Source organism: Dipodomys merriami, unplaced genomic scaffold (genome assembly GCF_024711535.1).
Source record: "Dipodomys merriami isolate MVZ:Mamm:240054 unplaced genomic scaffold, mDipMer1.0.p SCAF_177, whole genome shotgun sequence".
In the NCBI taxonomy this organism is placed as follows: domain Eukaryota; kingdom Metazoa; phylum Chordata; class Mammalia; order Rodentia; family Heteromyidae; genus Dipodomys; species Dipodomys merriami.
The window spans coordinates 2,387,250-2,513,259 of NW_027203126.1; the positions used below are offsets into that span (position 1 = coordinate 2,387,250).

The window sequence follows — 126,010 nt, forward strand, 5'->3', positions numbered from 1 at the left end:
ATGACCCCAACACCTCCCAGGACTGCAGCATTAGGAACCACGTAAGCTCCAGTGAGGGCCGTCATTATCATCACCACCATCATCATCATCATCACCATAACCAATATCACCACCATTGTCACCATTATCATCATCACCACCATCACCATCATCACCACTGTCATTATCATCACCATCATCACCACCATCATCATCATCATCATCACCATAACCAATATCACCACCATTATCATCATCACCACCATCACCATCATCACCACCACCGTCATCGTCATCATCATCATCATCATCATCATCATCATCACCACCCCCACCACCACCCATTAGCAGCAGCAGCAGCCTGATGGTTAACATTTATTATGAATCGTCAGAGACAATCTCAGATTGGATTATCTCAGTACTGTTATGGTATCTGTTTTACAAATGGGGAAACTGAGGTCTCACAACAGGAATGCTCTGTCTGAAGCCACTTTGCTGGGAAGTGGTGAAGCTGGGCCTCAAATTAGATTTACCCAAATCGCCAGCCCACTCTGTACCCCTGAGATGTCCTGTGGGGAGTGGGGGAGAGGCAGGAGCCACTCCCCAACTCCTCTCGGGTCCTCTGTGACACCAGCCCTGCCCCATGCCGTTCCTGCAAGACCCACTGGACAAGTAGATTCTGGACTGATGAGTGCAATGGAAAGGAGGATTTCAGAAGTGTCTGGAAGGAAAGGGTTAAATTTCCCTGCTCCAGGCCACCGGCAGAGACATCTGGAAAGACAGGCTCAGAGCCCTGGTCTCCTGGCACAAAGGGCTTCCCTTTCAGGTGAGTGATAAAGATGTTTGTCAAATGCCTTTTCGTGAGGGGCTGAGCCATTTCCAGAGGTGTGCCAGGCATCACAAAGCCCAGGGCTCGTCCCGCTAGCCTTTCCCTTCTCTCTCTGGCTGAGAATAGACAGACAGTAGGAAGCCCCGTCCCATTGGGTGAGTGAGTGGGCCGGGTGCTAGGCCAGGTGCTTCACTGAACGGAGATGGACTTAGGTCATGTGACAAGACAGCACAGCATCTCTGCCACCTGTGCAACCCTGAGCCTCGGCTTTCTCCTCTGCAAATGGAATCCTGGGATCGTCTGCTTCCCCTGCCATGCTGTTGATTTGGGAAGCGGTGTGAGCATCTAGATGATGTTACCTGTGGAATGTGTTCCGGAAATACATGTGTGTGTGTGTGTGTGTGTGTGTGTGTGTGTGTGTGTGTGTGTGTGTGTGTGTGTGTGTGTGTGTGTGTAATTATTCAGAAGGTGGAATCACATCTTCTGACTAACTGGTAGCCAGACCACCATGTTGGCTTTGAAACTTGGGAACGTCCACTTGAGTGTGTGGCTACGTGACCCGGCCCTTGCCTACGCGGGCTTCGCCCCCTGAGTTCCATTCCTGGCACTGCCAAAACACAAGCAAACCTCACTCTAGGGGTTGGACATAGAAGCCAGGCAAGGTGCGTGAACCTCGCCGCTCCATTATACGATTTCAGGTCCCCACGGATCACACAGGTACAGTGTGGACTTTTGCACACAGGAATCACACTTCATTTCCCGAGGACCGTCAAAGTACACAGAGTCCCCAGGCTTGGGGAGCTGAACTGCACCTGTTTGCTGAAGGCAGCCTGTCCGCCAGCTGGCTCTGGAGTCATACGCCAGCCCCTCATGACTGTGCCAGGGGAATTTCTGTTCTCCCTGCTTCCTGGACACACCACACATCACCCGTATTCTCTCATCAGTCGCTATAACTGACTCAGGTGGCTCACCCCTGTAATCCCAGCAACTACTCAGGAAGCTGAGATCCGAGGAGCGCATTCAAAGCCAGCCTGGACAGTAAAAAGTCTGTGAGACTCATCTCTACCAACAAAACCTTGGCTGAAGTGGTAAGAGGGCCAGCCTTGAGCAAAAAAAAAAAACAAGCAAGAATGTGAGGCCCGGAGTTCAAGCCCCAGTCCTGGCGCCCACCGACAACTGATACATAACTGTACAAATTATAGTAATAACAGAAGGATACATGTAACACTTGCACAGTCTCTATTTACAATGGTACCTATATACCACGAGCAATGATTAAACTTGGGGTAGTGTACCCATCACCTGAAATACTTATTTCTTTTGTTGAGAGCATTAAACATCCTATCTTCTAAGTGCTTTGAAATATACAAGAACTAAGTAGGTATAGACACCCCACAATGCTATACAGCAAGCATTCCTCAGCTCTGACTGTAATTATGTGCCCATTAGCAACCTCTTCTCCTCCACTCCCCGCCTTCCCAGCATCTGGTAACTATTCTGCCTTTTGTTTCTATTCAATCAACTTCTTTAGCTTCCATGTACAAATGAGAATGCACGGTATTTATTGTCTTCCTATATATGACATGTCACTTAACATAATGTCTTCCAGACTCATCCATGTTGTACAAATGGCACCCTTTTTATGACTGAGTAATATTCCATTGTGTGTATGCATGTCATTTTTTTTTCCTCCACCAATTCCTCCACAGATGGGCACTTCAGTTGATTTCACACCTTGGTTGCAATCACTAGTTGCTGAGGTCTATTTTTGTCTTTCACTTTACAGACAACGGTGTCCAGGCTCACAGCGAAACCTCTGGCAACACCAGCCCGAGTCTTGCAGCCAGATAGAGGCAGAGTTAAGGATGGTTGTGCCTATATTATGCCCACCTGGAAAAAATCCAGGCTAAGCTCCTTCTCCTAAGATCACCTGCTTCCCAAGCCAGTTCTAACTTCTCCTTCCATTTCTCCAGGACCCTGTGTGGTCACACAGTTCTGGGTTCTGTGAGTTAGCATGTGACTTCTCTGGCTTGCTTCATTTCTTTTTTTTGTAGTGCTGGAGGTCAGACGCAAAGCCTTTGCATGTCCCCAGCCCAGGATATGGACATCTATTGAGGCTAACCATTCCTGGACCAGCCACATCCACTTTCTCACCAGGGAGGCTGCGCTAGCCCTTGCCAAAGACTCAGACCCCAAGCCTTCAGGCTCCTGGAGCAATGGGTCTTGTCCTGACTGTAGTCGTCCAAGGAAGCCAACCCAGATCCATCAGGAAGAAGTCTACAGAATTATCGGCCAGCATGGTCAGTCAGCCATGGCTCACCATCACTGGCTTGACTGTGATTTTTAAACACAGCTCAGTCAACCACTGTCAAATAAACAAGCAACCGTACACCCAATAATTTGCAACTTCTCAAGCAAGAGGACCTCAGGATTATCAGACTACGTGTGGCCCTTAAAGACCACTGTAGCCACCAAGCGCCGATGGCTCACGCCTGTCATCCTAGCTGTTCAGGTGGCTGAGATCTGAGGATCATGGTTCAAAGCCAGCCCAGGCAGGAAAGTCTGTGAGACTCTTATCTCCAATAAACCACCAGAAAACCGGAAGTGGAGCAGTGGCTCAAAGTAGAGTGTGAGTCTTCAGCGGAAAAAGCTCAGGGACAGACCCCAGTCCCTGAGTTCAAGTCCCATGACTGACAAACAAAAAGAACCACCATAACCCCCAGTCCAAGTGTCCATTGTCAAACTTCTAGCTCTTCCACAGACAAGGAGACCATTAACTCCTCAGCAGTTAGTTTTACCTTTGAGCTGCCCTTATCTCCAGAAAGGGTTTTCCTTACTTTCTACACCATTGAGAATCTCAAGATAGATCTGTTGGAACTGGCACAGAAAACAAAAAAAAAAGTCTCCAAGACAAATTAGGAAGAGAGGGAGGGGAAAAGCACATTGAAGAGCGGTGTGCGCCTCGTATGATGTACTTAGTATGCAAAATACAAAACTCTTCTTAGTGAGTATATAATTGCACAGGGGAAAAAATCTGGAGTCATAAGAACAATTCAATAGCAAAGTTGATTTTAATAAGGAAAGAGGAATTCAGAGGGAGGGATGGAGAGAGGGAGGGGCATCCCTTCCTGAATTGTAATGATGCTGTTACAAGGGTGGAATGAGATAAAGCAAGAAAAACACTTAGCCCAGATCTGTCATGTCAACAGCAAGTATAAATGCCGGGTGGTACATGCCTGTAACCCTAGCTACTCAGGAAGCTGAGATCTGAGGATCACAGTTTGAAGCCAGCCCAGGCTGGAAAGTCTGTGCAATTCTGATCTCTAACTAACCACCAAAAATCAGGCATGGAGCTGTGTCTCCAGTGGTAGCACCAGCCTTAAGCAAAGGTACAGAGCCCGATTGCCAAGTTCAAACCGCAGTACCAGCACCAAAAATAAATGAGAAAGGGAAGGGGGTCCAGAACTTGAAGGGGGAAAGGGTGATAGAATGCAGCAGTGGAGCTCACTGGACACAAAAGAAAGTAGACTGTGTAACACGTGGGTGAAGACGGGAGGGAGGGAGGGAACAGAAGACACTGTACAAAAGGAAATGGAGTTAGATGTTACCGAACTCGTAATTGTAATCCTTCTGTACATCACCTTTATAATAACAGAAACTCATATTTAATATAAGTGAAAATAAATGAACACATAAGTGAAAAGAGGGACAGGGCTGGTGCCACTGTGGGAGGCAGCTGGGAGACAGAGGAAGAATGTGGGTAGAGATGGGCGCTGGTGGCTCACGCCTGTCATCCTAGCTACCAGGAGGCAGAGGTCTAAGGATCGTGGTTCGAAGCCAGCCCAGGCAGGAAAGTCCATGAGACTCTTGTCTCCAATGAACCACCAGAATCCCGGAAGTGGTGCTGTGGCTCAAGTGGTAGAGCCTTGCGCAAAAATTGCTCATGGACAGTGCCTAAGCCCTGAGTTCAATCCCCACAACCAATGGGAGAAGAAAACAAAGAGCTAGAGCAGGGCTGCTTGGAAGCATTGGGCAGGGAGTGGATCATTGAGTCCATCCACCGTGAGGGAGACTGAGGCGGGGAGAGGCCTTGCAACAAGACGGGGTGCATGGGGCATCTGGCCTCCAGGACGTGGGTCCCCCACTGTGAAGAGGTGTGGAGGCTTCACCCCGAAGCTGGGGGTGTGCCTCGCCTCTTCTCCGGAAGAATTATGAGCAGAAGAGACTAAATGAAGCCACTCCCCCTCCCCCAGCACTGAACTCAGGACTTGAGCTGAAAACTCTGCCCCCCAGCTGCTGTCTCCTGTGCTCTTCCATTATGGGGGGGGGAGAGCGTCTTGTGGTTATTGTTTTGAATTTGGGCAGTACTGGCGTCTAAATGCAAGGCCTTGTGCTCAGCGAGAGCCGTTCCTCCAGCCCCTTTGTTTAGAAAGGGTCTCATAGTTTTTCCCTACTCAGCGTGGGACAAAAGTCCTCCTACCTTCACCTCCTGAGTAGCTGGGATTCCAGGCACACCACACCATACCTGGCCCTAATTATGTTTCAACATTTAATAAATGTATCCCTTCAAAAAAACTTTTTTTAGGTTGTGAAGCCCACGAGTATCTTCCCAGCTTAACCTGTGGATTTCCATCTGTCTGGGCTCAGTCATGTCTTAAAAATACAGAACAATTCAGTGTGAGAATTGTAATCTCAATAAGAGGCCACAACCGTGGAGTTGTGTGGAAGATGGCACTGGGCCATGACATTTCTGATCCATCATTTCCAGGGTTATCATCGGAAGCAAATGTCACGGAGACACCCCCTCCTCCTCTCTTATAAATCTTGACAACAGGTCAGGCCCATGACCTCATTCTAAAATATTCCAGTCACTCTCTCCCACCACAAGGCTTTGTCTAGTACTGTTATGCGCTGACTTTTCTCCCAAGGACACAAGACTCTTCATGCCCCCATCACATTTTATTTCCCCGTGGGGCTGCCCGTGCCTGCGAGACACAGCTCCACGCCTGCCAAATCGCTTGGATAAAGTTGATGGTGAGCATTTCTGAAAGGTTCGGCCTGAAATCTGCCATAGTGATGGCCAAATCTTGCAAGGGTCTGGGAGGGGATCCACTTCCACTTTGTCAGGGTCACCCTGAAATGTTGTGGCACCCTCAGACGCTCAGAGAATCAACTCAGGAGGTCACAGACCTGTGTGAGCATCTCATACAAACACTGGGTCCCTAAACCAGCCAGGGTAGAAGTTAGGAATGGTAAGGAGCAATTTCTGGGACCTGCACACACACACACACACACACACACACACACACACACACACACACACACACACACACACACACACACACACACACACATTCTGCCCCGAATAACAGGCAAATCTTTGCAGATGAGTTGGGAGGCAGGTAAAGAATGAATGTGAATGGGTGTGAGCATAAAAGAAGCAGGATTGTGAAGCAAGTCCTACAAACTCTAGGATACCAACAACTATTTGATGTCACACTACCAAGGGGAGACACCACACTGTATAAAATTCTTTCAATACAGCCAATCTGACACAAACGTTGACGGGAAGAGGGAGAAAGCAAGATCGGACAGAGAGAAGTCAGCAATAAAAACAAGGACGACAAAATCCAGCAAAGCCAGCCAATCAAGCAGAGCCAGAAGAGCCAACTCTTTATCCCATCTCACGCAGTGACTGGACGCCAAATGCCCGAGAAGGGATTGAACTGCTGGAGGCAGCAATCTGTGGCTAAGAGGCTGGTAGCAGGAGGCCAGGGGCTAGCCACAGCTGGGCAGCTGGAAGGAGACTCTGGGAGGCTCATTTCTCCTGTGCCTTGCCAAGTCAAAGGGAAGTTTTATTTGTTTTTGTTTGTCAGTCATGGGGCTTTAACTCTTTAGCTCAAGGCTAGCGTTCTACCACTTGAGCCACAGAGCCACTTCCGGTTTTCTGGTGGTTTATTGGAGATAAGCGTCTCACAGAGTTTCCTGCCTGGGCTGGCTTGGAACCGTGATCCTCAAATCCAAGCCTCCTGAGTAGCTAGGATGACAGGCGTGAGCCACCGGCACCTGACTCGAAGGGGATTTTTAATCAATTTTGATAGAGATGGCTGTACAATGCCCAAATCACTGTAGCTGCTGTCCTTCAAGGATTCCTTGAATACTGCTACTGTGTTCATACCTGGCAGGAAGAATCCTGTCAGACAATCGTCAGGGTTGGCTCTTTTAAAAAACCAGGCCAAGGAATACCTGAAATTTCAGGCCATACGGGCAAGTTTCCCTTTTCCCCTGTGTGGATGGGGGAGTGCCGGTAGGGTCTGATTGTTTGCCACAGAAAACTGACATGATGTAAAGCTGTATTTTAGAATCCGCACGGCCCTGACAGCCTGTGAGATGGATTGGAAACGGGACACCCAGAAGACAGGGAGACTAATTAGCAGATTATGGGAGCTACCCAGGCATGAGATGGGGAGGGAGTGGAGGGGGGGGTTGCCATGGAGAAGAAAGGGAGGGAGGGAAGGAAGAAGAGGTTTGGGTGCACCTGCAGGCACTGTGGACCTGAGTGGAGGGAGGTAAGTGGACTCATTTCAGGCCGAGGTCACGGGGGGGGGTGCTCTGGCTGCCTCCCATCCCAACCTCTGCCTCCCACTGACCTCCAGAAATAATCTTCCCGTTTCCTTGTGTCTCCACCTCTCCTGTCCGTCCCCACAGCCATCTCCTGTTCGGATAACCCCGGCAGCCTTACTGATGGCAAGCCATCCCAGCTGGCTCATTAGAATAGCCAGAGGGATTTTCTTAACACCCACCCCCACGCTGCCCCTCAGGCCCTCAGTTCTGCACCCCATACCTTCTGCACCCCAAGCCCTACTCCTCAGCAGTCACTAATCCCTCCGTGCTGAATGCCCTTCAAGTCTCCTGGCGTTCCATGTCCCTTTTGTCTCTAGGCCTTCGCCTAAGCTGTTTCTCTGGGCTTGACATTCCACACTCTCTCAATGACCCCTTTATAAATGACAGACTTCACCTTAAGATGTCGCCTATTCCAGGAAGCCTTCCCTGACCAGGACCCAGCAGGTACCCATGGTGGATGATCAGCAAATGATACCCACATTCTCTCCATCTCAAGATGCATACCACCCCAGCTCTCCTCACCTCGAGAGGGAGTCCAGGCTCCTTGACTTGGGCAGGAGGACGAGGCAGACATGTGCTCTGGCCTCAGCCGGCTGCAAAGCCTCCTCAGTTTCCCCTCAGGAGGAAAAGCATCCAGGCTCTCCATCAATGTTACATGCAGCACAGGGGCTGTAATCTTAGCTACTCGGGAGGCTGAGATCTGAGGATCGCGGCTCGAAGCCAGCCAGGCAGGAAAGTCCCCATGAGACTCTTGGAGCCATGGCTCAAAGTGGTAGAGTGCTCGCCTTGAGTGGAAGAAGAGCACAGGGACAGTACCCAAGCCCTGAGTTCAAGCTCCACAACCAGAAAAAAACAGCCCTCAAAGCCCATGGGATCCTCAAAGTAAGGACTGTATGAATTATCCTTCATTTTGGCACCTCACACCCTAGCACACATCTCCGCTAATATTAATTCTATATGTGCTAGAAAGAGAGGAAAGAAGAGGCTAGATAAAAGCAGGGAAGAGTGAACAGCCCTTTGGTGCTAACTGTGGAGTCTTGAGCAGGTGCCTTAACACTTGACAGACCCAGTTATGAAATGACAACTCAGGTTTATCACACACTTAGTACGTGCTCCGTCCAATGCCTCCTACTTCCTCATGCAACCGCAGCTGTTTCTGCCCACATTTTATTCTTTTACTGCTGCTGATCATTTTAGGCCCCTCCCCCCAGCTCACTCTAGCTGTGGTGTGTTGTTGATCTTTGCTATATACTTTTTAAACCACATTTCACAGAAGAGGAAAAGGAAAGCACAAAGCAATTAACTAACTCTCACCCCAAAAATCACACTGTTCGTGTTTGAGCCAAGATTCAACCCCAGCTCTTCCTGTGATAGTTCAGAGGATGAGACTAAGAATTAAATGGACCAAGGGGTATAAGATGGGGTGGCGGGAGAAGGAGGCCTGTCTCAGTATGTGTGAAATAAGGAGAGGAAAGAGAGAGAGGAGAGTGAGAACAGAAATATCTTCCCTGGCTTCTTCCTGCCGCTGCTCCTTGTCCCCAGAACTGGATTGATCATCATTAGCCAATGATTAGCCCATTTATTTTCTTTACCACCTTGAAAAATAACATAATGAAAACCACGAGTCCACTGCTCAAAGAAACTGAACGCTGGCAATAATTCTAGCATGTGCATGTAGTCATCTTTATTTCAACTCCCTTCAACATAACCAAAAGCGATCATGCTATTGCTTTTGTTCTTCATTGTTTATATATATATGAAAAAGGATATATATATAATATGTATATGTATTTATGTATATTTATGTATATACATATACTTATAAGTGCTTGCATTTAGATAAAGATACCTAAACTGCTTATGTATAAACATATATTTATAAATGCTTGCATGATAGATAGATAGATAGATAGATAGATAGATAGATAGATAGATAGATAGATAGATAGATAGATAGATAGATAGATATAGACCCAAACTGTTTTATGTTGTTTGTTTTAGGCTTTATAATTTACAGGTCTTTCAACTCTTAGGTTTTCATTTCTCTCGCTCTAGTTGCATTTTTTTTTGCCAGTCCTGGGGTTTCAAATCAAGGTCTGAGCTCTGTCCCTGAGCTTCTTTGTGCTCAGGGCTAGTGCTCTACTACTTGAGCCACAGCACTACTTCTGGCTTTTTCTGTTTATGTGGTTCTGAGGAATCGAACCCAGGGCTTAATGCATGCTAGGCAAATATGCTACCTCTAAGCCACATTCCCAGCCTGGATTTTAAGTGTATCCAGGCCACTGCCTTGCCGTCAAGGCAATGAGTTACCTAGCCTTCCCAGACGAGGATGCATTTTTTTGGGGGGGTCTGAGACTCAGCCTGTAGCTTCTCTATCTTTTCTTAACAAGCTTAAAGTGCCATTCTCCAACCAGCCCAGGTCCCTGTGGAGCTACCCTGACCTGGAAGGGCCTAACTCTTTCTAATCTGCAGTAATGGCATCGTGGGGAGACTCGGACTTCGCTCCCTCTTCGTCATCAGCCATCTCGGTCCTCCTCGTTGGAGGGCAGGGTTGAGCTAATTGGAGATTACAGGTAGGAAATGACCCAGTGAGATGGCCACAGACAGCTGCATTGTGGGATTTCTTGTTCCCTCTCAAAGTTCACTGGCCTCCCTCCCGCTGACCACCTCGAAGCCATCAGGCAGGACTTCCTAATCATGTTCCAGCGGCTTTAAGATCCATGTCAAGGGGACCTCCGTTTATTGAATGAATGCTGTTGGAGCAGAGCCCTAGCTGTTAAACAGCATGGAGAGCTGGACTTTACAGCAATGTAACTAATAAGACTATTAACACAAACGGGGCCTGCCGCTGGCATTTATGACCCCATAAATCTCCCTTCTCGCTGCAAGTATTTATGGCATCACACGCACTGGGAGCCCGCGCTGACTTTCGCTGGGATCTGCTCTCAAGACCTGGCAACGAGAGGCAATATTCCATAAAGGGAATTCACGCAAGAGGAAGGAGGAAGAGAAGCCAGCCCCGACTGGTTCTCGGCTCCCATCCCTCCGGTCGGCTTCAAGCACCAGCCATTGCCATGCGCAGATTGAGATTTTAGTAGTATTATTATGTCGTGTGTATTTCTGCCCCATTTATGAAGCATTGCCCTGTGCCAGCCTCTTTGAAACATAGTAACAAAATTTCCTCGTGTCTTCTCAGTGGTGAATACGGTTCACTTCTCTCTGTGTGTGTGTCTTTCTCTCTGTACGTGTATATTCCCTCTGAATTTGCTTTTTCCTATTTAGGTACTTATTTTCCTTATTATTTTATTTCTCGGTTTAACTGAGACAGGAGCTACGCAGCACAAGTTAGTCTCACACTTGCAATCCTTCAGCCTCCCAGGTGCTGGGATGACAGGTGTGTGTTGCGAAGCCCGGCTCCCACGTCTGTATTTATTTCCTATCTTTAAGTTCCTCCAGATCCTCTGAACTAGAATACATCTGGTCACTTCCGGGCAAACTCGATCACGTCTGTGGGGGTTCTTTTTCTCACTGATTTTTTTTTTTTAGATTGTTAGTTTTTTTTCCATGCTGTGCCTCTCTGTGGGAAAGCGGCTGAGGACTCGGGGTGTGGGAGATGTGCCATCAACGCAGGAAGGTGGGCAGACTGAGCCCCATCCATCCCTCCTCATCTTCTCCCATGGCTCACTCGGACACATCCTGCACTGGGGAGAAACCCTGTGCCCCAGCGGATGTGTGGGGTGACACATGCCCGCTCCACACCTCACATCCACTGACATAATACCTGTGTCCAGGCCAAGGCAGGACTTGCAGAATGCCTATCTTACTGCCTCGTCCAGCCTCCGAGTCCTACTTAGGGCCCAAGGGCCATGAGATCCATTGTCACTGGACATTGGACACTGTCATTGTCTGTCTCTGACTCTCTGTCGCTCTCTGTGTCTCCGTTTCTGTGTCTTTGTCTCTCTGTCTCTGTCTGTCTGTCTGTCTGTCTGTCTGTCTGTCTGTCTGTCTGTCTGTCTCTCTCTCTCTCTCTCTCTCTCTCTCTCTCTCTCTCTTTCATGTACCTGGTCATACCACCACACATGGCTTTTCTGTCTAAGCTCTCTCCAGCCAGTGAACCATGGTGACCCAGAGGACCTCTCCACAAAGCCTGCCATCCACCCCATTGGCTTTTTTACCTTTTACAAAATAGTACATCCTCTTCTGTCATGAGTCTACGCGCTGTAGAAGATGTCGGTCAGCTGTCCATCACTGTGACGAAGAGCCCAAGAAAATCAGCTTAAAGGAGGACAGATGTGTGTGGCTCGTGGCTTCAGGGCTTCTCATCTGAAGCCTCCAGTTTTTGATCATGTGCCTGACTAGGAATGATTCAAAGATGTGCTGTGGACATCTCCACCGCCCTACTACGGTGCACACGGTGACTCAACTGTCCCTTGGTATCTGGGAACAGTGGATTCCAAACTCCAAAGCTACCCAGTCCTGTACATAAACCAGCCTTGCACCCGCCTGCAGCCTCCACACTCCTCCGGCTGCTTCAGACCACCTCAAGGTTATTAATTCTTAAACCTAGTACCACGTAAGTGTAACGAGGATCAGTGTCATCCCATTGTTTAGAGAATGATGACAAGGAAACCACCGGTACCTGTTCAGTACAGATTCATTTTCCTTCAACTATTTCCCGTGTGTGTCTAGCAGGACCCACAGAGATGCCTGGCTCTACTCTCCTTAGGATAGGTTCTCAGAAGTGAAATTATAAGACTGAGCGTAGGTCCACACACACAGGGGGATTTTTGATTTATCTTGGCCAATTCCTTTCTGGAAAGCTTCTGTGCCCTTGGCCCTCTTCTCGTCGGAACCCTTGGCTGGGTGCTAGCATGTCTTGCCTAGCTTACCCCTAGAGAGATGAGAAATAAAGTTTCAAGGAGAGTATGACTTGCAGTTTCTCCTACAAGTGAGGTTGAATTGATCATCAACAAGTGGCTCTGAGTTTAGCAAAGAGGAGGTAAGTTGAGAGCGGTGGCCGTATGCAGAAAGTTCTTTATGGATGCAGGGATGGCAGCAGCAGACGGCGGCAGCCCTGGGAGCAGCAGCGGCTGCTACAGATCCCCATGGCAGAGGGATGGAGGTGGAGTTCCTGTGCACAAGGGTTCAGCATCTGTCCTGGAGCTGACACCGTAGGAAGGAGATAGGATTGGGACCCTGAACCAGGGACAGACACCCTACAGACCGCTCCCCACTCACAGGAGCTCATGCTCTGTTTCCTTCACAATCAGCATCCTCCACCTTCTGGCCTTTGCATGTGCTCTGCTATTATCTCTGTCTCTGACTCTGTCTGTACTGTCTCTCTGTCTCTGTCTATCTCTTACTCTCTCTTCTTTCAGGTTGCATCTTTTCTTAATGTGTCTCTTCTTCAAGTGGAGCCCCTCCAACCCCCAAGCAAGTTCATATCAGCCACATGAACAGGTCAATGTGTTCAGTATAATGGAATATCTTCTGCATGCCTGACATTGCAGGACATCCTCAAATCCCAGACACAAAGCCAAACTGGAATGAGCCACGATCCCTACCACCCCAAAAAATAACATCTTCAGGCAGAGAAGAGAACCCCTTTCCCATCTCCATGTCTAAATCAGAAGCCTCTAAAAAGGGATGAAAATGATGTTAAAAGCCCCCTGTCTTCTACACTTTGCAGTGGTTTTCAGGTGTGTGTGTGTGTGTGTGTGTGTGTGTGTGTGTGTGTGTGTGTGTGTGTGTGTGTGTGTGTGTGTGTGTGTGTGTGTGTGTGTGTGTGTGTGTGTGTGTACTGGGGCTTGAACTCAGGGCCTCATAACTCTTGCTTTTTTCACTCAACGCTAGCACCCTACCACTTGAGCCCTATCTCCACTTCTGTCTTCTTTGCTGGTTAATCGGAGATCAAAGTCTCTCGTGTTTGTCTGCCCTGTTGGGCCTTGAACCTCGATGCTCAGATCTGAACCTCCTGAGTAGCTAGGATGATAGGCACAAGCCACGAGCGCCTGGTTTTGCTGGGTTTCTACTGGTTCAGTGAGACAGCAGGATTGTAGTGGTGACGTTGCAGGAGGATGACATTTTGTGTGCCTTCAAGCAGACTCCTCCAGTGAGCTCAAAATGCCCTCCTGTATTGACAGGAGCCCCTGGGGGACATCCATGCCCTGTAGCTCTCCCGGCGAGGTGTTACCCCAGGAGATGAGGAACCGGCTAATCATATCTGGCATATCAGCCCCAGCAGAGAAACCATGACTACATGGAGACCCTCACGTGATTCTGCCTGAGATCTTCCAATGAACCAAGACAGCCAGTAGAATGCAACCAGCCAGAGGGTGGCGTGGTGGGGCGGGTGGGGAGGGGAGGGGAAGGGGAAGAAGACAGCCCGAAAGCTAATTAGCCAGGGCCACTCCCGGTGAGCCCCATTCCACTCCCAGATGTCTCCTGACGCATGACATGCTGAAAATGGAATCATCAGGAAGCGCTCACACGCGGCCCCTTGTTGGAAATGCGTCCCCAGCAGGCTTAATTGGAAGAGGAGAGATGGGGCATGGATGGGGCAATGGGGCATGGACGCAGAGAACCATGGTGGGTGGCAGGCGACTGCAGGTCCCCTAAGCATACAATTCAAAGGATGTAAGGTTTTCTCCACTTCTCTCTACCCTCTTCCTTCAGCCAGTGACGGGTAGAACACATGGTGTCAACAAGTCGGCCCCTCTAAGGTATGGACATAGGTTATAGAATATGTAAAAGAAATAATCTCTTTGTGGTCGAAGTACCATTGTCTGGCAACATTTCTTTCCCTTCCTTCCTTCCTTCCTTCCTTCCTTCCTTCCTTCCTTCCTTCCTTCCTTCTATAGTTTCCTTCATTTCTTTAGAACAAAATAATAAGACATTAAAATGGGTTCCATTTGTCTCTTGAAATAATGTCATTCTCTGCTCTAGTATGTTTCCCTATCCCATATTACAAAGCAGAGGAAAATGCAGACATGCCCCCCCTACCCACCCCTACTTCCTGGTTATAGTTCTTAATCTTCTGTTTCCCACATCCGTTGCATACCCAGACCCTCAGAAGAAAGATTCCACTTTTGAGATCTGCCTTGATAACAGACTTTGGACTTACACAGAGCTGAGATCTAGCCTTGGACACTTAGTAGCTCTGGGACCAGGGGCAAGTTCCTAACCCACTCTGAACCCTAAATTCTCTCTGCACTGGATAGAGTCATTGGTATTTCGGCTTCTGATCCCAGGTTCCTAAGAAACAGGAACCTTGATGTCTAGACTGTTACGCTCGCAAGGATGCTGTGGAAAATCGGGAGATAGCAAAGGTTCTTTTCCTGTTAATACAAAAACGGGTGGTGGGGCCTGGTGGTACACACCTGAAATCCCAGCTAGGTGGGAAGCCAAGGTAAGAGAACCTCTGCCTGAGGATAGCCTTGCCAAGCCCCGAAACATGGATGAGTGGATGTCTCGGGGCTTGGGGCTGTGTGGTAAGCAAATCAGGACTGGGCCTGTGAGAGGCCCCAGTATCTTCAAGCTCTGGAATGAACTCCAAGGCAGTGCTGCATACAGATGTAGGATAATTGATCTGCAGGATAATTCTGGGGATGACTCATCCCAGTGTTGCTAGTACAGTTCCGGTCCACACTTGCAACATTATGACTGACGGATGTCCTGTTTGTCCTGAGCAAAATTGCCCGTTTGGATGATAAATTACCAAGTCTGGTCTCTTGGTGTCAGATTTATTCTATGTAGGCAAAATATTCCAACAAATCCGGAAAGAGGGAGAGGGAGAGAGGGGGGGGGGAGGGAGAGAGAGAGAGAGAGAGAGAGAGAGAGAGAGAGAGAATATGAATGCATGTCTCTGCATACCTACACACATTCCCACATGTACACACCTGCACATGCATGCACACAAACACTAATATCAGAGACAATGCTTTGTAGGCTTTAATCCACTTACAATTATCTATCCTATTATTCTCTCCTCCTCAGGAATATGATTGCAGAAGCACAAAGAGCAAATAGTGGCATTAGAATCTGATCGTTCATCTTGTCCCAAATGTTTTGGGAGCCTTGGATTTCCATCTCTACTCCCCCAAGCCTGACCGACACACAGTATGTGGGCAAAAGGCTTCCATGCACCATTACAAGTCGAAAGGACGAGAAATATGGGTCCAGACAAATCAGAATTGAAATCCTGAATATATGCCTTTCCAGACACTTAACCCCACTAACCCTCCATTTCCTCATCTGTGGTGTGTGAATTACAGCAAGACCTCAGGCTTACCAGGTTGGTTTGTGTGGCTGGTGCTCTGCCACTTGAGCACCACTTCCAGACCAGCTTTTTGCTAGTTGTTTTGGAGATGGAGTCTCCTGGCTTTTTCTGACGCTGGCTCCAAATGATCATCTTCCAGATCTCTCTTCTCCTTAGTAGCTAGGATGACAGGTGTGAGCTACTGGCGCCCGGTGGGAAGAAAGTTTTGCCTGGGACTTTATCTTGAAAATTAAATTTAAAATCATGAAAATATGTTTATACGTCATGGTTAAAAAAAATTGCGTTATAATTAAGTTGCTATAATTCCATGCTCTTAAGTCCAAGAACGTATCATTGATTTATTTGAGACAAGAGTATAATTCTTTAAACCGAATTACATCTCCATATACTGTGGAGATGTATCACCTCATATTTAACTTTTATAGTGAGTTCATTAAGATGAGTTTCATCAATTCTCCCTGGAGTCTCTTTCCTTCTTCTACAGTCCTGGGCATTCCCTTCTGCTGTTCCCACCAAGGGTAGCTGTGTGGATTTTTCTGATTATTTCTCCAGCCTTTACCCATCTGTACTTGCCTAAGTCCGCCAGAGCTGTCGAGCTGCCCACAGCTTTGCACTGGATTTGAGCAGTTCCCGATCGTCCGAGTCTGACGTCAAACTCATGACATCTCACCACTCAAGCAAGACTCACGGCCATGTTTGCATCATAACTCCTTCACTCTGCTGGAGGCTTCCAGCACTGGAGGAGGGAGAGATGCTGAAAGGTTGAACAGGGACGGACAGATGCATGGTCAGTGGGCAGACATGTTTCCACAGGGGTGAGTGGGCAGCGTGGACAATTCACTAGCAACTTTCTCATATATCCATGGCATCAAAAGTCTATGGCTGGGCGGGGCGCCAGTGGCTCACACGTGTCATCCTAGCTACTCAGGAGGCTGAGATCTGAGGATCCCGGTTCAAAGCCAGCCCACGCACGAAATCCTGTGTGACTCTTATCTCCAATAAACCACTTAGAAAACCTGAAGTGGCACTGTGACTCAAGTGACAGAGCACTAGCCTTGAACTGTGAGGGACAGCGCCCAGACCCAGAGTTCAAGGCCCACCACCAACGAAAGAAAAGTCTATGGCTGGGGATGCTCAACCCAGCCAAGAAAGTAACAGACCAGTGGCTGGTAAGGAACAGCATTGTGTCCCTACTTCTGTCTCCAGCTGGCTGTGACCTGAGCCACGCCCTCCTCGCCAGGACTCTGTGTCCTCAACTGGGTAAAGAAGCCACCTTACACCTTCTAAGATCCTGCTTCCCTTCTGCCAATGGCTGTCATCCTCAATATGGCTGGAACCAGGGGTGGGGGGATCCCAAGCTGGGGAACCCACCCCTGGGAGCCCCTGCAGGAAGTGACAGTAAATGCCGGACAAGATCCTTCCGCTCATCCTGACCCCAGCTACACATTTTCATTTGGAGAATTCTTTCCTCCATCTCTTCGCGGCGGAGAAACTAATTAGATTTAATAAGAGACAAGACTGCTAAATGGAAGTACATGAGAAATGCCGCATTGCTGAAGATTAACACGTGCTCCAGTATGTCCTCAGTAATAACAAGCAAGACCTCCCATTTATCCCGGAATCTGAGACCTAGATGGAGGGAGGAGGAGGAGACCACTCATCCAGGATGAGTGAGAATTTTATCCCAATGTCTGAAGGGTGCCGGCCCTGTTTACTGGGGCTCTTGCTGCTCCTAGAGATACCAAGAGTTTTGCACCTTTCCAATGGCCCCCATCTTGCTCGGGGCCCTGAGTTCTTTGAGTTCTGCCTTGTCATTCACTGCTTTCTGCTTCTGCATCAAGAAGTCTGGAAACATGGCAAGAAATCGCTTGGTTGGAAATGGAGAGCACTTTGCCCCATTTCTCACCTCTGTCGTTGTAGTTGCACTGGATGGAATTCTGGAAACTTCCGCCCTTGCCTGCAGCCACACTACACAGTCTCTTCTACCCCCTCCTCCTGATATCTGCCCGGCTGCATCTTCCTCCAGAGACACGGTCCCCTTAGCAATGCGTTCAGCTGCATTTAATAGCATCGTTCTTTAAAATGGCTCCATCGGTAGCAGCTTCACCATGACACAAAGGACATTTCTGCTTTTCCACTCCACCGTCCTCCTGCTGGCCTTTTAGCCTTAGGCTGGACCATCTCCTCAGGGTGGCAGAACAGATTTCACAGCCCCATGCATCACAACTGCCAGCAGCAGCTTCTCAGGTCATTCAAAAGTCATTTTCTCAACTTGTATGTTTGTGTTGAGGTTTGAACTCAGGGTCTCGAGCTCTCCCTTTAGCTTTTTCACTCGAGGCTGGTGCCCTGCCATTTGAGCCATCCCTCCAGTGCTGGTTAATTGGATCAGAGTCTCTTGAATTTGTCTCTTTAGGCTGGTCTTAAACCATGATTCTCAGATCTCAGCTTCCTAGGTAGCTAGGATTCCAGGCATGGGCCTACCAGATCTCAGCTCAAATCTCTTGTTTTAAAAGGGGAAAAAACATCTTTCTAGAAGTTCAGTCATCCGGTGGAATTTTCCACAAGTCTCCCCGATCAAACATTCCTTTGCTTTTCCAGGAATGGAACTGGTCAAGTGTTGACCTTCTGCTCCATCCCTAAAAGGCACCAGATCGCCCTCTACAGTTGGCTCTAGTTCTCTTGCTAATTTGAGGAGCATTTACTGAGTATGACTAAGTACCAGATACTCTGCTAAGGAAGTGGCGCTGTAGCTCAAGTGGTAGAGCGCTCGCCTTGAGCTGAAGAGCTGAGGGACAGCGCCCAGGCCCAGAGTTCAAGCCCACGACCAACAAAAAAAAAAAAAAAAGAGTCTCACAGATACTCTGCTAAGTACTCTCCAAAAATCCTCCCAACAATCCTGGAAGGTGAGCTTTGGTATCCTCATTCTATCGTTAACAAAACCAGAGCCAAGAAGGGTGAATCCACTTGCCTAAGGATGCCCAGCTAGAAAGAGGCACGGGGGGGGGGGGGGGGACAGAATAGGGATGGCGGTGTGTTCCATTCCAAAGCCCATGTTCTCACACCTTCCACCCTTCGCCCTGCTGGCCCTCCATCAGGCTGCACCTGTCCTGACTCAGTGTGTTCCAGCACACACTGGCTGTTCCCTCCCTCACCCCTGCGTCCCTTCTGCTTGGAAGAGCCATTAAGCCCACCCAGCCCACACTCAACATCGGGATACCACCCCAGGCCATGAACACAAGCAGCCGAGGAGGACTGGGGTCATCTTGGCCGGGTACCTCACCATGAGTGACCTCATCATGAGCTCCTGCCATGGGTCTGTCCCTGAACACCCACTGAGATGTCCTGCGTGGACGTGTTGGCCTCTCACACCCGCTGCTCAGCCTCCTTCCCCAGCCTACTCACTCGGCTGACGTTCCACTCCCTGTTCCCAAACATGCCTTGTTTTGGTTTTTTTTGTTTGGCAATGCTGAGATGGGTACGATCGCCCGCACTTGGGAGGAGAATGAACCCATTTTTCTTCCACAAAGGAGCAGCTCTGGGCCAGGCTACGCTCTGGATGCTAAGGGATAGCGCAAACAAGATGGACACAGTCCCCCTTGGGAGCTCGCCACCCAGCAGAGGAAGCCAGCAAGAGAAAGAAGCAGACAAAGTACAGAGTCAAGAACAGAGACGAGGGATTTAGAATCAAGATCACTGGGGGGAAAAAAACCCTAGGACATGGCGAATCCTGGTTCTGCGCGTGTGCATGTGTGGTCTTCTCAGCGTGTGGATGAGACTGTACAGATGTGGTTGCACGCATGTTGTTACACCGTGGATGTGCATGTGAGAATATGCGTGAGTCATGAAGTCGGTGGGCCAGTGTGTCTGCACATGTGATTGTAGGTGTGTCTCTATGTGTACGTGTGCTGGTACGTATTCTCGGCTCGTGTGTCTTTGTGGCTTTGTGTCCACCTCTAGGTGTGACAAGGTGAGTGAACGACGCATGTGCACTCATGCTATCTTGAATCGAGAGAAACATATACATGTTATGGGTGGCATAGTGTGTTCTTTTTGTGTTTGGACATGGGGCTTTTGTCATAAAAATTCTTTCTGGATGGCTTTTCTCCCAGGTCCTCATCTTCTAAAGTGTGCACCCGACTTGTGGCTTCGAGACTAATGTGGTTGTTTTATTTTTATTTTTTAATTACTCAATGGTAGAGTAGAATCTCTCCTTCAGGGCACATTAAAAAGAATGACAAAACTCACTAAACCTTTCCTAGTGATAAATTATCATCAGATTTTCTCAGTAAATAAGACAAATGGAATTACACCGTATTTTATTCCACTGTGCTCCCTTTTGCTCTGTACGTTTCTACAATATTGCTGCAAGAAGAGAAACTCTACAGGATGTAGATCGGAGGTTCTGCCCATCCATACCTCCCCCCACCCCACCCCCACACACACACCTGCACTCTGATTGGCTGTCTTCATCCCATTTGTATACCCCCTCCCCCTCCAGGACATCTCCACTTGGAAATGGCCAGTGCTGGCACCAACAAACCCACCTGCTGTCTCTCTCCATCTTTCCTCCCCCCAGGGGCTTTCTCTTCCCCTCTCCCTCCTGCCCTTGTTGTGTCCCACCATTTCATTGGGCCATTTGCTGAAAGGATGTCCTGGGAAGGGTGGTTGGAGTATTGCAAACTGTAGCCCAACCCTTCGCTCAGGAAGGTAAAAATGGAAACCAAGGAAAAGTGAACCCAATAAAATGGGTTGGGGCCAGGACTTTAAGTCCTAGGACTTAAATAATTTTGATAGAACGTTTGTGTTTTATCAAATGTATTAAGTACCTTGTAGGCAGGTCTTGAACTGCCCTGCCCCAATCGCTTCTGACTGGGCAGTCTTAACCAAACCATGCACAGGAGTGATCTTTTGAAGGGCCACTGATTGGCTTGGATTTCATCACCTGACCTGAAGATGGCCAATCCAGAGGCTATGTATATATATATATATATCAAGATGAGTTGGATCAATCAGATTCCCTCTGAGAATTATAACTAAGAAAAGTAGGAGGTCTTTTTCGTAGTTAAGTGGAAGGGAAGTGGGACAATCCCAAAGTAGACTAGGGTTGGACCTGCTTTAAAAGGCAAGCCTGGCACCAGTGACTCATGCCTGTAATCCTCGCTAGTTGGGAGGCTGAAATGCAGAGGCTTATAGTTTGAGTTAGGCTGAGCACAACAGTTCAAGAGATCCCTTTCTCACCTGAGAACTGAAGAGTGGTGGTGCAGATGCCTGTTATCCTAGCAGTGATGGGAAGCCTAAAATCAGGAACTCACAGCCCAGGCCTACAACAGAGTAGGAGCCTGGGACCTTATCTCAAAATGAACCAGTGCAATAAAGAGCTGGAGGCGTGGCTCAGCAGTAAATCAAGTCCAAGGCCCTAAGCTCAAACCCAGTACTATTAAAAAAAAAAAAACCTTAGGTAAGCTACTATTTAAATGAGCTGGAAAAATGGAGAGTGAAGAAGTTGTAAGGAGAATGGAGCTGTCCCCAGACAGAGACAAAGAGTGACAAGAGAGCCACTGGTACTGCTTCATGCTCTGAGAACCTTCCATTCCAGCCCCAGAGACCCAGAGGGCCTGTGCCTCTCACCTATCACCTTGTTAGCTAACCTCACCATACACCTAGACTGCATTCACCTGTTCCACAGTGAGTAAAAAGGCTCAGAGACACTTAAGTGGCTTTTCTGAGAGACCATAGCTCTTGAGACACTGAGCATGTTGAAGAAGGCACACGGCATACCTGACCCCTTCTTCTGCATCTCCTTTGAAAGGTCATCCCTCTCTGATCTCTGCCTTGACATAGTACCATCCCTGCTGGAGGCTTGATCCTTGGAGGCTGCCATGAGGTTTGTTTTAGCCACAACGCTGTTGATGACACGGGGTACTGCCTTGGGATTCTGTCTCCTTGGTACAATTCTTTGATTCCACCCCTTGGTTGAGCTGAGTTAATTGCCAAGACTGTGGGGGGAAAAAATATCTCACTTCTTCTTTAGCTTACCCAGCAGGACCCCAAACCCTTAACAAGGCAACTTTCTGACAGAATGTGTTGGATGGCCTCCGACAAAACTTCCCTAGCAGGAGATTGGAAAGGGAGAGAAATTAAAGGCAGGCTGGAGAGAGATGTGGAGGGAGCAATTTCTTCCCATTGATTTCTTTGCCAATGAGAAGTCTTTTAAAAGTCACTTTTTTAGCTCCAGTCCTCAGATGTGTGAGCTGTTATGCTGAGGGAGGAGGGGAGGTGGAGGAAAAAAAAAACCAACAACAACAATCAAAACTCCAAATCAGATCAAACTGCGATCTTTCCCTCATCTGAAAGGCAGCCATCTTGGTAAATCGAAAATTAGCAAATTCAACAGAAAGAAAGAGGGATCTTGGAGGTAGGGCTAACGTGGGGCAAAATGGTGAGGTTGACAAATTAGATTAAAACTTCCCTTCCCCCCACCCCCATTCTGCTCCAGGATGAATTGTCTCCTTTTAAGTGAAGAAAAGAGGAACTTGATTTTGTCTCCTCATTTCTCCTCCTTCTGAGTGGGTCTCCATTGACTTGTCCCATTCAGTCTTTTGCCATTTGACCCCATGACGGTTCTCTCCAGCCAACAACTGATGCCTAGCAGCGGATAACAGACAGGAAACTTGTTTATTCAATGATAATGAAATCTAATCAATCCAAAATATGAGACTAGAAGAAAGAGGCTGTGGCAGAGCCCACAGTCCTCAGTATGGAGAGACTCTGTGGTGGAGATGTGGAGGATGGCGTGTTGGTTGGAGGATGAGGTGGATGCTCTGGGAGACCCCCAAGACCCCTTTTCTGAAATGAAGGACTTACTTTCTTATCTGCAGGGGTTCTTATGGAAGGCAGAGCCCTGCAAACAGCCCTTCATTGCCTCCACTAAAGAGAGCTTCCTCATCTGAGGTCACGCTCAATGCATCCCCCGTTCTCTGGCCAGCCAATCACTGAGTGTCAGAGGGAACACAAACCCTGATCAGGCCACCTTCAGACCCACCCTCTCCCCCTCCCACCTCCGTAAGATTGGCCATGTCTCCCGTTGAGACCATATTACAGCTGGCTTCTTTCTTTTCTCCATCCTGGTCCCTTTCTCTCCCTTCTCCCATAGATATGGATTCCAAAAGCTCCCACCCATAAACCTCTGCTTCCTCTGCCCAGAGGAATCCAGGCTGCAGGAGTCTGGCAGAGGAGCCGCCATGGCGGAGCCGACGTGAGACACAAGTGCACAGGCACTATCTCCATTGCACGCTGAAAATTCACGTTTCCTATTCCCTGCCCCTGCCTTCAGCCATACGGTCCATTCCAGAACTATCACAGGGCACCCATCCAGCTCCCTCCCTCAAAGTTCTAAGTATTTGATTCTTTCACTGGGCCCATATTTTTAGTTCTAAGGATTTTTTTCAGGGTGCTTCCTGTGTACCAGTGTTCATCTTGTCAATGTATGGTCCCACATCCTGATACTTCTAGCCTTCCTTAAGATTGGCCTTTCCCAAGTTTGCACTGTGCAGCAAATCCTTATCCAACCTGACTAGTGATTATTCACCAATGAGTGCTATCCTCTCCTTCCCTTCCCAAGGCATATGACCAAGTGGTTAGGCATTTCCCAGCCTACTTTGTAGCTGGGAAAGGCCTCAAAGGCCCCATATTACACTTTGGCCAAGTACGTGTAGATAAATCTATCTATAGATAGATATAGATATAAATATATAGATATAGAGAGATCTAGAGAGATAGATATAGGTATGGATATATATCTATATAGATATAAAGAGATATTCCTTAAAAGCAAGTTGCTTTCTCACTACATTTCCTTTCTCCTTTCTGCTAGCTAAGAAATTATAAGTGGAATACATGGTTTGAATCCATGAATGGAAAATAGTTCTAGTTACACAAGAAAGAACTATGCTTTATCTTGGTGAAGCTACTATGGTCTCCTGATTATAGGGTCTTTGCATGTCATCATATATATATATATATATAATATATATATATATATATATATATATAATTTTAATGGAGTGATGGAGTTTGGCATCATAAACTTCCTGACATGGAATCCACCCCTGTGAGCCTCTTCTCTTCCTCTTCCTTTTGACCTTCATCTACAATGAGGCATTTGGAGAGAACTGAACTCAGTGATGCAGAATGACACAAGAAAAGTTCTTGAGCTCAGGACCAACGTAGACTTGAGTTCTCTCTACACAAGCTCTGTATTATCTGGGGCAGTTCCCTCCAGCATTCTGCCTTGATTTCTAGCTGCAGAGTGGAGACATTCATCATAGTTACTTCATAAAGTTGCTGTGAAAAACGAACATAAGTGCCAAGAACATGCACACAATAAAGGCATTCTACACAGTGCTAGTTTTGCATAAATACACTCAATCAACAATAGCTATTATTATTACAGAGGCCATCTTGTCTAAGAATAGAAGTGTGTGTGCTCTGAAACCAGGCAGTCTGGATGTGAATCTAAGTGCCTTGACTTGAATATTCATGAATTTGAATGTGTTACTCTACAGTTTTAGATCTTAATTTCCATCTCTGAACTTGGGAATTATCATAATACATACCTCATCCTTTTTTCATAAGGACTGAAAGAACTGGCCATCTTAAAGTCCAGTAGAATGCCCACTACTGATAAATGGTTCTACTACTCAGGAAGAGTTGAATAAATTCTACCTGTTAGTTATCATTAATCAAAGATTTCACCTAAGGTTGATATGCTAGGATTCACCCCCATAAAACTGAAAAGCAATAAGGATACTGCACAGCCCGATACTATAAAAAGTAACATTTACCCTTGCCCACCTACTGGTAGCTGAAATCCTCATTATTAGAAACAGGCCCTCAGATTAAAGTATATTCAAATTAAAGTATATTTGCATCAAAAAAATCCTAGCCCCAAACCAAGATATATTAACAGAAGATGAGATTACTACTTGGTCTACTGGATAATTCAGCAGAAATTGGCTCAGTTGTTTATTCATTGCAATATTTTCTAAGCATCCAATCACATAGTTCATAACTCTCAAAGTACAAACAATAATTCCAGAACTAAATTTTCCCAGGAATACAACTTCAGATTGTAAGAAGGAAAAGGACAGTTACTGACAAGTGATGCATTGATATCAACTCCTCTTTCTTAACAACAGCACCAAATTTTATCCAGAAAAGGAATCGTAATTGATCACTATAATCTGGTACTCTCTGACCAGCTTCTCTTGCAGCTAAGGGTGGTCATGTGACCTGGGTACAGCCAATGAATGTACATCTACTAAGAAGGTAGTGTTAAGAATACATTTTCATTTCCAGAAAGAGGGGCACAGTGGTGCCTGTGCCTTTCCCCTCTGCCTGTTCTTTCTGCCTTGAGATGACAGAGTATAAGTCTGATGTCATGGACACAAGGTGACAAGATGAGAAAAAGAGGGATGGGCTGAGCAGAGAACAGGTGCCTTGGCCCTGATGTGTCTAAGCCATTCCCTGCACCAGTAATCATACGCCTCTTGTCTGCTTGCTAACAGCTCTACAGAGGACTCTAACTTGCAGCTCAGTGTACCCCTCACTCCACAAGACAAGGAGCTATGGCAGGCAGATCCAGAGAACAGGTCCCAAGGCCACACAGGAGTGTGTTCCTGTATCTAAGTTGTGAAGCTTATGTGCAGGCTGAGGTGAAGAGACTGTTAGACAAAGCCATTCCCACTTTCTCATCTAATGCAACCTAGTGTTTGGTGAATTCCTCCATCATGGACAGAACTGTCTCACTGAGAATCCTAAAGGCACAATTCACCTAAAAACAGAAAGAAAATATGGCCTCCGCCCTCAAATAGTAACCTGGTTCAATTTGGGCAGCCACCCTTCCAGCCCTCGGCTTTTTCTCTCCTATCATTTCTGGGCTAGCACATAGCAATTCTATCTCAAAGGCTTCCTGTGCCTTTTCAACTCTATAATCACCCAGCAGTTGGTAAGATCTATTAATATTTCAGCTCTTTTTTTCCCTCTCAATTGCAGGGCCATGATACTCATTGAACACAAACCCTCTATTTGTCTACTACAAAAATGAGTGTCTCAAAATGCCTTTCCGGATACAAAATGAGATGATGATGCTTCAGGACCTTGGAGAGTGCCTTTAGAGGTTACAGCAAGGTCAATTTCTCTAGGACCTCTTCCAAGATGCAGGGGATGGCACTGTCTCTTCTTGACATCGTTAGCCACAACAAATGAATTAAAAGCATTGCATACAGGAGACAACCACTTATTTTGCCTGAGATACAGGAAGAGTTTTCAGAGGATCCTTTGGTAAACAGGGCTTTTAGACTTGGCAAAATTAAGATGATAACCACCATTCACTAAGAAGCTCATATGTTGTCAGCAACATTGAGATATTGTTTTTTGTCATTTTACAAGTGAAAACATAAAGGGGTAAAACTTATCATTTTCCTGAACACTTACTAAATGTCAGGTACCCTGGATGGAGAAAAAGAGAGAGAGGGAGGAAGGGAGGTAGGGAAGGAGGAAGGGAGGGAGAAAGGGAGGGAGAGAGTGATGGACTGATGGGTAGACAGATACATACATACATACATACATACATACATACATACATACATAGCTTCATCTATATCTATATATAATGTCATCTCCATAGACCTGTGAATTACACTCATGTTTTGGCGTATGAAACTATGAAGTTCTTCAATTTGCATAAAATAATCTAGTCTAAGAAATGCTTAGATTTCTGGACTCACATTACATGAAGATGTAATGTGATGTTCCAGAGTTCAACCCCAGGTGTTGCAGGCATAAGGAAGGGGCTTATAGAAATGACAATGCATTCTTCTGAGGAGGAAATGGCATCCTAATACCAACAAGGCCAGAAGAGCAGGTGTCATTCCCGAGTGTCCCAGGTAAAGCAGACCATTCAGTCACCCTGATGGATCTCAGCAAAACAATAAGATGAAATAAGACAGTGGAGGCGTTTATCCTCCTGTCTGGACGGTGGGCATACTCTTATATTTCAGTCATTTTGTGAATTCCCCATCTGGCTGCACGATGGGGAATATCTCACGAGACAAAAGATGCAAAGTGGTCCAGAGACACATGGCATGGCCAAGGGTTTCCTCATCGTGGCCTCCTCCATCCATTCTGCCCTCCGGCTTTGGAAGGAGCCATCATCAATCCTGGCCCCTGTAGCAATCCAGAGCTAGGAGAATGTGAGATGGCGGGAGGCCTTGCCTTCCTCAGGTTGACGGATGGCAAACCAGTGAAGTGCTAGCCCGGCTGGAACGCCCACCAGCTGTACTGCACTCCAGGAAGACAACCCGAGTCTCTGAAGCAGCCATTGATGTCGGGCCGAGCAGCTCGTCTCTCAGCTAAATTCAGATGGGCAATCAACGGTGACTCCTTCAAAGCCTTCGTTTGACAAGTCCTCTTAGCACACGGGGGGGGGGGGAGGCGGGCATCATTGTGCGGCTGTACGGCCTTCTTTTGGAGAATGCTGCTCCTGTCTACAAGCATTCTGTCTGAAATGGCCAGCTCACCGCCCCCTCCACATCTTTATTCAAGTTATCTTGGCCAGGAAACATTTTCTCAATGGCCAGTTTTGCTCAAGGTCAGGGGAAGAGATAGCAACTCGTGGAACCTTAACTCGCTCTAGATAGGGAGGAATGGTTTTGAAATTCTCTACTCTGAAGACTTGAAATGACAGCCTAAAGAACAGAGACTCGGAGGGAAAGGAGACTTGCCTAATACCATGTGCAAATTATTTTAGGTTTAGATTTAAGTAAAGAGAAGGATGGACGCTGGAGCCAGACCGTCTAGATTCGCATTCTCCTCTCACCACACTCTTTCTCAATTACAAAATGAACCTAACAGTATTACCTACCTACCTCAGGTGTGGAAAGAATTAAACTATATAGAGACGAAAAGCACAGTAGTGGTGCATAAAGTAAACACTAAATAAAGGTATTATTTTATCGTCTCATTTTGACAGTCCTGGGGTTTGAACTCTGGGCATCTGGCTGACAAGGCAGATATTCTGCCACTTGAACCACACTCTAGCCTCTTTGTGACCTGTTTCTTTTCAAAGTAGGATCTCACTTTATGTCTGGATCAGCCTAGACTGTGATCCTACGTATGGAATTGATTTAGATGAAGTTTCATGTCCTTTTATGCCAGGATGGCCTTGAATCACAATACCCCAATCTCTCCTCCCAAGTATCTAATATAACAGGTTATAACAGGCATGAGCCACTGTGCCCAGCTATCCTTATATCATTTTTAATACTAATGGAGGTGGTTACATATAACTGGATGTGTGTGTGTGTGTGTGTGTGTGTGTGTGTGTGTGTGTGTGTGTTTAAGTATCCTACTAAGAGAAAACTGAACTTTTGTCCCAAGGCTCATTTTCTAAGTGCACAAAGGTTGAAATTTTAAGGTTTTTATATATTTTTCAAAACTCTTTGCTCTCCTAATGCCTAATCTTCTCCATGTTCTAAACTTGATCAACTGTATTTGTTCAGTGCTAAGAGTCAACTTCAGAGCCAGGAGGTCTTTGGAATTCTTAGTTTGGTAGTTACACAAATTTGAGAAGGACAGGTCTTTCTCTCACGTGCCCTCTTTTGACAGCCCATAATACACACAAGCATACGAAAGATCTGAAAGGTCCCACAAGACTTGGAATTTGTAAAAAGTAAATCCATTAATTAATTAATCAATAAAAGTTTGCATTCTGTTACTAAGCTAGTGCTTCTCACATATCCCCAGCTACATATAATTGTTTCAAATGTTTCCTGGGACATGAGTACACCATGAACACAGTTTAAGAAATGAGAACTAGACAGGTGCCGGTGGCTCATGCCTGTAATCCTAGCTACTCGGGAGGCTGAGATCTGAGGATCGCGGTTCAAAGCCAGCCCAGGCAAGAAAGACAGTGAGACTCTGATCTCCAATAAACCACTCAGACAACTGGAAGTGGTACTGTGGCTCAAGTGGTAGAGTGCTAGTCTTGGGTTGAAGAGCTGAGGGACAGCACCCAGGCCGAGTTCAAACCACACACACACACACACACACACACACACACACACACACACACACACACACACACACACACACACACACACACACACACACACACACACACACACACACACACACGAAATGAGAACTAGAGGTCATCGTGTTAAGCAAGGTAAGGAAGATTCAGAAGGACAAAGGTGGTTGTTTGCCAGCATGTGGGTGCTAGATCTAAAAGACAAACATATACGTCAATACACATAGGGTCAGACCTGAGAGTGTGTAATTAGCATCGCTAACAATGTCCTGACAACTATGTTTGTCTGACTTTGTTCTGTGTCTCCCGCCTCTTTGTCACAGTTGATCAGACACTTCATTAGGGATGAGCCAACCAGAGGAAGTCTGCTACAAGGAATTGTTCCAGGCCTAAACACTTAAAACCCATCCTGTCTTTAGCTTTTTTCTCAAACCCTCTCCGTGGCTACTGAGGATTCTAAACACCACCTCTGGGCCTACCCGAAATTCCTCCCATCCCATAATTCTGGGGCGGGGGGGGGGGGGGAGTTTGAGGGAAGATCTCAGAATTGTCTTGCTGGTTCTGATTGGCCTCATTTGGATGATCCCACCAATCACTGAAGATGAAGGATGACTGGTTCTGATTGGCTGAACATGAAGTACATGACCACTTCTGAAGCATAGATTTCAGAGCCAAAAAGGGACGGTTCCCCCCAAAGGAACCATTTCTAGAAATGTCTACAGTGCTTGGAATACAGTAGCACCTAGCGTGTTGAATAGGAGAAATTTCTGAATTGGTTGGGCAGGGTTGCTCTTGAATTTTTACACAAACTCTCATTTCTTTTGGTAGCCTGTCCCAGGGTGGCCTCCTTCCTCTCATGAAACCAGCTTCCATGTATAGCCAACATCCCGCCATCCTCTTGGAAGACAGCTATTTTATAGAGCTACACTTGAATGCTACAGTCTGAGAGTCATAGAGGAATTACAAACCACTTCTGCTGTGCAGCCCTGGAATCCCACCCCCTCCCATGTACCCTCCTCACACGGGAGAAAATCCAAATGTTCTTGATACATGTTTGTGGCAAATAAAGCCTCTGTGTTACCTGGTTTCAGAGCAATTATCTAGAAAGCTGGTCAGAAAGCAAGCTCTGGTGGATGTAGTATGAGAACAAAGGGAAACGGTATTTGAACAGCAAGTAAGCAAGAAAAATCCATCATGGTTAATTATTTGCTCTTAATTGTCAGGAAATGAAGGATGGGCAGAAGAGGGTTTAAACAGAATAATACCGAGAAACGCTGCCTCTACCCACATGCTAGAGCCAAATTTGCAAGTGAGACTTTTCATAATCCACGGGTTGTTAATTATCTAAACACGGGTCCCTGGGAGCCGCCTGAGTGAAGATTAATTAGTTTTTTTCGAAATAATAGCTAAATTGATACAAGGAAAAGAAGTTCAGACTCCAAAGTAATGGCTGAAAATTAGCCAGCCTATTTCTTCATTTCTCTTTGCCGGGCTCCTAGAGGACATTTATCTCTGTTGCTTTTGCTGAAAGGGCTCATTAATCAAACGGGCAGATGGGCTTTCCAAAATTTGTGACGTGGAATGAAAAGACAGCCATGCAAAGTGCACTGGGGGTGGGGGTGGGGGAGAAAAGGCAAGTGACTCTTCTGCATAGACCTCCTTCCCAACCTGTCCCTTGTCCCCTTCACATTCATGACCCAGCACAACCCCCAGAGCCCTGAAATTTTAGAAAGAGCATCACTGGCATTTGAACTCCAGAGTTCGTACTTGCTATGCTAGTGCTTTAGCACTTGAGTCAGGACCCCTGTCCCCACCTTTCTTTCCTTTTTTGCTTTAGTTATAAGGTCTAATGTTTTCTATCCACTCCCCCCACCCTCTACCGCCCCCACAGGGCCAGCTTTGGACTCTAATTCTCCTATCAATGCCTTTCATACAGTTGAGATTACAAGCCCCTGCCACCACACCCAACATGCTGGTTGAGATGAAATCTCTGTAATTTTTTGACCAACCAGATCTTGAACTCCAATCCTCCTGATCTCTGCCTGTTCAAATTCACTGCGGCTACCAGACACTATGGTAGACTCTTAGGCATGGGCTGTTGAAAATCTTAGGTTGAGGGTGTACAGACAGTGAGTTACAAGATTCTCAAGAATGTCTACCAAATGGTTAAGGAAAGGAAACTTATGCCACCCTCGAGAACTCCGACCTCCCCATTGACCAATATCACAGCATTTAAAGAACCAGACTTTTGCAACACAGGCAAATATCCCAAAGAACAGAACACATCATGTCTCTCCTCCTGCTTAAAGCCTCATCCTGCCTACCTCATTGGTATGAGAAGTCCAAGTTTCTTACTCTGCTTTAAAAAAGCTCAGCTGGTCCCTGGTCCATCCCAAAGCATCATCTTCCCTCTCCTGACCACATACGGCCCACCCAGTTTTACTCAACTCACTTGTACGTCTCAGATTTGCTGTGTCCTCTTTCTTCCCAGCCTTGGCATCTGCTCTTCCCTTGCCTGCAGTACTTTTCCACCTCTCTCTCATATTCTCCTATCTCCCCTAAGTCTCAGTGAAGCGATTCTTATTCCCTCAATCCTTTGATCTCTTAACTGAGTAGATGCTTTGCTTTTACAAGCCCATAGCTCCGTGGGCAGTCCTAGGTAGAGTATTTTTGTGGATACCTTGATCTCCCCAACTAGATTCTGGGCCCTTCAAGGAGAGCAGCCATGACACAGCCACTAATACGTTTTTGTGCCTAACACAAATGCCTCTGCTATAGCAGTTACTCAATACATGTGGTTGAATTTGGAGCCACAATTCAAAAATGACTGTGGAGTGGATATGAGACCAAAATGGAATGAACTTTTTTCTGGCAGTCTAAACCTTCCCCAGCCCAGTACAGTTCCAACCATTCTCTTGGCACAAAATAGAGAATTTCTTCAGAGTGAGCCACAAAGGAGCTCTTCTTGTTTCGAACCCTTCGGCCCGTGGGATCATTGTCTCTCACACCTGGGTCTTTTGAGAAGTCTGATATTTGGAATCTCAAGAAGAACATGATGATTCAAGTGGAACAGAATCATGGAAGCAATGATGGGTGCTTCTTAAAAGAAATAAAGAAAGAAAATAGCTTGGAGACTCAGTAAGACGGAGTGCGAATTTAACGAGGACTCTGCGGTGGCTGAGAGCAGACCTCATCTTTTTATGGCCAGCTTCAGCAAGAGAAACGAAGACGATAAATCAGAAACCTGGAAGCATTATCAATCTGCAAAGATCCAGTTCACACACTAATTGACCTCCAGGAGTGACATTGGAGTTTTGGAATCTAAATGCATCCAGATGTCCAAGCAATCGATATTCCCCAAGGAAGCCAGTCAAATTAGCTGGAGCCCAGCAGACTGTGGCCAAAAAAAAAAAAAGAAGAAGAAAAAAAAAGACAAAGAAATTGGACAGGGCCTAAAGGAAATCCATTTGCAGGCTACGATTGGAATGGAAATCAGAAAACAAGGGTTTGGTGCTGGGACTGCAATTCTTCTGACAATGAATGCTTTCTATCCCAATAGGGTATAAACTCCATGAGGACAAGAATTCTGTCCATTCTGTTGGGAGTGGATCACAAGCTCCTCATGTGGTGTGAGGTCTACCCTTCAAATTCTCACTATGTACATGTTTTAAAAACTGAATGAATAAGCTGGGCACCGGTGGCTCACGCCTGTAATCTGAGGATCACGGTTCAACGCCAGCCTGGGCAGAAAAGTCCATAAGACTCTTATCTCCAATAAACTACTAGAAAACTGGAAGTGGTGCTGTGGGTTCAAGTGGTAGAGCGCTCGCCTTGAGCTGAAGAGTGCAAGGACAGCGCCCAAGCCCAGAGTTCAAGCCCCATGACCAACCAAATAAAAAAAAACTGAATGAAGAGATCAATGCTATAGCACCCTTTCTTAAAAATCTTGCAACAGCTTGTTGTCATCAGTCTCTCTGGCTCTTTCTCCCTTCTCCATGGTGCAACTGGTCCCCTACCCAAGATGAAGGCGTAGACAGAAAGGGTGGAAATGTAAATTTACCAAAGTACCTAGAAAACCACTTGACATAACTGACTAGAGTTGAACATATGCAGACCTACTCTAGGTCAGCAAAAGTATGCCTCTATGTCCACTGAAAGATAGGTAAAAGGATGTTCAGCCCAGCACAGTGGTGCATGCCTGTCATCCCCACTACCCAGAAAATTAGAGGCAGACGGGTTAAGAGTTCAAGTCTTCTCCATCCTCCCAGGTCCAGCTCCAGTGAAGGTTCTCCTCTCTCGGGCAGGAGTGATCAATCCCTTTCTCTGTGTTACACAAGACAGTCTTCCACAAAGAGCACCAACTCTAAGAGGGCAGGGACTCATGTTTTGTTCATGACAATCTTCAGCACCAGGGACAGCGCCTCACACGGTAGATGAAGCCAGATATGTTCATGACTGGATCTTCAGCACCAGGGACAGCGCCTCACACATGGTAGATGACGCCAGATAGGCAGCCCTTTACATAGGGAACTACAACCGGTTGCTCTATACCCCTAGCCCTAAGTCCTTCATCCGGAAGGGTGTGGCCACAGCCCCATAACCCCATAAGCAAAATAGCACAGCCAGCCCATCTCCTACACTGGACACAGAAGATTGCACAACTAGCCCTTTCCTTGACATGTGAGGGGGATATTTCAAACCCTACCCTACAAGCCACCCCCTAGGCCATAGGAACTTCCCTACTCCTCCTCCCCCTCCTCCTTCCACTCCCTCTCCCTCTCCTCCTCTCTTTCCTTCTCCTCCCCCTCCCCTTCCCTCTCCTCCTCCTCCTCCTCCTCCTCCTCCTCCTCCTCCTCCTCCTCCTCCTCCTCCTCCTCCTCCTCCTCCTCCTCCTCCTCCTCCTCTTGTCAGTTGTGGGTCTTGAACTCTGGGCCTGGCGCTGTCCCTGAGCTCTTCAGCTCATAGCAAGCACTTTGCCACTTGAGCCACAGCGCCACTTCGTTTTCTGGTGGTTAATTGAAGATAAGATTCTCAAAGACTTTCCTGCCCAGGCTGGCTTTGAACCACAACCCTCAGATCTCAGCCTGAGTAGCTAAGATTACAGGCATGAGCCACCAGCACCCAGCTCAGGAACTTTCTTCTTGATTCTCAGGAATCAGGTTCCATGAGATTCCGTCTAACCTGGGTTCCTCTCCTCCTTCCCTCTTCCCCTCCCTTCGGCATCCTCTGCTTATCCAAAAACCATTGCTGGCTCTTCCCTGCTCAGCCACTAGGGTGCCAGGGTGTGGGGAGGGGAAGGTGCCCTGGGCCTTGGAGGGGAGAATGAGACCTCAGACTCTCCTCCCTCCTGTGGTCTCCCAGGTCATCAGAACCAGCCTTCAGCCATGGTGGTCCCCCTACCAGCTCATCCCTCGTGGGTCATTATGCAAAAAATAAAAATGAAGAATCTACCTAAAACTCTGTCTCCTTCATTTTAACCTCAACATGGACCAGATGGGAGTGGAAGGAGAAGAATCTGTCCTTTCTCACCTCCACGGTAATAGTCATGGCACTGTGTTTTGATGAGCTGGGGATCATTCGATTCCCCTAGGAGACTATGTACTCTCCGAGGGCACAGATGGGGGGGGCAGCCTCCAGTCCTCAGGACATGTACCTGGGAGGTGGGAGCAAGAAAGGCAAGAAAGGGAGCATTCTACACCCATCCCATCTCTGCCTCCCACCCATCCCGTCTGTCTGAAGTTCCACACAGTCAGACTTAGAAGGACAAGGAGGGGGACAGGGTGGGAACTGGAAGCTTGGGGTATTTCGCATGGAGCTCTCTCAGATGAACCCCAGGGCCTGTTCTGCCTCACACGTTATGGGTGCTAAGTCCCAGGTAGAAATCCGAGACACTCTAACACCTCCTCTGGATGGTAAGGGTATCGCCAGACACCACTGCCACACACACACACACACACACACACACACACACACACACAACCTATCATGGGCTGGAGTTTCAGCCTGGGATTCCAAATGAATTCCTTAGTGCAACCATGGCCTGTGCCAATCCTGCAAAAGACAAGGAGACAAAACTCATGCTTAAAAATACACAGGCGGGCCGGGAAGGTGGCTCAGTGGTAGAGTGCTTGCCTTGCATGCATGAGGCCCTGGGTTCAATTCCTCAGCACCACATAAGCAAAAAGCCAGAAGTGGCACTGTGGCTCAAGTGGTAGCTGAGGGACAGCACCCAGGTCCAGAGTTCAAGCCCCATGACTGACAAAAAAAATACATAGGCTATGAGTACCTAGACATAAATTCCTTCTAGATTCTACATTCTCCTCTCCCTCTCTCCCTCTGTGTGTGTCTTGCTTGTGTGTGTGTGTATGTGAGAGAGAGAGAGAGAGAGAGAGAGAGAGAGAGAGAGAGAGAGAGAGAGAGAGAGCGCCAGGACAGGGGTGGTAACAGAGAGGGAGTGACCTTGAAATCTGCGACAAAACCCACTCCGTGTCAAGCTGCCACTGTGCTGAGAAGCTGGGCAGGCAGCGCTGCGGGCTCCTGGGGAGACACACAAGGCAAACAGAGGCGGGCTGAAGGAGAACACCATTAATCAGGCAGAAGGGCCACTGGTGCCGAGGGAGTACAGGCTCAGCAAAGAGGAAGTGTCACCCCCAGCAGCACCGTGAGAGGACCCTCTACCGCACATCACTGCAGAAAGACCCATTTTATGACAAAACTGAATATGGAGAGGAGGGGGACACCATCCCTCCATCTCTGTATTCTTGTGTCTTGGGAAATCGCTATGAACGGAGCATGGAGTTGCTCTGAGGGTCACAGAATCACATGGTGATTCCCCCCCACACACCTCCACCAGGGGGACACAAGTCCCCAGGAGGGGCAGTGGGGAGGCCGCTCCAACACCAAAGACCTCAGCCACCAGCTGCCAGCGTGGTGTGGATCCAGCCGTTCAACATCTGTAAACAAATAGCTCTCTTTATTTTTCTTTTTTTTTTAAGCATGCGTGGATGTCAGAGACTGACTAGAAATCCAGGCAGGGATGAAGCACAAGTTTCAGGGCCAAGATATGTGTGCTAGAAAACAGTGGCGTGGAAACGGCAGGGCCTGGCCAGACTGTGAAGCAGATGGTGTTTGTGCCTGGCAGCTTTGTGTGGAGTTTTCCCACTTCCAATATCCGGTGTTCGCAGGTCATGGCTGTGGTGTCCCCCAGCTTGAAAGTGCTACTGACTCAGTCAACATTGGACAAGTATTAACTGAGCACCTACTATATACCAGGCATATATATATATATATACTGAGAATGGGGGGAATGCCATGCCATGCAGGGCCAAAGAAGAATGTACCAGAGAGGGTGAAGAGACATGGGCAAGGGTCTTTATTATTCCTTGCCATGGCAAAGGATCTCTAAGCCAGCCACCTCAGTGTCTCTCCTCCATTTGCACCAGTGTTCAATGTTTGGGGATCCCCGTCAGGATTTATATGTAAAAGTTAGGTGTCCACAGTTCACATTTATCATCCTAACTACTGAGAAAGCTAAGATCTAGAGGAACTTGAGTTCCTCCAGACAGGAAACTCTAGAAGACTCCATCTAAATAACCAGCCCCCCTCCAAAAAAAAAAGCAAAAAACAGGGCTGGAGGTATGGCTCAAGAGATAGAGCATCAGCCCAGTTATCTGGCCAAGTGTAAAGAAGAAAGAGCAGCAAATTTACACATGCAAGATGCACCACCTCACCAAGCTGTCAATGCAGTGTTTATTCATCGCCCACTTTTGTGGAAGGCTCCGCACCAAGTTGAATACACACCTAAGACCAACACAGATCTGATTTGCTCCCTCATGGTGCCTACCTGTTCAGGAAAGAGAGGGAGGAGAGCATCACACACGCCCCTAACTACAGCTACAGTGAGCAGGAAGGAGGGGCACGCTTCCTCTCTCTCTGGGTGGTGATGTTGCTGTTGTTATTTGGTTTGCTTTAGGTGAGGAAGGCAACTTACGGAAGACATTACTATTTTAACTCACAGACTCTCCCCCTTCCCCCTCCACCTCCAAACAAGAGAATGGAGATCTTTTTGAAAAGATCAGAAAAGCCAGCAGCCACCAGGCCCTTTCAGCGTGCATCTGTAACACTCCGATCACTATGCCGAACACATTAAATGTGTTGTCCTTCAACTTTCGGAAGGCAAACCTACGGGGTGAATATTACTTCCATTCCCTAAGGGAGAGGGAAAAATACCTAAGGGAAAAAATAAGGAGGGACATTCCATCACCTACCCAAGATCATGGAGTCTAGTGAAGGTCAGAGTTGAGATTTTAACCCCGATCTGTCTATGGCCTTTCTCCCAAAGCATTACAACTAAACACTCCTTATTGTAAACTCCCTGTCTGGACTTCCAGCCAGCCATGATGACAACAAAGCCCAAAAGATAAAAGAACTCCAACAAAATAGAAATGTATTTCTCATCCATATATCCAAATCCAGCACTCTACACAGTTCCCATCACCATCCAAAGAAACCCGTGTAGGAAAAGGTAAGAAAGATGGTGGGTAGATGTTACTGTGGGCCAAGGAAGGTGGCCATTTTGCGTGCTTACATTTGATTGGCTGGAACTCAAGTCACATGGTAACATGATGGCAAAGGAGAGGCTGGGAAATGTAGTTCATCTATGCACCCAGGAGGAAAGGAAGCTAGTTTCAGGAGTGACTGGTACTCTTACCATACTAGTTCTCAACAATCCACCCTTCGCTTGTACCTTTTGAGTGCGTGTAAGAATTCCCTTGAGCCACTCACCAGTTTCTCACGCCTGTCATCCTAGAAACTCAGGAGGCTGAGATTTGAGGATTGAGGTTCAAAGCCAGCCCAGGCAGGAAAGAATAACCAGCAAAAATCCTGAAGTAGAGCTATGGCTCAAGTGGAAGAGCACCAGCCTAGAACAAACAAACAAACAAGCAAACACTAAAGGAACAGTATTCAGGCCTGAGTTCAAGCCTTAGGACCAGCACAAGAAAAAAGGGGGGTCGGGGAGTTCCCTTGAGCTTCTCCTCCCTTCTGGAGCATGATCCTGGAGCTTTATTCCTGAGTCTTATAGTTTTATAGTCCCACTGTCCGTGAATTAGAAATGATAGCCCAGCCCCCTCAGCAATCCTGCTGAGGACCAAGGGGAAAAAAAGATAAAAAGAATGAAAAGCTTTCAAAAGGAAGATGTTATTCACATACTTGCCTAGGAGTAGGTCTGCAGAAGAGATGAAAACACCATAAACCAATCTCAAGCACGCGTCATCCAAGGCTCTTAGAGGTTCCTCTTTTGCCAACTTTCCATTTAGGGTACACTGAAAATTTAGGGTACATCAGTAAATCATGTGCTGCTATTGCCCAACAAGGGCCTCCCCACTTGTGAAATTCCAAGCTGCTGACCCCTAGAACCGTGTTTTCCAGGAGACTTTGCTGGGCATACCTCGGCTTATTTTATATCGTCCTTTGCATAAAGAGAGAAGTCTGACCCTGTTCACCAGCACAGGGGATGTACAATGAAATGTGTTCTCTGCTTCTGGTTTGGGAAATAAATTAAACAGCCAAAATGACTCCTTTACAATACTCAAACTGTCGTTCACAGAATACTCTTCCTCTGGATGTTAATAGCTGTTTTTTGAAGAAGAAGAAAGAAGAAGAAGAAGAAGGAGAAGAAGGAGAAGAAGGAGAAGAAGGAGAAGAAGGAGAAGGAGAAGAAGGAGAAGAAGGAGAAGAAGGAGAAGAAGGAGAAGAAGAAGACGACGACGACGACGACGACGACGACGACGACGACGGAGGAGGAGGAGGAGGAGGAGGAGGAGGAGGAGGAGGAGGAGGAGGAGGAGGAGGAGGAGGAGGAGGAGGAGGAGGAGGAGGAGGAGGAGGAGGAGGAGGAGAAGAAGAAGAAGAAGAAGAAGAAGAAGAAGAAGAAGAAGAAGAAGAAGAAGAAGAAGAAGAAGAAGAAGAAGAAGAAGAAGAAGAAGAAGAAGAAGAAGAAGAAGAAAAGGGGAGGGGGCAAACATGGATGCCGAAGGAAAAATAAAGTGAGACAAACTAAGTTAAAGAAGGAAAATGAGTCGGGCCCTGATAGCTCAAGCCTATCATCCTAGCTACTCAAGAGGGGTGAGATCTGAGGATCAAGGTTCAAAGCCAATCCAGACAGGAAAGTAACCAGTCAAAAGCCAGAAGTGGAGATGTGGTTCAAGTGATAGAGTACTGGCCTTGAGCAAAATAAAAAATGTAAAGAACACTGAGGCCCTGAATTCAAGCCCCAGTCTGGCACCATAGGAGAAAGTAAAGAGTGAGAGAGGGGGGGAGGGGAGGGAGGGAAGGAAAGAAAAAGAAAAGAAAAGAAAAAGAAAGAAAGAAAGAGATAGAGAGGGAGGGAGAGAGGGAGGGAGAGAGGGAGGGAGGGAGGGAGGGAAAGAGAGAAAGAGAGAGAAAGAGAAAAGGGGAGAGGGAGGGAGAGGAAGAGGGACAGAGAGGGAGGGAGGGAAGGAATGAAGAAAGGAAGGTAAGGAGGGAGGTGAGGGAGGCAGGGGGAGGAAGGGAGGATACATACCTACATACAAGAAGAGGTTTCTAAATGCCAGTGGCAGGGCTTGCTTCATGTGTCTGTATGTCCTTCTGCATTTGAAAGCCCAAGTCTCTTCTCAACCCCCAGCAAATAGATGCCACGCACCCTTTGCCGCATCCCTGCATGTGGCTTTGGTTCTGGGCACGTGTGACAGATGAGCAGGGTGAGTGCTAAGAAGTAAGTCTAACAAGTTACACAGGACTCCAGATCCTCACCCACAGTGAGGCCAAAGAGGGCCTCCCTTGGAGGAGAGAAACACAGAGGCGTGATGCCACAAGAGCAGATGCGCTGAAACACGCCCCAGGATATGGAAACAAGCGACTTTTTGTTTTTCAGTTGTTGATGCCTCTGTCTTCTTTACCTTATGTATGGTGTAGTCACGTGGACGTCTTCAGGAGGGCGGGGGAGGGAAAGGGGGGATGCAGCAGTGGAGCACACTGGACACAGGTGAAAGTAAACTGTACAGCTCTTGGGTGGAGAGTGGAGGGAGGGGATGGGAGCGAAGGAGGGAACAGAAGACACTGTACGAAAGGAAATGGACTCATTGCCTGACTCATGTAATTGGAACCCCTCTGTACATCACCTCTGTAATAACAATAAAGTCATTTACAAAAGGAAATGTCTGTCCTAGACATCAAATGAAGAAGAGGAAGAGGAGGAAGAAGAAGAGGGAGGAAGAAGGGGAGGAGGAGGGAGAGGAGGAGGAGGGAGGTGATGGTGGAAGAGGGGGAGGAGGGAGGTGATGGTGGAAGAGGAGGAGGAGGAAGGAGGTAGTGGTGGAGGAGGAGGAGGAGAACAAGGAGGAGGAAGGAGCCGCCACCCAAGGGCTCATGGGAAGTCATGATCTGGTCCCGGGCTGGATCTCTTCATCTGGGCTTAGCTACTTCCCATCCTCTCCTCCTCCTCCTCCTCCTCCTCCTCCTCCTCCTCCTCCTCCTCCTCCTCCTCCTCCTCCTCCTCCTCCTCCTCCTCCTCCTCCTCCTCTTCCTCCTCCTCCTCTTCCTCCTTCTCCTCCTCCTGCTCCTCCTTCTCCTCCTCCTCCTCATTTGCTGCAGTGAGATTTAGATGAGGAGAGGAATGCCACTTTGATTCATCAATTTTCTGAGAACGAGCTTTCAACTCATCAACACTCAGCAAACTGGCCTGGCTCCCAACATCAGACCCGAATCAACCATCAGAAAAGTGCCATGCATCCATTCCTGAAGTGTCACTTAACTTAAAACAAGCCCTGTCCTCAGTCCCCCCACCTTTTGATGCGGGGGCTTCTCGTCTGGTGGTGGGAGATCTCTGATGGAGCCCACTTGTGTCTTTCTTGCCCTAATTGAAACGATCGGACACTACTTCTGAAGGCCAGCCCTGGTTCCTGTAGCGTGGAGCTTCCGGAAGGTGCCTGTGAAGAATTTGAATGCAACGTTCTTCTCCACTTGTGCTTTTCCTTTTCTGTTTTTTTTTTCTTTTTGCCAATATCTCCGCTTTCAGCCTATACATTTCAGAGCACTTCTTGGCCATTCATCTTTCCAAGCTCCTCACTTTGAACTCGTGTCTCATCTGGGATTTAAAAAAAAAATTAAGTAAACTATGTACTTAAGACTAAATGGAAGAGTCCTGTTCTCCACCACAGATGCCTGCCTGGCCTCCTGTCACTCCCTCAGATCTTCCCGCAAGTGCTACCTGCTCGATTAGGTTTGCTCTGGGATTGAGACCCCTGATGGCCCACTAACAATCTAACATGCTGAATAGTTTCTCCTGTTTACTGTCATTTCATCTCATTAGAAATCACCCTCCCTACAGATAGAGCATCAGCTTTGAGTGAAAAAGCTAAGGGACAGGGCCTCCTGAGTTCAAACTCCAATACTGGCAATAAAAACACTGTGTAAGCTTGGCGCTGGTGGCTCACGACTGTAATCCTAGCTACTTAGGAGGCTGAGATCTGAGGATCGTGATTCAAAGCCAGCCCAGGCAGGAAAATCCGTGAGACTCATCTCCAATTAACCACCAGAAAACTAGAAAGTGGTGCTGTGGCTCAAGTGGTAGAGCACTCACCTTGTGTTGAATTGCTCAGGGACAGCATCCAAGCCCAGAGTTCAAGCCCTATGACTGACCCCCCCTCCCAAAAAAATCCCACTATGTAATAATATTATATATATATATATATAATATATATATATACAAATTAAGCATTCCTAACCTCAAAGCCAGTGATTTGAAATCTTCCAAAAATCCGAAATGATGTAATGCTACTAACTCAAAGATTTCATACCATGAAACCTTTTTTATTTTTTCTAGGCACAGAATTATTTACATCACATAAAAATGGCTTATACATAATATGAATGTGACACACCTGACACAAGTGTTGAGACAAGCCACTTCATTACATGTATGCAAATATTCCGAAATACCCAGGGAGGGAAGAAACAACATCAGGAGTCTGGAGCCCTTCTTGTCTGGTCTCAGGTACTTCAGGTGGGGAACACTCAATATGGAATATACACGAACATACTCATACGTATCAATGAGTCACAGGCCTTCTGTGTGCCCCTAACACCAGCCATTGCCAGACAGGCTGAAGCACCAGCCCTCGGCCTCCCCTCCCCGGCCTCTTCACAGTCCTCCGCACACAAGAAAAATGACCTGGACCCCTTCCCAGGCATGCCAAGAGCCCAGGCTCCAGCCCAGCCACATTGGAGGCTGTTGCTACTGTGTCAGCTGAGGCCTTTGTCCGCGACACGGTGCCTGACTCCCATTATTCACTCTGTCCTCTCCTGGGCAGCCGAGTCCACGGAGTGATTTCTCACAGGACCAGGAATAGATTGCCACACCAAGCTCTGCACAGAAGGAGGAGGCCTGGAACCTCCCTTACTAAATCAAGGCCTGTCCTCCATCCCCCAATCAACGCCTGTCCCAGGAGCTCTGCATGCCCTGCCGTTCATTCATTCATTCATTCATTCAGCAAACTTTGGGGTAGGCTTGTGGTGATGAACCAAGGAAGAGGCCTCTGTCTTCTCCCACAGGGGTTCATACACCTGTGGGAAGGTAGACACACAACAACTTCCTTATGCAGATGTTCAAACTAGATGTGGAATGGTATCGAGGCAAGAAGCAAGGGCATCAGCTAGCCCAGGCGGGCAGGCAAAAGGATTCTGGAAGGATGACCTTATGGTAGACTAGGAGCCACGTCACAAAGCCAGACTGGAAACTGTGCCAAGCAGAGCACGCAGCACAGGCAGAAGCCCTGGGGTAAAAAGGAGTTTGGTGTTTGTGAAGGTCTTTAAAGGGCATTGTGGTTAGAAAGCAAAAAAAGGGTGTGGAATGAGAAGAGAGGGAGAAGGCAGGAGGTTAGCAGGGACCAGATGGATAGAGTGGTCTGCCATTATTAAGAACATTGTTTTTCTCCAAAAGGGCCTGAGAACAGTCATCCAAGCATCATAGGGGGAAGCATCTATGGATGGATATCTTTCTTCTCTCCTCTCCTCCCATCCATCCCTATGTCTCTCTCCCTTCCCTCCTCTCCTCCATCCTCCCTTCCTCCTCTTCTTCCTCCTCTTCCCTCTTCTCCTTGTTTCTCTCCCCCTTCCTCTTCTCCTTTTCTTTTGAAAAAATTATTATTAAACAGTTGTACAAAGAGGTTACAATCCCGTAAGCCAATAAAAACAATGTATTCTGGTCAACGTACCCCTTTCTATCATTCTCTGTGATTATTCCCCCCCCATCCCCCTATCTTCTGGTTATGTGGTTCCATTCTTCTATGATGTATATTGAATATAATGGGTGTCTTGCTTCCTCCATCCGTGCATTCATTTATTTTGAATGATCTCCTGATTGGAGGGTGTGCCTTCTTGGTTGTTAGTCAGGAGAGGACCAGCCAACAGGGCCCTGCTATAATCGCTGCCATTTAAAATAATCAGGAATTACAGAGCTACAAGGACAGACACTGCACTCCGGGAATCTCTGGTCCACGAGCTGCCAGTGCTGAGGTGCTGATGGTTGGGGAGGAGAATGTCTGACTTCATTGTTCATGGTATCAAGTGATGACATGGTTCTTGTTCATCGGTACAGAATGATGAAGAGAAGAAAGCCCTCCACATGAGATCCACAAACCTGGACCTGTCATGCATGGCCCTCGGCAGGTCATCTCCTGCTCTGGGTTTTCCCAGCCTTGCACCCTCCTACCGCCAAGGCCGTACAGGCCTCATAATCTGTGTCCTGGGCCTTCCTTGTAGAGCATGAATGGGCCTTAGGGAGACCCAGGACATCTAAAGTGAACTGCATGGGTGTCCAGACACTTCTGCATTGGACAAGAAGGCTGCAGCTGTAATCAGATCCTCCAGGAACTCCATGAGGGGAAAAAACACATGCCTGTCACCCTAGCTACTCAGGAGGCTGAGATCTGAGGATCGCAGTCCAAAGCCAGCCCAGGCAGGAAAGTCTGTGAGACTCTTATCTTCAAGTAACCACCAAAAAGCCTGAAAGTGAAGCTGTGGCTCAAAGAGGTACAGCAACAGCCTTGAACGAAAAGGCAAAGGGACAGAGTACAGGTCTGCAAGCGCACGCGTGCGTGCGCACACACACACACACACACACACACACACACACACACACACACACACACACACAACACACACACACACCACCGCGAGCAGAGCTGGACACACTGGGGCCATGGGGAATGGGACAGATATGGGCGGGACCCAGGCCACAGGAAACCCAACAAGCCATGCTAAGGAACTGGCCTCCATCGTCAGAAGTGAAGACAGGGCCCTTCCATTTCTCCTTCCCAGGGGTTTCTACACAAGACAAGGCATCACACTCCAGCAAATCCAGGGACCCACCAGGGGAGAGTCACAAAGCCACTAAGGCACTTACTTAGTAAGTGGGACAAATGGGATGAAAGGTGTCCCTGTGTGTAGGTGTTTATGTCTGCATGTGTATCTTCTTGTGTGTGTGTGTGCATGTGTCCGTGTGCCTCTGTATGTCTGCACAGGTGTGTGAGCCTGTGTGTGTGTCCGCATTTTTGTGTTAGTGTTTTTATGTCTCGTGTCTATATGTATGCACATGCATGTCGGCATCTGTGTGTATGCATCTGCATATGGGTGCGTGTGTGCATGTATCTGGGCATGAGTGTATCTGTGTGTGCATCTGTGCTTATGTTTGTGCACAATGGTATGTCTATCTGTACATTGCATGTTTGTGCATTTGTGCTTGTGATTGTGCATGTGTGTGCATGTGTGTATGTTTGCATGTGTGCACGCCTGTGTGTGTGTGTGTGTGTGTGTGTGTGTGTGTGTGTGTGTGTGTGCTTATGCATTGGTCCCCAGAGCCGCTGGGGATTGGGCCAGCCCGCTGCTGCTGACATTGGAGCTGTCGGCACAATGTGGTTTGGAAGAGCTGACACAGAAGCTTCAAGGCAGAGAAGGAAGACTTGAGGGACTGGGGTCTGGTTTAGCAGGGACGGGCGGCCCGCCTCCTGTGGGGCCCTCACCTGCCTTCACCCCCACAAATCAATGGCTGATGGTTGACACACAGGCACCACGTAAAACCCTCTGTGGCTGATTCCTGGATCCCCCACTCCTGCCTACAAAACCTCCATCATCACCAAACCTTTGGGGGGTAGGGAGAGTTCTAGGGATCAAACTCGGGGCCCTGTGCATGCTAGATAGGTCCTGTACTGCCGAGTACTACCTACACCTCTAGCCCACCACCCAAAATGTAATGCTCTGGAAATTCAGAGTTCTTGGTCTATTTCTTTAGGACAGGCAGGAGAAGCTATGGAGAAAATGAAGGGGTCTCCCCAATAAAAGGCCTAGAGGCCTTGGGCCTAGTTTGAAAAGCTGCCAAGTGGAAGTGCGGGGGGAGGGGGGAGGGGAGGGAAAGGGGGGGGAAGGCTAAGGGAGGGGCTGGCAGCCATCACAGTGGCCTCCGCTCCCTCAGCTGCCATCCAGGAATAAGGACACATGGATGGCCCCCGCCTTCCCGGGCTGCCGTTCAAGTTCACGGAATTCACCTGTGCACAGGCCTATGTGAATGACGGGCACACACACACAACTCTAGATAAACACCACCTTCTATTCTGAACGTTACTCAGGAGAAATGGTTCCTCCCCGGTCCTACAAAAACTGCACCTTTGTAGAAGACAAGGTGAGAAAGAAAAGGGGGAGAGGGGGAGAGAAGAAGAAGGCAAGAAAATAAGACGTTACATATCTACCCACTAATGGTGTGAGGCGGGAGAAGAGAGAATCAATTTTTATGACACATTAATATAAATATTTTATCATATTAGAACTAGCTTGAGGTATTACAGATCTTTTCTCGGCTGTAAGGCACTTTTTCTCCCCCAGCAGTACTGGGAATTGTACTCAGGGCCTCACATTTGTTACGCAGGCACTCTACCACCCGAGACACATCCCTAACCCCTTTTAGCCTTGGTTTTGTTGGTGGTGGTAGTGATGGTTGTGGGGCTTGAACTCTGGGCCTGGGTGCTCTTCAGCTAAAGTCGAGTGCTTTACCACTTGAGCCACAGCGCCACTTCATTTTCTGGTGGTTAACTGGAAATAAGAGTCACTCAGACTTCCCTGCCCAGGCTGGCTTTGAAATGTGATCCTCAGATCTCAGCCCCCTGAGTAGCTAGAATGATAAGCATGAGCCCTAGGCACCAAGCTAGCCTTGATTATTTTTGAGATAGAGCCTCACTTTTTGCCCAGGCTGCCTCGAACTGTGATCCTCCTATTTGTGCTTCTCTATGTTATTGGGAATAACAGGGACCTGCCACCACACTTGGCCATGTGCTTCCCCAATAGCTGGGATTACAGGTGTGAGCCACCAGATCCAGCTATGGATTGAGATCCCCTCTCAAGAACTTTTATGCCCAAGCTGGCCTCGAACTACAAGCCACTTATCTCCACCTCCCCAGCAGCTAAGGTTACAGCCGTGAGTCACCATACCTAGACTTCTTCTTTTCTAAATTAGTTGTGTCATGTTTCACTCACAAGAGAAAAAAGGGGAGAAGGGAGTAAGTCACTCATGAGTGGGTGGATGAAGAGAAGGAGAGACGGAGGAAAGGAGGGGATTCGTGCAGAAGCCTGCCCTTCCTCTGTAGAGGCCAGTGCACCCCTTCCTCATCTGGGCAGTGTTTCCTGGCTATTTGCCGCTATAAGTGCTTCTGTTAGCTGCTAACGGAAGCTCCATCGTACAGCTAGGACAAGTCTGAAGCTGGAGAAGTGAGACAACTTCCCACTGCCCCTCCACATGCACCATGTCTCCCCCAGCTACAGGCGGTAGAGTCCCCCACGTCCCTGCCTGCATCCCACACGCTGCAGAGGCTGAGAGGACAAAGCCGCTGTGATCTCACAGGAAGCCCCAGATCACAACCGTCCTGAAGCTCCAATCCAGCTTTCCTTGATTTCTCTGCTGCTATCACAAAATGCCCGAAGCTAGGTCATTTACAGAGAAAAGAGGTTGATGGGGCTCACCATCCTGGAGGTTGCCTTCTTCCTCTGCTAAAGCCATTGGATGCCAGCATTTTTCCCTCCCTGCCCCCATCCACTCCTCTCTCCTCCCCCAGGCCCACATTTGAATTCCATCAGCACAGGAGCTGGGGGTGGAGGTGGAGTGGAAAGGCTAAATCTCCAGCACAGGGAGTCTAGAGCCAAGGTGGCTCCCCACCCTGGCGTCCCCCACACAGTGTCCCTTAGGGACCAGGTGCTCCATGGGTGGTGGTAACCACACACTCGTGCGAGTCTCCCATCAACACAAGTCCCGCAAAACAAAACGTCTTACCTGTTCCAGGAGGAAAGCATGGGTGGATCTCCTCCCTCCCTGCTGGTCTGAATATCCCAGAAGGAGATTGAGACCATGGGCAGAGAGCTGAGGGCTGGGCTGGTGGAAAGCAGGTGGGGACAGCGCTGGGGGACGGGCAGTTATGAACTTCAAAGAGAACAGAAGACTTGGCAAGAGGAAGTCACTGAGCCGACTCCAGGTCCCCACCACCTGCACCACTGCCAGTCCCAGAATGCAAAGCTGAGTCTTGTCTGGTAGAAATGACAGAGGATCTGGGGGGGGGGGGGCTGGAGAGGGAGGGTAGCTGCAGGGGGAGGACAGAGAACTCACCAAGAGGAAGTGTAGAAGAATTATGATATTCCCAAGAAAAGTCAGGCAACCCAGAGAGACACAGGTAAATAAATAATCCACAAACACACAGCCATGGTTACCTCTCAGAAGAGGACAGAAGCCAGGTACCCACGCCAGTCGCTCACACCTGTCATCCCAGCTACTCAGGAGGCTGAGATCTGAGGATCCTGGTTCAAAGCCTGCCCAGACAGGAAAGTCCACGAGACTCCTTATCTCCAATTAATCACCAGAAAACTGGAAGTGGTGCTGTGGCTCAAGTGGTAGAGCACTCGCCTTGAGCTGAAGAGCTCAGGGACAGCGCCCAGGTCCAGAGTTCAAGCCCCATGACCAATAAAAAAAAAAAAAAAAGAAGGAGAAAAGAAAAGAAAACATGAATGATGACAACGTGAGCTTGGATGATGCTGACAGCCTGGGAAACAGCGAAGAGGATGAGGATCCTGCAGGCCGAGCCCTGGCCTCCACGCGCTCTGTGGAAGGGAAGCTGGTCTCAGGGAGTCATGACAGTGAGCCGCGAGTTTCCGAGTTCCCTCATGGAGACAGCTGTCACTGCAAAGCAGGGCTGACCCTGCAGACCTACAAACCACCACTCCCTGAGCCAGGGGGCTGGGCCACGGAGAAGAGCTCCACCATCCAGGGGAGCCCTGCAAGGCACCTCAGCAGACATGAAAGAACTGGAGGACCCCGAGAACTGAGGCTTTCTACCTGCACCAGGTACTGAATCGCATCAAAGCAAGAGCACAGGCTTCACCTCTGCCAGCCCATCTGTATTCAGGAGGCAGGGATCGGGAGGATCACAGTTTGAGGTCCAGTGGGTCAAACAAAACATAAACAATAAAAGTTAGGGGGACGTCATCTCAACAATAAGCCAAGTGTCAGGGAAACGTATATTCACATACAGCAGTAGTCCAGGAACGGTCAGCTCCCTTCTGCCTGCCTTCCATCACTGATCCACTTCCAGGAGGACTTAGGTGGCTGAACTCTGATCTCGTGCACCTCATGCAATGTTTTCAGATTTCATCCACAGCAAGGTGGTTGGCCCCGCGTCTTCCCCGCTCCCCCTCTTCTGGGCAGAAGGCCACGGTGAACGCAGCATGTTTTCATCCTCTGCACGTTGGATCTCAGCCCTGGTGTTATCTCTGCATTTTGGCTCCATGACTGATATCACCGTAAAGGCTTTTATACAGACATATGTTTCCAATTCTCCTGGGGAGGTGTCTAGCAGTTGCCGGGCTTGCTTATCACGCGGAGTTTTTATTTCTCCTTATTTTAGAAGCCCCTTTAGATTTATTTAGACATCAATTCTTATCATATAGCCTATCACTCGGCACCAACATTGAAAAAAAAGATAGGAGTAAAGAATACACGGGCGAAGGTATTCCAAAAGCATCTGCAATGCGAGAGTGGACACAATCTCTGAGTTACTCTTTTCAGCCTTGGCATGGTCATTTTCAAAAAATGTCTTTATTGTTTCTGTAAAACAGATGTACAGAGAAGTTATAGTTACATAAGTCAGGTGAAGAGTGCATTTCTTTTTTTTCTCTTCTGTCCTGGGGATTGAGCTTTTCCACTTGTCCCTGAGCTTTTCCACTCAAGGCTAGCACTCTACCACTTTGAGCCACAGCACCACTTCGGGTTTTTCTGGTGGTTCATTGGAGATAAGAGTCTCAAGAACTTTCCTGCCCAGGGTTGGCTTTGAACCACGATCCTCAGATCTCAGCCTCCTGAGTAGCTAGGATGACAGGCCTGAGCCACCAGCGCCCAGCAAAAGTACATTTCCTTTTGGACAGTGTCACCCTCTTCCCTCACTCTCTCCCAATTTCCCCTTCCCATCCCCATCCATAAGTTGTATATTACCGTTTTCAACATAATGTCCAGTGAGTGCCACAGCTGAGTTTGTTCACAGTTTGTCCCTCCATTCCTGTGCCTTCCTTTGCCCCCCCCCAAAGACAGATAAACAAACAAGACAAAAGGAAAAGAAAATAAAAATGGCAACAAAGGAAAAGAAAAACCTCTTGTGTTGACATCGTCATTTTTAAAACCATAGTCATGGCTGTTGATGTACTGCAGGACATTGTCCTCCATGGCTTCAGGGGCCCCAGGGACAGAAGAAATCTCAAATGAGCCAGGCACCGGTGGCTCACGCCTGTAATCCTAGCTACTCAGGAGGCTGAGATCCAAGGATCTCAGTTGAAAGTCAGCACCAGGCAGGAAACACCGTGAGACTCCTATCTCCAATAAACAATTCAAGAAGAGCTGGAAGTAGAGCTGTGGCTGAGTGGTCGAGTGCTCACCTTGAGCCACAGAAGCTCAAGGACAGAGGAGGGCCAGAGTTCAAGCCTCAGGGCTGGAAAAAAAAAAAAAAAAGGAAGTCTCAGATGTAGAACCACCATCCTTCATCTGCCAAGATAAAGTGATTTTATACCTCGATCGATTATGAGACACACCCTAATTTCAAACTCGTTTATATGTGGAACCAAAAAACAAAAAAAAAAAAGACATGCATCTTTAAACTTGTGAGCTAGAATTACTTCCTGCTTGTCTCTCACTTAATAACTTTGTTCACCTTCATATCCATTCAGGAGCTTAGTTCACAAAAATGTATGTAACAGCGGGGGGGGGGGGGGGCGGGTGGGTGGCATGGTGGCGCAGGACTGTAATCCCAGCCATTTGGGAGGCAGAGATAGGAGAATCGCAATCTGAGACTGGCTTGGACAGAAAAAAAAAAAAAAGGCACGAGACCGTATCTGAGAAAAATAAACTGAAGCAAAAAAGGGCTGGAGATGCAGCTTACGTGCATTTGCCCAGCAAACACCAGGTCCTGAGTTCAACCCTCAGTTCTTTGCCCCAGACCAAAAAAAAAGCTATTTGACAGCTAGACCACACATAATATACTGTTTGTTCTTTTCATTTAGAGGCAGGGTCTGGGGCTGGTACTAGAGGTGTGCATTACCCCACTATGTACTACCATGAAATGCGGTCTTAACTAGAAATACATTGACCAAATGAACAACTGTTGATGTGCAAGGCAATGGAATTTGCTTGCCCCCTCGCAAGGGAAACGCCTTATGTCATCTTACCCATGAGGCGTGCATCTGGCTCAGAGTAGGTGACGTTTAAACATTTGTGGGACCAGAGAATTAAAAAAAAAAAAGTGAGAGCTGAAAGAGTTGTGGGAGCCGCTAAGTCTCACGGCACGTGGTTCTTGGAGCCGGAGACGGGGCTGGGCCTTTCCTCTCCCACCCAGGCCATCCTGTAAGGTCAGCGGGGAAATCGAGGCACGAGAAGAGAGGGAGTGAACGGATGGAAGAACACAGCTGTGAACGAAGGTCAGCCTCCATTCCCAGTGGATGAACCTGGCTGGGGCACCTCTGAACTTCATTCCCATAACAACAAAATGGGGTAACAGGTGCTTGGCTGGTGACTGCCTTGCAGATACCCCAAAATGCCCACGGGGGAGTCTGGGCAGCTCCATCCTCCCAGGTGAATTGCAGAAGCCCCCCCTCCCCCGCCCCGCCACCATGCCAGCCTGGCACGCAGGCAGACAGAAGGGGCTCTGCCCATCCCATCCCTGATGAATAAATCATTGCAGGCGGTGGTCGGGCCCCGCCCCCCCCACCCTGCACCCACAAGGATCTGAATTATATATAACAAGCCGGCAAAAGCAATTTATCCCCAGCACGCGCAAGCCATCAAAAGGAGGTTTTTCAGGCACCCAAGACAATTTTCAGATATTACAGTTTTTATCAAAGCAATAAGGCCCCACCGAAGATTCTCCCCCCACGCCACCCCCCACTCTCGCCCGCCCGGCTGGATCCCAGGTTTGCCTTCATCAGGTTTATTTATCATCAAAGGAGAGCACTCAATCAGTCTCCCCCTTAGTTCCGCCGCTCCTCCATGTCCCCGCCCCCGTGCACCCCAGTAACGCAGCTGCTCCTCCAGGAAGTTGGGTGAGCCGCCAGAGCAGCCACAAATCCTACAGGACCAATACTGAAGGCCGGGGTGGAAATGAGCCTCTCCTGACAGGTGGGGAAACTGAGGCACAGAATAACTTGTCCAGCTGTCCAAGGTCACACACACGGAGGAAGAAACAGGAATGGCAGCCTGCTTAGGCGAGGAAGGCATCTAATGAACACCTACCCACCAAGAGCCAGCACTCAGGAGACCACCCTCTGTCTGCGATTGTCTGCCTCTTCTCCATCCATGCTTTCTGTTTGCCTGTTTTTGTTTGATCCCCCTATCTGCAATGCCTGACTAGAGGAGGCTACAGGCCTGTGCCACCATGCCTGGCCTTCATTGAGTCTCTGACAGCCGGTGTCGATCCTGAGCACCTGCTGAGGATGTTCTACCCAGATGAACAACGCACCCTAGCCACCGGGCGCCAGCATCCCCCATACATCCCACAGAGTTACAGTGTGGGAAGGAAGGAAGGGAGGAAGGAAGGAAGGAAAGAAGGGAGGGAGGGAGGGAGGGAGGAAGGAAGGAAGGAAGGAAGGAAGGAAGGAAGGAAGGAAGGAAGGAAGGAAGGAAGGAAGGAAGGAAGGGACGGAGGGACGGACGGAGGGAGGGAGGGAGGGAGGGAGAGAAAGCAAAGCCTTTTTCTAAACTTAACTTTGCCACTGGAACAAGAAATAGGCCCAAGTGAGACTTTCTGTCCATGCAGAGATTTTCCTTCCAGTTCTCTCCATGGTGTGTGGGGGGTGGAGTAACCAGTTTTCTTTAAGTATCCTAACGCATGCAATGGCATGACAAACCCGTCTTCCAGCCGGAAGCCACCTTGAAGGTGACTCTGCATTGCTCTCTGCTTTGATCCATAATGTATTGACTTCACGATTTGACTGTCTTCGTTCCCTGTGTTTTCTACGAGGTTGAGGAAACACCACTGTACCCACCTAGATCTGGGGGCGACCTTCATGAAGATGACAACCCTGCCCCCATGTGCATGAGAGAATCAGAGAGGGTCAGGGGAGATGACAGGGCTGCCGGAGCATCTTTGGGTGGCTAACGGGGGTGATGATCGTTATCATCACCAAATACAGGTGTTGGGTATGTTGTGGCTCTTTTGGTAACAAGCAACATCAAATGCAGCTCAAATCAGCTGGAGCAAAGACAGAAATGTTACCAGGAAGTCTGAGGCAGCTGGTTGCAGGCACGGTGGGATCCAGCGGCGCAAGGATCTCTTTTCCCACCCCTTCCCACTTCTGACCTCAGGGTTGCCTTGCTTCTTACCAGGATAGCTGCCAAGACCCTCAGCTGCACAACCTGCTAGATTTGTCTTCCCTAGCAGCGCAAACAATACTCTTTCACCTAGTGGGTTGTGGCCCAAGATAGGTGATGTACCTATTCTGTCACTCATCGTTAACAGCCAAGGGCATATGTCCGGGCCGATTGGCCAGGCAACACAATCACCCTAGATCTAAGCACAGCTTCCATCCTGCTCCCATTGCAGAGACGGCGAGTATCTGGGGTACTGCCACCAGGAGAAGGGCGATTGACACAGAGAGAGAGAGAGAGAGAGCACTGAGTGAGGGCTGAGGGCCTGGGCCAATGTCCTGAACTCACAAGGTTACTCTGTTTTGTCCCTGAGCTTGGTCTGGACCAATCATGACCTCAGGGACACCCCGCCCCCCCCCTCGCTTCCCAAGCTGTCATTGTGGTATCGAGCTAAGTCTGACTACCCCTCAGAGATGCGTTCCACCATTTTCTTTTTCACTTCTATCCGGGCATGCTGGTTGTACACAGAGGTTTCCTTGTGCAATGTCTGCACTTGCATATAACGCCTTCCACTCAGACATCACCCCGCTAGTAACTCTTGCACACCTTTATTTCCCTTCCCCCTGCCTTCCTCAGGAAGTTTTAGCAAGTTTCATTGCTCTGTTCCTCCCCTCCACCTTTCCTTTCTGCATTCGTGCTGGTCCCCACCTCCAGTGCCCATTTTTCATTCCTGTCTTCCTTTTTTACTTTTTTTTTAAGGCCTAGATTCCACACCTAAGAGAGAACATGCAGTATTTGTCTCTCTCAGGCCAGGTTATAGCACTTACTACTCCGATCTCCAGACCTCTCCCTTTTCCTGCACACAGCATCGAATCCCATTCTTCTTTATGGCTGAGTAATACTCCACCATGCATAGATTATCTCTTTCCATACATCCCAATGGGCATGTGGGCTGATTCCACTGTTGGGCTGCTGTGAATCGTGCATGATAAACACAGGTGTGCTAGGGGTCCTGATTACAATCTCAGAGACTCCGGAGAGTGAATCTAGTGGGCCCCAGCTCATGTCCACTCTGCCAGATCTCATCTCTGCACTAGCTGCCCTTGGTCACACAGACACCCAGGATCTGGGAATCTGTGGTTGGGAGAGAAGTAACATGTGGTACAAAACATGAATTTCTGGGCTCAGCAGGAGAGAAGGAAATGGCGCAGAGGTGAAGAACTGGGGAAATGGAGCCACGTGATAATAAGCACAGCAGCCCACGGCATGATCCCAGGAGGAAGGAAGGACTCTCTCCCTCTCTCTCCCTCATTTCCACCCCTGAGAAGAAAATCAATCTCCGTAGGAGACATTGAAAGCGTCTCTTCATACCAAGCCCACATATTCATGGAAAATTGTGGGAGAGAGTGGGATTTGATTTGGAGTGCTATGTTGGGGAGGGGGGGGAATGGAAGGACTGCTTATCAGAAATAACAAAATGTAGGTTACCATTTCCACCATGCGTGAACGCTGATAAAGAACAGAAAATGAATTAAGTAGCAAGGTTTTTTTGGGTGTAATTTTTCTGACAAAATTCTCCACTGCGGGTTTGGTTTTCAAAGCATGATAGCAAAAGGGTCATTTTAAAAATATATATATTCTAAGGTTTTGTCGATTTTTCCTGAGGTCCTCTCGAAACTTTTTGATATTGAAATCTTTCCCTTTTGAAGTATTCTCACTGTGTCATTTTCTTTATTGCTTTTTTTCCCCCCAGCTGTTAACTCTTCTTGGGATAATAAAAGAATATTGAGAACCACTTCTGGGTTTATGCCCAATGCAAGTCAGCTTACCAGATACAACTGCACACCCGTGTTAGCAGTGGCACTGTTTACAATAACCAAAGCAATCAGCTTAGATGACTGAAGACTTATGGACAGAGAAAATATAACATAGATACACAATGGAGTATCATTCAGCCATCAAGAAGAATGGAATCTAAAACACGAGGTACCTATACACAACAGCATTCTACACAGCCATTAGAAAGAATCATAAGATGTCATTTGCAGGGAAATGGATGGACCTAGAACAAATCGTGTTAAGTGAGCTAAGCCAAGCTCAGAGACAAACAGCGCATGTTTTCTCTCACATACAGGAGCTAGCTCTAACATACACTGGTACCTGATCAATTATAAAGGTCTCTAGGAATTCACACACAGTGAGACCAAAGCAGAACCCTCTTAGGGAGGAGCACTAAGGCACAATGCCTGTGTGCATCCACACGCTGGGCTCTGGCAGCGAGACTTAGGATCTCCTCAACAACAAGCCATCAAGACTGTGTGATAGGCACCCAAGCCAGGCATTCCTTGAGAAATGGAACCTCCTACCCCAGGACAGCTGGTGTGGTAGAAGAGAATTCATGCCAGTGTTGAGTGAGGAAAGTCATTAAGATTTCTAAAGCCAGGCAGCGGTGGTTCACGCCTACAATCCTAGCTACTAGGAAGCTGAGATCATGGTTCAAAGTCAACCTGAGCAGGAAAGTCCGTGACTCTTATCTACAATTGACCATCAAAAAGCCAAACTACGGTTGTGGTAGAGTACTAGCCTTGAGGAAAAAAAAAAAAAGCTCAGGGACATCAAGCACTGAGACCCTGAGTTCAAGTCCCAGGACCAACACCAAAAAAAAAAAATCTATTGTGTAATTATTGAAAAAAATAACTTTACCAGCTGCTGCTGCTATTCAGTACAGCCTCCCAGTCAAAGGATGCCTGTAAGATGATGCTAAGTGAAATGAACTCCCAGACATGGAAAAAAGAGGTTTTGCTTTGTTGTGGTGGTTTTTAATGTACTATGTGAGTTCTTTTTTCTTTTATGTTTTCCCCTCCTATGGTTTATCCCCTGTTGTCACTGTATTTTATTTCAGTGCCCTAGGTATTGTATGTATGTTTATCTGAATTAGGGAAGGGAAGAGGAACAACAAAATGGTGAGACAAAGGACTAGAGGCAAACCAAGGCAACAGCGATACTCATAAGACAATATGGTGGAAAGTAACTGCACAACTTGGGGGAGGGGAATGGGAAGAGGGAGGGAAAGTGGGAGAAAAATGAGGGAGGGGGTAATAAGTTCGACAAGAAATGTACTTACTACCTTACTTATGTAACTGTAACCCCTCTGTATGTCACCTTGACAATAAATTTAAAGTCATAAAACAAAAACACAAAAAAAATCATGTACCAAAACCCCTTGAAGTTTTTCTTCTCTTTCTTTTTTTGCTTGAACTAGCTTGGGTCATTTGCCCTTCCTTGCAACAAATGAGGAAGGCCAGAGACCATCCAGATTTACAAGCAGGACTGCCAGATGGCTTCAACAAAAATGTCATACCCAGTTGGGGGGAAAAAAAACACAAATGTGATGGCCATAAATGAATGTAGATTTTTCTGCATCAATCCCCCAACAAAATATTCAACTATCAGCCCGCCTGGTTAAGCAGGTTACCCTGGTTTTAAGATTCCAGACAAGTTTTCTACTCTGCTACAAGTGTTCATTCATGATCCAACAGCTAGCCGGCCACCCAGGGGTGGAGATGCACCTGCTGATTGCCTGGGGAGAAAGGTCAGGAGAGGCAATGGAGGAAGTGCCCACCTTCCTCAGAGGGCTGATCCTCGAGCTCAGGAGACAGGGCTGGGATGGCCGCAGGTCCCTGGACATCTCTTGTTCCCAATTTTGAAGCACAGCAGGAAGGACTTGGTGTACTGCCATGCTGAGCAACTTGAATCGGGAAACAAACCATGGCTCAGATCAGAAACAGCTCTGGAACATGAACCTGGGAATTCTGCAGGCTGAGCACGTTCCCTAATTAACATCTAAACACATATCCTTCCCAAGCTACAAGTCAGATACTTTTTTTTTTTAATTCTTGGAAAGAGAAAAGCAATGGAATTCAAAGCTAGAAGTCGTGGGCCCTCCAAGAAGTGTAGCGGGGCTGGAGGAGGGGCCGGGCTGCAGAGCACGGGCCTGGCAGGCCTGAGGCCCTGGGTTGCATCCCAGCCCCCCCAAAACATCACCTCATGGTTCTCTGTGGTGGTGTTAGCCCCTTGCCAAAGGGAAGGATTATGCTGTGACCTTGAGTCTTGTCCCATTTGGAGTATCAGAAGAAATGTGAGCCTCGAATGGACAGATTGTGCATTGGCTGCTGATAGACGCCTCTTGGGACCAGAGTAGGAGGTGGCGCCCACCTGTAGCCAGCCCACCTCTCCCTCACTTAACTTGCATCCCTCTGAAACACAAAAAAGCTGCCCAGACGATGAGTGTGCCCCTCGTCCAACAAGAAGCTGATAAAGGAGAGTGCCCATTCTAATCACGTCTAGCAAGGAAATTCCACCGCACTCTTTCCCACCCCAAGACACTCAACCAAGTTTTGCAAATAAGAAAGTGTATTCATTGAGAGAAATGTGTCCACTGCAGGAAGGCGTGTTATCTATGTATCATTGTTTATGTACAAATACACATCATGCATGCGTGTAAAGAAAGCTGAATGAAATCATTCTCTCGGTTCTGAGAGTGAACGTGTGCCCTACACTAAAGGTACCTGTAGAATTTACCCCAGTGAAGCCTTCTGTATGACCTGCACATGTTAATTTTACAAAGAAAGGAAGCATCTGCCAATGGTGGTTCAGGGAGGAGGGGAAGATGAGGAGTGACAAGGGCAGAATATTTTGACAACCTGTTTCGTGTGTTTGCTTATGGTAAACTCTGAATTCATGTAATCTATCTACAAATTTCAGTAGGTTAATTTTTTTTAAAAAATTATTCTAGAGGATAAGTAAAAGAGAGGAACTAGAAGAAAATTGTACCTATTGTTCAATGAGACATTTATATAAAAAATAAACTAAGTAAAAATATGCGATAATATCAATAGTGTAGCTAGAGTGGAAATGCCAAAGGATGAAGAGAATATATGACTGGAAATGGGATCTGGCAGAAACAAAAAATTAGAGAAAAATTCTTTGTACAGTTTTCTTCATCCACTTTGCTACATGAACCTATATTCATGTTGTGGAATCCATGTGTATCTTAGGCTTAAAAGAGCTGGGGAGGGGCTGGGAAGGTGGCTCAGTGGTAGAGCGCTTGCCTTGCATGCATGAGGCCCTGTGTTCGATTCCTCAGCACCACATAAGCAGAAAAAAAGGCCGGAATGGCGCTGTGGCTCAAGTGGTAGAGCACCCGCCTTGAGCTGAAGAGCTGAGGGACAGCGCCCAGGCCCAGAGTTCAGGCCCCACGACCGGACCTAAAAAAAAAAAAAAAAAAAAAGAGCTGGGGATATATGGCTCTGTGGTAGAACCCACTCCTAATATGCATGAAGCCCTGGGTTCAATCCCCAGCACTGTACTAAAAAATATGCATGTAAAAAATTAAAAAATTATAACATAGAACAAGGTATAACACATTACAGTTTATATATCAATATGACCTGCTCATTCCTATAGGGGCTGCCTTGTCCTGGCCAATACTGGAGAGCTGACAAAGCCCAAGATATTTTTTATCTGACCTTGTACAGAAGTTTCCCCAACTCCTGGGGTAAGAGAAAGAGAGAAAGAGAGAGAGAGAGAGGGAGAGAAGACAGAGAGAGATACATATATAGACGTAATTAAAAAGGTAGATTGGAGATAGATGATAGACAGACAGACTGATACATAAAACACTTTCAGGATTAAATAAAGGCAATACCCTGCAGCATGCTGAAAGAACATATGCACCTCCTAGTCGAAGTAAGTTGTAGAGACATTAGTTTTCTGTGTTTCCCATTTGCTCTGTGCATGAAAAGCGAAAGTTTCAGGATTCATCCAACATATGCACAGATTCCAATTTGCTGCGCACAACCTTCTCTGTCTTTCTATCCTGTAACTACTGTGCCCTCTCCCGTAGGAGGCTGCAGATGAGAATCCTGGGGTGAGCCTGCAGGTAGGACGGACTGCACAGAACTGACCACCTCAAGTGGAGCCTGTCTGAGAGACAGTCCATCACACACCCTCCCTCCCACCCCCATCCCAGCACATCCAAATGTCACCAGTCCACCTGCTTCATGAATAATCATCATGGAGCCAACACTGCAAGTGACTTTCACACCAGTTTAGACATTTTCAGATCATCTCAGCTCAATTACTGCTAAACCAATTATAGACCCCCCCAAGCATGAGGATTGGAAAATCACCAACCAAGCCTGCTAATTGTATTCTCCACTTCTTCATCCTATTAGTTCGGTCGTAAGGACAGCTTGATCTTCCCGGGGGAGAACCATTCACAAGGCCAATTTCTTTAGCGTGAAGACCTTCATATCATGTCAGTTTGGAACGAATGTGGCCTCGTGCTGCGAGGAATCAACTGTCAGATCCAGAACATTTGCAAGCAGGAAATATTTGGAGCAAATAGCAGAATGGAGGCTGCAGATGAGGCTGACACAATCCCAACCCCAGCTAGAGTGACTCAGAACTTCTGAGCTTCACCAACGGGTCCTTTTGGAGGTCCTGGTTCACATTCCTACCAAGACATGAGCCTCATCAATCGTGTTGCAACTCTTTCCCAAGGGAGTTTTCTGCATGATCACTACTTTGAAAAAAAAAAAGCAAATAATATTTATTAAGTTCCTTCATTGTTCCAAGCTTGGTGTTTCATGCAGTGAATGCAGAAATAAGTAAACCTCTACAGGAGTCCCAAAATTCCACATCTGAAACTTCCTGAGGCAAGCCATTTATGGCTCCCAATCTCAGTTTCCAAAGCTGCAAAATGGACCTCATCACAGCTACTGCTCAAGGGCGATTGGTAATCAGGCCACAAAGGGCAAAGTTTAGCGCATCGAGCACAACTGGCACTCTACAAATAATAATGACTAATTTTTTAAATTGAAATTAACAAGTATGTAACACAAATTAGCTCCCTCCCTCTACTGAGCCATTTGAGGGAAATAAGTCACGGAGATGACAATCTAGATTGAGCCATCTCATTAGCTCACCTCACATTGAAGATATCTCAAGTAACAGAAAGAAATAAGCTTCTCCCCTTGGTTATTTCTTCTTCCCACTCCCCTCTTTTCTGGGAAATCCCTCGATCAAACTTACTATGGTCTTAAAAGCTGTGGTTTCTCCATATATTTGTATGGGAAGGCTAATCCTCAATGGGATGGAGTTGGGAGGCAGGGCCTTCGGGAAGTGATACAGCCATGATGTCACAGCACCATGACATCATGAAAGCAGAACTACCTACAAAAGGGAATTGTACCCTTATAAAAGGGACCCAGAGCTCCGCCTCGAACCTTCTGCCATACATGGTTACGGAGAGCCAGTGCCATTTATAAAGCAGGAAACCTCACCAAACCCTGAATTTTTTTTTTAGCCATTCAGCACTTTGATCTTGCACTTCCAAACTAACCTTCAGAACCATGAGAAGTTAAGTTTCCGGTATGCATGAGCTATGATGTTCCAGCAGCCCGAAGGGAGTATGTTAACCCAGCATTCTGTGGGGCATCAAAAGAAGGCTCAGACGTCAACAAGAAGAAAGTAGGAAAGTACAAAAATCCATGGAAAGGCCTGAGAAGTAGATCACATTTCATAGGTTGAACTGCCATTTGAACCAAGCAGCTGGGTTTTCACCTGGATCCCATACCACATGAGCATCGGGGAAATAGCATGATTTCTCTGAGCCATGGTTCACTCTGTGCAAAATGGCACTGTGACCACCTTACAGAGTGTAACATGAGAGGGTAAAATAGACAATCCTAATGTCTATAATTCATGCTCCTCCCTTCCATTTCATCTCCTCTCATTACAAGGCTCCAATAGTCTTGCTTCTTAGATAATTGACAAATAAATGCTGCATATAATGACGTGTAGACATGGTTTCTTGGAATATGTATGCTTTCTGGAATGCTAAATAGAGTTAATTAATGTATTCATCATGTATTCACAACCTTACATCTGTATCTTTGTGTGTGTGTGTGTGTGTGTGTGTGTGTGTGTGTGTGTGTGTGTGTGTGTGTGTGTGTAAAACACTGAAAATCTCTCAGCCATCTGCAAGTGCCTAACCCACTGCCATTAACCACAGTCACCCTGTTGTATGATGGATTTCTTTAACTCTGGGGATGGGAATTATCAGAGCACATAAATATGAAAGCAAGACGGATTAATAGATAGGCTGAGAAAACTTTCAGTAAAAGAGTTAATCTACCAGGAAGATAAAACCATTGTATATTTGCATGCACATAATAGTAACCTTTCAAAAACACGTAAGCCAAGAAGTTGACTACAAAGAAAAATACATCCATAACATAATAGTTGACTGTTTTAACGCCCTTCCTTACTCAGCAACTAAAAAACAAGTAGAAAGGCTGGGCACAGTGGTTCATGCCCATAATATCAGCTACTCAGGAGGCGACAGTCAGAAAGATGGTGGTTTGAGAGTATTCCAAACAAAAAGTTCACAAGACCCTCATCTCAACCAATAAGTTGAGTGTAGTGACATGTACTTGTAACCCGGTTACACAGGAGGAATCAATAAAAGGATGACCCTGTCAAGAACAAAAATATACAGCAATAAATTCATTAAAAGGTGGAGTAAGGCTGGGGCTTTGGCTCAAGTGGTTAGGAGTGTCTGCCTGGCAAGAACAAAACCGTGAGTTCAAACCCCACCACTGAAAGAAGGAGGAAAAGAAACACATAGAAAAATGCCAGGCCCTAAACAGGACAATTAGAGAATTGCTTCCTTGACTCACAAATGTTATCAGATAGTAGAAATCTATTCTAAACTAAATAAACCAAAAACAATAGGCTGGAAAGGTGTGTGTGTGTGTGTGTGTGTGTGTGTGTGTGTGTGTGTGTGTGTGTGTGTGTGTGTGTGTGTGTGTGTGTGTGTGTGTGTGTGTGTGTGTGTGTGTGTGTGTGTGTGTGTGTGTGTGTGTTAAAGAGCCATGTATAAATCCTACTACCTACAAATAAAACCATACAACTCACTGAAATAAAGTCTGGTAGGATATCTAACAGAGACTGGACACATATTTTTTTCTTTAAAAAAAATGATCAGTAAGACAGGGAAAAAAACCCACTTTTCAATTGCACATGGAACATTAACCTAATTAATCAAACCTGAGTCATAGAGCAAATTTACACAAATTTCAAAGGACTCCTATTAAACAGAACACATATTCTCATAACAATGCAATTATGTTGGAAATAAATAATGATAACTAAGCACTGGATGAAAATTTTCTGCTTGGAAATTGATAAGAAATCACAAAGGAAATTAGGAACTATTTTGAGCTGAATGATAATAAAATCAGGATATGTAAAATAACTGTGCTATGTAGCTAAATCTCTGGTGAGACAGAAATTTACACTTTCAACAGATAAATTAGAAAAGAAGAGTAAAAATCAATTGTATAAACAGCTACCTCAAGCAGTTGGAAAAGAACAAATCAAAGAAAGTAGGAGGAAGGAAATAATAGAGATAAAAGCAGAAATCAATAAATAAAAAAAGAAAGGAAACTTACAATACAGAAAATCAACAAAGCCCAAAATTGGTTCTTTGAAAATTGATAAATAAAGGCTAGGCAAGATCCAAACAAAAAGCCTACTTTACAAAGTTATCACAAGAGGAACTAAAACATCAGAACACTTCTGCATCTATTTTTTAAAATTGAATATGTAATTAACTTTCCCACAAAGAACTCTCTGGCCCCAGACAACTTCACTGGTGAACTTCTTCCAACTATTTAAAAAAGAAATAATGCTGACCTTACCCAACCCCTCACAGGAAATAGAAAAAAAGTGAAACTTATCAATTAATTTTTTAAGTCAGCATGACCCCAATACACACACACATACAGACTGAAGACAGACACACACAAATACACACACACAGATAGCAAAACTTGGCAATGATACAAGAAAAGAAAATTATAAATCAATCTCTCTCATGGACGCAGATGTTTAAAAAAAAGCTTAGGCAAAAATATTGATTTAAAAGCAGCAATACATAATAACTATTCGGTGTCACGATCAAGTTTGGTTTGTTCCAAGAGTACAAAGTTAGGTTCGTATTTGAAAAGCAATCAGTACAATTCCCTCCCATGGGTGGAATAAAGAACAAAAGAGAATAGGACTGTCTCAAGAGATGAGGAAAGGAATTTGAAAATTGTCTGTCTGTCTGTCTGTCTGTCTGTCTGTCTGTCTGTATATATGTATGTATATGTCCAAGCAGATGAGGAATCGTTTTGGTGAGGGGAAGCTACAGAAACAATCACTCCCAATGGTGATATACGGAAAATTTTTTCTGTGGGCTTTAGTGGATTAAGAATGTACCCTACCACCCCTTTTACTGACGATCAGAAGTTCTAGCTCCCAGCCCTGTGGCCCAGTCCCTGGAGAGACACTCTGTACGCATACTCACATCAGCTGTGGCCAGCAACCTCCGATTTTTTTTTCAAATTCTTTATTGTGATTAAGTGGTTACATAATTTCCCAAATTTCACAGCATTGTGGGATAGTGATGCTTAAAGCCACAAACACATTCTAACTTTCACGGGGCAAATTGTCTATCGTGGTCTATAACACTTATGAGTTCTATGAGCTTGGCGATACAGTTATTCCACATTGGGTGATATGTACATTTCTTTTGTTTTGCATAGCATCAACTGTTCCCTCTTTCCCACTCATTCCCTCCCTCCCATCGCTGCCATTGAGTTGCTTAGTTCATTTTGGCCAATGTCCAGTGCAGCTGATGGGTCCCACTGTTGTATATTTTTCTCTGATTCCCTCTAGTTCTGTGTCGTCGTCCTGGTTTCCCTCTGGTGTGCACATATATACCATATGTGTGATCAGCAGCACGGGGTTATTTAGTAGTGATTCGACCAGATGAGTGGAGGTCCTTTGTTTCTTAAGTCTTGTTAATTTTGTTGTATCACCTTACATTTTGGATTTAACATCCACTTATCAGTGAGACTATATGCCATTTGTCTCTTTGCTCTTGGTTTAGCTCGCTCAACATGATTTCTTCTAGCTCCATCCATTTCCCTGCAAATGCCATTATTTTGTCCTTTCTAATGGCTGCATAATATTCCATTGTGTATAGATACCACAATTTTTGGATCCATTCATCTATGGTGGGACATCTGGGTTGTTTCCATATCCTGGCTATTGTGAACAGTGCTGCAATAAACACAGAGGTGCATGTATCCTTGTATACTGGTTCCTGTTGTTCAGGATAGATGCCTAGAAGTGGTATGACTGGGTCATAAGGGAGGTCAATATTTAGCTTTCTGAGGACCCTCCAGACTGCTTTCCAAAGTGGTTGTATAAGTATACATTCCCACCAGCAGTGTAACAGGGTTCCTCTTTCTCCACATCCCCTCCAGTATTTGTCGTTGGCTGACTTGAGGATGTGGGCCATTCTGACTGGGGTAAGGTGGTATCTCAGGGTTGTCTTTATTTGCATTTCCTTCACAACCAGGGATGGTGAACATTTCCTCATATGTTTCTTTGCCATTTTTATCTCTTCTTCTGAGAAGTCTCTCTTTAGTTCCTTTGCCCATTTAGTAATTGGTTTGTTAGGTTTGGGAGGGATTAGTTTCTTGAGTTCCCTGTAAATACTGGATATTAACCCCTTGTCTGATATATTGCTGGTAAATATTTTGTCCCAATTAGTTGGCAACCTCCGGTTTCAGGGACTTCCACTTACGAGGAAGGCACTCTTCTACTTGACCCATGTGTTCTTCTCTTTTAGCCTTAGTTGATTACTCAGATTGGTACTTTTGCCCAGGGCACACCACAGACCATGATTGTGCTACCTCCACCTCCTGAATGGCTGGGATTACAGGTATGCATGCACCACCACACCTGGTTCCAGTTGACAAATGATTAAATTTTCCCTGTTCAAAATTATGGAACCAGTTTCTGTCTCTTCAGGGACCCTAACTGATACAAGACCTAAATAAATGCAGGAAGCCAACACACACATATACAATTTGTGAATGGCCTTTTGAAACTTTTGGCCCATTAATACTTTTTAAAAATGGGTTGTTTGGGCTTTGTTATCAATCTGTCAGATTTCTGGGGTTGGCAGAGCTTTATTTATCCTGGAATAGGTTGCTTGATCCATTTCCCAATTTCCTTGTAAGAATAATGAAGGCAACAGCCACACCTCACTCATAGTGGGATCAGGAAATAAACTGAACACACAAAGTATCTGAACACCTGGTACACAGTAAGTGCTCAGTGAACAGTGGCGCCTACTATTGGTAACACAGACACACGGAAGGGGATTGACGTCACAAACTGGGTAATTTCACAGCATTTCTTTTTGATGATCCACACGTTCACCAGTTGATGAGTGGACAGTCACCACGTCTACCACCCCATGCTGGGATATGATGCTGTCAACTAAAGGAATGCAGCATGGATCCATCCCGCAGGATGAATGAACCTTGGAAACAGGGCAAGTGGAAATAGAGCCAGTCTCCAAAGTACACATCTTGTAGGATTCCACTGACATAAAACACACAGAATAGACAACTTACAGAGACAGAAAGTCAATTGATGATTGGTGGTCCGTGTGAGGAGCAGAGAATTGGGATGGGCTACTAATGGGTAGGGGGTTCCTATTAGGAAGTAAAGGAAATGTTCTGAAAGTAGACCAAGGTGATCACTCGACAGGTCTGTGAATATACTGAAACCATGTAAGTGAATACTGTGTGTGTGTGTGTGTGTGTGTGTGTGTGTGTGTGTGTGTGTGTGTGTGTGTGTGTGTGTGTGAAACCAAATAGCAATCTTCAGATCTCAGCCTCTTAATGACTAGCTAGGATTATAGGTGTGATCCACTGCCCTTCCTTCCTCCCTCCCCCCCAACCCCCCAGCTAAATGCATACTTTAAAGGGAAAATTTTATAGCATGTGAATTATATCTCAATAAAACTGTTATTTAAAATATGCAATAGCATTCAAACATGAGCTCACTGCTCAGTCAACTTTATCTGTCTACTCACATATGCGGGAGCTTTTTGCCTCTCCAAGGATTTTGTATGTTAATTCTTCCATAAGAATTAGTTTGCAAATAACCAAGGAGTTGAAAAAATATATTTTAACTTGAAAGTGTTTAAGTATTATTGGGTACAAAATAGGGCTCTAAATGTATATTTTCAATGTATTTTCAGCAATATTTTTAGACTAAAAAGAGGTGTGAAAGAAGGCCCTTTAATGGCTATTCATTTGAATAAATAGGTTTTAAATCATAAAATGGCATTTAATTGACCTGTAGTAACTGGCTTGTTAAACTTAAATTAAGTCATTATCTGAGACACTTTCAGAGAGAGAGAGAGAGAGAGAGAGAGAGAGGGAGAGAGAAACATGGGTGGATGGGGGGAGAGGAAGAAGAAAGAGAGAAACTCATTAAAGGTGTACCAAAAAAATAGCTGGGGCTGGGAAGGTGGCTCAGTGGTAGAGTGCTTGCCTTGCATGCATGAGGGTCTGGGTTCGATTCCTCAGCACCACATAAGCAGAAAAAAAAAAGCCAGAAGTGGAGCTGTGGCTCAAGTGGTAGAGCGCTAGCCTTGAGCTGAAGAGCTGAGGGACAGCGCCCAGGCCCAGAGTTCAGGCCCACGACCGGACCCCCCCCCCCAAAAAAAAAAAATAGCTGCCGGGCACTGGTGGCTCACACCTGTATTCCTAGATACTCAGGAGGCTGAGATCTGAGGATCTTGGTTCAAAGTCAGCCTGGACAGGACAACGTGTGATACTTTTACCTCCAATTAACCACCAGAAAAGAAGTGGTACTGTGATAGAGCGCTCACCTTAAGCTGAAGACTTCAGGGACAGTGCCCAGGCCCAGAGTTCAAGCCCCACGACCAATAAACAGAGGCTGCAGGTCCCCATAGTGGGCAAAGGTGACTGACCGAATTACTGCCCTGCCCTCCTAAGTCTGATCCACAAGACCGACGCTTCATCTCCTGAGCATGGTGTGAGCCAAGTGCCTTCCTCAGCCCTGGCTGTGGATTCTTTTTTTTTTTTTTTTTTTTTTTTAATTGTATTTTATTTTATTTGAGAACATACTGTACAGGGGGGCTACAATTACATGGGCAGGATAATGCATACATTTCTTACCAAGCATTGCAGCCTCCTCCTTTGTTTACCCTTCACTTCCCTTCCCCGCCTCCCCCCTCCCCCCACCCAATTTTACCCCCCTCCCCCCACCCAATTATACCCCCCTCCCCCCCCCACACCGACATTGTAAAGCTGGTTTTGACATGACATTTTGTACTTCTCATTGTTGCAACAGGTCCTGGCTGTGGATTCTAATGCTGATGGGCCTTAGTAATTGTAGTAGGCCCTGCTTCCTCCCCAGGGTTTTACTTAAGCATTCCTTGAAGACTACAGTGCTGACCAATGGAATCAGAGAGGCGATGGCTGGTGGAGCCCCTGGGAAATATTTCCATCCAATGAGAACAGAGCTTTGAGTTCATTCATTAGAATGGCAGTGTAGACATATAAAGGGGAGAGAGGGGGGTGAATATTGGATTCCCTGGCCACATCATAAGCCACTCTCCGACCATTGCTCTAAAGCATCCTAACTAATGCAGTCGCAGCTTCATCCCTGCTTGGATCCTAAAGGCATCTGACTTCCTGACCAACATCCTCATCTTCACCCCCTGCAGTAACTTCTTCTCCCAGTCTTTCAGATCCCTAGCCTCTAGGCCATGGTCATGTTGCCCACTCCCATAACAGCTCTCCAAAAATCTACTCTTCCATTCTTTCTTCCTTCCCCAAACTTAATTTCTGTGAGTCTATCTCAAATCTCCACTTCCGGTTTTTCTGCCCTGAACTGAACTTCTCTCTCTCTCTCCTCTCCTCCCTCTCCTCTCCTCTTCTCTCTCTCTAGCTGCACAATTCTCAGGATGGGAACTTTGTCTTAGCCATCTCTGAATTCCCTGCAAACATTGTTACTGGATTGAATCCATATCTTAGTCCTTGTCTTAGACCCGCCCCCCAGCCTCCCCATCCCTCAAAGGAGACCACTGAACCACCAAAGGTGCCTATGCAGGAATTGATTTAAAGACAGAGAGAAGATCTGATGACCTTCCAAGCATCCTTCTTCTACCTCTGATCATGTTAAGACTCTCAGAACAGGATGCCGGACAACTGTGGGCAGCTTGTGTTTGATCAGGATGCAGACGCATTCATTCACTTGTGTGCTGGGAAAGCAGGATTCCTCTGAGCTCTGCATCCATTCATGTGTCCACTCAACAGGGCCTATTATGGTTCCCAGGCTTGGTTAGTAGATGCTAAGGCAGGACCGGGTCTCAGCAATACCTGTGTGTGTATGAGCTAACATGGAATAATAGCATCTGATACATAGGAAACAAAGCATGGGAGAATCTCAGGAACCAGCCTTACTGGGTATTAGATCTCAGAGGCCCACAGAACACAGTGTGCTACAGCAATGAATGACTTGATGTTTCTAGAACAGTTTAGACAGAGCCCTATCTGTTCCAGCCAGCTCCTCCCTCTCCCTGAATGTTACCACCCAGCAGTTATTCCTGAGAACTTTGAGTGAAATGGGAACGGTGGGGAGGGGGAGATTTGGTCCCCTGGATAACCATCTGGCCACAGAGAGCAAATTCCTTAAATTCTCACAAGCCTCAGTTTACCCTCCTTTGTAAAGTGCCCCCATCCTCAATGCATCGTCTGAGAATTAGATGAGGTAATACAGCATATAACTCTGTATGCAGGGTGCACCAAATACACAGTAATTGTCAGAGATTGCTGTCCCTACAGCCACCCAATGACCAGACCAATATTCCAACCCAGGCCTCCCAGACTCTACCATCTTCCCACCACAGCCCTCAATCCACCTGCCTCTCTGCTTGGAGAATGATTCTGCACCCCAGGAGGATCTGCAGTGTCTCTTCTTGAGCAAGCAGTGCTTCTTCTACCCTCCCACTTTCCCCTCTACTTACTGGACACAGGCAATAAGTATAGCACCTATTCTTCAGGTTTCTTGCAAGGCATAAATGCAATGAATTGTGGGCAGGCTCTGTCATGGTGGGGAGACACAAAACATGTACCTGGTGAGTGTGAATTTGCAACAATGGTTCCAACCAATGGTTCTCTGTGTCCCAGAGGTAGGGTGGACATATCTGGCCAGAAAACAAAAACAATAGCAAAAAAGATAACCAATAGAAGCAATGCAATATCATTTTTAATAAAAGCATATCCTATGGCAATGCACTAAAAAAAAACAATCATTGCTTAAAATTCATCTTTAAATGGAAGTCCTAGATTTGATCTGGAGACCCTACCCAGAAGATTCGTGGCAATGTCTGGAAACATTTTTGGTGATACTGCTAGTGAAGAAGGCGGGGGGAGGGGAGCATCTAATGGGCAGAGGGGAAGGAAATTACCAAACCCCCTTCCAGACTGGGAACATCCCCTATGACAACGTATTATCCAACTGGGATTGAGGAGCCCCTCCGTGAACAACAGATCATAATGTTGAGGGACAGGGTTGCACGGGAAGGGTGCAATACCGGTATGGTGGCCTGAATTTGGTTCCTCCCGCCCCCCAAAAAATCAAGGTATGCTTAAGACATGACAACCAAAACTTGTGACTGTAAACGTATTTGGAAATGGGAGTCGCTGGAGGTGTAATTAAGGACGTCCAGGTGAGCTCACACTGGAGTTGAGAGTGGATTTGAATGCAGGGGCTGCTGTCCTGTTAGTGAGAATGAGAAGGTACTGGAGACACTTAAGGCCCCATCCCAGGGTCCCCTGCCAGAAGCTTGGGGAAAAGCATGGACCAATCTGCCTTCACAGCCTCCATAGTAAACGAGCCCGGCCGACTCCCCTGAGCTCCTACTCGTGGGTGTCAGGACTGGGGGAGGACACATTTCCATTGGCTCATCTACCGCATTTCCCGTCATCTCTTATGGCTGTGCTAGGAAGCCATTAACGCATGACCCTCCAGTCATTCCAACCTGAGAACATCCTTTTGCTTCTTTCTCTTGCTCATTTCTTTTTCTAATGTAATTCTTATGAAATGCCTTGGGCCTGTGAGAAAGGTTTGGGGATTAATATAGCAAACACCAGGAACTCTTCACCCGCCTTGGGAAATGAAGTTTACAAACACGAAGAATCAAATCCACACCCCCCCATCTGTTATCTATTTCATTCCCTCTCCCAACAGGCAAATTCTCTCCTAAATTTGGTGCTACTCATTCCCTTAAGAGCTTGCTACATATGTATAGATTCCTAAGTAACATACAGAATCCTTTTGCTCGTTCCTAAGTAGTATATAACACAGATCCTTTAGCAGCTTGTATTTTTCACAACGTTTTTAGAGATATATGCTGACCCCTGTGGTTTTACTGTGCACATAGATTACAGATCTATTGATATGCCTTTCCCCATAGGTAGGTATTATTGGTTTGGTTTTTTCCAAACTGTGTTGTTATTACAAGCAATATATCCATGAGCCTTCATGTCTCAAGGTCTTCAATGCAGAAAAATCTCTCTAGGGTTCTGTGTCTCAAGTGTGGATTGAGAACCAGGTTAAACAAAAATTAAATCATCTTAGTAGGTTTGTGGTCCACACTGCTTTTATTCTGTTAAAAAAAATCAGAAGCTAATATATTCTAGTGTGTCATACAGTTAATTATTGCCTTGTAAAATACTTGTTTCAGTTATAGGTAAGTGTATAAGTGCAATATACACTATATACACTATATATACAATATATATATATACAATATACACTATACACTATATATCTGGCAGTCACAGCCCAAATTTAAAAGAAAGAGCTTAGGAAACAATCCTCCAGGACCTTAGTGTTCAAAGTGTGATTGGAAGACCGGCAATTACGTCCCGCAGGAACTGGCTAGACAGTCAGAGTCTGGAGTCAGACTCCATTCCAGACCTGCTAATCAGAATCTACACTTTAATCAGAACCCCAGATTCTTCATCTGACCATCAAGACTGACAGGAAGTTCTCTACAAATTGCTCAGCATAGAAAGCACCCAGGATTCTTTTGCGTGCTAGGTATCGCAGGCCTGTTATCCAAAGTGGTTGCTGTAGTAAGGACTCCCTTTAAAGTGCTTTCCTGCAGTCTGTAGGAAAATGTCATTTGAGCCAGGGACTAGTGGTTCACACCACTAGCGCTTAAGGAGGCTGAGATTGGAGGATCTGTTTGAAGCCAGCCCGGGTAGAGGACAAAACTGCAAGACCCACATTTCCAATTAGCTAGCAATGAGCTAGAACTTGAGGCATAGCTCACGTGGTAGAGTGTCAGCCTCATACAACAACAAAAAAGCCAAGCAAGTGCTCAAAGCACTGAGTTCAAGCCCAGTATTCATACACATGAACACACCAAAAATTAAAATTAAAAAATGTTATTTGAAATTGTGGTATCTATACACAATGGAATACTATGCAGCCATTAGAAATGACAAAATAATGGCATTTGCAGGGAAATGGATGGAGCTAGAAGGAATCATGTTGAGCGAGGTAAGCCAAGAACGAAGAGACAAACAGTACATGGTCTCCCTGATAAGTGGATGATGAATCCAAAATGTTAGGTGATATGACAAAACTAACAGGACTTAAGAAACAAAGAACTCCCACTCATCTGGTTGAACCACCACTAAATATCCCCATGCTGCTGATCACATATATGGTATATAACATATGAGCACCGTTATATATTACAGACTGTGATAGACAATTTGCTCCAGGAAAGTTAGAATGAACTTGTGACTTTAAATGAGCATCATTATTCCACAATACTGTGAATATCCGGAAATCAAGTAATCACTTAATCACAATCAAAAAAAAAAAAAAAAAAGAACCTTGGGGAAGGGAGGGAGGGAGGGGATGGTAGGGGGAAAACAATGGAGGGGGTAACAATGTTCAAGAGGAAGTGGAAGTGTACTCATTGCCTCACTCATGTAACTGTAACCCTCTGTATAGTATCTTTACAATAAAAAAAAATTTTTAAAAAATGTTATTTGATTAAAGTATTCTATGGCTGCAAATTGGGAGGAGGGGCCATTTCTTAGACCACAGACCCTCTCTGCTGTTTTCCTGTAGTTGTGACCCCCTCCATCTCTCCCAGCTTTTTCTGGACTGGACAAGGTCATTTCTCAAGGAGAAGGAGGCTTCATCCAGAGATAGAAGGGACAAGTGTCATCACATGTTCAAACGCCACATCCCAGAGAATGCGCAGCCCAAGAGGATACAACATTCCCCTTGCTGGCAGCTTCTGGCTTCATCTTGCAGGCTTCCTGAGCGAAACTGACAGTCCTTTCTCCCTGGCTAGGGCAGTCCCGGTCCCAGATGCAAAGTTTAGTTTGATTTTTTCCCCCCACTGGAGTAACCAAGGTGTTTCTCATGCACTGCTCATCCTGGGATCCTGGATTGCTATTTCCTCAGGCCTCCTCTCTCCACTCCGGTCCGCACTTCCTTTCCTTGGGCCCGCCTCAGCACCTGATCCCTGACTCGCTAGCCTGCATCCACATCCTTCTGCCATCATAGGCCTCTGCTCCAGAAGTCCTGCCTATACCCCAGTCTATCACAGGTCTGCTGCTGCGAGGGGACCTCATCCCTACCTCAGATAAACATGACCATCCCATCTGAAAGCTAAGGTCACCCATTCCGTGTCACATCACGGGTCGCAGAGTCGGTGTCATTTCACCGGCATGAAGACTAAATGGGCAAACTTGGTTGGATTTCCTCGTGATTGGAAGAGACCACCTCTTCCCCTCAACATTGCCTGGGAGCAAATCTTATGAGGACCACATATAAACCAGGACCGTGGGTCCTAAAGTTCTTGGGATTCAGGTCACCAGGTTGGGGCTATAAAGTCCTTGGTCTCATCAGGAAGAGAATTCAAACCCAGGAGGAAGAGAGCTCCACACAATGAGCAGATTTGTTCATGGCAAGCAAAGTGAAAAGTATATTCTCAGGGCAGGAGAGTGGGTGGACAAGAATGAGTGGCCCCGAGCTCTGATTGGGGTCTGTGGACACGGTGGGTGGTTGTTCTTGGGAAACAGGGATACGAGTCATTAACTCCTGGAGCCTGGGTTATACATCATTAACTCCTCCCACACAGCAGGCAGGAGAAATTTTTTTGGCTTTGGCTATGGGCAGAGTGTGGCTTTTCATTTTCTACAGGGTTTTAGGGGTCAGCAAACCCCTGCCGTGTCACATGTCCCACTGTGAATGCCAGAAGGCCAGAATATGTGTGTGTGTGTGTGTGTGTGTGTGTGTGTGTGTGTGTGTGTGTGTGTGTGTGTGTGTGTGTGCGCATATGTGTGAATAAGCATCCAAGCTATCATTCTTCACCATCAGGCTTCCTAACTCCTTGCCTAACCCCTACATCACCCATTATTGCCTGAGCAGGGCCTTCGTTTTGATATTTTCTGGCACAACTAAGAAAGCTCCAATAATGAAACCTGCAGAATATATGTCGGGGGCACCAATGCAAGGTCTGGAGTCAATCATAGGGCCCTCTCTCAAGAAATACTGCAGCACCAACGTGTTTGATAATGTGCTCTGGCTATCCGCTGCCACCTAGCCAAAACACTCCCTAACAGTGGCTAGAAATAACAATAGCGCTCATTGATTTCATTCCTAATTTCATTTGTGGGTGACTGGACTCAGGCAGGAAACCTCAGCTTGGGCTCTCTGGTGCTGTCAGAGACATTGGGGCCAGGCTGGGCTCATCACACAGAGACTTGTTTGTCCCTTGTGTCCAGGAATAAAAGCTGGGCTGGAAAGCCTTGGACAACTGAGGATTAGAATAGCAAGGGCTCTTAGGATATCTCTTCTTCTCTAAGTGGTCTCTCTCTCTACATGGTCTTCAGAGTAGTATACTTCTCGACTGGTGGCAGACAACAATTCTTCACCCCATTCCCAAGCACCCTCAACATTTTCTTGATGCTAGAACAACTACCAGCTCAGCTCCAGTTTCTGCTGCCTAAATAAAATTCAAGTTTCTAAATCAAACTTTGACCCTTTTTATTTTTATTTTTTGCAAGTGTAACTTGCAAAAGTGTAACTCTTTCTGGGCATTGGTGGTTCATGCCTATAATCCTCAGAAGACAGATCTGAGGATCACAATCAAAGCCAGACCAGGCAGAAAAGTCCCCATGAGACTCTGATCTCCAATTGACCACTCAAAAACTGGATGTGGTGCTGTAGCTCAAGTGATAGAGCACTAGCCTTGAGCACAGAGAGGCTCAGGGACAGCACCCAAGGCAAAATGCCACATCAATAAACAAAATAAAACAAAAAACGGAGAAAAATCAGGTTCAAAGGTCCTGATATAGCCAGACACTTATGCCTATAATCCTAGCTATTCAGGAGGCTGAGAGATGAGGATCATAATTGGAAGCCAATCTGGGTAGAGAAAACTGCAAGACTCTTGCCTCCAATTAACAAGCAAAAAATTTGGAAATAGAGGGGAATAGCTCAAGTGGTAGAGCACCAGCCTTGAGTGAAAAAGCCAAGCAAGAGCAAAAACTCTGAATTCAAGCCCTTGTAACAGCACGTGTGCACACTCACGCACGCACGCACACAGGTCCAGATACAATGGTGGTACACACCTATCATCCAAGAACTCAGGAGGCTGAGACAGGAGGATCATGGATTGGGCTAGATAGGGAGTTTGAAACTATCTGTTCCAAGTGGACACACACACACACACACACACACACACACACACACACACACACACACACACACACACGTAAGTCAATACTTAGTAGTGGCTTAGTCCTCCACAGCTCTTGGCTCTCCACCTTCTAAATCATCCCAATTTCCATAGGAAATGACCAGTTTGGGCAGCTGGGTCATTTTTTTTAGCTGTTTCCTCCCTATACTACAGGAAATCCATCCCTTGGTGCATCTTTGTATTATCTCTGTCCTATTTAATCTAAAGAGGTAGCATTTCCACTAGGATAATTATCTCTAAAACTTTGCAAGTTTCCTCTTCATCTCATTGGGGTTCACTCCATTGAATATAATCCCAGCGTAATTATCTTCAAGATAAATCTTCCCATACCTTGTGCCTCTTCTTTTTGCTCTAGTGTTTAAAAGAATGGATCTTAACAGACATTCACTTAAGAGCCCAAAGGATCTCTAGCCGGTTCAAGTGGTACCTTCATCTCTCCAAGGCCTCAACGAAGGATCTCCTAATCCAGGCCCAGATTCCATCTTTAGCCTAAGGCCCTTTTGAATTTCAGAAACCTTTGTGTCATCTATAAACCTAGACAGCTCTAGTTCCTTTGTGCTTCTTCTATACTTTTTTTCCTTAAAATTAAAGCTTTTTTTTTTAGTACTCATTTATCTGGATCTTTGATCTTGCCGTGTAAAGCTATAAGCAACAAGTTAGTACATTCAGCATTTTTCATGGGAAATCTCTCAACTAAATCCACCATTTCACGCAATATGGATCCTGTCTTCCACACAACTCCATACAATCGTGGTGATCAGCTTCCACCATTACAGAGCGCCAGTCCTCTCCTCTAGCTTGTAGTAACATTTCCTTGAAGTCCTCACTTAAAAACCTCCTTAGGGGGCTGGGAAGATGGCTCAGTGGTAGAGTGCTTGCCTTGCATGCCTGAGGCCCTGGGTTCGATTCCTCAGCACCACATCAGCAAAAAGAAAAAAGCCGGAGGTGGCGCTGTGGCTCAAGTAGTAGAGTGCTAGCCTTGAGCTGAAGAGCTGAGGGACAGCGCCCAGGCCCAGAGTTCAGACCCCACTACCGGACCCAAAAAAAAAAACAAAACAACAAAAAAAAAAACCTCCTTAGGGCCACTGGGTTCCCAGGAAAGGGGTCTTCAAAACCTGTCTTTCATTAGTTTTGTTTAAGTCCCCAACAGGGAAGGAATTGTGTGCAATTTATTTATAACATTATCTCCTTTGGCTAGACCCACATCTGGCCTGTCAGCTGAGTGAATGTATGAATAATTCATACAGACATCTCATGTTAGATCTGGGACTAGAACCTAAACAAATCCATTGACTGCCCCAAACCCAATCCCTTAACTGCCTGACCATTGTCTACCTCTTGGCTTAGCAGAAGATTGGCTGCTAAAACTGGCGCATTCACTATCATGAGTGATTTTCAATTTGTGGGGAGGTGCTCGGAAGGAAAGGGCAGGTGAATGAATGGGACGAAAGTTCCCAACTGACAGCAGAAGCCGGAGCCCTGCCATCCATCACCAGATCCTCTAGGGCGTGACACCAGACAGGACTTCCTGCTTCATCTGTCATGTCTCTTCACCTCGATCTTCCTTCTGCCAAGAATGCTTTCCTCCTATTTCATTAAAAAGGACAGAAAAACCCAGCCTGAACTGAGTGAATTAAGAAAGCATTTATTGACTTACACAAGAGAAAAGAAAAATCACCATCACAAAAACCAATTTCTGGTGTGGCTAGATATGGAAACTCAATCCACTCTACCAAGATTCCGTCCCTTTCCACATCTTAGGTTTGTGGTCCTTAGCATAGATCTCCCTCCACTCTTGAATAGGCTTTCCCCCGTGTGGTAAGAAATAATACCAGCAACCCACAGTTTGCACTCTACGGGCTCACAGGCAAAAGCAGTTCCTTCTTCCTTACAGTATCCCATGAATTGGCCCTGCTTGGATCTGACCTTCACTTCCCAAGGAATCCCTCCTGCCCCTGCAGCTGGAAGGATGGAGTGCTCTAATTGGTCAGACCTGAGTTATGTTCTCTCCCCTCCTCTATCTGGCTGGGATAATAGGAGGTTTACTCATTCAGAATGCCAAGGACTGGTGGTTCATCCGAAGAAAACAGGGGCTTTACAACTCGGGTGGCGGGACGGGGGTGGGGGGGGTGGCCCGGGAGGTATGAATGTTGGGCAAGTAAAACATTGGTCTCCTTTACAACTTCAATATATTGTAATTTTTAATACCTAATTAAAGGAAGAGCACTGATACCAAATCCAGATAAAGTGTGCTTCTATAACAAGCCCACTACATTTTCTAGCTTTGACTCGGGCAATGAAACTTAGTGATTAGGAGCTTAGGCATATGACCCTGGGTGGTTATTTGACCTTTTTCTCAGTTGCCTCATCTATAACATGAGGCTGATGACTGTATATAATCCATGGACTGTACATACTCCATAGAGGTAAAGAGTTGAGCATAGGTCCTGCCCCGAGTAAACACTGAATAAATCACCATCGTGATCATGTTAACTCTTTATTGCAGATTAAGAAACTGAGACTCAGAGAGACTGAAGCACTTGATACAGAATTGGAAGAGTCAAGACTCTAGAGTGCATGCTGTCTCACTCACATGATCTTCCCGCAGTCCCCAGGAGGTGGATGAGATCAAGTCCCAGATCTACACTTGTTGGAGTCAGGACAATTTTACAGAGAGTCCTAGATCCTGGCTGAGGGATGTGTGGAGGAAGGAAAGAACATGAGCCCCTCCAGACATCCTAGGGATTCTGTTCCAAAGCTAGCCAAGCCACCAATGCCCACAGCTAGCCTATAAGTCAGACCCTTTCCTGCTCAAGCGTGGTTTGTCATTGGTGACTTTGTCTCTCTCATTCTTGGTGTTTTTAACAAACTTTCTGCAAATACCCAGTGTGGTTTTTCTCAGTTGTCCTGCGAAAGCTGAGCTACAACCCTAGTGCCCTGGTTGAAAGTGGTAAGATTCACTGAACACGTCCCCACTGGGTGGGGAGGACAATTCAACTGTTCACCTTCAAGAAAATCCACCCACTATCTAGTAATGGCCAGATAGCAGACATATCCAACACTACACAATACAATGTCTACCACCTGGTAAGTACTCAAAATCTCTAGTGAAATAGAGAATGAATGGCTAAAATCAATGCAATCCCTCAAGGGAAAATAGATGTGTAGTGCTGTAAAAACACAGAGGAGGAACGCCTTGTTCAGTGGAGGAAAATGGAAAAGCCATGTCAAGCAGAAGGAACAGTAGAGGTAGAGAGGTCTTCACATCCAGTTAGCTACCCTTGCGAAGTGGACAGACAGACAGAAGTGCTGCCTACATAGAGCTGAGGACATTGAGCTCCAGAGCTCCAAGGTCTGTCCTGAAATAGATCTCATGTCTTCAGTTCTCCACTCCATCATTGGCTTATATCCAATAAATGGATCACTGCTTAGTGATCTAAGAAACAACCCCATCACTCCAGAACATTCTTTCATCAAAGCAGCAAGCTGGGGTGGTAGGCTCAGAGCTCAAACCCTGCAACCAGACTGGACCATTTCCAATCCTACCCTGTCACTTACTTGATCTGTGGCCTTGTGAAAATTATTATCTCGATGTGAACCCCTGTTTTTATTTTTCTCTAAGTAATGAATAATAATATTATACAGGTCCCTAACTGATCTCTCATGTTTTATTTCTCCTTCACAGGACCTGCTAAGGATATATTTTTTTCCCTTTGTTCTCCATTCTCAGATTGTGTGTTTCAGAAGGTGTTAAATGCATCCCCGGATGCAAACCATGGCCAGGGATTGGGCAGTCAGAGTGTTCTGTGCCTGCTCGGCCCTCAATGATTGGCTCAGAGGGCAACATAACATCCAGTATGGACCACTGGGAAAGAGAAGCTCTCTAACCTCTGTACAGCACCCTATGAATAGCAGCCATCACGGAAGGAGGGTGGACAGAGAGAGATATTGCTGGAGAGTGAAGCCAACTCAGAAGAAAGTAAGGAGGTGAAAAGATGATATAAGTGACACAATTTAAGCTCTTGGATGCCACTGTGACTCGTTTCTCTGGGCTTGCACTTTTATGAGCTGCTAAATCTTTTCTCTCTGAAGCTACCTTGGCTTGGGTTTCTATTATTTGTAACCAAAGGGTTCCTAAAATACCACCTCTAATGACTATCGGGTGCAATACAAGATGGAGTCTGTGAAGCATTCAGCACACAGAGCCTGGCACATATCAAGGGCTCTTATTTGGTCATCCCTGGCCTGACCCATCTCATTGCTCTCAAAATAATGAGCAGAGCAAAGGGCCATGACCCCGAGGGTGGAGCTCTGGAGTAGATCTACTGCATTTTCTACATTCTCATTTTCATTCTCATTCCCTCCCATCCTCTCTCCCTCTAATACCCCTGCAGAAACTCAGATGCCAGATGAGTTGCAGAAGGCAGAGTCAGATGAAAACTGACATAGGAAGGTGGTAGCTGTCCTTTGCAGGCCTACACGCCATTGGCAATGAGAGGTGGGGAGGAAGGATGCAGTTAGAGGCCAAGGGACCCCAAAGCACTTCTCAGCCCCCAGCTGTGGGAGAGTCAGCCCTGACATGAGCACGTTCTCAGGGCTCCCAGGGACTGATGGCCTCGTGCCAACCTCATCCATCTAGCAGGGCTGCTGAGCTGCTTCTGGCTTCCCTGCAGCCTGTGCCCTTTGCTGAATCAGCCCTGGCTTGTTTCCACTCAGCGAAGTCTCAGCACATCGCTGAGAGGGTCAGTAAGAAGCACCACAATGATGGATCTCAACAGTGACAGAACGGCTGATGGATGGCGAAGGCTGGGGACTATGCCTTGCTTGCGTTTCTGAAAGGGACTTAGATCATCTAACTCTGCTCAGTTCTTCTCTGGTTTCCATTCCTTCCCACCCCACCCTTTCTTGCCACCTCATATTCCTCCTGCATCTCCTCCTCTCCCAGATGGCCAGGGGCCCTCTTCACACTTCTATGCACTGCTGTTGCTCATGTGTGAGCTCTGCTGCTGAAACTTTGCCCTGAGAGAGGCCTCAGAACATTGGCCTTGAGACTAGAGCTGCACCCCTCATTTAGAAGCCCAAAAAAAAGTCCCCAGGGATACACACACACACACACACACACACACACACAGCAGAATTCCCCTGCCTAGAAGTGGGATGCATCCTGAAGCATGGTTCACACTCCCATGAGATCAAGCTGTTATAAACATACTCCCCAAGAACCGCTGGAATCGCAATGATAGTTGGGAAAATAAAGAATTATCTCAGCAAGGCAAGTTTTTACTTCTGCAGAAGGGCGGGTCCATCAGCCAGAAATCGGGCAAGGAAGCACACACATACAATGCAGGCTGCCTGCTCCCTATTTATCCCCAACACAGCAGGCCCCACCCACTCTGCTTGGATTGGCTGAGCTCAGGTTCACAATCTGCTCCTGATTGGCCAGTTTGAATAGAGTCAGCTGTATTCACAGAAGGTGACCATTAGAAGACTTTGAAATAAGATCAACAGTACACAAGCAATCTGAACACATACCCATACCATCTGCTATTTCTTAAGCAAGCTGAGGTGTGTCTTCTGAGGCAGGTGTGTCTTATTTCCATGTTTGAACAAACAGATAAGACAAAAACCTTACATGACAGAAATCCTTCCTTATCCTAAAGACAGTTTTTCTTTCACCTTTAGGCTGAAGCAGGAACTTTTAAGCAACCCACTTTGTTAGAAAAGAGGTTTTCTCACTAGGCTAAAGCCAGAACTTCACCAGAAATGAGTATTTGTTTGGCTTCCTCATCTTTATTGGGCTTTTGTTGTTATTGTTGTTCGGTTTTCTTTTCTTTTCTTTCTGTTTTTTTTTTGGGGGGGTGCATTTTTTAGTGGTCCTGGGGCTTGCATTCAGGGCCTGCGTGCTATCCCTGAACCTCTTTGTGTTCAAGGCTAGCATTCTATCACTTGAGCCACAGTGCCACTTCTGGCTTTTTCTAAGTAGTCTATTGGAGATAAGAATCTCACAGACTTTCCTGCCAGGACAGGCTTCAAACCATGATCCTCAGATCTCAGCCTCCTGGGTAGCTAGGATTACAGGTGTGAGCCACCGGCGCCCAATACAAGTCTTTTTTCCTTTTCTTTTCTTTTTTTTTTCCAGCATTTTTAGAGGTTAAGAGTTGCTCATAATGAATGAGACATAAAACTTCCAGTCTGTAATTCCTCAGGTAAAAACCTAAAAGACAGAGACAGGGGGCTGGCTTGGGCTGGGAGCCAAGAACATTAAGATTTGACTGTGTCTCTATTTCTAGAAAATCTTATTTAGTGACACAACAGGAAAATTAAAGGCCTTGAAAATAAATCTGGGGTCAAACTCATAGTCAATCACTTGTAAGCTACATGACCTTAAGCAAGTGACTCCGTTTCTCTGAGTCTTTCTTCTTCTCCAGAGAGAGAGAGAGAGAGAGAGAGAGAGAGAGAGAGAGAGTCCAATGCTTGGGTAGTCCAGCCAGGGTTTGTAAGAGAAGATGCACACAGTGGGCTTTTGTTACATGCCAGCTCCCTTCAGCATATCTTGGTACACTCCTGTGACTCAGTTTCTTTCGCATCTAAACCAGACAGGATAATAAACCCTCCTGGTTTAACAAAACTGAATCCTTCCAGAAGCCCTTTCACATAACAGCCACCAGCCAGAGGCCTCCCCGGGGCGCTGGGAGCTTAACTGGGACATTGCACAGGGAGCACTGGGAGGGCCTTGGAAGGAAAGGGGCGAGCGAAGCCAGAGAGCTATTATTAGACACAGAGAGGGGAGAGCGGGGCGCGCACACGCCTCTCCTATAATCAAACTGACATTGAGGTTTACAGCGCATTGAACACTGCGTTCCAGTCCAACGGGCTAAAAATGGAAACTTGTGAAAACATCAGCCAGGTTAAAAAAGGAACAGGAGTGTGTGCTGAGCAGATGCCCGAGGGCCAGACACCAGAGACAGAGGACACCAGCCAGCAACGCTGCCACCAAGCTGCAGCTACAGTGGGCCTGGGGCAGGTTGGGACACGTGTGTCACCTGCCATGGATTCCCATGTGGGCTTCAGCCCCTCCCTGCAAGCATCAGATTCCAGGAAACAGCCAAACAGGGTGATGATCTGTCCCTGGGCAAACTGTTTCACTGCTTCGGCCTTGATTTTCCTACCTGTAAAGTGGAGACTTTTCAAGGTTTGTTCTGAGGAGGTAACTGATACAAACTGAGCATCTCTTATTCAAAATGCCGGAGACCAGAAGTGTTTCAGATGTTGGGGTTTGTTTGTTTGTTTCAGATTTGGAAATATTTGCACAGACACCGTGAGATGGCTCAGGGATGGGACCCAACTCTACGTGCCAAGTTTCGATAAAGCCTATACGTATAGGAGGAAGGGGATTTCTGTGCACTGCTGTCCATGCGCCTTGTGTTTTGACAGCAATCTGTCATGCTGAGGTCAGGTGTGGGATTTTTCCAAGCCCGTGATGCATCCTGTCAGCATTCAAAAAGTTTCAGGCATTTGCCCAGCAAAGTGGTACATACCTATAATCCCAGCACTCTGGATTCCCTAACTCCTGGCATCTCCTCTTTTCCCCTCCCCTTGGAGCACCCAGACGCTCTCTCTTCTAAAAAAAAGTGTTTAAATGAAGCTGCTTTGAGTGGAGAAGCCAAGGCCACTCGGATCCCTTATTTCTCTCCCTTCATATCCCAAGAACATCAGCTCTCGCAGTTCGTACAAGCCTATCAACAAGTCCCGGATGACTGGTCACCTCAGATGACATGTCAATGGCCTGATCCGCCCTGTCCACATCCCTCCAGAGGGCAAGATGCCAGTCTGGAGCCCAGCGGTGCCTGAACTTATGTTCTTGGAGGGAGCTAGTCCTGATGGCCATGTTCTAAGTGGACACTGGAGTCACCTTGGCCTTTCTAACCCAGAGGCGGCTCAGCCCTCCTAGAAAAAGGACTCCAGGCCAGGCTCTCTGCTCCAGCAGGGGGAAAGGCTGGGAGGCCTGAGTTCTGCTGATGACCCAAAGCATGTCACAGCTGATGAACCTCAAAACCTCTACTGGGGGACATTTTTCATCTTCCCACACAGCCTGATGGAAGCCACAGACCACGGGGAAGTCGTGGATAATCCTGAGCCCCTATCTATAAAATGGGGACCAAGTGCAGGGCGGGGATTCCTTGGTGGTCCTGTCACCTCATGGGGGTGGCAAGGACTTCCCCGTGCCCCAGTTTCTCCATCTGTGATCTATCTCAAAGTTCACTGTGGAATAAGTGAATGAGGTCAACAAAAAGCACAGTGTAGGGAAGGCCTCAGGATGGTGACCAGTCCCCCTGCATCTGACCTAAGTGTGATCTTGGGCAGGACATCCCCAGCCGAGGGCATCACTCCAGGATTCCAGGTGTCCAATCAGCACTTACTAGCTGGGATTCCAACTCAGACCAACCAGCTCAGAATCTAGAAGCTCCCAGGCAATTCTACAGAGCAGCTGAGGTTGCCGACCACTCCTGGAGGGTTTAACAAAACCTCTCTCCTCCAGATTCTCCACTGGCACCGCCCTAAAGGATTGCTGGTTTTCAGAATCCTCCATTTAGACAGCCTTGCTCATGACCCTGCTCTCTGCCCAGTTCTGCTTTCATCCTTCCACCCACATAATGAACCAAGGGGGGCTGCAGGTTGTCTGCCTTAAAGTCTTCATGTGTGTGTATACCAGGGTGTTGTCTGTGTTTAGGCAATGCGTGGCACACCAGCACTCAACCAATATATGCCGTTGAATTACTTGATCACCTGATTGATGATTGATTGATTGAGGAACAGAGGAGCTCTCTGTGGAAACTCTCCTAGTTCTATCTATAGCGTGAAGACAAGGGAAGTTCCCCTTCTGCTTGCTTTTGGCACCTCTCCATCCTTCTGAAATCTGACCTCAAGGCTTACTACTACACAGAATCTGCTACCATGAGTAGGACTAGAGCAGTTCCCAGTTCACCTCTCATGGGCTTTTAGCTTTCCTCCCAGCAGCAAACCTATGTCAACAAATGCAAAAATCAACCTAGTCCACGAAACCTCTCAAGCCAAGAGAAATCAAGTACGGTGCACCTGGCCTCCTGCTCATGGCTCGGACAGTGCTGGGAAGAGAGTCCAGGTGTGTGCCTGGACGATAAAAGGCAACTGCAAAATATACTCGGGGCTGAGAGGAGTATGAGCTGTAAATAAGCCATTCCCTTGGTCCTACATCTCTCTCTCTGGGATTCATTGTCCAAGGCTGAGAATTGGATTTGGGCTGCTGTCTATTGAAAAAGAATTTCAATCCACCTGCCCTCCAGCCTGGCAGAGACCTGGCAGAGTAATGATGGGAGTCAGAGACTGACCCTTGTGGCCATGTCTGTTTGAGATAAGACCACAGCAGGCCATTGTGGTCAAAGCAATGGCCAACAGCTACACTCAAAAACCCTGAATCTCCTGGCTGCAGGTAATGAAGTCACAATGCTTAGTGTAGTTATTTTAGGAGACGTGTTTAGGTGGAAGCCTAAGTATGGAGCAACCATTTGTCTTCTAAAACTGAATCCTGGTGATGAATTAGCTGCAAAGATGCTCCTCAAAGCACTTCTAAAATGATAGCCAAAGACTGGGAACCACCAAAACCTCCACCTGCAGGTGATTTGTCATATAAATCATAATCTAGCATGTCAGAAAGTACAGTCATTAAAAATGATGCTTATAGATATTTATTGGCACGTAATGGCATGTTTCTAATGTACTGGCATGTTTTCTAAAGTATTGTTAAATAAAAAGTGTGTACAAACTACTGTATACAGTTTATAGTTTGCTCTCATTGGAAAGAAGGGAGAAAGGGAAGGATAGAAGAAAGGAGGGAGGGAGGGAAGGAGAAAAGAGAGGGGAAAGGGAAGGGAAAGGGAAGGGAAGAAAAAAAATAAAGAGGAAAAAAGCCATGTGAATAAGACCCATAACATTCAATTGTTCAAGGCCTGGGTGTTGGTCATGCCTGTAATCCTAGATATCTATTCAGGAGGTTGAGATCTGGAGATGGCGGTACAAAGTCAGCCGGCACAGGAACGTCCATGAGCCTCTTATCTCCAGTTAACCCCCCCCCTCCTCCCAGAAGTGGCACTGTGGCTCAAAGTGATAGAACACTAGCCTTTGAGCTGAAGTACTCAGGGACAGTGCCCAAGCACTAAGTTCAAGCCTCACAACTGACAATATATGATGGAAAGTAGTTGGAGGCCTCCTCCATCCCCCAAAGGTAGAAGCTGATCTCAGGGAGATTTCTTCAGAGGCAAACAACTATCAAAAAGAACATCAGAATAAAGAAGGAGACTGGGTAAATTCAGATTCAAGGACTCCTGCTGCCCACTCCAAGATGGGCCACCAAGCAGTTCCTAACTCGGACTTGTTTCCCCAACAGCCAAGGGGCTGTCCTGAGGGATGGATCACTGAGGCTCCTTCCAAGCTTAAAATCCTGACTGAAGAATGACCAGGGGCTCCAGAGGATGCTAGGGGGCCCTGCGCTGCCCATAGCAGGCCCCCTGTGGCCCCTGCTGAGGTCTCCTAACCCTGCTGAATCTCTTAAGGGCAGGGAGTTGTAGACATATTTCGGGTGCCTTCTCTTAACCCCTTACCCTCTCCTTCCTCCCCCAACTTCCATATCCATCATCTGAGAATGAATTCATAGTTTGGAAGGTGAGCCTAGGCAGCCATATTGAATCTAGCAATCCCGAGTCACAGGAGATTGGGCCAAGGTAAGAAACAAGAGCCAAGGAAGCCAACCCCTTTTGAGCAACTACTAAAATATTCTCCCACCCACCCCTCCTCTTGAATGAACAAGAGTATCATCCCAAGAGGGCTGGCAGCTCCATGGGGAGTCGCAGGTACAGAGAGAAGGCTACTCAAGAGAAAGAGAAGGTAGGAACTCAGGGAGGAGAAAACACACGAAAACGGGGCTGCTCAGAGCACACACTAAAACCCAGGATGGTTACAGGTGAGTCATCACCGTTCAACAAATAAGCCAGAGCTTCTCTGAAGTCACAATTCACCTTGGATTTGTGATTCTTTGTTGGGAGGGGTCGGGGGACTGACCTGTGTACTCTAGGAAGTTTAAGATGACAGCAACAGATACTTCTGTTTATCATAACCCAATCTATCTCTGGACATTACCAAATGTCCCTGGAGGGCAGACCCGTGGTATGGGGTAGGTTCTAGCCTCAGTGGATCCTAAGAATTCAGACCACTGGGTTAGCAGTCACCTAAGTAAGGGGTAGGGAGGAGCCTACATATGCTGACCCCAGATATCCACAATGTCAGCTCCCACCTCTGATTTAGAATTAATTTTAATGACGTTGGAAAATATCTATGACATAAGGTTCAGTGGAAAAAAAGATAAAAGAACAACAACAAAAAAATGAACTCGAATCTGAATAATCTCCCTAAGGTAAGAGTCATAGAATAAAGAGATATCCTAAACCATTGACGATAATTTGGTCTGGATGTTAGGGCTTAAGGTAATTGTTGTCCTTGATCTTCTTCTAATTTTTCCCCAACATTTCCAAAAGGAGCATCTGTGAAGTTGTAATCAACTAAATTTTTTTAAAATGATGTTGAACCCACCTACCAAGACATGAGCCAAACACATATGAAATCCGTAGGGTAGCATTGGGATTTGGGGTTGTTTTAATTACAGTTTCGTTCAGTTCCTGGTTTTTCCGAACCCCAAGAGTATCCACATGCAGGTCTCTCCACCCACGGGACAGATCTGTTTACTGCATTTCCTGAGCAGCCGGGCCTGTGCATTCTGCAAATGGAACTGACAGTGTAAATGTTCCAGAAGAAACCGAAAGGGCAGCTGGGAGGTATATTCCTCTCCACCTTCCAAAGAACAGGCCTCCCAGATGGCACCGCATTCTACTCTCTTTCTATACACACCAGTGCATCCATAAAGGACACAGAAGCCCTATCCGTGCCAGGAAAGGAGAGATGGGAGTATCACCTTGCAGAAGTGTTAGGTCTACCTGGAAGAACAACTCCTCCCCCATCTTCTTCTTCATGAAAGACAGCATTAGTCTTATCAGAAATCACCAGCCTGAAACCAGTGATCACCTGACTGTGAGTCAGCAAAGGTCCCCAGGTTCTGAGGTCACTTCCTCATCTGCTGAGGTCACTTCCTGAACTGTCCCAGTCACACCTCCTTTGAACAGTGAGAGGTTCCCCAGGCTCTGAGATCACTTCCGCATCCCCTGTGGCCACACCTCCTGCCTTTATATAATCCCACTTACCCACAAATCCCTTTTTTTTCCTCTTCTCTTCTCCATCCTTGCAGACCCTCTCTTCTCTCCCCCTCTTCTTCTCTTTCCCTTTTCTTTGCTCCCTCTTTTTTCTCCCTCTCTTCCCCTCACACACACACACTGGGACATGCCTCAGTACCCTCCCTCCACACATACTTCCTGTCTATGTGACCTTCAACTGGTGACCTCCCCTTCAGAGACCAATTCCCTAATTTTAACTAAGCGGCTATGACAGTGTCTACCCATAGGACTATGGAAGTATCAAAGGAGACGAGATAAAGTGAAGTGTAACCACTGATTCACAGTGGCTCTCAGTGAGATGCTGCTGTTGCTGCTGGCCATTAAGTGGAGACAGCATCCATTCACAGTGGGTGGTGGATTCTTGTCTCAGAGGGTCCTTCCTGATGGAACAAAGTATCACTGAAAGCTCCAGGCCAGAGGACCAGGTGGACACCAAGTCACATACACAGCAAAGGTGCTTGTCAGTAAGCTGGCAAGGCTGTGCCTTTCGGGCTGGGCACAATGCTTGTCTTTGGGAGTTAACAATTGTGGCCAGGCCTGGTCTGGCCACCTGACTTCCAGAAAGGGCTGAGGATCTAAGATGGGCTTTGTTAAGTCAAAATGCAGGAGGCCATCCTAACAATCACAACTCACAGGCTTAAAAACAAAACTCTAGAAATGTCTTATATTTCAGTTCTGGATATCAGGAGTCTAAAGTGAGTCAGTCATCTGGAATTCAAACCCAGGTATCCACAGAATTCAGTTCTTTCTGGAGGTATTGGGAAGAATCTATTTTCTCACCTGCCCACATTCCTGGTCCACTGGCCTCTTTCTCCATCTTTAAAACCAACAGAAGTTATCTTCAAATATCCCTCCCCTCCTTCCCCCATCCCCCAACCTTGCTTCTTTTCCTTCTTATTCTTTCCCTTCCTTGTTCCCTCTCTCCTGGACCTATCCAAGGACCTTTGAGATTACTTTGACCCATCCAGTTAATCCAAGATCATTTTCCCAGCTCAGAATCAACAACTTTATCTTATCAACAAAGTCCTTTTTATTTTTTAAGGCCAAGTGTGAGAAATTAAGACATGAGCATCTAAGGGGAAGCATTATGGAAGAAGTCCTTCCTTATCATCAAACAGCCACTGCCAGCCATAGCACTGGTAAGTCCCAGCACAAACTCAACTGGTACCATAGATTACTGAGCACTTACCACATACCAAACTCTCCCCCAAAGTGCCCCCAAGCACCGCTAAAGGGGATGAGCAATCTCACCTCTGTCTGCTTTATACATCGATTGCATTTTCTAAACAACATTCTGCACCACACTAAAGTTTCAGAAAAGTTCTGATCCACCAAAGGTTCTCATTCTAAATAAAGATGCGCTAAGGTCAAGAGGAGCCCGTGGCTCACTAGCAAGACAGAGGTCTAAAACAAGGGGCCCCTGACCTAAGCCAGGCCGGCGCTGAGCAGTCACTCCAAGAGTAGCTCCTAGTGGTCAAGGGCATGAACTTCAGGAGCACATACAAGTTCAAGTCCTGCCCAGACATTTGCTGGGCAATGTGCTTCTATACCTGTGACAAGGTAACCTTATGTGAAATCACTGGGAGAAAGAACGCAGAACAACCTGGAACAACCCAGAACAACCACTACTGTTGCTACTGCAGCTGCTGTTGAAGATGAAGAGGATGATGATCGACTATTAATCATTTCTGCACATTTCTCAAGCTACAACACAAGTTCTCTGATAGCCTAAAATCATATGAGCTGTCCCTCATCCCCTCTTGGTACCTGATCCGTTCCTATTATCCCTCGGGTCTCTTTCTGATAAAACTTCCCCCTAGGGAAACCATTCGAGACCACCTAGAAGGCCTTGGGTGTCCTGTTTTACAGCCTCCTGAATTCTCTTTGTTCCCGTAATCCCACTTATAAAGTAATTATTTATGCAATAATTAGTTTGATACCTGACTTTTCCTACAACGCAGACTGCAACCCAAGCTCTCTAAGGACGGCAGTTAATTGGGGTCATGTGACTAATTCTGTATCACAGGCTCATCCATGTGACTCCTGGGCACGGTAACTCTCTAGTTACCAACCTCCCCAAAGGCAATGACAAACAATGTTCCATCAGTCTGGATCCCCTAAATGACTGCATGGAGAGCGCCCTCTGTCAACCCTAGCTGGATGCACAACCTGAGGGAGAAAGAAGATAACTGTTGTGCTAAGTGTCTGGCATGTCAAAGTAATATATTAGTATCACTATACACAGTCAAACCTATCTTGACCAGGAAATCACTATTCTCCCACAGTCCATTATAGTATTGCACACACACAAAACCTCCATAAAACTTTATCAAATGAATGAATGAATGAGAGGATGGATGGATAGATGAGTGAATGGATGAAGGAATGAATGAGTAAATGAATGGATGAATGGATAACTGAATGGATGGATGGATAAGTGAGTGAGTGAATGAATGAGTGGATAGATGGATGGATGGATGGATGAGTGGATGAATGAATGAATGAATGAGCTTCTGAGCCCACAGGAAGATCAGCAAGTCAGAATACATGATTTTCCTAAGTCAGTGGGGACAGATCTTCACTATCAAAAATAAATAAAAATTATTAGGGCACTAGTTAATGCCAAAACTAAAAGCCCAGGGTCCCTGTCACCCAATACAGAAGCTACAAATGCAGGCTCTTTGACCTTGAGGCTGCTGAGCTGTGAGTCACCACTATGTTTGTGGAGGTCACGAAAGCACTCAGGCTGGGGACAATTAGGTACTCAACAAAGTGGTAAAATCCACTACAACCAGAGCCATTAGTCACAGGGCATTATCTAGAAATTGTTTCAATTTATAATATTTATGAATTGATCTGTAGAAACCCATAAACACTGCTCATCAATATAACTAATTGGCTTTATGAGTTTGTTTGGTGGACTGATATATTCAGGCCCCCATCATCACAGTTTAAAAGGAAACAGAACCCTGTGAAGCCAGGCATGCCAGAACTTTGTTGGGCTGAGGGAATGAGTAGACCTGGGATATTTAAGAAGGGGAGGCATTTGAGGATGTGGTTCAACTGGTAGAGACCCTACCTAGCAAGTACAAGATCCTGAGTTCAAACCCCAAGACCCCCCAAAAGAAAAAAACAGAAATGGAAGAAGTTGGCGTTGTGGTGCACTCCTGTAATCCTAGCACACAGTAGGTAGAGGCAAGCGAATCAAGAGTTATACAGCAAGAACTTGCTCCCTCCAAAAAAATGAGGAAGAAGAAGAGGAGGAAGAGACATCACCACAGAAGTGGAAAAGATATAGAGGTGATAGAAGATGGATGTGTGTACTGTTAAGGTATTCAGGGAGCAAGTGGAGCTACATCCCACCAGCAATCACTGGACAAAAGGTACAAAACACATCTTTTCCTTCCTATTCATCCCTTGCAAGTCCTGGGGCTTGAACTCAGGGCCTGGACACTGTCCCTGAGCTTCTTTTGAACAAGGCCATCACTCTACCACTTGAGTCACTTCCAGCCTTTTCTGTTTATCTGGTACTGAGGAATCAAACCCAGGGTTTCATGCATGCTAGGCAAGCACTCTGCCACTAGGCCATATTCCCAGCCCTCATCCCTTGGATTTTAGGTAAAACAATGCCCCCAGGTGGAAAGGCAAAAAAGGAGCTTGGGTCCAGTAGGTGATGTGGTTCCAACAGGGACTTTGAGAATATAGTGCAGGACCATCTCACTGGACATGATAGAAGGGCGTAGGCAGGGAAAGCCTCCACAAGGAATAGAATAGATCCAACCTGGATCATGAATGTGAGTTCATGATCTAGAGAGAAGGTGATTGAAACAAGGAATTCTCCAGACATAAATACGTGTGAATGAGTCCTTCTAATGCTGATGATCTTAGGATCTAAGCTCAGGCGAAAAATGTCAATGGTGGAAAGAGGTTCCCAGTGTGATTTAATTCACGATGATACATGTTCTGCAGAGGGAGAGAAGTGAAGGAGGAAGCAGATTGAGAACTGTAGGCCCCAGATTGGCAGCATTCTGGGCCCAGTGGGACTCAGTAGAAGAGCTGGACATGGAGACCCCTACGATCAGCCATCATCTCAAGACTTACCCCACCACCACCACCCTCAACACTACTGTCAAACTAGACAGGGACTCCATGGGAAGAAAGCCCACATGAGCTACGGATGACTGCCCCACCGCCAGCTCAGCGGAAATGGATTTCTCTGCATCCCGCAGAGATGGTCTGGCTCTCAGCAGTGCAGCTCTTGCTCGAGCCACAGATGGCAAATGGAACACTCATCCCCGCCCCTTGCTCCCTGGCCCAACTGCTTCACATTCCTTGACAATATCGCTGGTGGAGAACGCCGGCACTTGGAGCCAACCCTTGCTAGGCGCAGCAGGCTGGGCAAGGCAGAAGGCAAGCTGGCAAGGAAGGAAGTAGGGGCGATTTTATTTTATGCTGGCCCCAGCAGCCTGGAAGGTACCATGAAGAGTGGGTAGTGCGTCAGCATATGACAGAGCTTTATCGGGGATGGGGTGGCAGTCTGGGGGTGGGAGTGGGGGGGCATGGGAAAATCACAGGCCCACTTGCCAAGTCTCAGGGACACCTGCATCTAATTTAGCATAAGGAAGAGTTTTTTTAACGGAAAAATGTTGCCACTTTCACCAGATGCAGACCCTCACTAAATCTCATTTGACTCTTAAAGTGCTCTTCAAGTTACTTCCCTCCTCGTTCCCCCAGCCCCACCCCAGCAGCTCTCTGACACCCCCATCTCTTTCCTGGAGTGGTCCTGGACCTCCCACATGCCCTGTGCCCACTCCTCAGCCACACTGGCTCATTCTGTGCCAATCTGGTGGTGCCTTACTTCTGCTTAAAACCCAACGGTAGTTCCCCCAAGAGGAGAAGGCTGACCTTTTTCCCCGCCCACTGACACACAGCAGGAAGGAGATGCCCAAGGAGCAGGAAGGGGCTTCACAGGGCTTTGGTCCAGTCAACAGCACATGTGTAGGAAATGTAAGGGTTCTAGGACACCAGCCAGCATCTCCCACCCTCACCTGGATTCTAAGAGAATCTACACCCAAACACAGCCCCTGACTCCCTTGTAGCCTCTGTCGCTCAGCCACACTGGGTGTAAAACATCAGTCTGTGCGTCTTGATCAACCACCTCCCTGAATGCCCCCAGGAAACTCCACCGGAAACAAGGCAATGGGTCCTCTCATCCAGTAAGGAGCTACAGAAAGGAAGTGCTTGGGTCCGGTAGATTCAGAGGCTCTGGAGTCTGAGACTTACAATGAAAACCAAGGTCTTATTGTCTCCCCTCTTTTTCTTTCTCTCTCTACTCTGCCACCTACTGTGTGTGTTCAGAATCTATTCACCAGCTGATTGCTGTCATGACTCTTGATGTGACTGCCAGCAGAACCAGAAAGAATCCTTTCTTATTTCAGTCTAAGAGGACAAGGACACAGGGTTTGGGTCATGTGACTACTTACTCCAGGACCAGTGATCTAGAAAGTGCTTTCTTGATGCAGTTTGCAATGTTGGAAGTATGTTTGGTTCTTATAACTTGGCCTCTAACAGGTAGACCAAAGGATGTTGTTACTTTCAAAGAATCATACTGTCCAAAATGCTAAGGAGCATTAAGAAATCTGACTTCTGATGAATTTTGATTAGGATTGGCAAACTATAGCCCCAAAAGGCAAACAGAGCCCACTGTTGCATTGTTTAACCACAAGGACTAGTTTTGAAATTCCATGACTATGAACATTTGTAACATCCAGGCCTTATAAGTAGATGCACACATGCTGCCTATGGCTGACCGAAACACAATGACTGTAGCATGCTACTGGAATACAGCCACAGACTTTCCTGCCGCCATATCCTCTGTCACCATTTTCATGCTACCATGGCAGAGTGGTTCCTTGTATCTACTTGTGACAGAAGCCATCTGCCTCACCCCTAAAATAGAATTACCCTTAAAGATGAGGGTGGAGAGAATGGGTACACAAAACTCAAGTTCTGTTGAAGTAGGGAGGTCAGGTCTGGCTAGCGCCATATTGGCCACATGGTGGATGGTAGGGTTTAGCATCTTGTCTTTATGCTGGGGGAAGGAAACAACCCCTACCCCAGATGATGGGCATGCCAGATCCCTGGAGGCAGGGGTGGGCACTTGGCTGATAGGTTACTGAACCTGTCAGTCCAGTGCCTGAGACTCGAGTTTCCTGTGGGCCTGCCCCCTGCCCTGACCCTATTGAGGCCCAGACCTGCACAGGCTCCATTATGCCATGCCACATGTGTCTCCATGTTCCTGTCCTGTGTCCTGGCTCCTGGCTCCTCTTCAGTCATCATGGGGTCCCAGTTCAGCTCTCCATTGGAGCTGAACTAGTTTGTTGGTGTTGCTTTTGTTCTTTCTTTCCTCTCTGGCCTGTTTCCTTGCTGTGTTAAGTGTTTGCAGGCTGCAGGTCTTTGTAACAATTGGCTGTCTGCAGCCTGCTGTATAAGAATGACTCCAAGATTCCATCCTTCAAAACATGGCTTCTCTGATAAGTTAGCTTACAACACTGTTAGGAAAAGAAGCGAAAAACAATGAATGCTTAACAAGTCTGTTCCTGCAGGTCATACCATGTCCCATTTCTCTTGCAGGGGCAAAGACTTGTGTGATCAAAACTAGGACTTAAGTCTGCCTGCAATTTTTAAGCTGGTAAGAAATATGAAGCATGCCAGGTGCCAGTGGCTCATGCCTGTGATCCTAGCCACTCAGGAGGCTGAAATCTGAGGATCACAGTTCAAAGCCAGCCCAGGCAAGAAAGTCTGTGAGACTCAACTCCAATAAAACCGGAAAACCGGAGGTGGCGCTGTAGCTCAAGTGGTAGAGCGTTAGCTTTGAGCTGAAGAGCAGAGGGACAGTGCCCAGGCCAAGAGTTCAAGCCCTATGACCACAAAAAAAAAAAAAAAAAAAAAAAAGTATGAAGCACTTTACCTCCCATGAAGATTTTAACTTCCCCACATCCAACTCCTACCATGAAGTACAGAGTCCTGAGCACACAGAATCGGGCCTGGTGTCAACTCCCCAGCCATCTAAAGCAATGTAGGAATTAACCAGAGAGGAAGCAGAGAGGATCATGGGAAGAATGTGACCCCAGAGGGACATGGGGTGGGGTGGAATGGCTGCTTGACCACTATCTAATCCAAAGATGCCCTGAGGCCCTAGGAAACTTCACAACTGCCATTCAACAAGTCCTTTTTCTTTCAAGAGACCAAAGAGGTTTCTGCTCCTTGGAACTGAGGTTTCTGTGGAAGCTGAGGCCCACTGAGTTACTACTGAACCTCTCCAGGGCAGGGTAAGTGTTTTCCCAGGCTTCCCTCTCTCTCTTTGATCCTTGTCACCTGGGAATCTATTCCCATTTGACAGGAAGTTGGGCAGCCCTCGAGGCCTGACATTCAAAACCTAAAAATGAGGAGATCTAAACAGGAAGACAGTACCTGCCTTTGTATAGTTATTTTAAAAGTTCCTTTTAATGGCAACTACAAGTGGCCACCAGACCTGTCAGACATTAAGTCAATACTTTTGAAAAGGACTGAGCAGGGAAAAGATTTTTGGAGTGGGAGAAAATTCATGGCTATTTCTTTTCCACCTGTGATAATGTGACTTTGATCTTCCTGCGTACTCGGCTTGATTTGTGTTATCACAAACCCACCACTAAGTGCCCTATTTCTATTACTTCCCTATTTGATATTTTAATTGAAGGAGAACCATCATGTTCTGGCCAATATTCCCCATCTGTAGCTTCTCCATATATTTTTTTTTCTTCCTGAGAGCGCCTGAGGCAACACTCCTCTCTCTGGAACAAAATCTACTCTCTCTGGCTTCCTCTGGAATAAATTCTCTTTCTTGGAGCCAAAACCATTCGCCTCCTGGAGGCAGATCTGTCCTGGAGGTGTCCCTCTGGAGGCCACCATCTGGGTTTCAGAACTGCCCTTCTGGAGTGGAGGATGGCAGTGCCCAGCTCCAGCCTCTGCATGGCAGTGGCCTTTGGAAGGGGGAACTCAGCTATTTGAACTACAGCCAGTGGAGGACTAATCAAATGATGATTCTGACTTAAACAAACCAGCTTCTTCCTACCCTCTGGTGCAGAGAGAATGCTTCTAGGAGTAAAATCATAGTAAAATCAAACACTTCATGCATGGAAATATATTCAGAAAACATGATCCTACTATGTTTTGGTGGGGAGAGAGGGGGAAAATATAGTTTCTTAAACAAGAAACATAATATGAGCCACTGTGGGAATTTCAAAGTGCCTAGTAGCCACATCAAGATGGATCAAAAGAATAATAATATTTTGGTAAATTTTTGTGCCATTACTGGGGCTTGAACTCAGGGCCTTCCATTTTCATTTGGCTTCTTTTTTTGCTCAAGGCTGGAGCTCTACCACCTGAGCCACATCTCCACTTCCTTTAACCATATCTTATCGATCTTAAAACACCATGAAGGCTTGGAAGAGAAACTGGCATGTGGGGGCACCGTCCATCATACACATTCACTGAAAGATTCCACCTCTGCTTCTAGGACAGCCTCTGCTCCAGGCACTATGCTCGTCACATATATCACCATCCCAACACACAGCATCCCTGGCCAAGAGGTGAGGCTCAGGCAAAAATAATCCCTGGGAGAGATTTAATTTGGGCACATATTCCTTATCTTTCAAAAGGAAACAGTTTTGCTGGGCACTGGTGGCTCACACCTATAATCCTAGCTACTCAGAGGCTGAGATCTGAGGATCAAGGTTCAAAGCCAGCCCGGGCAGGAAAGTCCCTGTGAGACTTGTCTCTCCAGTTAACCAGAAAACTGGAAGTGGCACTGTGGCTCAAGTGGTAGAGCACTTGCCTTGAGCTGAAAAGCTCAGGGACAGCGCCCAGGCCCAGAATTCAAATCTCATGACCAACCAAAAAAAGGGGGAAGGGAGGGAAACAGTTTTGAGAAGTGAAGGTGCTGTGACTCAAGCGATAGAGCTCCAGCTTTGAGTGGAAAAAGCTCAGGGGCAGTGCCCAGGCTCTGAGTTCAAACCCCAGAGCCAGCACACACACACACAAAAAACAGAGCAAAGGGAAATGGTTTTAGAAATAACCCAATAACTAAGTATTGATAAGCTAATGCCCAGGTTTAAAAGTGGGCTATATCCTTATGATGGCCTTGATCCTATGAAAAGGAATTAAGTATCCAGGCTACCACAAGACTGAACCTTGAAAAAATTCAGCTCACACACACACACACACACACCACCACCACCAACAACAACAACAACAATATACTAACAATATAACAACACAATAACAAAAGCCTACTCATTGAAGAATTCCATTCATACGAAATATCCACACCAGACAGATCTAGATATACAAAGTCGACATTCATGGAGGGCAGACTGGGTGTGACTGAAAATAGGTACAGAGTTTCTTTAGGGAGTGATGGAAATGTGCTGGAACTAGACACTGATGGTGGCTGCACAACCCTACATATAGGAAGTTTAACAAGAGTGAAATTTATCACATGAATTATGTCTCGATTTAAAAAGAAAATTGTGCTCTGATGGGGAAATCTGATTGCCCTTAAAAACTCAACAGTTCAAGCACTGGACATGAAATAATCTATATCATAATGCAGTACCAATAGAAGTACAAACATCAGCTCTAGCCCCATCCACACTCCTTCCTGAGCCATTTTCGACCTTGGATCTATGTTGCCCTGAGCTCATACAGCAAAACTCTGCCTATGGGGCTTTCATCAGCTATTTCTTAGTCTCCAGAAATCCTAGAGGTACAGCCAAGTCGTATCCATCCATGAGAAGACAAAGGAGGAGGCCCGAGGTAGGCACTGGAAATGGACTCTGAGCTATTTGTACCCTCCACGGAAGCACGGAGTTAGAGTGACTAATTAATTGGGTCCACACAGCCCAGGGCAAGTCAGAATTAGGATCTCTTCCTGGAATTCCTCATCCACAGAATCCAGAGGGAAATTTTTCTTTCACTGACACAGGCTCCCAGAGAAAGAGCCTTTGTCCTGCAGAGTCAAATGAATTAAAAGCAAATATCTGCAGGCATTCCCTTATTGAACACCTACTCTGGGCGCCTGGCATTGAGCTGGCTCTTGGGGTTGCAGAGAAAGAAGGCCAGAGCCCCATTCTCAGAAAAAGCTGCATCCTGTTCCGGGCAGCAGATAGGTGGTAGATGGCACTCTGGGGTGGGTCTCTGGTGGGGAAGGAATGGGGAGTGTCGTAGGGCTGGAAAATGTTCTGCAGGTAGTGTTACCTGGAATGAATCTTAAAAGTGAGATAGGGAAATGGGCATAAGATCTGAGCCCCAAGGCAGGTCCTGATCACAAAAGTCTACTTCCTTGAAAATGATGAGAGATGATGCCTCTGTGTCCACACCTAAAATGAGGGAGATACTCATATTCATCCCACAGGGCTGTGGAGAGATAATAATGCTTAACACAGTGGCTGGGGCATATTAAGTGCTCACTAAATGCTCAAGGCTTGTAATTATTGTTGAAAGGTTGAGGGGAGGCTAATTACATGATAATACTAATAACTGCTGATCTAACACACCTGCCGTGAGTTAAGCACTTACATGTACCAGCCACAGCACTTGATTACACAAGTACTTCATGCACAGCATTTTCTCTTGCTCAGCATGTATCACTACTTGAAATCACACCCACCATGTGTTTGCTGGTAAGGTAATTGCCTGCCTCTCCTGCTAGAATGGAAACTTCTCGAGGGCAGGCACCTAGCTGATGACTACTGCATGCCCGTGCCGATGGTGAACCACCAAAAGCTCACTAAGTAGTGTCCAACCAAATAAATAATGACCCCATCTACAATAATCCCGAGAAACAAAATTTACCACCATGTGATTATTTCAAATGAAGACACTGCCATGTAGAAAGATCATTCCAGCCATGGTAGAGACCAAAAAAAAAAAAAAAATGTGAGATGCAAAAATCTAGGTGCAAGTAAACTATTGTAAATGTGTAGAAAAGAAACTGAGCTGGAGGTAAATTGCTGGATTGGAAAGATTTTCAGAATAAGGATAAGTAGAACACGTAGGTTGATAAACAGGTGAGTGGATAGATGGTTCGATGATGGTTGATAGATGGATGGTGGATGAATGGGTGCTTCGGTGGGTCAATGGATGGATGGATGGGTATGAGGGTTGGTGGGTAAATGGGTGGTGGATGGATGGATGGATGGTTGATAGGTAGATGGTGGATGGATGGGAGCTGGGGTGGGTCAATGGATGGATAGATGGGTATAAGGGTTGGTGGGTAGATGGGCGGGTAGATGGGTGGGTGAGTTGGTGGGTTGGTAGATGGACAGATGATAGATGGATATATGGATGGTATGTGAATGGGTATGTAGATGAATAAGTGGATGGATAGGTGAGTGAGAAAGCACTAATGAATGAATGGGTGGGTGGATAAATATATGGATAGGTTTTTTTTGGGGGGGGGTCCGGTCGTGGGGCCTGAACTCTGGGCCTGGGCACTGTCCCTCAGCTCTTCAGCTCAAGGCTAGCGCTCTACCACTTGAGCCACAGTGCCACTTCCTGCTTTTTTCTTTTTGCTTATGTGGTGCTGAGGAATCGAACCCAGGACCTCAGGCATACAAGGCGAGCGCTCTACCACTGAGCCACTTCCCAGCCCCATGGATAAGTTTGTCAGACCATGGGTGGATGATATCCAGTGCCCTCGAATGGAGCAATATATTCATACAATAAAATTTTCTGTTAACAGTAATCAGAATAGATATAAAAATACTGCCCACGTAATAAGAGCAGAGCCTGTAACACTATGAGATTCAGGGAAATATAACCATCTTCTCCAAGAGGCCTTCCCACCAATTTTTCCCCCCAAAAAAAAACCCCATGTGTTCAATTATTCTTCCTTTTATCCTTCTAAGTCAAATAAAGCATAAATCAGCCATTAGCCTGTCATTCCTTCGGTGGATTTCCAAATCCAGAGTGCTGCGGCTTTAAATTATTCTCCACCTAACTTGGTTAAGCGGTACCTGAGTCGAGCTAGGATAATCTTATTGTCAGGAAAACAGAGTTGGTCTGACCTGCAAAAAGCTCCCGCTGATGTGGTTGCTATTCTGGAGAGAGCGTACAAGGCAACTCAGAGGGCTTTGAAAAATGATTCCTGTCCAAGCGAGTTCAAACAGACACCCAGTCATGAAAGTCCCAGCTGGGTCCTTCTTCCTTATTAAAGACAGGGCACAGAAGCATCTGATCTGTTACTTCCTCTCCTCCCCAGCTTTCTCCTCGTGTCCTGAAAACATGCATGTGCAAACACTCACTGTGTGTTCAGGACTGAGCAGGTGAAATGTATTCAAACAATTTAAGGGCAAGCCGCACCCTAAAACAATATCTCCCCAATCTCTTTGTCATCCTCCCATGCTAAGGCATCCCTCTTTGTAAAGCATTGCCCTCTGGTGGCCTAATCGGTTCTCTTAGAAATTATAGTCAAGATTTTCCACCGGTGAGAGGCACACGAACCAATATATTCCTACGGGAACTTCCTCTCATCTGTATATTTTATTCAAATTACCCAAAGGCATGAAGTAGTACAAGGAAGCATCCAGTTGGATATCCACAACTCAATGGGGTGGGTGCTGGCTGATGGTAAATCTGACATTCCTGAGAAAACGGAGGGTCTAAGGCACCTTTGGGGACTAGCTCCTAGACAGAGCCATGAACTTTCACTGAAGGAAAGTCAGCCCACAGGCCAACCGGGCTCTTACTTCAATTAGCTCATCCCACACTAAGTTTTCTAGAGGACAACACTAAGGTGTGATAGGGTGGCTAGGTCCAGACATACCTTTTTATTGTGATTTTAAAAAGACACATAACATGGAATTTACCATCACCAGCATGTGAGTGGCGTTATATACTCGCCCATTGCCACCATCTATTCCCAGAATGTTCTCATCCCCTCCAACAGGCTCCTCTCCTTCTCAGACTCCACCCCTGGTGGTCTCTATTCTAGTTTTTCTGTTTTGCTTTGTTTTGTCAGTTGCAGCATTTGAACTCAAGGCTGGGTGTTGTCCCTGAGCCTCTTTTTGCTCAAGGCTAGAGTTCTACTACTTGAGCCACAGCGCCACTTCCAGTTTGTGGGTGGTTAATTGGAGATAAGAGTCTCACGAGGAGTTTTCTGCCCCGGCTGGCTTTACACCACAATCCTCAGATCTTCAGCCTCCGGAGTAGCTAGTATGACAGGCGTGAGCTTCTGGCACCCTGCTTTGGAAAAGCTTTTTATCTTTACCTTTCTTAGTTTTATCTACAACACTGATGTATCTTAAAAACTGAGACTTAGCCGGGCGCCAGTGGCTCACACCTGTCATCCTAGCTACTCAGGAGGCAGAGATCTGAGGATCATGGTTCAAAGCCAGCCCAGGCAGGAAAGTCTGTGAGACTCTTATCTCCAATAAACCACTAGAAAACTGGAAGTGGCGCTGTAGCTCAAGAGGCAGAGCGCTCACCTTGAGCTGAAGAGCTGAGGGACAGTGCCCAAGCCCAGAGTTCAAGCCCCACGACCAAAAACAAAAAAACTAAGACCTGTAGGGTTCTGGTGGCTCACACCTGTATCCTAGCTACTCCAGAGGCTGACACCTGAGGATTGTGGTTCAAAAAGCCAGCCTGGGCAGGAAAGGCGATGAAACTCTTATCTCCAATAAACCACCAGAAAACTTGAAGTGGTGCTGTGGCTCAACTGGTAGAGCACTAGCTTTGAGCTGAAGAGCTGAGGGGCAGTAGTTAGACCCAGAGTTCAAGACCCATGACTGACAAAAACAAAAAACAAAAAAACAGACTTTTCTGCCTGGGTTGTTGGCTTTGAACCATAATGCTCAGATCTCAGCCTCCTGAGTAGCTAGAATGACAGGTGTGAGCCACTGGTGCCTAACTTATTCTAGTTTCTGTTTTTATAAATTTCCCTGGTCTAGGCACTTCATGTAAGTAGAATCTTGTACATGTTTGTCCCTTACAACTGGCTTCTTCCATTTGGCACACTAGCTTTGAAGTTATAGCACATATCACAGTTCAGTTCCTTTTAAAAGCTGAATAGTATTCCATTGATGGCTGGACTTTATCTATCCATCTGCTGATGAATTTGGGTTGTTTCCATCTGCTGACTGCTGCCAATAATGCTGCTACAAAGATCAATGTATGAGTATCTATGTGATGTTCTGCTCTCTATTCCAGAGGGAAATGGCTTCAGGTGAACCGAGGGTTATCAAAATCCACTGTCCTCTTCTCCAACTTGCTTTTCATTCATAGCTGCCAGTAAGTTTTGGACCCGATGTCTACAAGTCCCTTTACAAAGCTCTCTACCTGCTCACATAGGAGAGTAGACCACTGCTGGGTTGATTTCTCTTCCCAGGAAACCCTAGCAGCTGAAGCAAACTGATCTCTCCTTCCCATCCAAATTAGTGAGCTTGGTACAACAGGAAAGCAGGCCAGTGACCTTGACTGAGTCCCCAGAGGTTTCCTAATGTGGTAATCCTAGGACAGTGCCCAGATCTCATCCAACATTTGTCTAACACAATAAAGCAGATTAGCTTCTTTCCATTAAAAAAAAAAAAAACCCACAGGACTGTAATCCTGGGCAAGAAGCTACTGGACAAATACTTATTGAATGGCTAAAAGCTCTGCAGGATAGTAGGACAATTTTTCTTCCTTGTCATTGGGACAACATCGCTATATCACAAATTAATTTATACCCCAACGCATAGAAGGACATTTCAAAGAACAACAGAACTTGATTGACAGGCATTAGGGCATCCCACATCTCTGGATTATGGTGATGAGTTAGGGATTGAAGGGGACAGAATGAGGATTGTGTGATGTGTATTTGTTGGGGAATGTGTTCTCCCACACATAGCCAAGAGGAGTAGGCTCAGAGGAATGAATTCCTAGTTTTGTTCATTGGATTTTCATCGCTGTGACAAATGACCTGATCTCAACAACTCAAAGCAAGCCCATCTCAGGAACTGGGTATGCATACTGCATGTACTTTGTGACTCAGACAGCTGGGCACCAGTGTCTCACTCCCGTAATCCTAGCAACCCAGGAGGCTAAGATCTGAGAATCACAGTTCAGAGCCAGTCCAGGACAGCAAAGTACAAGAGACGCTTATCTCCAATTAACTACCAAAAAAAACCATGAGTACAGCTTTGGGTCAAGTGCTAGCCTTATGCAAAAGAAGCTAAGGGACAGTGCCCAGGCCCTGAGTTCAAGCCTCAAGACTAGCAAAAATTAAAAATTAAAAACAGAGACAGAATCTTGTTACTAGGGCATCATGGTGTAAACTTTGTAGGCAACTTACAAAACCGAGAGAGAAACAAGAAAAGAAAAACATCCACAACCAAACTAAGTGGTGAGATAAGTCCACAGACCCTCAGAGAAGAGTGGAAGGGGACAAACCACCCAGCGCTACTGCGGACACAGGCCATCAGCATGGTTTTGCAAGGGGAAGAAGAGGGAAAGAAAAGGACTGGAAAACTCACTCCGTTTAAATACAAGTAACAAAACACCACCACGGTCAAACCCCATTCAAAAATACAAATGAAGAAAGATTATTTACATAGAATGAAAGCAGGCCAGACAGAGAAACCCTAGAGAAAAGGGAGAGAAATGAAACACTATAAACTAATATTCTGAGAGAGACTCAAAGAAATTAAGAAAACAGCAGCTGAATAATAGTTATATAAAAGTCCCTAATGAACAAATTCCAAATGAGGAAATAACAAATATGACAGGTTGTAATTCAAAAAAAAAAAAAAAACAACCAACCCAGAATAGCTAAATTAAAACTATGCTAAAAAAAAGTAACTATCAGAGTTGAAGTGATAATAATATTCAGAGCTCTAGACCACAAAAGCACTAGACATTAAAGTATTTTGTGCTATGAGGTAATAGAGTTATCATATTTAAAATCCTCAAAGAAATAAAATATGAGCATCTTCTAAATTGAGAAAAGGAGAGAGGGCTAGAAGGAGGGAGAGAGGGAAAGAAATTAAATCCATATGTATGTTGGGGGTATATGTACACTTAGCAATGTACTTACATAGAAAAGAGTCTGAAAGCATATGTTAATATCGCTAACAGAAATTACCTTAAGGAGGAGTGGCTGAGATCTCTCACTATTTACTTAATACTTTAAAGAAACGTATAGATACTTTGCAATAAAAATAAGCATTTTAAGGTAAAAGCCCCAAGGTAAATTCACAATGTATATTATGAGCTTTAGCATTACGCTTGAAATAAATGAATACAGATGTATTTCTTTATGGATATTTGTTTCAGAATTATTTATGACATAGGAAATTCTCAAACTACCAGTACATTGGATACAGGGCGTTGGTTATGTTAATTATATTACATATAAACATTACAAACAAATGCTAGGAAGTCATTAAAACTAATGTTTTCTAAAAGTACTTCATGAGCAGAGAAAAGCTTATGGGATATTGTTAGGTAGGAAACAAATTCTGAAGAGAATCGTATATATAAGACCACAAATTTTGTTTTAATAATGTGGGAATATGCATGTGCATTATTTACAACCAATATATTCATGTATAAAGAAAAAAAGCCAAAATGGATATAAAATGAAATGCTAACGGGATTACCTCTAGGTTATAAAATTATGAGTAATTTTAGTGCTTAATTCTCACAGTTATTATGTACCTACCATGTATTTTTTGCATTCTTCCCTAGTTGTATTATATGCTTTAGTTTTGTAATTCAAAAGCAGCAATAAACATTCATTTTAAAGAAAAAAATTGAAGAAGGATATGATAAAAATTGGCTTGCCAGCGTCTGTCCACCTAGGTCTAAACAGTTGTCTGCACTTGATCTGAACACAGAGACATGTGATCAGACCAGCACAGAGGATTCAAAGAAACCAGAAATAACTGAGAGCCCAGAGCACGGCCTCTATGCATCATCAGTCACCTTAAGTGGTCACTCATCATTATTCCATGTGGCCATCTTCCAAATGTACAAAATGCAGCCAGGTGTGGTGGTACATACCTATAGTCCAAGCTAGGCAGTACAATTGCCCAGGAATTCAAGATCTGACTAGACACTATAAAAATACCCTATCTGAAAAAAAAAAAAAAGAAGGCGAATAAGTAAAAGAAAGAAGGAGAAGGTGAAGGAGGAGGAAGAGCAGGAGTAAAAAACACACTTCTCTTCTTTCCTACCAAGTTCTTTTTCCTACAAGACTTCAACGTTCCCACACTAATGTGGAATTTCATGGCCTTTACTAGATCCAAAGTGCTGGATGTCTGTAGTTTTAGCCAACCTGTATCCAGTCACTTCTCTGGCAAGGAAGCCTGAATTTCCTCTGGGAGATAATATCAATCCTCTCTCAGCTAATGTGCTATATAGGTGAGGCTCCATTCTCAACCCAGGATCAGAACGTGTGACCCAGGCTCCAGACAATCAGAACATGAATCAGGGATAGTCATGTGACCCAATCTTTCCCAATGCACTGAATGCAATGGGAACTTAGTCTGAATGCTGAGGAGTATCTTGCTTTTCCTGTTGGGCATAGCCCTAAATAGATGTATTCCTAGAAATCACTGAAATTGTATTAAGACCATGAAGGAAAAACTCTTTTCTGTGGATGTGTTCACATCAAAAGAGGCAAAACAAAAGAGACAGAAATAAGGAGACAATGCATCATGATGATACCATTTAAACCCCTAGATCCAGCCATACCTGAGACCTGCCCTATTCCTGGACTTTCCATTTCCCAGAGTCAATAAAGTCTCTTCTTTACTGATACCCCTTTGAGCTTTCCAATCAACCACTAGCCATTGACCTACTTAGTTTTTTCTACTTGTATGAGAAAAGAATTGAAAGACCCCCTCCCCAACCAACCAGGCCCTGAGCCTCTTTGTAGGGGAACAGAGTTTTGTATCTAACCAAGCTATTTCTAGCTTCTGTAACATGCTTTGCTTTTCTATTACCCCACACTCCCCCTTTGATAACTAACCTCACCAGTTAATCAACAAGCCCACACCCTACTAACTAATCCCACCCCGCAGTCAGCCCCCTGGTGTGAGCGAAGGACAGGCGCTGACAAAGGTCACTTCCTCATACCAAGGGCGGGAGACTCACAACTCGGGGCATGTACACCAAGGGACCCCCTCGAACAGTGATTGGCCAAAACACATGATTTGTTTTAAAAGGATTGGCTGCCTGCGTGCAGACCAGGTTGTAATACTTTAAATTTACTGGCTGAAAAAGCGCGGGCACTCCTGTAACGGACAGAGGGGTCCCATAAAAGGACCATCCCCGGGACTGCTCGGGGTTCCCAGCCACTGACCCGAACCTTGCGGATCTCGAGGTCACGTGCACCTGGGAACCTGGGCATGCCCAAATAAAACCCTCTTGCCTTTTGCATCTGGTGTCGTCTGACTGGTGCTTGGGGCAGGGAGGTCCTGATATGGGGGACACCCGAAGTCGGGGGTCTTTCATCTTGGGGGCTCGTCCGGGATCGCCCCCTGACCCACTCCAGCTCGGACCCACCAGGAGGTAAGCCGGCCTTTGTCTTTGTCTCTGTCTGTCTGGTGTTTGTCTCCGCGCAGCGTCTGTACTATTACGCGTAATAGCTCTGTATCTGGGCGGCTTGAGAAGGAGCTGACGAGCTCGGACTTCTCCCCCGCCACCCTGGGGGACGCCTCAGGGATTAGAGGGGCTCGATTTTTCGGAGCTCATGTCTGGAGGAAGGAGGGAACGTGGAATCTCTCTCCTTCCCGGGGAAAGGAGGGAACGTGGAATCTCTCTCCTTCCCGGGGATTTTGCTTCCCCGTCTGAAAATCTGCTTTCGGTTTGTGACCGGAGCCGCGCAGCGTTTGTCTTAACCTGTCCGTTTTTGGTTCTTTTTGTGTTCAGTGTTGGTTTAACTCTTGTTCTTTTTAACATGGGTCAGGCTGTTGTTACTCCTCTGTCTTTAACCCTAGACCACTGGAGAAGTAATCTCTCTCTTCCTGGCCCCGCCCTGGAGTCCTACTCCAGGGTGACCTGGAGGAAGGAGGGAACGTGGAATCTCTCTCCTTCTCGGGGGAAGGAGGGAACGTGGAATCTCTCTCCTTCTCGGGGGAAGGAGGGAACGTGGAATCTCTCTCCTTCTCGGGGAGTTTAGCCGTGGTCGGCCACTCCCATCTGAAGTTGCTTTTTCTGTTTGGCACCTGTCTGTTTTTGTCTGTTTCTGTTTAGTGTTAATTGTCTCTGTTGTCTGTTTTGTTGCCCTTAAAGGGATGGGGCAGCAACTAACAACCCCCTTAAGTCTGACTATAGATCACTGGAAGTTACAGCCTGAGCCGAGATTGTCAGGTTTTGGAAACTTGCTTGTTTGTCAATTATGAAATTGCCACTGACCACCTGCGAGTGGCCCCAGTTAGATCTCAGCCTCAGGCCTTGGCTTAGGGGGTCTGAGCGTGGGGGAGAACCTGTCAGTCTGAGGGGACGGCCGCTAGGGACTTCTTTCCCTTGCCCCAAGATGACTGGGAATTCTCCTCTGCCTTGGAAGGCCCCTGGGTCAACGTCTGCAGGAATCTAATAGAAAAATTTCTCTGGAATGAGTAGAGGGGGTGTTGAGTCCCCTGGTAAGTGGTGAGATGTCGCCCCATTCACTGAGACCTGATTTTGTCTTTGTGGCCACTTGTTTGTCTTGTTAACTTTAGTGTGTTTGTTTTATGTTTTCTGGGGTAGGAAAGTTCTGGGTGAGTGTGGCAGGCTCACCCAGCAGACTCTGGATTCAGCTTGCTGAGTGAGAACAGCACAGAGTTCCGGTAGGGATAAACTGGGGCCCATTAGTCCCCAACTCAGCCTTTGGTTCTTGTCTAGTTCTGTTTTAAAATTGGTACCAGTTTTAAATGTGGATCCTTGGTTTTTGTGTGTATCTGTGTTTTTGTTATTTATTTATTTAAACATCTCTGAGGGAATAAAAGCTCCAACTGGGCTTGGTCACAGACCTGCTATGCCCACCCTCCCTGCGAGGCATGGAAGGTTACTGGGCTAGTTTGGTTCCCTTCAAGCCTCAGGCTGCACCTTCTCCCAGTGGAGGCTGCTGGAGGACAGGCGAGGGCGTAGAAGGCTGTGTGCCTGGTTTGGACTTTTCAGCTAGTTCTGTCTAAAATTGGGTAAAATAAATAAATAAATAAATCAGGCCAGTTTTGTTTTAGGTGACTCCCTCCCCCAGCCCTCCTCCAACTCAGAAGAGATTCAAAAGCCTTGCTAACAAGCAAGCTCTGTGAAAATGAAGCCCAACAAAGGTACCTAGTTCTAAAAGAAATACTGTCTTAAATTTTTGTTTAAAAACTTTAGAAGGCGTACATACAACTGATTTTGATTTTTGCGCACTTTAAGATCTGTGTGAGTGTTTTGTGTGTGTCTGTGAACGTGTTCAAAGATGAAAATTGTCAGCATGCTGTAACAATTGGGTGAGTTTAAATTTAAAATTCAAAAGATTATGAGGTTTGGACATTACCAAAAATTTTAAAGAATCTTCACAATGTTTTAAATGGCTTTTTAAGGATTCTTTAACTTGCAAATTAGAAAATCTGGTATTTTAAAAGCTAATATTTTAAAATGCATAAGTCTGTTTATACTGTAATCAAGTTATCTGGCTTAACAAAATGCATTGGCAGTTTGGCATTTAATTCCTTGGCTAAAATTTGGGGAAAAATAATAAAAATTTAAATGTAAAAGTTAGTTTAACACTGTCAAAGATGTTACCTGTTCTGTCTGTCTAAAACTGTGTATTTCATTCGAGAACCAAGAGAAGAGACAGGGGGAAAAACTTAGAAGCCAACAGAAGACCTATCTTTAGGGGTAAGGGGTGAACAAGCAGAAGTGCAGTTCAGCTGGTCATGCATGGTGGGACAGGCCCTGGGAGGAGTCCACCCATGGTGAGGCAAGCTGGCACAAACGCAGTTCATCTAACCCTAAAGAGTCGGATTGGGTGTGTGCCTGCCTATTCCATAGGAGGGGCCAAGTGGCCCATCGTTGTTCTGTCTCTTTTCCCTGTGGATAGCCACTGAAAACATGATTAAAATGAGTGATGTGATGATCTGATTAGTATTGCTAAAACTTCCCCTTGGATGTGTTAACATTAAAATTAGGAAGGCCTTAAAAAGAGGGTTAAAAAGTTATTTGTATAATGTGACTTGCTTTTAATGTTTACAATTAGGATGTTTTTAAAAGTCATAAAGACACTAAGTCTAACTTTTTGGTTCAGTTATGATAATTGTTATTTTCTCATTAAGGAAAAATTGTCATTTGAGTTTAAAATTTTTAATGTGTATCTGTTTTAAAACAAGCAGCCAAGAGGCAATGAGTGACACTTGGCCTCAAGATTTCAAGGGATCTTTTCAAAACACAAATAATAACTAAAGTATAAAATATTAAAGGTGATTAATAAGAGGTTTAAAAAAATAGGGAATGGATTTTTGGATATAAAGTTTAAATGTAAAATTGTTCTTGACATTGGCCTCAATGTGCACAAAGGAAAAATTAGGATTACCAAAATAATTGCTATTCTAGTTTGCTCTTATAGGTTTTTCAAGTTTCCAGCAAAGTCCAGAGCAAAGCACAGAGGATTCCTACAGTTTGTCAGATATAACTTTGACTCTTAATAAGTTTCAGGTAAGAGCATGCTTAAAAGCTACTTCTATGTTGACCACCTTGTTGCTTTCAATTGGAATAAAGTGGCCTTTTATAAGACTCATTGATCTGCAAACTGGTTCAAAGCCAGCCCGGGCAGAAAAAGGTCCCTGTGAGACTGTCACCTCTACTCAGCCAGCAGAGTGCTGAAAGAGCAAGCAGAGATGCTTTGGGACTCACAGTGGCAGAGTACTAGCCCTGGACTGAAGAGTTAAGGGACAGCATTCAAGCCCCGAGTCTGGGACTCAAAGTGGCAGAGTGCTAGCCTTGAGCTGTAGAGCTGAGGGACAGTGCTCAGGCCCCGAGTTCAAGTCCAGCAACCAGCTAAGGAAAATGCCAATGAGGCATTTATCCAGTGTAGAGAAGACACTCCTGGGACAAAAACAATGGAGGAACATCCAGAGGCAGTAAGCCACTGCTTGGATGGCAGAAATGTCAGATCCTAGAGTCATTTGTGCGTGGCCCTTCAAAACTGATCAGAGCCGGGAGGTCATAGGAAGATAGTTTGGAAGCATGCCTAATGTTCATGACTACCTTGTAAGGGACAGGAACTTGCCAGTCCTCTGTGATAGTAAAAAAGCTAATGTTATAAAATATGGGGGGTAGTTTAAATCTTAACCCCTTTATGTGCCAAAAGCTCTAATTGGCAGTAATATTGAGCTGACACCAGTTACATGAAATTCATCTTCTCAGGAAAAAGTTTGTAAACCTGAGAGTGTGTTTCTATTGATATCTGTCTAAAGGCCTGCAAAGGTAACTCAGGCATTGTGTTAGGGTTACTAGAGATCACATTCCTAAGTCATCCAGAAAGATGCTTTTACAAACCAGAGTGCTAAACAAGCTACACTGCTATAGCTGGAGAAAAGGTCTGTGCAGTTGTCAAAAGTTAAATATTGTTCTTAATGACATCTAACCCTGATGGCCTCTTTGTAAAATAGGCTAAGGTTATAGGCTCCTGGCTAGGTAAGATCAACGCCCCTAAAGTCAGCTTGAAGAAGTTACAGAAGATGGACCTTCGCCCTTCTACCCCCATTTTAAGATCAAGGGTCCAGAGTCAGTTTTGGAAAAATGAGGCAAAATAGATAAAATAATTTTAAAAAAGGGCATAAAAAATAGTGTTAACTCTTGTAGGTGTGCAAGGTGTGGAGACTGCATTTGTCAGAGATGGTTACAAGACTAAGCCTTCTGTGTCTATTTACTAAAATATCTGGTTAGTAAAAAGTTGTGATTTTGGTAAATTGTCCTCAACTATTGTTTAAAAGATCTTAAAAACCAACAGGATCAAAGCCTGCCAAGCCTATGCAATGTATCCTTAACCAGTCTGTGTAGGAATTTACAGCCGAGCATGAGGTGTGACAGTCCCTTGGAGCCACTGAGAGATCCTGCTGTTGCTGCTGCTGCTGCTGCTGTTACGGTTGCTGCTGCTGCTGCTACGGTTGCTGCTGCTGCTGCATACCTTAATGGGTAAAGTTCAACGACGGCCTGACAGTCACTTGGAGGAACTCCTGCTTGATTCCATCACCTGAGTCTGCTTCCTGGTTGACTGCTGCTAAATCTAAGATCTTGTGGGACATTCTTTTGGGTGATATCCAGAAACCCTCTCTTCCCACAGTGGATATTGGGGACAAGGATATCACTGGCTTGCTTGTCTTAGGCACTTCAGTGCATAATGACTGGAAATCCACTCTATGGTCACAGCCTAGTTTGGCTCTGGTATGGTAATAACCTGAGTGTGTTATCAATGGAGGTAATACTCTTAGCCTTAAAATCTAGCAAGCTTCTGCATCACAGTGGTGCCTTAAGGCTGTTCTAAGATAAAGGTTCTGCAAGCCAAAGGAAAATTGGGCTTGTAACACTGGAATTACCCCGTGTGTGTCAACAGCCGTTTTTAACCCAACTAGGGATTATTGTGTACTAGTGCAAATTTGGCCCCCCATCACCTACCATCCCGATGAATTTGTCCTCCAGTATTTCGAGAACCCTGTATACAGGGACAACAGAGAACCTAGCTGTTCTTTTGGGCCTTGGAGGAATAATGGCCGGAATTGCCACAGGAACCACAGCCCTGATGAAGGCAGATCAATACATGCTCCTACATCAGGCTGTAAATAAAGACTTAAAGACCCTAAAAAAGTCTGTCCGGGCGTTGACAGACTCCGTAAGCTTCTTAGCTGAGGTAGTCCTCCAAAATCGAAGGGGGTTAGACTTGCTTTTTCTAAAGGAAGGGGGCCTATGTGCAGCCTTAAAAGAAGAGTGTTGTTTTTACGCTAACAAAACAGGAGTAATAATCGAGACCCTAGACAAACTCAAAGAGAGGCTAGATAAAGGAAAGCGGGAATTTGAGTCCCAACAGAGCTGGTATGAAGGATTATGGAACAAGTCTCGGTGGTTCACTACCCTATTATCCTCCTTGATGGGACCACTTATACTACTAATGCTAATCCTTACTTTAGGCCCTTACATTGTGAACCGCTTGATACAACTTGTAAAAGACCGCCTATCGGTAGTACAGGCCCTAGTTTTGACCCAACAATATCAAGCCCTCAGGCAACAGGAAACTGGTAGTTAATATGAAAAAGGACAACACCGGCCTCTAAGGTTAGAGGCACTAACAAAAGAAATGGGGGAATGAAAGACCCCCTCCCCAACCAACCAGGCCCTGAGCCTCTTTGTAGGGGAACAGAGTTTTGTATCTAACCAAGCTATTTCTGGCTTCTGTAACATGCTTTGCTTTTCTATTACCCCACACTCCCCCTTTGATAACTAACCTCACCAGTTAATCAACAAGCCCACACCCTACTAACTAATCCCACCCCGCAGTCAGCCCCCTGGTGTGAGCGAAGGACAGGCGCTGACAAAGGTCACTTCCTCATACCAAGGGCGGGAGACTCACAACTCAGGGCATGTACACCAAGGGACCCCCTCGAACAGTGATTGGCCAAAACACATGATTTGTTTTAAAAGGATTGGCTGCCTGCGTGCAGACCAGGTTGTAATACTTTAAATTTACTGGCTGAAAAAGCGCGGGCACTCCTGTAACGGACAGAGGGGTCCCATAAAAGGACCATCCCCGGGACTGCTCGGGGTTCCCAGCCACTGACCCGAACCTTGCGGATCTCGAGGTCACGTGCACCTGGGAACCTGGGCATGCCCAAATAAAACCCTCTTGCCTTTTGCATCTGGTGTCGTCTGACTGGTGCTTGGGGCAGGGAGGTCCTGATATGGGGGACACCCGAAGTCGGGGGTCTTTCAGAATATCTTGTAGTCACATACACCGAGAAACGATTTGGAGAGACAGCTTATGTACAATAAATGGAAACCTAGAAGCAAGGAAGGATCTGCAGTTTGAGCTCTTCCTCTGCTTATTATTTGCTGTGTGATCTTGAACCAGCCGCTTAGCCTGTCTGAACTTCAGCTTCCTCATCTATAAAGTAAGGATGTCAGCACCTACCCCACCGTTGTGTTAGAACCAAATGTCAGTGTTAGATCACTTGCTCAGCCATACACAACCCACCCAAGGCCTGAAGCTCCATCACTAGCACCACAGAAATCAGGCAGGGATTCTGATTTTTTTTACCTTAAGAACAATAGGAAAGCATTGACAGGTACAAATGAGGCAAACCCTTCAAATCTGCACTTATTAGTATGAATATGTTTTTAATCACTTTGGAGGCCTTGTGAAGATGGGTTACAGGAGAGGGAAAAGGAAAGCAGAGAGGCTTGGCAAAAAGAGGATTTTAGAACTCCAGGCGGATGAGGGCAGCTTGAGGCACAACTTTGATCCAGGGTTACTTAGCAAGGGGCAGATGTGAAATCACTGCATTTGCCAACCACCACATTCTCAGGGCGCCTCTTCCTTTTTTGCCTGGCTGTTTTCACAAGAGATTTTTGTGCCCCCAACAAACAATACCCATTAAATCTCATTTCATTTACAAGATGGAAAAACATAGACAGACAGACAGAATGATTTTGGTGGGTTTTCCCCGCTTTGGGTTTTTTGTTTGTTCTGAGACGGTTTGGCTGTGATTCTCCCTTCATTCAGCCTCTCCACAGGGCTAGGATTATGGTCATGTACCACCATGCCAAGCTGTGGTTCTCGTCCATATTAAAATAAGTGTGCATCTGAATTTTCAATGGATATGTACAAATGACTTAAATTCATCTCAGATATTACCAGTGGGAATCAACCAACCCAATCATGGGTGGCAGAAGGGGCAGGAAGAAGTATATCTTGTGGTTCTTTTTTCAGAGAAAAATTGCTATGTGGCCCCAAGTAGAGTGGTTGAAGAAGGCTACTGGGGACTGACTTTTTTTTTTTTTTTTTTACTTTTAGATGGACTTAGAGAAAGAACTAAATTTAGTTGGGGGTGGGGAGGGAGGGGAGAGCTCAGCAGAGCAGAAAAAATTAGAGGGTGATGATTTGAATGACATTCTTCCCTTTTACAAAACGGCTCACCATGGAGACCCTTTAAACTGAAGGCACCCCTACTGAATAAGCTCCTGGTACCATCATTAACTACTTGACAGAAAGCTTGAGGGCAGCCGAAGGAGGAAGGAGGAGGTGGAAAGGAATCTTAAAGCCAAGCCCCGGCCCACTTAAGACCAATTTAAAATGAAGATTTCAGAAAGCCTAAAAGTATAATTTAACCGAATGGGATAAGTGGGCTGCCACAGATAACTCTTCCACTTAGACAACGTTCCTGAAGAATGCCCTGGTCTGTGGCCATTAACAAAAGTCTGCGTTAGGAGAATCCTGAGGGATCGTGGAAGCAGGTGGCCAATCAGCATGATTGTATTATGTGGGTTGAAATAGAAAAACTGGGAGACTACACTAAAATGTTCCTAGTTTGTTTCTCTGTTTGTCTGTACTGAAACAAGTTCCATATTATTATTATTATTAATCTTTATGAAGTTGAGCCCAGGGGTCTTCATCAAAAACATGTTGCCCCTTTTATGATTTCTCCCATCTCTCCCAACTCCACTCATCTCAATTTTCCTACTTCTGTTTTCACATCCATACCTGCATTAGCTATGATGAATGGATTTGTCCACCCTTCCTCTCTTCATTTGTCCTTTATTTAAAAGCAGAATGTGGCCAGGTATCAGTGGCTCATGCCTAGAATCCCAGCTATTCAGGAGGCTGACATCTGAGGATCATGGTTCAAAGCCATGGAAGGAAAAATCCATGAGATTCTTATCTCCCTTAACCACCAAAAAAAAAGCCAAGTGGCACTGTGGCTCAAGTGGTAGAGCACTTGCCTTGAGCTGAAGAGCTGAGGGACAGCGCCCAAGTCCAGAGTTCAAGCCCCACGACCGACCAAAAAAAAAAGGCCAAATACATCTTGGGCTGGGAAGGTGGCTCAGTGGTAGAGTGCTTGCCTTGCATGCATGAGACCCTTGGTTCGATTCCTCAGCACCACATAACCAGAAAAAAAAAAAAGCCAGAAGTGGTGCTATGGCTCAAGTGGTAGAGCACTAGCCTTGAGCTGAAGAGTTGAAGGACAGCGCCCAGAGTTCAGGCCCATGACCGGACCCCCCCCCAAAAAAAAAGCCAAAAGTAGAAATGTGGATGAAGTGATAGAGCTCCAGTCTGGAGGGGAAAAAAAAAAAAGATCTCAGAGTTAGTGCTCAGACCCTGAGTACTGGCCCCAAAACAAAAAAGGTATAAAGTGATCATGAAAGGAGACTTCATAAGAATTCATTGATGGTCGACTGCAAATTACATCAATCACTTATGGACTGAAAATGTAAAGTTAGGAATCTCCTACTCACCCGGTCAAATCTCTTATTTCAAATATGATGGTTTAATGATGGTTGACATTTTGAAACTGCTTATTATATATGAGGCACTGTGCTCACTAGCACATATATAATCATGTCTCTGACTCCTCACAACTACTCTCGGAGATGGATATTTTATTATCCTCACCTCCAATTTTCCAAATGAAGAAACTAGGGCTCGGAGCAGTGCTATACCCTGTTCAAGGTCACCTGCTGGCAGGTGGCAGAAAATTCAGGCCTCCTGATTTCTAATTCAGGGCTCTTTCTCCTCTATAGCCTGGGGTGTCTACAGATGCCCTAGTTTATGGGCTGAAAATATCCCCATAATTACCCCCATAAATAAGCCATCGAACTTATTTATTCCTTGCATTTAGTTTATTATTTAGCATTTAAAGGACACATTACATTGAGCAAGAACTATCAATCTTTCATCTAACACTCCAGTTAATAACTTGGTAATTACAGTCCACAGTCACAAAGCTGAATGGGCTCATGGTTTCCATGGTGCCAAAGCCCCTTTTAGGGAAGGGCTGTCATAAATTTACACCCTTGGACACCATCAGCACCTACCCTAGTAGTTAGAAGAGCCAGTGGGAATCACAGAACCCTTGAACCAAAGGATCTGAAAACCAAGAGCCACACTTCTCTTTAAAACAATGTCTGCATATAACCCGGCCATCCTATGATGCTATAGGAAGAACTATTCTTAAAGTTGTCCCAGTGCATAGGCCAAGACATTGGTCCATTGCTTTGCTTATGAGGAATAGTAGAATCCCAGGGCCTACCAATCCTATGGCATCCAATATTCTGTTGTACCGGTCTGTTTCAATCCCAAACAAATTCATCAGTATCAATCCCAAATAAATTCCTAATTTCTGCACTGATTCTGTGATGGACCATGGTCCTGGGATCTTGTGAGTTTATCTCCAGCGTCACTCTAGTCTCCTCAGGCCAGCAGCCTCCCAGGACACCACTTCCTCCTAGCAAACGGGAGGAGCAGAAGAGAACCAATAGAAACCCATGATGATTCTTGAGCACAAGATGAAGACCAGTACATTTCCATTCTGTTCATATCCCTTTGACTATGCAAGCCTCATGGCCAAGCTCAAAAGCAACAGAAACAGGGAATCATTGCCCTCCAAATGCTAATATCTTCCAGAAGCATTTTTCCTGACACATCCAGAATGAATGTTTAATCAGCTATCTGGGCAGCCTGTAGTTCAGAACAGTTGAAACATAAAATGAACCATCATAACCCACTATGTAAACACTTACGAAGTATCTCTTATGTGTCAAGCACTGTTCAAGGTCCTGGAATACAGACCTGGAATACAGGCCTCATAAATGAACTCAGAAAGTTCAGTGCCTCATATATGGACTTTGAGCATCTGTCCGATGCTCGCAGTGGTGCGAGTCACTGGGTACACAGAGATGAACAACGCAGGCACCTCAGTAAACTCCGCTGGAGTTCACAGGTGAGCTAGCTGATCAGAGGCATTAGCACAGTCACGGCACAAAGAAGCAAAGACAACTTTGATGGAGACTGCAAAGGAGAAACAGAGGTTGTTCAAGACTCTGCAAAAGGAAGATCTGACCTATCTATTTGGGGAGGATGGACCAGGAAAAAGGATTCTCCTGGGAAGTGAGGTCTACCCCCTTGAGAGGCGCTGTAAAGTCACATGGCAAAGGACGCTGGTGCCAAATTCCATCAAGGAGAGAAGGAAGAATCGGAGGCAACGACGCATCCTACCCACCCTTTTGGAACAAACATATTGTAATGTGCCTTTTAGTATGCTGAAATGAAATTTGGAGATCACATAACCTACATACATACATAATTTTCACAAATTAATTTCACATGCAAATGCCAGAAGATAGAGAGAGGGGGTCTGATGTTGGCACCTCAAGAGGAAAAAAGAAATAGCTACCTATATGAGCGCGCTGAGCCAGGGTGCTCTGTGGAGGTGGCCCCTCTGCTCGCGACCTTGCCAGCATCACCAGGGGCCATGTGAATTTTCTGGAACATGTGTCCAATGGCTCCTCAGGTTTTTAAGAAAATAAGCTACCATAATCAGGCTCCACTGATACAAGATTATTTTTTCACCTACCTGAATATCTAGCAAGATCCTGGGAACTTGAGGGAGATAAAACAAGACTTCCACACACGTGGCTGAGCCGCTAGCAATCCTGATTCCCTCAAAGTAAGTCATTCAACGCCACACCCTTCTCATCAGCATAAGAAGGGTCCCCCCACTAATTTCTGGAAGAGTCCCAGGGGTGGTTTTGCCCGTGTGAGAACCACTGACGTCATATAGAATGAGGGTTTTCTATATGCTTTGGAGGCTGCTTTGGCTCTGCCTCTGACTTAATAGCTGGGTCGCTTTGGACAAGTTACTGAACTCCTCTGAGCATGCCTAATTCCATTGTTGCTTTAAGAATGGCGGCATTCAAGGGGCAAAGCGTTTAGCACAGAGCTTGCACACACGAAGTGCTCAGTGGAAGTCTGTTCCCATTCGTGTCACCTGTTCCCATTGCATAGATGAGGAAACCGAAGCTTACACAAATCCCTTTAAATGCTCTTCTTCCTCCTGGTCTAGTCCAAAGATGGGCAATAACTGGGGCTCTGCTCTCGACCAGTATCAGAAGAAACATGAGCCTGGACTGACGCGTGAAGCCACAAGTTTCGCTGGGATAGGGAGGCTGCGAAGTGGAATGGTTTTCTTACACAGCAGTTGCTCTTCTTCACAAGCTCACAGCATTCCCACCCAGCTCACAGGAGATCGTGGCCCTCCCGGGTGCAGCCAAGAGGGGATCTCACAAGGTTGTGTGCAGGACAGACTCTGTATCCAGGTGTGAGAATTCCAACTCCAGCTCTGTCGCCATTCCTGCATCCATTCTACCCCCTTCCGTGCCTCAATTTCCTTGTATGTCAGAAGAGAAATCACACGTAGCTCATGAATGAGTTAGTATATAGCCAGCATTTGGAAGAGGATTGACCCATAACAATCTGCATAGCATTGTGTTCCTATCTTTACTAAAGAGACCAGAATGATTGGAGCCTGTCCACGGGTTTTGAGTGGTCACACAGAGCCTGGCATGTACCAAATGGAACAGTAACCAAAGGAATGCAGGGATGAGTGGGCGAGGATGAGAAGCAGCTTTGGGAATGGGGCAAGTCGCAGTGGAGCATTTAGGCTGCTCAGCATGCTTCCTACCACTCTATTAGGCAGTCTTGCAAACATACAACAAAACTAGGGTGTCAAGGTGTGCCCACAGCAGCTGCCATCCAAAATGAATTAATACCTTCAGCATCAGCCTGAGGGTGAGACCCAACTCCACATGCCAGAGATTTTAACACCCTCCACACAATACACCCCCCCACACACACACACGTTCTCAAAGAAGAATGAAAGCAGCATGGAGAAGAAAAGCAATGGCAGCAAAGAAAACAAGCATGTGGAAGGGGTATGGAAGGGAGCCATACGCCATGCCTGGTGTATGGCTGGTTCTCAATATCTGTTGAATGAATGAATGAATGAATGAATGAATGAGCAATCTTCTATTTTGCCCTCATTTCAAGCTGCAAATCAAGACAGATTTCCAGAATCTTGGTGCATTCACTTTTTAAAATGTCAATAGCTTACAGAGAAGGAGATATGCAAATATTATGGGGTTGTTTTTTTTTTTCATGTTAGATAAAGTCAGTATATACCTGTGAAAGATTTGCCACTTACCAACTAAATGGCCTGAAGTTGAGTCACTGCAGTTCTTGGAGATTCATCTTTCCCCATCTTTCCCATCTGCAGAGAAATATTACATGATGTTATAAATGATTATTGTATGTAATGGTAGCCTTCTATTTATTCATTAATATGGCCAGTACACTGGTTCATTACATTCATTTTAAACCTCTCATTACTGTTATTATGACAAAGCATGTTGTTGTGTAAAATTTTCCCTCCTTGTGACAAAAGGCCTGACTTCAACGACCTAAAAGAAGAAAGGTGTATCTTGCCTCAGGATTTCAGAGGGTTTATTCTATGGTTGCTTGGCCCCAAGTACTTTGGGCAGAACATCATGGCAGCATGTGTACGTGGTGGAGGAGAGAAGCAGAGAGATAGAGACAGACAGACAGACAGACAGACAGACAGACAGACAGACAGACAGACAAACAGACAGACAAGAAGCCAAGGCAGGACATGCCCTTCAAAGACACATGTCAATTGACCTACTTCCTCTACCCTGGCTCCACCTTTCAGTTCCCACTACCTTCCAGTAGTCTATGGCAATTTTGAATCTGTCCGTGGATAGAGCCCTCCTGATCAAATTATCTCTAGACACCCCATCACAGATACACCCAGATCTGGGCTTTATTGATCTCCTAATCATTTTAATCCAATCAAGTTAGCAATCAAGACAAACCGTTGACCCCTTGCCTCCACCTAGATGTCAAGAGTCTGTAAAACACCATGATACCATGACCACAACTTACGTTACACTGACTGAAAGTGCTGGGCGCTCTCTCCTACAGCCTCCAACTCTGTATTCATAACCCAGTGAGTCACATTGTCTCCTCAGTGTGACGTAATAACAGTCATAGCAACCTTGGAACACACAGTGATGAACATCAGCTTGGGGCTCAGCTGCCGTGGGCTCACCACACTCATGCATCTGGAGTTCACTCCACATTACTGGGGCTCTTCTGCTGACCATTGCTGGCCTGTGCTGAGAAAACTCGGAAAAAATCTAGCTTCTCCCGCAGGTAAACCCAAGGGCAATTACCAAAGGCCTACAGTAGAAGTGAAAATAAACATACAAGCACTTTCTAGAATTCTGTTTGGATTCATTCTGTGGGCTTCTAATCCGCCAAAGCAAACCATGGGGTCAACTCAAATCCAAAGGATGAGGAAGTCCATTGTGCCTATTTTAGAGCAACCAACCTATTTTAAAGACAAGAAGGGATGTTGTAGGTTGAACGGAGACCCTCCTAAAATTCAAATGCTGAAGACCCAACCCCTGGAAACTCCGAATGTGACATCATTTGTGACACTGTTATTTTACAGAGATAATCAACTTAAGCTGGAGTGACTGGAGTAGGCCCTAATCCAACAGGACTTTGTGTCCTTATGAGAAAGAGAAATTGGGACACCGGCGCACACACAGAAGGAAGAGTCTGTGACAACACAGGAAGAAGATGACCATAAATAATAAGCCAAGGAGAGAGGCCTAGAACAGGGCTCACAGAAACAACCAACCTTTGATTTCAGATTCAGAACCTGCAGGACAGATCCCTAAGCCACCTACTCTGTAGGACTTTGATATGATGGCTCCCGACAAACTAAAGAGGTAAAGAGCCAAGCCACGAATACAACCAGTTCTCACTGTCAAATCTCACAGGCATAGAAACTGGGGCTCAAAGAACACAACAGGAAGACAATAGCCAAGGAGCAATGGGACTGTGAATCAACTCAGACCTGTCAGATTTCCTCATAATGATCACTAAGCCATTTCAATTCACAATCCTTTGTCTTTTTTCTAGGCAGCCTGCAACAGGGAGGCACTGGCTTAGACAGGACACTGCTCATGCCCAACCAGGCAATTCCGTGCATGTGGCTTCAAAGCCTCTGTTTTACAGTCCTTAATGATCTAGTAATTGCGTTTATGGCTTTCCAATGAAGTGTGCCAGGCTCTGATGGCCGTCGCTGGTTTCTCCAGGGCCTTTATTTGATCTGAGACCGTGCGGAGCTTCTGGTAAAATGACAAGTGAGAGGCAAAGAGGAGAAAATTCAAGTCATGCCTTGTATTGCTAACTTCACACACCTAAACCTCTATAGCCAGCTCCATTTGTATAGAACACAGTCAATTATTTGGAGGGTGAATGAAGCCAAAATGATTTCTTGGACAGAATGAAACACATGGGAAAGAATTAGGTCATTAACTCAGGTATTCATCAGAGTTCTCTGGAAAAACAAAACCAACAGTAGGTAGGCAGGTAGATAGGTAGAGAGACACTGAGATGTGAGATATTGAGGTACATATATATATATTTATACATATATATGTATATATATCCATATATACATACACACACACATGAGGAAGTTGGCACTGTGGCTCAAGTGGTAGAGCACTAGCCTTGAGCCGAGGACAGCATTCAGGCCCAGAGTTCAAGCCCTATGACTGACAAAAAAAAAAAAAAAAATATATATATATATATATATATATATATATATACACACTATATACATATATTAATACTTTTATTAAGATATAATATACTATTGACAATCGTTAATAATAATCTATTAATAATATGTTGATAAAGTAATAATTGATCATATATTGTATATTATATATATATATATATATATATATGGGGGGAGAAGGAGTTATAGGAAGAGATTTATTGCAAGGTATTAACTCAGTTATGGGGATTGAGGAATCCATACCATGCCATTTGCCTTCAGTTGAGAGTGGAGAGCTGATGGCATAGATTCTAGTCCACACCTCTTAACTATCAGTGACAGGGGAGGGCAGATGTCTGAGTCCAAGCTGATTCCACCTGTTCTTGCCTTTTTGTTCTACTTAGGGCCTCGGTACATTAAATCATGCTCACCCCCTCTGGAAATGGTCATCAGCTTGACTTAGCCCACCAATTCAAATGCCAGTCTCTTCTAAAAATATCTTCCCAGACACACACCAGCTTTCTGGGCATCCTGCAGCACATTCAATTTGAGACATAACCCATTGTGCAAATGTTTATTGTGCCAAACGTGGCTGAAGGCCCTGAAAGGCATAGTAAGTGAAAACAAGAAGCTCAGTCAATGTTCACTCGACAAATACTAATTCTGAGCACCTCATGAGTATCTGAGCTGTATGAGTCACTGAGAAAACTGAGTTAAACTGGATAAGAAAGACCCATGCTGTCCTGGAGTTCACAGGTAAGCCGATGAGACAGGAAGCAATGGCAACTGTGATGTAGAGGAGAGACAGTGATTAAAGATTCTAAACAGGAAGAGCCTATTTGATTAGGGGAGTGGGGAGATTACAAAAAAAGAGTTAACTTGAGGTAATAAAAATAAGCTGATGTAGAGGTGCTGAGTAGGGATCAGCCATGCAAAACCAGTGGAAAGCTTTATGGGAGAACATGCAAAGCCCTCTGACATCCTGGGGCTGGCCTGGTACTGGCACTTGGCTTTGATGCTGCTATGGGTTGATGTGCCAGTATGCAGAGCAAAGAGCTTAGTGCTCTGCTAGCCACAGACCATTCCACAGAACATGGACATCAGATAAAGACCACTCTGGGCCCACAACAGAGTGAGACTCAAATAAGTAATGTCTGAATATGAACCCTGTCCAAACCACAAACACAAATATCCCCATAATCTATTGAACACAAGTCGATGCCATTTCTTTACCAACTATCTAGCTTAGCCCCGGGTACCTCATTGTAGTGTCTTTCCCCTGCTCCAGATGAGATTTATTAAGATAGTCAATTATAGAACTTCTCTTACTTTCTGTCAGTGTCCAATCTTGACCCAAGCCCCCTAACCAAAGCCTAAACCCTGTTAGTTCGTTTTCTGTGGCTTTCACAAAATACCTAAGAGAATAAACTTAAATGGAAGAAAAGTTTGTTTCAGTCTATAATTTCTGAGGTGTCCAACTATGGTTCCCTGATGCTATGGCCTTGAGCCTGTGCAAGGCAAAATGTCATGGGGGGGAGCACGTGATGGAGCAGAGCTCCTGACCTGGCCAGGAACCAAGGCAAGAGACAGCCATTGGTATACCCCACCACTCCCAGTAAGCAACCTACTTCCTTCCAACAGCCTTCTCTCCTCCAAACGTCACCACCACCTCTGGACCAGTTGGGGCTGAGTCCTCCGGGGACATTCCAAATCCAAATGATCACATCCCATAACCAGTCGTTCTTGACCAAAGATCCCTCGTGGTTCCTCTGGCTCTCCTACCTTCCCTGGCCGCAATGAAGAATAAGCCCAACTTGTTCCACTGCCAAGGAGCATCTTTGGGGTGTTAGCTGAAGGACAGTGACACTGGATAATGCCCTAGAGATCTCTGTGTGTGTGTGTGTGTGTGTGTGTGTGTGTGTGTGTGTGTGTGTGTGTGTGTGTGTGTGTGTGTGTGTGTGTGTGTGTGTGTGTGTGTGTGTGTGTGTGTGTTTAACTGGAGATAAGAGTCTCCTGAGCTATCTTGCCCAGGCTGGCTTCAAACCATGATCCTCAGATCTCAGCCTCTTGAGTAGCTAGGATTACAGGTGTGAGCCACCAGTGCCTGGCTAAATCTAGTATATTTTTATTCATGTTTGAAGCACAGCTTATGATTACAAGTCACAGAGAGGCTGAGAGCTTTCCTACCTCTGATACTGGCACATCTGTAGCTGTCACTTCTCTTCAAAGTCTCCCTCTGTGCTGCTAATTTATTTGAGGACACTTATAGCGACCCTCCGGCCTTTGACACCTTGACCTTAGTTGAACCAAACTGAACTCATTACCCTTTCCTAAAAATCTGGCCATCTGGCAATTTAAAAGATCTTATCAAAAATTTAAATGTGTTTACACTTTGACCCAGCAATGCTGCTCTGAAAAAATCTTATCCTATAAATTCACTGACACAAAAGTCCAAAGATAGACAAAGTCATGACAAGAAGAAAAAACTGGAAAGCACCCAAATTTCCATCAAAAGTCATATCAGGGTAAGTGAATCCAAATATACCTGCACAGTGCAATGCTATCTAATCATTAATAACAATGCTATGAATGTGCATGGGTTGGTCTAGGTTGGAAAGATGCAGGTGAGAGTTGTAAAGAAAAGGCACAACTCAGTGGTTGAGTACCAGACTACCTACCACATGCAAGGCCATAGGTCCAATCACACTTCCAAAAAATATATATAATTTTGTTGTTGGTTGTGGGGCTTGAACTCTGGGCCTGAGCGCTGTCCCTCAGCTCTTTGCTCAAGCCTAGTGCTCTGCCACTTGAGCTACAGCGCCACTTCTGGTTTTCTGGTGGTTTGTTGGAGATAAGACTTTCCTGCCTGGGCTGGCTTTGAACCATGATCCTCAGATCTCAGCCTCCTAAGTAGCTAGGATTACAGGCGTGAGTCCCCCACACCCAGCTCAAAAAATAATTTTTTAATGTGCACATTATTGAAGACTTCTATAAAAGTTTCCATGCTGTTGGTATAACTGGATTCTTTCTAAAGGTTTTCATTTCCAGAATTGGATACTTTCACTTTTATATATCTTGTTCAAAAGGCATGTTGTATTGAACTTAGGCTTTTTCAGTTTTGATTTTTTTTTTTGTAGTGGTACTGGGGTTTGGGCTCAGGACCTTGAACTTGCTAGGCTGGCACCCTGCCACTGGGGCCACATCCCCAACTCTTTTGCTTTAAGGTACTTTGCAGGTAGTCTTGGGCCAGCCTCAGACCATGGCCCATCCAAACACAGTACCTCTCTGTAACTGGAATTACAGATGTGCATCACCGTGCCCCACCAAAATTTACAGATAGTTGTGTGTGTGTGTTACTGGGTTTTGAACTCAGAGCCTTATGCCTATGCCTACATGGCAATCCCTCTACCATAAATGATACTTTATTGGTTGCATTTGCTATATTCATTTCCCTTCTCCACCAACCATTCAATGCCTTACCAGAGTGCTTACCTGCATTGTGTCCTTTCCCTCCCTCCCTCCCTCTCTCTTTCCTCTGTCTCTCTCTCTCTCTCTCCTCCCCCCCCCTCTGCCTGCATCTCTTAGATCCTAGTCCTGCTCATCTCTTTCACCAGGCTCAGCATTTCCAGCACACCTCCCCATCTCTACCTCCCCACGTACCAATGTATTCTCTGTGCAGGGAGAACACACAACCATAACTTCTCTATTCTTCTCAGATGGGCACTACTGACTCTTTGGCTTAGGTCATTCTTTGTTGCACGGGTGGTTCCTTGCATCATAAGACGTTTAAGCAGAATCCCTGGCCTATGTTCACTAGATACCAACTGTATCCCTTTGCCCAGCTGTGAAGATCATAAAGGTCCACAAACCTCACCAAGTGTGCCAGCTAGCTTTATTGCTCTCGGTTGTAAGCAACACAAACAACCGGCCTCCCGTAAGCCAGATGTGGGGAGCTCACAGAATGATAAGGAAGACTGTGGAGCCAGGCCCAGCAAGTAGGCAGGCAAAAGCAATGCTGTACAGCAGCCAAGTCCTCTACCAAATTAAAGAGCAATTCTGATTGGACAGGACTCTAACAGTCACTGAACTGAGGACATCACAGCTCGGATCTCAGTCACCACTGAGTGCTGCCACTGGCACCATTGCTGTCTCTACAAACCCACTAGTGCCCCTGGAACCTCCTGAGTAGACCCTCATACAGCATGCTCCCCTTTGAAACCCTCACAGCTGATTGGCCAAGTCTGGGTCACATGCTCACATCTGAGAGGCAAAGGATCCTGGGAAGGCAATGAGCTCATCTTTGGAAGGCCTACTGTGGGAAGAGGTTTCATCTCTCCTAAAATTCTTATAATAGTTTCCAAAGATGGAAGGGGGATTTGAGCACCCAAACAAAATAGGACAAATGTCACTACAGTGGTGTTCCTGTTTCAACAACTGGGCTGGGACACTGTGTAAGAGAAAACAGATCAAGACTGTCCTTGTCCTTAAGAAACAATTTTGAAAGTAGAGACTGTATCTTGTTCTCCTTTGTTAATCCCCAGTACCTTGCAAGGAGTTAAACCTCAATAAATGTTTGCCGAATAAAGAGAGGTAAATGAACAATCTTCCTTGGACAAGCCAAACAACCCTGTTGTAGGAAGAGAAGCAGATAGAATTACTCTACAGGACCCTCTAGCAAGAGGGTTTTAGGAATTCACAATCTTGCCTGAGAGCAGCCAAGATTCACAGTAATCTTCCAAAAGACTATGGGCCAGAAGCTACAATCAAAATGCACTGATGTGCTAAATCTTAATGCAACCCAGGTATGCAATTGAAAATGGATCCACCTAGAAATCCAGTTCAAATCCAATCTAAATCCAAATGCCTTCTAAAACAACCAAAAAAAAAAAAAATGAGATTTGTTCTCTGAGTCCCTGCTTAAGGCTGAATTTTTCTCATTTTCTTAGCAAAAAAAAAAGACCCCAATGCTATTAGTTTTGGTCATACCCGAAGTCTGTTGGTGCCACACTGGGGTATCATGTCACAGCAGAAACCAGCAATGGGTTTATAAATGTGTTCTTTCCAGCTGCCTGTCTTTGAGCTTGAATTGATTTCCGGTCACAGTTTACACATTTCATGCTAAAAGGCTACAGTAGGGGTCCTGAGGGGTGGTGTGAAATCATTTGTTCTGCAAATCTTCAAACACAGGTTTTTTAAAAAAATCACCTCTCTTCCTTTCAATGACTTCTGGTCTCAGTTAAAGTAGATGCAAAGTTGCCAGAGTCTGCTGAGTCTCTGGACTTCTTAGTCATTCATTCATTCATTCAACAAATTTACATCACCTTCCTCCTCTGAACTAGAAGAAATTGTGCTGGATGCTAGAGGTTAGAACATGACTGGAAAATATACTGTCCTTGCCTTCATTATACTTAAATAAGATAGATGGAGACCTAGAAAGGAGTACGCAATTACAAAATTAAATAGGCATTGTAGAGGGGAATAAAACAGGGAGTTACATAGAAAACTAATGAAAACTCCAATTTGGATGGCATGGGATGGAATA

At 46.0% G+C, this 126,010-nt stretch overlaps 1 long non-coding RNA gene across 3 annotated transcripts; it reads right to left on the minus strand.

The window, feature by feature from the left end:
• Nucleotides 1-14,917: 14,917 nt before the first annotated feature.
• On the minus strand, nt 14,918-118,829 carry LOC138829815 (uncharacterized). Of its 3 annotated transcripts, XR_011372743.1 has the most exons (5): nt 118,776-118,829; nt 118,018-118,083; nt 40,627-40,927; nt 15,723-15,931; nt 14,918-15,179 (listed from the first exon to the last, which is right to left on the minus strand). It is a non-coding gene; the product is annotated as an uncharacterized lncRNA (long non-coding RNA). The 3 variants fall into 3 exon arrangements; XR_011372744.1 differs by lacking the exons at nt 14,918-15,179; nt 15,723-15,931 and adding an exon at nt 38,044-38,123; XR_011372745.1 differs by lacking the exons at nt 14,918-15,179; nt 15,723-15,931; nt 40,627-40,927 and adding an exon at nt 68,797-68,870.
• Nucleotides 118,830-126,010: the final 7,181 nt, after the last annotated feature.